Source organism: Spinacia oleracea, chromosome 4 (genome assembly GCF_020520425.1).
Source record: "Spinacia oleracea cultivar Varoflay chromosome 4, BTI_SOV_V1, whole genome shotgun sequence".
Classification (NCBI taxonomy): Eukaryota; Viridiplantae; Streptophyta; class Magnoliopsida; order Caryophyllales; family Amaranthaceae; genus Spinacia; species Spinacia oleracea.
The window spans coordinates 163,042,940-163,164,835 of NC_079490.1; the positions used below are offsets into that span (position 1 = coordinate 163,042,940).

The following is a 121,896-nucleotide window of genomic DNA, read 5'->3' on the forward strand; positions in this document are numbered from 1 at the left end:
CGATCTAGTGCAGAGCGTTAGCCGTTTCCACTTGCAAACTTGGTGTTGCGTACTTTTCTGTAGTAAACAAGATGAAGAGAATTAATTCAATAAATTGAGTACCTAGTTGGTAGGGAGGTTAGTATTTGGGACGTTGAACCCGTGTGCAATCCCTGACCAATGTTATTTTTTCAATTTTTTTTTTGTTTTTGTTTTGGTAATGATGAAAAGAATCACCCATTTTTATGTCTATCAAACCGTTCGATTCATTTTTTAAAACCAACCTACATAAAATGTTACTTCATAACAAGTTGACTATATATTTTTTTACAAACAAAACAATATTAACATAATAATTATGCATTTTACCTTAAATAATTATCCTCAAAATTTTATGGGGCCTAATATTTGAATGTAGCACAGGACCTCCAAATTGTTGGAGACGATCCTGTCTTTGCGGTTACTAGTTGCATAAATATTAAGATAAAAATAGAAAAGTTAGTTTGTGTAAAAAGATGGGTGGATATAAGAAAAAAAATGAACAAATTAGAGTAAGAGAAAGTGGGTGAAATTTTTTAAATAGTATGGGACAAGAAAGATAAGGTAGTAAATTTTTATATCCAAAATTAGAAAAAAAAAAACGAAATGTAAAGAATATTATAAAACAGACTAAAACAAAAAGTGTAAAAATTATTTTAAAACTATGGTAATAGATACGGAGTGACATTTATTTAATGAAGAAGTAGAAAACTGAAAATCGATAATAATGAAAGCGTGTAACGCAGTCATTGTTGAAAAGTTGATTGGCAATGAAAGCGTGTAACGCAGTCATAATATAATTTGTTCCTTAAATCCCACAAATGATATCATATAAGTTCAATTGCATACTTTTCCTTATTATTTCGTAGTGTTTCTGCATGACTGCATTATGACTAAGCCATTAGCAAATCTAATATGCAAAACAGACTTTCACTCTCAGAACTGAGATAATATCGCCAATTCTAAATTTGACACCTATACAACCCTGCATATAAACATTCAGAAAAAGTCAAACTAATGTTAGTTATGTTACCCTGATTCAGATACTCAAGTTAGTGTCCAACTCGTCTATTTCATGAAAAAATGAGATAACTTCACATAAATGAAAAATAAAGGAAAGAGAGCGCACCATGAGTAAAATTCCGCAATACAACAATAGCCATTCTCATATTTTGGTGTGATAGTGTTGATTCTGAGTTTTGATGATGACAACGCAAACTTCCTAATCATTGTTTAAGTGTGTTTTTGTAATGCTAAGTTAGGGAGTGCCTGAGTAGGACAAACTAAGCATGTGGAACAAACACTAAGCAATGCAGGGAATTCCTAAAGAATCGATCAAGTCTGCATATGAAGGTTGTTCCCAAGACAGCTGTTCCCTAGACAGCTGTTCCCTAGACAGCTGTTCCCAAGACGGTTGTTCCTAAGACGGTTGTTCCCAAGACGGTTGTTCCCAAGACGGCTGTTCCCAAGACGACTGTTCCCAAAGACAGCTGTTCCCAAAGACGGCTGTTCCCAAAGACGGCTGTTCCCAAAGAAGGCTGTTCCCAAAGAAGGCTGATCCTCAACGGCTGATCCTAAGCAAGTTATTAAGGTGTTCCTCATATATTATAAGGATCATCAATGTTTCGGAGAAGGAACAATGCATGAAGCGTTCAAGCGAAGCTTCAAAAGGTGCCAACATAGAAGCTACAACATATGAGTTTATGTTTAGATTTTATGTAAGTATTTTAATAACGTTTATGCATAATATGGAACAAAAGGAACACGTGTGTTTTAATACGTTTGAGAAAATAGTTTTTGTAAATAGAATAAAGTTTTATAAAGCAAAAATCTTTTGGAAAATAAATAAAACGCTTTTAATAAAATCAACATTGGATTCTGATTCAGAACTCCTTGTTTTCCAAGAAAAGATTTTACTTGTTCCTAAAACTGCTCCCACTATTCTCTCTAAAATTGAACGTGTTAAAAGTGGTTTGAAGAAGTCTCCCTGTTTCTCTCAATCAACGTGCACGTTACTGCTCCCAGTAACTGTTAGTGGCAGTTGAGGGGAACATGGGAAACTGACCAAGAAAGTTCTTCTATAAAAGGAAAAGGTTTTCATTTCTCAGATCACAACTGACAACGTGCAATATTTCAAAAGAACTTAAGAGTTTTTATAAAAAGTCAGTTTGCGAAAGAGCGTGTTCCTAAAGTTCCTTTATTGTACATAAGCTTTATTGAATACTAGAGTTTTCATAATTCGAGTTGTAATTGTGGGGTTAAGGATCGAGTGATCCTTGAGTTGTGGGGTTAAGGATCAAGTGATCCTTGAGTTTTGAGTGTAAGGGTTGAGTGATCCTTAAAGTGACTTAGAGTCAAGTCAGCGAGAGAGTGTGAAAGGAGCAAGCACAGTAATCAACGGGGATTGCTGTGAGGAACTCGTGTTCAAGTGGAACTCGAGTTATTGAGTGTGTTGTATTCGAGCGATTACAATATATAAAAGAGTTTGAGGTTTTCGCTTCTTGATAAGGATCAAGAAGTTTCCTCAGTTTTCACATTCTTCGTACTAATTTGTTAGTTGTTCCTTTAATTTCTAAATTCCGCAAAGGAACACCCTAAGTTCAACGAAACAATTCACCCCCCCCCTCTTGTCAGTGTTCCTACTGGAATATCAGATAGGACCAGAATAGTATATCAACTACCCACAAGTATCACCTCCAAGACAATCAACCAAACAATTCAACTATAATATACCACAAATAATCCATCAAATGATAACCAAAAAAACTTTAGTTATATGTTGATTGTTCAATGAAATAATACCGTGACCATTTTCTTTGGTGTTGTATGTTCATTATCCGAAAAAACAATCCGTGACTTTTGACGACTCAATAATAACCTCTAAAAACGGAGGAATGTATTCCAACTTGCACTACTACAAAAATGGGCAAAGAGACCCGTCCAAATGGCCTAAGAGACCCCATTTAAGGGGGTCTCTAGATGGGGGGTCTCTTTTATAAAGAGACCCCCCATCTAGAGGGGGTCTCTTTGTTAAAACGAGAGACCCTTTATTTAAGAAAAGGGGTCTGTTATGTTAACCATACAAAAAATAATATATAAGGGGAAGAGACCCGTTATTAGAGAAATGGGGTATGCTTGTAAAAAAATTCAGATCCCATATTTAACATATGGGGTCTCTTCGATTTTCTTAATATTACTTTATCCAACAAACTGAGACCCCATATGTAAGATAGGAGGTCTCTTTGAATTTTTTTAATATTTTTATATTTAACAATTCAGACCCCATAAGTAGGATAAAGGGTCTCTTTGAATATTCTACTATTTTTTATTATTGAACTCGAGAGACCCCATTTTATACCTAACGGGTCTCTTTCATTAATTTTTATTAAAAAAAAACAGCATAAATAAACCATTTTTCGGCCTAAAAAAATCAGCATTTAACCATTTAATAAATTCCAAAATAATTCTTACAATTACCAAAAAAAAATTATTTTCTACTTTACATCAATTATAATCTCCAAAATATAATAAAGCTCAAAAGTCTACATAATTGTGACAATATTAAACAAATTGACAATAATCATCATTAGCAATGCGAGCACAAGCATATCACCTCCAACTCCATTTATTCCTAGTCCACCACCTATTCTTTGAGGCCGCCAGTTATGAAAAGTTCTTCCACGCTCCACCATCCATCAGAACCCTCCTTAGTTCCCTCAAATTTACTTCCATCAATTTGTTTAAACGCATCAAAAGTTACAAAAGATATGTCACATAAGTCATATAAGTCACATAAGAAAAGTTAAAGGAACTTATAACAAATATATTCCACATAATAACCAGCTAGCAACAAACCTTTCATGTCCCTTGTATGCGAAATTATATTAAATCGTAGAATCTTGGTTTGTTTCTCTCCTGTCATAGACCATTTTATTTGAAAGACACAATGGAGAAAGATCTATAAGGACAAGAAATTAACAGACAAAAGAAGCATGCTAGAAGAATTTAAGAACATTTGATTATCATCTACAACAGTGAATTCCTTAACGGCAGGACATCAAGGTGCTATGCCGCACACCTTTAATCAATAAAGCTACACATGTGAGAGGACCGCCATTACAAAAGTTGTAGAAATACTGACGTAAGTGCCAATTTACCAGCCCTTGAACCAACTAAGGAAAATTTATAGATAAAACTGACCCACTTACCAGGGAACCTTTCAATATAGTGTATAAAATTAACTGGGAAGTTTTGAGTAACCGAGAGTCTTTTGGAGGAACAAATGAGCTTAGTAAAGAATTGCATGTGGTGATATATTTTTCAAAACAAAGGGAGAAATTGTACTCCCGATTTTTCTTTTACAGAGTGCAGCTAAAGTGTGGAATTTCATATAAACTGATTATTGTAAGGAATTCAGTTACACGCGTACATATTATCCATAATCACCAATATGAAAATCATACGACAAGACGATTGGTAGTTTTAGAACATGTGAAGATAATGCAGTACTAGGAAGAAGAATGCAGTAGGATCATAACCAGTTCTAGGAAGAAGAAAGTTGTGGCATACTAATATTGCAAAGATCACAGGTACATATCTCTATATTCTGTATCAATTCAGAAAACAATTAATGCAAAAAATGATATCAGAAGCTAAGGAAAATGAAAGAACTCCGGTTTAAAACATACTCTATACTCTCTATATCATTTCAGAAAATCGGAATATAAACAAGTAATGCAAAAATTGATGTCAAAAGCTAAGGAAAATGAAAAAACTCCAATTTAATACATACTCATTGATGACCATTTTGGTGAACTAGGGGATCTCCTTTCCTTCTCCAACTTGATCTAACCAATAAAAATATCAGTAAGTTAGAGTTAGCTAATTTATTTACCTTCATCTATGATTCTGCCTTTGCAGATTTTTCAGTCACTGCTAGTTTGTCCTTTAAACGCTTCATCTCTGCTTGAAAATTGGCATACATGTGTCATTTGTTTGACTGAGATTATATGGTCGATAAGAGGAATTCCATGTACAGGGAGTTGTATACTTGCAAAACCCTATGTTCTTCAACCCATTGCTTCACTGGAATTACCTTATCAACCCCGTCTTTCCATTCATTAGCCAACTACAGTTGCCACTCTGTTTGCTGACACCTTAGCTCGTGCAAGCTCCCCCTCACGAATTATCTTCTCCTCCTAAATATCACCAAAGTAATTTATGATCAGACATTAGAAAAACTACTCTATCTTGAGACATTGAACTAGTTTATTATTCTTTACAGTAAAGAGTATAAAAGAGAAATTAAATCGTAACACACTCACCACCAATAAATATTCCAGCAAATCATATATTATGAAAATTGAGAACATCAAACAAAAGTGAGAAACTGGATGCAATTTATAACCTTCTGTTAGTCAAAGTATTATATCTTACATTGAGCTCAGAGATTTTGCGTTTCTATAACAACATTAGCAGTAGCCCCCACCAGCCAAAACGACCTCCTCAAGTTCCTGAATCGCCTGGCTAAGCTTTTCAACCTCTATGACTTTCTGATGGTTGGTCTTTTCGAGTATTTTGTTCTCTTCCAGGTAGATTTCGATCTGTCTCCTTAACTCGAGGTTTTGGTTTTATATATCCTCAACTCCTCAAGATTTTCCTTGTCTCAAGGACAACTGCTTCTTTTGACTTTGTATGACGTTCCATAGCTTTCTTATCCTCTAGCAAAGTTGCAATCTGCCAAAGAAGAAAGATCTTAGAATTCAATATAAGTATCTAGCAGGCCATCAGTTGATACTAAAATTATTTCTACTTGTAGTAAGTACCTCATTCTTGTAAATTTTGATGTCAGCTTCAAGAGGATCGATGATCGAATCAATTGGTAGAAGATCCTCCTCCTTGTTGTTTGTGTGTAGCCTCCTAAGGGCTGCTTCAGCTACAAACTGTGCAGCCAAAGCATCCTTCTTCTCGTCAGCTACTTTCTTCATTTCTAGATTATGCATTTTGATCAGTTCCCAAACACAACCACTGTCACTTTCTTTGGTTCCTTTTACTTGCATGAAACCTTAGTTAACATCTGAAAATCGGCATAAATACCTTAGTTACAGGAAGTTTTCAGTGACTGTAAGTTTCTCATCTAACTTTTCGTAGTTCATTTTGAGTTGTACAAGGGGGGAGAATACATAAAGTAATACACAATGCATATAGACTTAGCTGAAGATCATGGAAAAGTAACAAATGAGGTTAAATAAAAAAATATGACAAAGTATCTCAGAATATATACCTCATCTAAAGCTTTTCCTTCAGCACTTGAGTTGCTCGTAAGGCCTCAATCTCATTCGTGCACCACCTATCTCATTATCTTCTCTGAAGCCATGTTTAAAACCCAAAATAAATTGTTGGAAATCAGACATAACATACCAAATCCATTGTCTTAAAGGAAGGATAGAATAAGTTCTTAATTATATGATTTGTCGAGAGCTAAATTTTAAACAATGCTAAAGTTGTGGAACTCTAAGCTACTACACTCAGTTTAAGGACATATGATGAGGCATATAACCAAACATCTATGGCTTAATTCATATTATTTGACTGCCTTAGGGTTCAGAACATTTAATGTTTCAGCTCTCAGTCATGTGGTACGCTTACTACACTATAAATTATGAGGCGCAGCAAGTAACCTGATGTTTCCAAACCAGAAAAACTATACTGAATCTTAATTATGTTCATGAAAGAAGCCAGGTTGGGCATCACACACCACAAGAAAAATTAATCCCTCTAAACAAATTTAGCATGACACCAACACCATTAAGCATGACATCCACACCATTTAGAAACTACAAGTCATCAGACGAAATCTGATTTTCCTACTAACTTTTTTGTGGTAGAGTCGACATAAAGATTAGAATTCTGGCATGAATACTTCAAATGAATCTAAAACATCCAATTGACAGTTGACAAGCATGAAGAATTCAAATTCGACTAAAGCCACAATTTCACACAGTCAATTAGAAATTTGTAGAAACTCATAAAAGAAAAAACCTAACTTTGTAGTTGAAATTGAATTTGAAAAATTCAGAAAGAAAGAAAAACCTAACTTTGTAACAACAATTACAAATTAAAATCGAAAATCCCACATGAAAATAACAATTACTAATTTCGCAGAACACACAACCTTAGCCGCAATTCTTCATTTTCCGATTATTACCTAGATTGCCTTTACACCCACGAAGCTTTTAACCAATCTGAAATCCTAATTCCCCTCAAATCCTCCCGAAGAACGATCCCTAAAAACCCTAATCTCACAAAACATAACCGTGCAAGTAAAAAAACCTTAAATTCCGTGAAATCCAGAACAAATAAGAAAAAAACGCAACACAATAGCAACTAAATCAACATGAACTTAATTCAAATGAAATCAACAAAATATCACAAAATCGGATATTGAAACTAAAAAATTACAGACCTGGAAAAGGTTCTTCCGGTTTGGATCTGCGAGAGTGTAGCTTGCTGAACTCTGGATGCTCGCTTCCAGGTTCTTTCAAGTAATGAGGCGCCATTATCGCAGATTATTTTCTCAATCGGGTTTCCAGATCTAGAGGGGAAGTGCAGAGGAAGAGATGGAAGGAAAAGCTCTGGGTTTCATTTTTTTCTAATGTTTTCTAATGGAACAAGGTTGTTGGAAGATGCGAAAGAAGGAAACGAAAGAGACCCGGTATCAAATAAGGGATCTCATGATTTTCTCGTAAATTGGCTTTGTGGGCCCAGGGTACACAGGAGACCTTTTGTCTAAACTAACGGGTCTCACATTTCCCCCTTTTGATTTTCTGTCCAAAAAATGTGGGCCCTTTGATAAATTAGAGACCTGTTATTTAAAATAAGGGGTCTCTCGTTTTTTCCATCTTATTTTTCGCAGATAAATTGTGGGTAATTTCTGTAATTAGACCCGTTATCTCTAATATTGGGTTTCTTATATTAAAGAGACCCGTTATCTCAACCAATGGGTCTTTTCTTAAGGGTCTCTTTGGCCATTTTTGTAGTAGTGTTGGTTCTGATACTAGCGGCAGCAACTACGACATGACCTATATTGTTATCTTGAACATCAAAAGTCCTGAATGGACTAATAGTATTGTGTGGACGGGAAACATCGGGAATCCTCTTCATACCACATAGTCATATCAATCCGAATTTACATTATATCTACATGATAGTAACTTAACATTCAGCAATGACGAGGGACAATCCGTTGTAATTTGGTCAAGAAGATCAATTAACTCAGAGCTTAATTCTACAAAATTACTTCTGGAGAATAATGGTAATCTGGTGATCAAGAGTATTTCAGATCCCAACAATATTCTCTGGTAGAGTTTTGATCACCCTACTGATACTTGGTTGCCTGGTGCCAACTGCCAAGGTCGGATTCAATAAGATTACTAAAATACAGCAAGTCTACACTTCTGGTGAATTCTCATTTAAATTGGATCTCAACACAATGAATTCCATTACTCTTGAGAAACATGGGTATAAGCTTAAGCATGGTTCATGTCGGCTTAAAGGTAAGTCTTTCTCTTTCTCTTTCTCTTTCTCTTTCTCTTTCTCTTTCTCTTGCTTGTTGGAATCAGGCTGGTATATTGTTATCCTTCTATTTTATCATACCACTATCTCATATGTGTTAAATGAATGAAAATGAGACGTATTTCAGTTATTCACAGACAGACTCCTCCATTTTAACACGAATTGTGCCGGACAGAATACAGATACACGGGATTAATTATTGAGTCAATTTGTGTGGTTAGAAGAATCTCGAATCTGGAAGCCATCAAAATGGAGGGACACTTTTCCAAGCTGCTCATGCTTTTCTACAACTGAATGTGCAAACAACAGTCCTTTCCAATGTCATGATGGCACAAAACAAGGCTTTCTACTGATTCATAATTCAACACTATCTTCCAAAGATGGTCTTACTCTACCAGGTCAAGACAGCTGCAAAATACCTTGTATGCCAGTGTGAAGCATATGGACGACATAGTTACTCAACTTCATGTCAAAAGTGCTACTTCTTGAAAGATCTTAAGTATTTTCCAGGATCAGATCTATACGTCAGACTTGCCACAACTACGAAGCAAAAGGCTAAGCGAACAAGTTATCCATCAGTTATAGCACCAGGTTTAGGTGGATTGAGCCTAATTATCGCAGCAATAATAGTACTCGTTCTTCTCATCACAAAAACCAGAAGCAGAACATCTGTTCATGCATCACTCGCAGAACAAGGTTCATTGATGCTCATGAAATATGCTACTCTTCGCCGTGCAACTGAATTACCAAGTTTTGAACTTGAGATGTGTCTTTAATGAAATCCAGACTGCTTAAAAATGCAGAATATAATTGGTTCCTTTAATCCCACAAATGATATCATGTAAGTTCAATTGCATACTTTTCCTTATTATTATTATTTCGTAGTGTTTCTGCATTATGACTAAGCCATTAGCAAATCTGATATGCAAAACAGACTTCACTCTCATAACTGAGATAATATCGCCAATTCTTAGTTTGACACCTACACAACCCTGCATACAAACATTCAGAAAAAGTCAAACTAATGTTAGTTATGTTACTCTGACTCAGATACTAAAGTCACTTTCCAACTCGACTATTTCATGAAAAAATGAGATAACTTCACATAAATGAAAAATAAAGGAAAGAGAACGCACCATGAGTAAAATTCCGCGATACAACAATAGCCAATCTCACATTTCAGTGTGATAGGACCGGAATAGTATATCAACTACCCACAAGGATCACCTCCAAGACAATCAACCAAACCATTCAACTCCAATATACCACAAATAATCCATAAAATGATAACCAAACAAACAACCAATAATGGACATCAACTAATAATCAAATGCGGAAGAATAAAATGCAACCAACACACACGAATTTACGAGGAAAACCCCTTCAATGTAAGAGTAAAACCACGGAACTTGTGAGGTGTCCACCATTGTCAGTTGTCACTTTCTCATATTATGATAAAATCGAGGGCAAAAGAACCCAAATCAGTTATATACAAAGGTTCACAACCCACTAACGCTTGCATACATAGAATATCGGTAATTGAGAGATAAAAGATGAAGAATATCACCCAATTTCATAGGTTCTATCTAACTGTGACCACACGAACAAAGCAAAGCTCAAAACAACGATCCAACCGTTCAAAACGAGGTCTTATGTGATCCCAAAAAGCTGATAAAAAATCAACGCAATCCAACGGTTGAAACTCCGGCAAACGAAAGTTTTGTAAAAGATGTCCTGAGACATTCCAACATCTCTTTTTCTTGTAGCTGACCTAACTCCCTGTTAGATTATAAATATACATAAAAAACACTCAAAGGCTTAAGCCAAACTATTTAACACTAAGTTGACTAAAAATATATCTCAATATTTTGGGCTCACAAATACCAGACTTACTTAGTTACTTGTGTAACAAGTGAGCTGGATCACAACACAGGTAAAAAAAAATACATTTCCTAGGCGTACTCGATGATGGACTACTCTAAATCTTACCCCACCGGACATTCGGACCATCAATTTCAAGATCCTGGCCCATAAATATAAGATAATAGTCAGCCTATGAAGAGTAACGCCCAATTGAAAACTCATACACTTATACCCATTTATGTATTTGAGCCTTACCCTTCATAGACTAATAACCGATCATGGGTCTATCCTTGTATAGCTCGGGCCAAAGCTTTTGACAACATATTATGAAAACACTCGCTATTTTGGACCAAAAAGGTGAGCTCCGAGTCTCTGACCATTGTCGGGTCAGGCCCAAACCCGGTGTTTTTTGGGTTGGGTTAACTTTGATTAGCTCTAGCAAACTAGTATAATGCCCGTGCGATGCACGGTTTATAATCCTAATATTAAATTTGCATGAAATCTAAGTTGCAGTTGCAGACAATCTATAATAAAAAACAGAGCTTATAAATATTTTTATATTTAAAAATTAATGATGAATAAAATATAATAAAATATGTTGTTGCCCCATTCGTACAATGTCTTATTTATTAAAAAAAATAATTAAAAATAAGGGTACAAAGATATGTTTGTTTTCGTCCCCTCTCATCACCTGTGTCAAATAAAAAATTATTCTCATTCTCCCTATACTTCGGTAGTCATACTCCTCTAACACTCCCACCGTCCATCTATTTTATTCGACTATAAATGACATTGAAGCGGGTGAAGCCTCCACAACCGTACAAGGGTAAATTTTTTATCCCCTCCACCAACTGTAGGTATAGTACCAAATCCAATCCCATTCCTGCTCGTATTAATTATGAGATACGAAATAAAATTCATCCTTATTAACTACCTCATTATCCGATCACTTAACACATACCCCCACCATTTACTTTATTCAGATATAGATGACTTTGAGGCGGGGAGGGGCCTCCACACTCGTAACCACCTAAGATCTTATCCCCCTCCTTGCCACCCACGATAGGAACAATAGTACCAATCGGGCCACTCCACCCAATCCCTTTCCTGAAGGGTAAACAATAAAATTCATCCCCGTTCAATCACCCTCCCGTGTATCTACACCGGCCTCAAACCCACCCCTAAAATCAACATTTTTTGTTTAGGTAAGAGAACTTTGAATTTTAAAACTCTATTCTAGAGACTTCTACAATTTGGTTGTCGGGTTAGAGTAATTGAGTAAATAAACAACACATTATAATATGTAGGTTAGTATTTTTTTTTTTAAAGATTCACAATAAATTAGTTGAAGGATAAGAGAAGCGGGCGGGGCTAATAAAAATTCATGCATCCTCTTCCCGTCACCCGCGGCGAGTACAACTTTTTAACCCCGTCACACCAAATTTCCTCCACCCTTCCCACCAAGTGCGGATGCGCGGGCTTATTTCCCAAAAAAAACTTGCCCCATTGACAATCTTTCGTCCCTATATTCGTTAAATAAGTCACTTTGTCTTTCATCTATCTTTTGAATATATTGGCATAAGTTTATTATTAAAATTATTTTTATTCGCTACAATATTGATGAAAATATCTGACATACATAATTAGAATTGGGTGAGGGTGAGGGTTCTCAATCCAATAATTTAAACTCGCCCCATCACCAAGGTGGCCTGGTACATGTTTGTTAGATTATGATACATATGACAATTCATAAATCATGCGGAAACAACCATTAAGCCAGGAATACATATTATTTACACATAATCATTTAGCATAGTTTGGATGCATACTCTTTGTTGCGTGCCTTCCCTAGCTGCGCCCGAACCGAACAAGAACAAGTCTTTAGGACTCCAAGTGTCGTCCCTCCGTAGATAGTCCACAGCACGTCCGGATCAGCCTTAAGATTGACCAACTAGAATCGCCCTTAAGGTACTAATAATTTTCGGCACTTTTAGGCAAGATGTGTGACTGATTTTTTCTCTCAAAAACTCACTTTGAATACTTGAAAACTCGTTATAAATTGTGAACCCAGGCCACATATTTATAGGGGTATGGAAAGAGAATTGGAATCCTACTAGGATACGAATTAATTAAATTAGAATCCTAGTGGAACTCTTATTTAATTAATTTATCTTTTAGGATTAGGAATTTAATCATTAAACGAATCCTATACGCTTTAGGTTTCGTATGTGAACACAAACACACACGCACGCACAGCAGCCCACGAGGGGCTCCATGCGCGCGCGCGCACAGCCCGAGCAACGCAGCCCAATTGCCACGAAGCCCACGACTGCCGCAACCTTGGGCGCGCGCTGGGCCTGCCTTGCGGTGGGCCTGGCGCAGCCTTGGGCTGGCGTGTTGTGGCGCGCGTTTCCCTTGCTGGACGTGGGCCTGGCTTCGTGCTGGGCCTTCGTCTAGCAAGCTCGTCCGATGCTAATTCGTACGACGCGCTTCCGATTAATTTTCCGATTCCGGAATTCATTTCCGATACGAACAATATTTAACATTTCCGATTCCGGAATTAATTTCCGTTTCGAACAAATATTTAATATTTCCGTTTCCGGAATTATTTTCCGATTCCGATAATATTTCCGATTCAGACAATATTTCCGTTTCCGGCAATATTTCCGATTCCGACAATATTTCCATTTCCGATACGTACCATGTTTCCGTTTCCGGCAACATCTACGACTTGGATAATATTTATATTTCCGATACGATCCATATTTCCGTTTCCGGCAATATCATCATTTCCGGAGTATTCATTTGCTTGCCTTTGACGATCTCAGCTCCCACTGGAACCAAGATCCGTCGATTCCGAATATCCATAGATGGAATATTTAATGCCATTAAATATTTGATCCGTTTACGTACTATTTGTGTGACCCTACGGGTTCAGTCAAGAGTAAGCTGTGGATTAATATCATTAATTCCACTTGAACTGAAGCGGCCTCTAGCTAGGCATTCATCTCACTTGATCTCACTGAATTATTAACTTGTTAATTAATACTGAACCGCATTTATTAGACTTAACATTGAATGCATACTTGGACCAAGGGCATTATTTCCTTCAGTCTCCCACTTGTCCTTAGGGACAAGTGTGCATTTCCTAATTCCTATGTCGCTCGATGCTTGCTCTTGAACATAAGGTAAGAGTTGTCATCCTTATTATGTCCAGAGGTGTTCCTCGGTTTCAGAGTTCAACTGATCAAATAAACAGATAATCATAGCCTATGATTCATCCGAGCACGGCCATGCATTTCACAGTTTCTAGCTCTCCGAGTGGCCTTGTACAACTTTTAAGCATCTCATCCCGATTTATGGGAGGACAATCCCAATCTTGCGATCTTGAGATTAGACTTCGTTTGATAGGTGATTACCTGAGCGTTGCCTTTATAGCCTCCTTTTACGGTGCGACGGTTGGTCAACGTCAAAGCAACCAGTTCTCAAACAAATAATCTCAAATCACTCAGGTATTGAGGATTTAGTGTCTAATAATTTTAATGAAATTTACTTATGACAGATTTTCATCTCTTACAGTAAAGTTTCATAGGTCTTGTCCGATACTAGTCTTCCCAAAGTAAGTATCTATGCAAATGATTATGACATTGCCATGTCCACATAGTTCAAGAAACAGAACTACTAGTCATCTTGCATTCTAATCGTCTAACGTTTTCTATGCGTCCAATTTTATAGAAAACTCCGACTAGGGACCATTTTCAACCTTTGACATTCAAGTTCACTTGATAGACATTTCTTAGTCACAGGACTAGTCCTGACAGTCTATCTTGAATATTTCGTCAAATTGAAGGGACTCATCATTTAATACTAAACCAAGATTAAATGGAATATGAAAATACATTTCATATATGATAAATGTTCAACCCCAATGTTTTACAACCATGGGCCTTAAACCCATCTTTAAAACAGTTCATGGAATTTCAAAGCTATGTTTGATTTCCAGTGCTACAATGTGAGTGTTGCTTCTCACTTGTTGCATAGGTTTAGTTATCATGCTTTGCCAATCTTAATATCCTTTTCATCGAATGATTTTCGAGATATGATGATAAGATCTTTTGAGTTTGTTTATTATGTGATCTAGTCTTTCTTACTTAAATAGTGGTTCTACGCATTTTGCAATGAAGAACCATCAAGGTAGCAGACATGTGATCCACCCAAGTTCAGTGAAGAACTCTTTAATATAAACAACTCTATTTTATTGCTTCTTAGGCAATAAGTACTTTTACTTCAACTGTATAGGTTGCTAGTGATGCTTTGTTTGGATTTACTTATCCAAGCAGTTCACAGATATGTGGAAGACTCTCCAACTATATCTTAGAACATAGAAATTATTATTTTAATTTCCCACGCAACAACTCATGGTCTTCAATCCATGTTGCCATTTCAAAACACGATGCTCTTTAGCTCGTCCTTGTCAATGGTTAACTCCAAAGGGTCTTGCTTGATCCTTTGCCAGTGTTTATGCGTGTAGCATCAATATTTAGCATATCTTTATTTCCTTGAATCAAGAACTATTCCTATGTACCATTTAAGTACCATAAGTATTCTTGATTTCAATCTAGTTGATCTTCACTTAGATCAATAGAGATTGGTATATGTTCCTCATGCCTAAAGTCATACGATACATTTTTGGCGATCCTCATATTATATCATACATGATAAATTCTTTTGCAGAATAATTCTCAATTGAATTGTATTCATGTAACTTTAGCTCATTCAATTTCAGTAGATACTGAATCCAGCTAAATTCTTTGACATATAATATAGGTTAAGAATCTCACTTAGATCCTTTGATGTTTTAACTTAGTAAATGCTTATACATAGTTCAAACATTCTTTTACTTAGATTTATTCATATGGGTCGAATATCTCCAATGGAGTCTTTCGTGTTTGATTTAGTAAATGTCATTACTTAATCTAAAACAATTTCATAAGATCTTTGTAAATAGATCTTAGTACCCAGTATGTACTAAGTTTCGCCTTGGTCCATCATTGATGAATAATCTCAAATCTAAGTCATTAGCATTTTAATGTTATTTTACAATAGAGAGATATGTGTGTGATACACATAGGACCAATTAAGTTTTTATGTACTCCCACTAAACTTCTTATATATCTATAAGAATCATGTATATTTTATGAAACTAAAATACTTATTAGCTTCACTAAAATACATTTCTAATTCCCAATTGCTTGCTTAAATCTTTACTTAGATTTTATAAACTAGCTTTTCTTTTCAAGCATTTATTTGGATCCACAAATCCTATGACATACCATGTACATAGTTTATTCCAACATTTGATTGAGGAATACGTTTTGTCATCCAATTGCTATATGTACCAATATGCAATCATTGCTTGAATTATAGACTTGAGCATTACGATTATGCATGAGGTTTCAACACAATCCACACCGTGAATTTGCTTGTAACCTTTTAGCAACTAATCTAGATTTGTGTTGTGAACACAATTTCATGTTTGATGGTTTTTATCCTTAAAACAAACTTGCAACCAATAGGTGTGAACCTATTCTTGCAAATCAACAAAATTTCAATTTTGTCATCAAAACATTGAGTATGTTTTATGGCCTCTAACCATTTAAAACATTTGAGTCTATATATGGCCTCTAACCATTTTAGGGAATCTAGGTTTCGTCATAGCTTTCTTACAGGTCACAAACTCATTAATCTACATGATAATAGTTTGACTGCAAGTTGTAGGTTTCTTCACTATCTAATAGAAAAATTGCATAGTTTCAGTGACCTGAACTCCATGTTTCTTCACTATCTAATAGAAGAATCTCATAGTTTCAGTGATTTGAACTCTATGCCTACTTGGGTATAGAACATCAAACAATAGAATATCAATAGCCACTTGAAAGTCCTTTGAATATTCTGTTCTCCTTGAAGCACTTGTAAAGTCTTCTAAGAGATGTCTATTCTTTAAAGCCACTTCTAAAGTCCTTAAAGGGAAACATCTTTTTATGTTTGTTGTTCGCCTCGAAAACTTTCGAGGTCTATTTTCTCCCACTTGTCATTTTGGAAACGAATCTCCAAAAGGACATTATTTCGAGCAAACAAACATTATGTTCTCAAAAATTCGTGGTAGAAACAATACCCTTGTGTCTCATTTGAATAAATCACAATGAAACATATATCTATACTTGGGCCTTAGTTTGTCGAATGACAAACACTAAGCTCCCACTGAGTTTTGCAACTCTCTAGATATATTTTATGAAAAGTTATTCTAAAATTAATTTTCAATAGCTTTGACGAATTTGGTTTAGTTTGGTGGTAGTTGAGCATTTTGTTTTAGAAATTATAGGAAAAGTCTTTATGATTCATCATTAATCGAATCAAGTACTAATTGACTTCGATTATTCCAACTAAGATATGCCATATCTTATGGACCTAGATTGTGAAATTACAACACACAATCATTGATGATCATATTTGGTCTCAAGTAATCATCAACATGATCTAACCTAGATCTTTATGATTTCTTGCCAAGTGGATTTTATACTTCTGAATCTTTGAACTAGCCAAACAGATTCAACTTATATCACATTTGAGTAAAAAAAAAAAACTATATTCACTTAAATCCATGTGAAATAATAAAGTCATAAAATCTTTCTTTAGCTTTGAACTCTGTTGTCTAGGCGTTCTAACAATAGTTCATATCTTTTGTTACTTTCAACAAGTAAGACTAGTCGTCTTAAATTGATCTAGAAATCAATGAACTTTCAAAAGTCCATCAAAATAGAGCTTTTGAATGTTAACTTGTTGATATGGTCTAAGCAACAATGACAAAGATTAGTGGAACTCAAATCAAGGGGTTGATTTGAACCTAGTAAAGTTTTTATTTAAAGAGTTGTTTGTTTTAATCAAGCATATTGACTCAAACCGTAAATGATCATTTCATTCAAATAAACAAACAAACAAGCATTGTTTTCGTTCTTCTGAATGTGAGTCTTTCTGTGTTTGAAGCAGAAATTTAGGTATGCTGATTATGGAACAAAATAGACATTAAGTTCCAGCCTTTGAAAGGACTTAAAACAAACTAGATGACCCTACAACTAATGTAGCATTGCCATGCTTCATTTCCCACTTGTAGCCCATTAGTGTAGCCTAGCTTCCATTGTTTGAGTTATTACCGAAGTAAGAACCTCAAGCGGTATATGATACCAAGGAAGTTTGATTGCTAGGTCACTTCTCTTTAAACATAAACTTATAGGTAGAAACGGAATTGTAAATTCCTTTCATTTATTCCTTTGTTTTCCTATTTCTTGTACCCTTTCTTATAGTCTTAAGAATTGAATTCTCTAGTGTTGACTTTTATACTTTGTTTAGACATGTCCAATGTCACCAACAAGGTTCTTTACCATTTTAATTTATGTTGAATATTTTGTTTCAACTAGATGATCTTACTAGAAGCTTCTAAAGTTCTCTAAGCATCGATCTACTCGAATGTCTAGGGACTAGACTCATTCGAGAATTAAATGGACAAAGATATTAGGTTGTTAACCATTGGTAAAGCTGAGCGTTTAAACTCAATGCTTTATGATCTCAAAACTACATTGTATTTTGAATTCACAAGCACCAATCGGTTTGCCATTCGATTTTGATATTCGAAAACAACCATAAAAGTCACTAAAAGAAACGTACATTTAAATTGCTCATTTTCTCTCATTTCTGTGAATCGTTCTTGGATTCACTACCAATCGAGGAAATTTACTGTTACCTTTCTAAAAGGATTTATTGCAGTGCAAGATATTTAATTATAAACAATAATTAAAACATACACTGAAGCATGCAAAGTCTAAACATTTATCATGAATAATAACTTGAAAATGAAAGCAATCATGCAATTTAAACAAGTCATTAGCATTTTATTCGAATTATGTGTTCCGGCAGGTGTGAATAAAATGATTCCAAGACCCTAAAACCATTGAAGAATTAAGCACAGTTTGTCGACTCAATTCTAAAACATTTTAGGTAAGCAAAAGTCTTTTGCTAATAGTCTAGAAACTATTCTTGGTTGATAGGTACGTCTAAGAACTTATTAGGTAAACCTATCGATTTTGCCACGACATAAAAGGACTCCTTACTTATATCGTTGAGTTTCACCAAAACTAACATGTACTCACAATTATTTGTGTACCTTGCCCCTTTAGGACCAATAAGTAACACCTCGCTGAGCGAAAACTATTACTAGATTGATGTAAAGGATATCCAAGCAAGTGTATATTTTGGCATGGCACCTTTTAACTCAATTTTTAAGTTTGGAACTTAAGGCTTTTACTATGTTGGTTAGATTTTAAGTGAACTAAAATCCTTAATCATGCAACATAATCAAGCTTTGATCTCATGCATTTTAAGACATATTTAAAAGCAATAAATAACTTAAAACATGCATAAGATAAATGTGATCTAGTATGGCCCGACTTCATCTTGAAGCTTTAACTTCAAAGTCCGTCTTGAAAATCTCCGTGGGAGGCACCATTTTCTTCAAATAGGATAAGCTATAACTAATTACAACTATTTGATGGTACGCAGACCATATTTGAATTGAAAAATAACGTTGGTACTATAGACCAATTACATTCAAATTAATGGTACGCAGACCATATTTTCTATCCTATTTGGGCCATACTAGTCACTTCATAACCTGCAAAACAGTACATATACAATATATACCATTCACCCATTCATTAACATGAATGGCCCACATAGCTGGTTAGTAAAACACATTATGCATCACATAAACATTTGCATCAATTAATCAAGGGCACCAATAATCTACCAATTATTCAGTCCTTATTAATTCTAATCAAGTTGTTTTAACCTTAAGGATTTGTAGACCTAATCAAGAGTTTATGACAAAAAGGGCTCCCACTTAAACCAATAAATTCATATGCTTTACTAATTTTAAACATAAAAATGTATTTCTAGTCTAACCGGAAACATACAAATTTAATTAAAATTTAAAGCTCATATAAATTTATAATTGAATCCAAAAAGTTTAATTTAATTTCAGTCGTATTTAAATTAATTCATGATTTTAATTTTAGTAAAATAATTAGAATAAATAAAATTTATTATAATTACAATATTCAAAATTAAAATCCAAGAAAATAATTTAAATTATTAATTTTAAAATTAATTAAAATTACGTAAACTGAAAATTTCAAATTAAAATTTCAAAACGATCTAATCGCAACGCAAACATCTCACGCATCGCACGCCCATGGGCCACACGCACACAGCCATCGCTGGCCATGTGCGCGCAGCCCATGCGCTGCGTCGCATAGCTGCTGCTTCCATCCTTCGCAAGCCATCGCGCGAGCTGGTGCTCGCTGCGCGCGCGCCAGCGCTCGATGCACGCGAGCTAGCGCTCGCTGCGCGCGCGCCAGCGCTCGATGCACGCGAGCTAGCGCTCGCTGCGCGCGCTTGCCAGCGCTTGCTGTGTGCGCTCGCCAGCGCTCGCTTGATGCGAGCCAGAGCTCGCTGCGCGCGGCATCGACGCTGGGCGCAACACTCGTGGCACGCGAGCTTGCGCTCGCTGCGCGCGAGGCTGCGCGCGCTTGCGCGAGGCATTGCGCGTTGTGGCGCAGCTCGCTTGCTGCCCACACGCGACTGCCTTGCCTTGCCTTCGCCCATGCCCATTCGTCCATTGCTCATAGCCCACGACGCAAGGCAGGGCTGCTGCCTTGTGCTCGTGCACCATGGCCTTGCTCATTGCATTCGTGCCGCATGGGCGACGAGCTCCCTTGCTCGTCGTCACATGCCCGCACTATACAACACCCCTTAAGGGTAACACGTAGCGTCCATTGCTTTGTGCGTGCAAGTTATACGAACGAATCGCATAAAATTTAAAATTTTATATTTAAAATTAATGACAAATTAATAAATAATATTAATTTCATAATTTTAGGGCGAAAAATCGAAAATTTATTATTCAATTGATTTCCGATTAACATGGATTCAAGTCTAGGTCATAAAAAATTTAAAATTTATCATAAATTTACAATTTTTATGGTGGTTTTTAATCATAGGTATCTAATTAAATTATAATTAATTATGAAAATCAAATTAATTCTAAATTATTCTAATTTTCAACAAATTAATCATAATTACAAATTAGATTGCATAATTAACAAGGCTAGGCATTCAAACTTGTTAAACATATACAGTAGGTCAATCAAAAATTCAAGATTTATCAACAAGAATCGCAAATATTTAATTTAACATCTTAAATTTACGAAATTTTGCATTCGAAAAACTAAAACCTTCGAAAAGTCATAGTTAGGCTTCGAATTTGAGAATTTTGGGTTCGGCCGAAAATACGTTTTTTGTCAAAATTTTAGAATGCCTTTTACATGCGGAATTGACACAAAAATCACTCGATTTGGATGAGTAACGAAGAAACTGCCGAAAAACTGCGTACGTATAATTAAATAAACGCAATTTGCAATTAATTAACAATTACGAAAATTAATCACCCCTTTTAATTCTTGCAAATTTGTAATATTTAACCATGTTCATGCAATTTAGATTATGAAAATAATAAGAGGCTCGTGATACTACTGTTAGATTATGATACATATGACAATTCATAAATCATGCGGAAACAACCATTAAGCCAGGAATACATATTATTTACACATAATCATTTAGCATAGTTTAGATGCATACTCTTTGTTGCGTGCCTTCCCTATCTGCGCCCGAACCGAACAAGAACAAGTCTTTAGGACTCCAAGTGTCGTCCCTCCGTAGATAGTCCACAGCACGTCCGGATCAGCCTTAAGATTGACCAACTAGAATCGCCCTTAAGGTACTAATAATTTTCGGCACTTTTAGGCAAGATGTGTGACTGAATTTTTCTCTCAAAAACTCACTTTGAATACTTGAAAACTCGTTATAAATTGTGAACCCAGGCCACATATTTATAGGGGTATGGAAAGAGAATTGGAATCCTACTAGGATACGAATTAATTAAATTAGAATCCTAGTGGAACTCTTATTTAATTAATTTATCTTTTAGGATTAGGAATTTAATCATTAAACGAATCCTATACGCTTTAGGTTTCGTATGTGAACACAAACACACACGCACGCACAGCAGCCCACGAGGGGCTCCATGCGCGCGCGCGCACAGCCCGAGCAACGCAGCCCAATTGCCACGAAGCCCACGACTGCCGCAGCCTTGGGCGCGCGCTGGGCCTGCCTTGCGGTGGGCCTGGCGCAGCCTTGGGCTGGCGTGTTGTGGCGCGCGTTTCCCTTGCTGGACGTGGGCCTGGCTTCGTGCTGGGCCTTCGTCTAGCAAGCTCGTCCGATGCTAATTCGTACGACGCGCTTCCGATTAATTTTCCGATTCCGGAATTCATTTCCGATACGAACAATATTTAACATTTCCGATTCCGGAATTAATTTCCGTTTCGAACAAATATTTAATATTTCCGTTTCCGGAATTATTTTCCCATTCCGATAATATTTCCGATTCAGACAATATTTCCGTTTCTGGCAATATTTCCGATTCCGACAATATTTCCATTTCCGATAATATTTTTCGATACGTACCATGTTTCCGTTTCCGGCAACATCTACGACTTGGATAGTATTTATATTTCCGATACGATCCATATTTCCGTTTCCGGCAATATCATCATTTCCGGAGTATTCATTTGCTTGCATTTGACGATCTCAGCTCCCACTGGAACCAAGATCCGTCGATTCCGAATATCCATAGATGGAGTATTTAATGTCATTAAATACTTGATTCGTTTACGTACTATTTGTGTAACCCTACGGGTTCAGTCAAGAGTAAGCTGTGGATTAATATCATTAATTCCACTTGAACTGAAGCGGCCTCTAGCTAGGCATTCATCTCACTTGATCTCACTGAATTATTAACTTGTTAATTAATACTGAACCGCATTTATTAGACTTAACATTGAATGCATACTTGGACCAAGGGCATTATTTCCTTCAATGTTATCCTCATATCTGTTCACTAACGCTAAATCTCCATTTATTAGTCAATATTAGTCAATAATTTATCTTTATTTTCTTCGTTCGAATAAATTAAGTCCGGACTCGCCCATATCAAGTGCATGTGATGCATGGTTTATATATCAAAATGTTAACTTTACACGAAATTTTATATATAAGTGATATTACAATCCTTTACATTAACATAGAAAACTTATTTTTGTCGTTGCAAACATATTAATAATAATTTTGTTATAATTTACGATACTACTACGTACAATATAAACCCTTAATTATAAAATATAACCATTATAAAGTCTATGTTGACTTATGGAGTTAGTAATTTCAAAATCATATTTGCCCCTTTACCCCAAGTATGATATAACATGATATATTATTAGTAGATCAAATATGTTACATTATAATGCTCACTCACTTTATTCGACCAAATATTCATTAAAAAATGTCATACTCCACCCTCTTAACTCAATTGACCAATTTAAAATTTTATCTTATTCATCAACTTTAAATTGAACTTAATATAATAAAATACAAAATTAGAATTTTACTAAGTTATATGTATGTATATTCTGACCTATCTTATCTTGTTATATCACAAATTAATGTTTTCGTAATATCTAGTTTTGCATGTACAATTGCATGGACATAATATGAAGCAGATCAGTTGCGTTGACATATAATCTGTATGTCATAGTAATACCATTTCATGTTTACTAATTTACTAATACATAAATTATATTTTTTAGTTTAGCAACAATATCTTTTAAAAATATACTTTGTAATAAGGTATTGAACTGAAGTATATCCTCCATATAATTGATTTGTTTAATTAGGAAGGGGAAAAGAGCCGGAAAATATTTTTAATATGTTTATTATCAACATAATATTGAAGATTTATAATGAAAATCAATAATATTTTTTCCTTAATTTAAGTATTTTAATTATTTTTGTTTAATAAAGAGAGGCGAATCAATGAGTGACATTTGTCATCACTACATTGATTTCCTCTCTTTCAGTATAATATATAGATATAGATTATATGAAAAGTTAACATGTTTGGAGTATTACTGTATGAGTTATAAACTTTCTATCATGTTATGATTTATAATTTTGTAATCTACAGAGTATTGCATTTTTATTATCTTTTATAGCTTTGTTAGAGTTTCTAATTATGTTAAAATTAAATATCAACATATATGACTTAAATATTCTTTGACATATTTGGTCGAAATTTAGTTTAATGAATTCTAATTATGTAAGTTAGTCTCTTATGAAAGAGCTTACATGGCCACAATAAATATAATTTTAAGAACAATTATAAATTACCCTAGTAAAAAATGTGATGTAATAATTATTTATATTAAAAGAGAGGGAAATCAAAGAGTGGAAGTTGTCAGCTCCACATTAATCCTCTCTATTAAGCTATGTTCTATTCGATTTATTTGGTTTGAACTTATGTTATCTGAATTTATCTGAACTTATCCGAATTTAACCGAACTTATCTTAACTTATCTAAGCTTATTTTATCCGGGAAATAACTTATTTTTGTGTGAAAAAAATGTCTGGAAAAAACTTAATTTTCTTAACTTATATTATCTAAATTAAACCTAACTGAATCTTTCTAAACTTATTTTGTCTGAAATAAGTCAAACAGCACAAAACCTTAATATAATCAAATATCTTCCAAATAATTTAGCCACAGCATGATTGTTTGCAAATTGCAAAAGTAATTTTGTGGACAAACAAATACTACGTAACTTCCAAATAATATATTCCAAATATTTGGAAGATAATAACTGAGAAACTTTCCATATTATTTATTCATATAATATCTTCAAAATGATACATGTTTTGTAAATAGTAATATCGTCGCACATTATGGAAAATATACAGTAATATAGATTGTGCGATTTTTCCATATTCATTATTGTTACAATAAATAAAGTAACTTAAATATGACAAAAATGTTATCTTATTAATTAATTTATATTAAAAGAGAGGACCAATCATGTGGTGACATTTGTCATCACCACATTGAGTTCCTCTCTTTTAGTATAGTACTAGATTAGGTCCCGTGCACGCACGGTTATTTAAAATTTATTAATTAATCATCTTTTTTAACTGAAAAATTTATCCCTTAAATCTATTGCGTAATTAATAAATCTCGAACGTACTCATTTTATTATATAACAATATGCAATTTCCTTTCTATTACGTATTATATATTTTATATGTTTAATATGATGATTTGACCAAATTAAATATTTGATATGCTTAATATGAACAAAATATTGAGTAAGAATGTTTTCTATTATTGATATGGCGATCTGACTAAATATTATCAAAATTGTCTAATAATGTCATATTTAATAATCCTATAATTTTTTCTATTTATAAACATTTATACAAAAGGAAAGAAAATAAAAATAGAATAAAATAGATATATTTTTTTTTAGGAAATGATTTTTGGCGGGAAAAAATTGCACCAGAAATTAACACTTGTCATTCCTAGTGTCTCTTTTAGTATATAGTAATAGATATAGATAGATTGGCATGACATGTAGAATTCCGAAAATATTCTACGGAGTACCCTCTTTATTTTTCATCAGTTTTTCCAAAATTCTTAATTAATGCTGATGTACAATCTCTTTTCGACTATTCTATATAAAGTTAGCAAAAGCTGATTAAAGATTACTGCAATACACAATAAATTTATTTTACACCCGAAACATGCAAGAACTTTTGTTAATTTTAATTTTTTCGCGATTTGGACATCAAAATTTAAATATGCATATATTTTTATTGTTGTGAGAACTGTGACTGTAATCTGTAAAGTCTAAGATGGACAATTGAAGATACTTTCAGTTGGTTGCAAATACGGAGTATTTCTGTGGGAGAAACAGAACCATAAGAATAGTTTGTCTTATCTTATGACTCATTCAATAAAAATCTTTGGGGATCTTTCAATGTAACAAAAAATATGACATATCCTCATACCAAAACACAGTAACATAATCTCACTCTATACTATGTTTTGGATAGTGGTTAAACAAATACGGAGTATTAATTATAATTTCACTCTATGATGTGGCTAATGGATAACCAACAATTTAATAATTAGTTTACCATTTTATTCTTTTATGTGGATTAGTGGATAGTGAATACCAAATCATTAGTTAATCGTATACAATGCGATCCTTTTATAAATAAAGTTATGTTATGTACTCTGTATATACTTTATCTTATAGTAGTACGAAGCAGAATTTAGATTATAATTAAACGTATTGACAATTTAGTTTCATCATGCTACCGTAAAAAAAAAAAGGTTTCATCATACTAGTTACAGACATACTCCATAGTTGTTTTATTTAAGTTCAAAGATGATTAAATAGCATGTAGATGTATTGCCCTTTAAAAGTACCCCTTTTGATTTTTTTTAGATAAGAGTTACACTTTTATAACCGGCCGTTTTTAATAAGAGTTACAACTCCAAACTTCTAAAACCCAGTATCTGTCAATTTGTAACTTTTATGGAAAAACGAAGAAAGTACATTAGTTTATTAAAATCTAACTTAAAGCTGCTACAACTTTGTACCGATCAAATTGTAGGTCTTCTTAAAAAATGAAAGAGTATATTTTTTTTTTGTGCAAATATAATCATTATTTTCAATACAAATACACATAACATGCAATCCAATACTCCGTATCTACATTAATCACGTATATGTAGAAAAATACATAGTACTCCGTACTACCTTCGTTTCAAAATGATATTTACACTTTCCATAATTTTCACTCACTTTCTCTTACATTATTCAATTTTTTTTTTTCTTATACTCACCTACTCCCCTATTTACACATTTCTCTTACTTTATCCATATTATTTTTATATTCAACCAACTTTTCTACTTTTATCTTAATATTTGTGCAAATGATAACTGTAAAGATCTTTATGAAACGGATGTATTACGATGATATCCGTAAAGACACGGTAAAGAGTTAAAGATATTTAAAATTTACTACGGAGTAATACATTATGGTAAAAATATCATGTTGAGTTAGTTAACATCTGTAAATCTCCTCCACCACAAGCCAAACAATTCAACTTACCTTTATTTTAGGGCAATGATGTGTACAAAGCATGCCACAAATTTAGCTGAACACACATCATTGGCATCACACACGTTTATGTCGATCAATATTATTGAGATTTGAGAAAGGTGTTGAATTTTGCAACTAAGGAAAATAAGGTCTTTCCTTTGACCCAAATTATAAGTTGGGTGTCCAAACTTTCCCTTTCAAAAACTTTCTTACCTCCTTTTAAAACCTTCCAAGTGTTCTTAAAATATCAACCCACACACTTTACTCTCACTTGCTTCCTTTATTTCTCATCTTCCCCCAATTTTCTCTCTCCTCCAATTTTCTCTCTCTTTTCGGCAAACTTCCCAAATCCCTTTTCTTGTTCCTTGTTTGTTTGGATGAACTTATACCCAATAAAGTTTGGATCTTTGTTTATTTGGTGATTGATTTTATTAAATCATGCCTTCTTTATGGAAGAAGCATAAGGGGAGTCGGATTTCCCGGTTAGTTTCCGACCTCCAAACAGGCCCTAAGCGAGGTGGGTCCCTTGTTGTTGAAACTGGGTTTCCGACCTCTCTTGTTGATCTGTTTGTTAAGAATCGTGATAAGTTGCAGAAACACAAATCAAAGAATCGCAAATCCAAGAAGAAAACCGCCATTACAGAAGCAAAAGAAGGAGGTTTTGATGTTGATGAACAACAACGTTTACCAAATTTGCCCTCGGTGAGTGATTCTTCTGTTTCCGCCTCTGATTTTGATGTTTCCAGTTCCTCAAATGTTGAAAATTCGGAAGAAAACGTTGCTCAGATTGATGAAAACCGTATATTTGTTGAAGATATTGTTTCCCGTGAAAACCCTGTAATAGAATTGCATCGTAAATCTTGTGAAAATCAGAGTAATGAGGAGAAAGGAGAGATTTTCGAGGTTTTAAATTCGAATTTTGTGGTTTTGTTGTCAATTTTAATAGGGGCTATTGTTTTTGTTGCGCTATTGTATATCAAAAGGTGGTTTCTTGCGTTGATCACTTTGGGGTTTGTGTTGTTAATCTTGTTAGAATATGTAGGAAAACCCTCTTTCTGGTTATTGAAGCCGTGTGAAAATGTAGTTTCAATGTCGATTATGAAGGGTGCATTGGTTGTGGGTGTAGCCTTGTATACAAAGTGGTTTGTTGTAGGGATTACAATTGGGGCTTCGTTGTTGCTCCTATTGGAATATGCAGGAAACTCGATTTGTGGATCGTTTAAGCCTTGCCTAGATGTTAAGTTGAAATTGCAAGAATTGTTGCCACATTTGGGTTCTTCTAAACCCAGGAAGGAGTTTAGGGTAAGAAGTGTGAGAAGAGCAGTGTTGACTAGGTCCTCTGTTATTGGTTCGAAAAGGGAAGTTTGTAAAAAAGATTCCGACCAAGAAGGAGTTGAAAACGAGGATATATCGATCGATTCAGAGTTAGGAAATGGTTATATTAGGGAAAATGAGGTATCATCTGAAGAAGATGATGATGGAGAAACTATTTCGTCGAAGGGAGAAATCGAGCAAGGAAGTGGGGATAGCACTCCTGTCAACAAAAATGGAGAAAAGCAAGATAAGCCCATGTATGAAATTTTAGACCTTGAATTGAACAACACCAAATACTCAAAGAGCTCGAATTTTAGTGGTCCTATTAGGTATGTTGATCTGTTATGGGAGAAAAGGGTCATAGAAGGAAGAGGAAATAGAGATGAAGAATCTGAATTAGTTGTTGATCATAATGGTAAAATTAAGAAGCACAAGAAGTTCTGGAAGAAACTTGTACCGAAAAAGATGCATAAGAAAAACAAGCATAAACACGAAAGAGAAAACTCTGCAGATGGTACTCAAGATTCTGAAACTGAATTGGAGGAGGAAGATGAACAGGAAACAACCGAAGTAGAGGGATCAACAACTATATCATCGGTTGAGGAAGATGATCAAGACTCTGAATCAGTTAATAATCATAATGATCAAATTAAGAAGCACAGAAAGTTCTGGAAGAAACTTGTACCTAAGAAGATGCATAAGAAAAACAAGGATAAACACGAAAGAGAACACTCTTCAGCGTATACTGATGCTACTCAAGATTCTGAAACTGATTCGGAGGAGGAGGAGGATGAACAGGAAGTAACTGGATCAACAATGACTATATCATCTGTTGAGGAAGATGAGTGTGGAACCGACAAATTTGAAGCTGCGAATACTTGTTTAACTGGGATGTTACAACTTGATAACAGAATCCCTAAATCTTGTGAAATGGTTAAGGAAAAAGATAGAAACTTGAAGTACTTAACCACTGTAATGATCCCACTTACTGGCCTTATAGGAGGCCGGATGTTTGCCGTTGCACTGACTGTAATCTGCTGTCTGGTGTTCAAGGTGGTGAGAGGCTGAACACAGCCTTCCATTTTCAAGGGAATGTCAAGTGTTAATATTATTATCTTGCCCTTTGAGAAAATCTGTGTACCTTTGTTTACATTTTTTGTTTTGATTAAGATGTGGTTCTATCCTTATCTTCTGATATTAGAGAAGGTGCAGGTTTATGTTCATCTTTTGTGAATTGTACTCAGATAGTACGGAGTATATTTCTAAAATCAAATCCTAATCATTGTAAAAATAAACATTATAGTGTCAATAATTGAAGACCAAATTTGGCTATCAGTATCTCATTTCATTGTTATTTTCTCCAGTCCTAGTAAGATTTTCATTTTCTTACGCATTTTTATGTTATGTTCACCTTGTTTTCGCTTATTTCATAACTAGTAAGTTCTGATGATAGCTATTTCATTTTTTGTGAGAATGTGCCATAAGGACAATACAAATTACAAAATGGGGAGTAGGCACTCGAATCGAAGTTTTATCGTACAAAGATCATCAATCTTAAGCACTAAGTTGAGCTTTGTGGGTTCAGATAACTCTTACTTAAGTGGATTGTTCACAACTTCGCATGCAATAAAATTGACAAGCCACTTTAATATTGTGCTTATTAAGTGTGTTAATCTTTTTTTAGTGGAAAACAAAAGCACAAAAGCAAAGGAAAAAAGGACAATCATGCAAGGCATGTAGTTTGTTTTTAATGGTGTTGTTGGAGGCTTGGAGCTTGTGATGTAACCCCACCAAATAAATAGTGGCTATATTGCTTGATTACAATTGCTTTTGATTAAGGAGTGCCATCTTTTTCATGGAACATTATCATTTTTGTCATGCAATGACTACAACAAAATCTGATGGATGATCTTGGTGCTATTCGTTTTCTTAATTTACTAGCCACTTAACTGTGCATTACTATTTTATGGTCAACATTGGGGGCGTTATATTTCGTATTCAATTTATTCCACCTTAACGGTAACTCTTCGTGTATCCCCCCCCCCCCCCCCTTTTTTTTTTTTTTTTTTTTTATGTGGTAAGAACAAAGACTCTACTGAATCATTTATCTCGTAGGTTAATCAGTTCAGTTACACAAATTTTCGCTTGAGCCACTCTCAAATATTTCGCAGTTGATGGGCTAATCATGTTACCCTCCAAGTCATTATATGAGTTTTTCACTAACAACTTTTATGTTGGTTAAGAAACAGCCATATCTTACAGAGTTTCTATTATACACTCTGGACCTCGGGGGTATGAAAAACAATACACCTAACGACGCACAACATTACATGACGCTTCATGCCCTCATGTTGTACTTCCTCCAATTTTTAATACTTGTAACGTTGTTAACTTTTACGTATGACTATGCAAAACTTTGATAATTAATATTCTTAATTCTCTTTAAGCAAAAATTATAAAAAGTTATATTTTGGAAATACAAATTGAGACGAATCTAACAATATCTTACATGATTATGTTTTATCATACGTATAAATCACCAATAATAGTCAAAATAGAATATATGTGTAAATACACAAACATTGCGAGTATTAAAATACACAATCATACGTATTCTAGATTTTGTCTGGCCGTGTATGCACCTCGGTGTACAATAGACCAGCTGCCCTTGCAAAGATCAGATCTCGGATGAATAGTTGACACTGGCAAATTGCAAGTCTAAGGGAGATTGGATTTGGGCCTACCTTTCCCACTTTCTGAATTTTTTTAATTTACTAAACTGCTTTTTGTGCTCTTTGGACTAGGCCGTTAATACGGAGTACTTTAGAAAGGATGTCTTGACCCATCTTACAACACCTTCAGAAATGTTTTCTACCATTTCTAAATTTGTTTTTGTGTTAGCACCCGGTTTACCCTTATGGCTAATTCGACTTCGGGGCGAGTTCAGGGTAGTTAGGTTTCAGTCCCCTCCTAATTATTGTTGTGGGGGATCGAACACGGATTCTCCCTACTAAGTTCAGCCCCAATCACCACTGAACCAACAAACAATTGGTAACTGCCATTTCTAAATTAATGTACGTAGTATTTTATACTCCGCGCTGCTTATTGACATACTTAGAACCGTTTGTTGACATACTTGCCAAATATAACCATAATTCTATACAATTATATATAGTTAAAAAATATTAAAAAAAAAATTAATGATTTGAAAAATACGGAGTATGCATTAAGACTAATAACATTTTATACAATAATATTTGATTTTTATATAATAGTGAGAAATGTGGTCAAAGTTAATGTATGGAACTATAGATAACGTAAAAGTCAAATTGTTGTAAATATTAAAGAACGTAAGGAGTAAGTATTTTATTACTGATACTTTGTATGTACAAAATAAATGTTATAACGGATGCAAAGAAAGATTAAATTAACGTAATTAAAGAACGCAGAGATTTAACGTGGTTCACTATCAATGTGTTAGCTACGTCCACAGGCAGAGGGGAGGAAAGTTTTATTGATCTTGAGGAATACAGATTACAGAATACGGCTAGGTTATGACCTAAGAGTTTATATAGTACTCTTTAGACAGATGCGGAAAAGCCTAGAAAATAGGCCCAAAACAGATAACCCGTGTCCATAATAACAGGTACCGTAAAGTGAGATCCCCGTGCTGGGGCGTTGCAGTAAGGGACTTGACCGATTCAAGGCATTATCTAACAATAAATATAATTATTTTAGTTATTGTTGAGTTAATCTCGATGTATATTTACAAAGTGTGAACTCTTGCAAATATTCTTTTATGAAAAATTACAGCATGTTTGATAAAATTAATGTGCTTGTAATTAATTTTATTAATTTACTCCTTTTTCATTTAAGTTAGGATCCTAATGTTTCATATTATAATTTTTTGAGCACCCAACATGTGCAACAAATAAAATTAATAGGGAAATTGAAGCAAAACGTTATAGGGAGCATTCAAATGCATTTGGATCAAATGATTCAGACCCTTTCGGAGGTCCGTCTGATCGGATCGGATTCGGGCCTCCTGTAAAGGTAAATGGATCGGAGTCGGATTTCAGAGCTTCGGATTCGGATGCAATTCCGGGGTCCGAATTGGAAATGAATCGGTTTGGAGTTTACTACATTCAACCCGAGTTCGATCCCTTGTCATTCCTACTCCCATATAAGCTTTCCTTAGAATCATGAGGCCCAACTTCAAGCCTCATATTGTCCACCGATTTTACACCTCGACTATTTTATTTTTTAAAATATTTACTGCCTATAAATGCTAAATAGTCAAATCAATTAAGTGATGAAATTTTCACAAACAAACTCTCTCTCTTCTTTCTCTATATTTTTTCTCTCTAAATTGCATAGCAAGTCGACGACAAATGACTTAAGTATCAGATAGAATTTTCTAGTAAATACTCCCGAAGTAGCTCACTTTATAATTTTATAGATCCCGTCACTCAAACATAAAAGTTTGTTGCCTGCTCGAACAACCTCCCAATTTATTTTACACAAAACATTCTGGTACGGCAACAAAATAAGGAGTTTACTTGGTATATAAAAATCAAATTAATGGATGACTTTTGTGGTAAATTGGGATCAATTGAGGGCGACAATCTTCTCATCATCACTGCAGTTAAAGGTTTATGGACGACTCCTTGAAAAACTCATAACTATCATTACTGACATCAAGCATCTTTTCGCCTTTTTTGACACTTGGGAGATCAAACACGTTTTAAGAGAAGCAAATTTCGCAACAGATTGGATTGCAAATGTTAGACATTTAATTAGTGGAAATATGTATGTAGACTCTACTACTAGTGAAAGTTATCTTCTCTTATTTATAACGACTTCCTATAAGTGACTCTCGTACGGAGAGGCTCATACGTATATTTTCCCTTATTTTTTAGAAAAAAAAGTCAGATTATACGTGTGTACAAGGCTTGCTTCTTACTCCACTCCGTAATTTGTATCCACATACCGACATACGGTATAACTACTCCGTAAATGTAATTAGGTGAGATTCAATAAATGGGACCCAAATTAAGAAATCACGTGTCACTCCACAAATAAATCAAATAAAAATTAAATCACTCTGTATCCTTTTCCATGAATGACTCACGAGCACAAATATCTCAACTCAATGCCAAAAATATCTAAATTGAAATCTCTACAACTACAAGTGTATTTTTTTTAAATATCAACAAAATTAATCTCCCGAGGGAGTTTGTATGGGTACCTCGATAGACAGCATCCCTCTCAGTTGAGGTTTTTTCCATTCCCAATGCTCGAACCCGAGACCTTGGTTAAGGAGCAAGAAACCCTTAACCACTCATGTCAACCTCGATTGATTTGATTTGGTTATATATTTGGTGGATTCAAATTTCTTTTTTAGATATCATATGACTTTTTATGATTAATTTATTTTAGTTTTTAACATTCATAAAGAGCTTTTTCATAAACCTTGCGTTATTCAGTCTATAAAGTATTCAGCTGGAAGTTCAAAACTGGAAAAACTCCATGTCCTTGATAGCAAGCAATAACCATTAACAAAAAAAATAAAAATCGGCTCATTCGTAGTACGTAGTATATATAACCATATAATAATATGAATGAATTTTATAACTCAAATTTCCTAACAAAATCATCTCAACTCTTTAACATTTTGAAAGTTGATTTAGTTGAAACAAAATTAAAAAGTCTCCCTTCTCCCTTAAAATTTACAACAATAACACAACTATGTGAAATCCAGCTATGTAATTAACGTACATGGTATAACGAGTTTGTTGCAAAAGTGTAATCGTAACCCTAAAGGATGATCAAAACTAGTAAGAAGTTAATTAAACAACCCCAAATGTCGTTATATGGTAACAAGAAAAGATAGGAATTGTTGAGCACACTTGATCAAGAAAACATAAACGCAACCTACAATCACCAATTCACAAGGAAATATCATTTCTTCGATCAAGTATATATATATTTATGTATATATACTCCACACCATATAATATCCTTCAATCTAGCTTCAACGTTGTTGATGATCTACCCCTTCGATATATTCCTCTGGGTAGTTGTTACTAAGCCTTCTGAATTGAAAGCGCAAACTTGCCCTTTTACGCCTTTGCTAGGAGGAGGTAGGAAGAGGAGGAGAACCTTGAGAAATTCTCAACTCCTTTTTATATAATGTGAGATTTGGTAAGAGAATTGGTAAGAGTAAGGCTTTAATATAATTTATGATGTGCATACAAGTAAGGGAGACTATTGTTGGGTAAGCTTTTGAATTTTGATGTGTGTGTGAGAGAGAGAATTGAAGGGGGGACATGACATATATGTATAAGAGGTTGTCTACATCGCTGGTAACCAGCGAAATAAGGACTCCATACCCACTTTAAAAAATAAAATAAAAAATGAAAACATGGCCCACCTTTAAATAAATGTGTAAAAGTGTTGTTTACTTGTTATATACTGTCATTTCTAATATAAGTATTGTCATTGTTGTATATATACTGTCATTGTTGTATTAAAATACTGTCACAATCACCCAAAAAAAAAGGAAATTATGTATACAATTGTAATGAAATATAAAAAGTAAAGAGACCACTTAAATGAATGGATAAAAGTGTTGCATATTAAATAAATGGGTAAAAGTATGTATACAAGTGTTATATAAGTATTGTCATCGTTTGCATAAATACTGTCATTGTTGTATTAAAATACTGTCATTGTTGCACTAATTACTGTCATTGTTGCCCATATGTAGTACTTTGTTTGACTTTTCAACTCATTAGATGAAATTACCATTATACCCCGGGTATGGGGTAATTGTGCCGCTGGTTACCAGCAATGTAGCCTCCCTCGTATATATAAGACATTTATTTAATTATATAGATACGTATATTTATTAAATTAAATCAGGAACAATGAACTATATTTGGCGAGTGGCGACGTGTGAAAATTTGAAATATCTTATTTACAATAATGATCGCAATCAATCATTATCATCATAAAATATAAATATATTGGTGGATGCTAATGTGTCATAATATATGGGTGGATAATAACGGAACATTTGGCTTACTTAGCGAACAATTATTCAAAATAAATTACGACTTTCTTTTTTTTTAGCTAGTAACATACTGTAGGTCGATAAATATTGTTTGCTGGTGTACAAATATTCAACTATATTTGTTGCAAAAGTCCTTAGCTTTAGTGGTTTACCAATTTAAAATTTAAATATCGGACTGATTACCTCACTTACTCTAGATATTTACTAAGTTGGATCACAATTTATTTTGAAGGACGTAAATGGAGTATGTCAATGTACAAATTCGATTCTTTCACTGCTGATTTCCAGTTCAATTATACACTCAAGTTTGTCGTATACTAAAAACAATTACTACATATTACTGAAGGAATATGTCCTTTAATTAAGATGGCAATCACTAAATATAGATTAGGATTAATAATGGAGATTAATAATCCGGTTATTTAGGTGGTCATAATGTTTTGCTAGAAACCAATTATGATCTGTGGGCTAATTATTATTGGGCTACTACTAATATAACCGGGTCCTATAAGGTCACACACAATAGAGTATTGGATATGATCAATATGACCCAAGGCCCATGATGGTCTTTGGTGTTGGATAGGATTTTGGAGTAGTTAAGGTTTACTAGGATACTAGGTTCCCTAGTTCTAGTAGGATTGGTTATCAAGTTATTATATATAGACGTGATGACCATATGATTAAATACAAGTTGAATAAATCATTAACCTTATTCAATACTCCAAATCCATCCCTTCCTTGTGAAAGTGAGAGAGAGATTTCCATCTTCTCCATCCGTTCTAGCAAACGACGCAAGGAGATCTTGATCTGTGCTCGTGTGGACTAAGTAGAGGAATCACGCTTGGGGTTCTGTCTCCGAATTGATCCTTGTTCGTATACTCGGGAATCACGCATCAAAGGTATATTTAACTCCTATATTATGATTCATATTAATGTATGCTTGCGATCCTGTTAGATGTGAGAAAAGTGTTTTCTGCAATTCCGCTATTAGCATCTAATCCTACAGTGGTATCAGTTAGCCCCTTGCATACGTTAATTATGATCATGATTAAAGTTTTAATTTTGATGCATATTCTTGATTATTTTGATTCAATTATGGCAGAATTTAATATATGGGATAACAAGAAAAAATTAAAATATTGATTTTAACAAACAGTCACGGCAATACCCTAGAGCTTCCCAATAAAATTTCGAATTATGCTTATATTTATGCAACTAATTATGATTAATTGTATAAATTTATAATACATTAAAAATATTTGATTTTTTTTGTGCAAACATAAATCCGAAAATTACCAAGGAAAATTCGAAATTTATACGTAAATAATCAGATTATTTAGCCTATTTAATTTCGATTTCGTACCTAATTATGCCCAACAACATTGATTAATTGTGCACAAAATCGTTTTATGCCCAATTTCTTCTATGAACCCTAATTTTATGAAAATTACAAACCCCAAATTCAATCAAACTGTTTCCTTGAAATCTTACCAAATTCACGCAAATTGTTGCACGAATTGAGTGGGAGAAACGGGGATTGTGCAAGGCGGAGGTCGTGGGTTGTTAGGGACGGCGGGTTGTCGAGGCAAGCAGAACCGCCCGCAAATCGTTGCGTGGTGGTGGCTGCTGGAGGTTGCGACACGAAAAAGGGTTGCTCCGGTGCTCGCGCAACTGTTGCGTGGAGCCTTCACGGGCTGCTTCAATGGTTGCGACGACCAGCCTGGTGCTGTGTTGTTGCGGTTGCCAAACGTGGATCTGCAAATTTCCTTTTCTCTTCACCGACCCAAATAATGAATGTTGGGGATTTGATTTCCAAAATTATTTTGGCGTTATGTGTGGATGTGGACCACAAACAAGCAATTAATGATACAGTGACTTTTATTCCATATAAATTTTGAATTGCATCAAAATAATAAGAAAACTTCTTTAATTAGTTATTTAAGTTAGTTAAGTTAATTAATTAAAAACAAGATAATTATTAATATGATTATTAGTTAATTAAGGTCATTTACTTTAATTAAGTAAATGAATGAATGATAATATTTTTGTTAGGTTATGATACATATGATATTACATAAATCATGCGGAAACAACCATTAACCCAGGAATACATATTATTTACACATAATCATATAGCATAATTTAGATGCATACTCTTTGTTGCGTGCCCTCCCTAACTGCGCCCGAACCGAACAAGAACAAGTCTTTAGGACTCCAAGTGTCGTCCCTCCGTAGATAGTCCACAGCATGTCCGGATCCGCCTTAAGATTGACCAACTAGAATCGCCCTTAAGGTACTAGAATTTTCGGCACTTTTGAGCAAGATGTGTGGCTGAATTTTTCTCTCAAAAACTCACTTTGAATACTTTAAAACTCGTTATAAATTGTGAACCCAGGCCATATATTTATAGGGGTATGGAAAGAGAATTAGAATCCTATTAGGATACGAATTAATTAAATTAGAATTATATTAAAACTCTTATTTAATTAATTTATCAAATAGAATTAGAAATTTAATCATTAACCGAACTCTGCACGTTTCAGGAATCGTGCATGAACACAAACTCACACACACACACACGGCAGCCACGATGGGCCGCCCATGCGTGTGCGTGCGAGCAGCAGCCCACGCAGCGAGGCCATGGCCTTGGCGCGCGCTGGGCCTGCCTTGCGGTGGGCCTGGGCGCTGCCTTGGCTGGGCGCTCGTTTGGCTAGGCGCGCGTTTGGCTGGGCGCGCGTTTTGGCTTGCTGGGCGATGACCCAACTTCGTGCTGGGCCTTCGTCCGGCAGGCCTCGTCCGATGCTAATTCGTACGATACGCTTCCGATTCAATTCCCGGTTCCGGAATTTATTTCCGATACGAACAATATTTAATATTTCCGATTCCGGAATCAATTTCCGTTTCGAACAAATATTTAATATTTCCGTTTCCGGAATTATTTTCCGATTCCGATAATATTTCCGATTCTGACAATATTTCCGTTTCCGGCAATATTTCCGATTCTGGTAATATTTCCATTTCCAATAATATTTTCCGATACGTACCATGTTTCCGTTTCCGGCAACATCTACGACTTTGGATAATATTTATATTTCCGATACGATCCATATTTCCGTTTCCGGCAATATCATCGTTTCCGGAGTATTCATTTCTTGCCTGTGACGATCTCAGCTCCCACTGAAACCAAGATCCGTCGATTCCGAATATCCATAGATGGAGTATTTAATGCCATTAAATACTTGATCCGTTTACGTACTATTTGTGTGACCCTACGGGTTCAGTCAAGAGTAAGCTGTGGATTAATATCATTAATTCCACTTGAACTGAAGCGGCCTCTAGCTAGGCATTCAGCTCACTTGATCTCACTGAATTATTAACTTGTTAATTAATACTGAACCGCATTTATTAGACTTAACATAGAATGCATACTTGGACCAAGGGCATTATTTCCTTCAGTCTCCCACTTGTCCTTAGGGACAAGTGTGCATTTCCTAATTCCTTTGTCGCTCGATGCTTGCTCTTGAACATAAGGTAAGAGTTGTCATCCTTATTATGTCCAGAGGTGTTCCTCGGTTTCAGAGTTCAACTGATCAAATAAACAGATAATCATAGCCTATGATTCATCCGAGCACGGCCATGCATTTCACAGTTTCTAGCTCTCCGAGTGGCCTTGTACAACTTTTAAGCATCTCATCCCGATTTATGGGAGGACAATCCCAATCTTGCGATCTTGAGATTAGACTTCGTTTGATAGGTGATTACCTGAGCGTTGCCTTTATAGCCTCCTTTTACGGTGCGACGGTTGGTCAACGTCAAAGCAACCAGTTCTCAAACAAGTAATCTCAAATCACTCAGGTATTGAGGATTTAGTGTCTAATAATTTTAATGAAATTTACTTATGACAGATTTTCATCTCTTACAGTAAAGTTTCATAGGTCTTGTCCGATACTAGTCTTCCCAAAGTAAGTATCTATGCAAATGATTATGACATTGCCATGTCCACATAGTTCAAGAAACAGAACTACTGGTCATCTTGCATTCTAGTCGTCTAACGTTTTCTATGCGTCCAATTTTATAGAAAACTCCGACTAGGGACCATTTTCAACCTTTGACATTCAAGTTCACTTGATAGACATTTCTTAGTCACAGGACTGGTCCTGACAGTCTATCTTGAATATATCGTCAAATTGAAGGGACTCATCATTTAATAAACCACAAATTAAATGGAAAAATGAATTCTTTTCATTTATTGTGAATGATTAACCAATAATGTTTTACAAAGATTTAAACTCTAAAACTTTAAAACATTAAATAGAGACATCAAAGCCATTCTCCAATATGCTTGATTCCCATAGCTGCAGTGTGCGAGTTGTGCTTCGCTTGCGGCAGAGGTTTAGTTAATGGATCTGATATGTTGTCATCAGTTTCAATTTTGCTTATCTCGACTTCTTTTCTTTCAACGAACTCTCGTAGAAGGTGAAATCTACGAAGTACATGCTTGACTCTCTGGTGGTGTCTAGGCTCTTTTGCCTGTGCAATAGCTCCGTTATTGTCACAATACAGGGCTATTGGTCCTTTAATGGAGGGGACTACACCAAGTTCACCTATGAACTTCCTTAGCCATATAGCTTCCTTTGCTGCTTCATGTGCAGCAATGTACTCCGCTTCAGTTGCAGAATCCGCAATGGTGCTTTGCTTAGCACTTTTCCAACTTACTGCTCCTCCGTTGAGGCAGAAGACAAACCCAGACTGTGATCTGAAATCATCTTTGTCGGTTTGGAAACTTGCGTCCGTATAGCCTTTAACAATTAATTCATCATCTCCACCATAGACCAGGAAGTCATCTTTGTGCCTTTTCAGGTACTTCAGAATATTCTTGGCAGCAGTCCAATGCGCCTCTCCTGGGTCTGACTGGTATCTGCTCGTAGCATCGAGTGCGTACGCAACATCCGGGCGTGTACATATCATAGCATACATTATTGAACCAATCAATGATGCATATGGAATCCCATTCATTCGTCTACGCTCATCAAGTGTTTTTGGGCACTGAGTCTTGCTTAGAGTCATTCCATGAGACATGGGTAGGTAGCCTCGCTTGGAGTCCGCCATCTTGAACCTATCAAGCACCTTATTGATATAAGTGCTTTGACTAAGTCCAATCATCCTTTTAGATCTATCTCTGTAAATCTTGATGCCCAATATGTACTGTGCTTCTCCTAGATCCTTCATCGAAAAACATTTCCCAAGCCAAATCTTGACAGAATTCAACATAGGAATGTCATTTCCGATAAGTAATATGTCGTCGACATATAATACTAGGAAGGCAATTTTGCTCCCACTGACCTTCTTGTATACACAAGATTCGTCCGCGTTCTTGATGAAACCAAGTCACTGACTGCTTCATCAAAACGTATATTCCAGCTCCTGGATGCCTGCTTCAATCCGTAGATTGATTTCTTTAGCTTGCATACCTTTTTAGCATTCTTTGGATCCTCAAAACCTTCAGGCTGTGTCATAAACACAGTTTCTGTTAAAACGCCGTTTAAGAAAGCAGTTTTGACATCCATCTGCCATATTTCGTAATCGTAATATGCAGCGATTGCTAACATTATCCGAATAGACTTTAGCATTGCAACTGGTGAAAAGGTTTCATCGTAATCCACACCGTGGACTTGCCTGTAACCTTTTGCAACCAATCTAGCTTTGAAAACTTCAAGTTTCCCATCCTTGTCCTTTTTCAGTTTGAAAACCCATTTGCTTCCAATGGCTTGGTAGCCATCTGGCAAATCGACCAAATCCCATACTTGGTTTTCAGACATGGAGTCTAATTCAGATTGCATGGCTTCTTGCCATTGCTTGGAGCTAGGGCTCGTCATAGCTTGTTTGTAAGCCGCAGGTTCATCACTTTCAAGTAATAGAACGTCATAGCTCTCGTTCGTCAAAATACCTAAGTACCTTTCCGGTTGAGATCTATATCTTTGCGATCTACGCGGGGTAACATTTCTAGATTGACCATGATTCTCACCAGATTCTTCTAAAGATCTCTGAGTTTCATCCTGAATGTCATCTTGAGCATTCTCTAGAGTTTGTTGTTCGACTCGAATTTCTTCGAGGTCTACTTTTCTCCCACTTGTCATTTTGGAAATGTGATCTTTCTCCAAAAAGACACCATCTCGAGCAACAAACACTTTGTTCTCAGATGTATTGTAGAAGTAATACCCCTTTGTTTCCTTTGGATAGCCCACAAGGATACATTTGTCAGATTTTGGATGAAGTTTGTCTGAAATTAATCGCTTGACGTATACTTCACATCCCCAAATCTTAAGAAAAGACACATTTGGAGGCTTTCCAAACCATAATTCGTATGGAGTCTTTTCGACAGCTTTAGACGGAGCTCTATTTATAGTGAGTGCAGCTGTATTTAGTGCATGTCCCCAAAATTCTAATGGAAGTTCGGCCTGACCCATCATTGACCTGACCATGTCTAGCAAGGTTCTGTTCCTCCGTTCCGACACACCGTTCCATTGTGGTGTTCCAGGAGGAGTCAATTCTGACAGAATTCCACATTCTTTCAGATGGTCATCAAATTCATAGCTCAGATATTCACCGCCTCTATCAGACCGCAGTGCTTTAATCTTCTTGCCTAATTGATTCTCTACTTCACTCTGAAATTCCTTGAATTTGTCAAAGGATTCAGACTTATGCTTCATTAGGTAGACATAACCATACCTACTGAAGTCATCAGTGAAAGTGATAAAGTAGCTGAAACCACCTCTAGCATTTGTACTCATTGGTCCACATACATCTGTATGGATTAAACCCAATAGTTCATTTGCTCTTTCTCCAACTTTAGAGAAAGGTTGCTTTGTCATTTTGCCAAGTAAACATGATTCGCATTTACCATAATCCTCTAAGTCAAATGGTTCTAGAATTCCTTCCTTTTGAAGTCTTTCTAAGCGTTTCAAGTTTATATGGCTTAATCGACAATGCCACAGATAGGTGAGATCTGAATCATCCTTTTTGGCCTTTTTGGTATTTATGTTATATACTTGTTTGTCGTGATCTAATAAATAAAGTCCATTGACTAATCTAGCAGATCCATAAAACATCTCTTTAAAATAAAACGAACAACTATTGTCTTTTATTAAAAAGGAAAATCCCTTAGCATCTAAGCAAGAAACTGAAATGATGTTTTTAGTAAGACTTGGAACATGGAAACATTCTTCCAGTTCCAAAACTAGCCCGGAGGGCAACGACAAATAGTAAGTTCCTACAGCTAATGCAGCAATCCGTGCTCCATTTCCCACTCGTAGGTCGACTTCACCCTTGCTTAACTTTCTACTTCTTCTTAGTCCCTGTGGATTGGAACATAAGTGTGAGCCACAACCTGTATCTAATACCCAAGAAGTTGAATTAGCAAGTATACAGTCTATAACGAAAATACCTGAAGATGGAACGACTGTTCCGTTCTTCTGATCTTCCTTTAGCTTCAAGCAATCTCTCTTCCAATGCCCCTTCTTCTTGCAGTAGAAGCGTTCGGATTCAGAAGTGGGTTGACTGACCTTCCTCTTTACAGATTTGGCGCCAGTTTGCTTAGTTGGGCTGGCCTTGTTGCCACCTTTCTTAGCATTCCTCTTCTTTCCAGATTTCTTGAACTTGCCCCCACGCACCATAAGCACATCCTGCTTATCACTTTTGAGCGTCTTTTCAGAGGTCTTCAGCATACCGTGAAGCTCAGTGAGCGTTTTGTCCAGACTATTCATACTGTAGTTCAGTTTGAACTGATCATACCCGCTATGAAGAGAATGGAGGATGGTGTCTATAGCCATTTCCTGAGAAAATTGCTGATCCAGCCGACTCATATTCTCAATGAGTCCAATCATTTTGAGAACATGTGGACTTACGGGCTCGCCTTTCTTAAGCTTGGTCTCAAGAATTTGCCTATGAGTCTCGAATCTTTCGACTCGAGCCAGATCTTGGAACATGTTCTTCAACTCACTGATGATTGTGAAAGCATCTGAGTTGATGAACGTTTTCTGCAGATCCGCACTCATGGTGGCGAGCATTAGACATTTTACATCCTTGTTGGCATCAATCCAACGATTGAGGGCTGCCTGAGTGACCCCGTCGCCTGCGGCTTCGGGCATCGCCTCATCTAGGACATACTCCTTTTCTTCATGCATAAGAACTATTTGCAAGTTCCTTTGCCAGTCAAGGAAGTTTTTCCCGTTCAACTTCTCCTTTTCGAGAATTGATCGAATGTTGAATGAATTGTTGTTTGCCATATTAAAAACTACAATTGAAAAGAATAAACAAATAAATAACCATTCACAGTTTCTCTTAATAAACTTAAATTCCAGCATACATGCATAATTCAATGTTTATTAAGCATTTTATTCAAGTTATGTGTTCCGGCAGGTGTGAATAAAATGATTCCAAGATCCTAAAATCATTGAAGAACTAAGCACAGTTTGTCGACTTAATCCTAGAACATCTTAGGTAAGCAAAAGCCTTTTGCTAATAGTCTAGAAACTATTCTTGGTTGATAGGTACGTCTAAGAACTTATTAGGTAAACCTATCGATTTTGCCACGACATAAAAGGACTCCTTACTTATATCGTTGAGTTTCACCAAAACTAACATGTACTCACAATTATTTGTGTACCTTGCCCCTTTAGGACCAATAAGTAACACCTCGCTGAGCGAAAACTATTACTAGATTGATGTAAAGGATATCCAAGCAAGTGTATATTTTGGCATGGCACCTTTTAACTCAATTTTTAAGTTTGGAACTTAAGGCTCTTACTATGTTGGTTAGATTTTAAGTGAACTAAAATCCTTAATCATGCAACATAATCAAGCTTTTGATCTCATGCATTTTAAGACATATTTAAAAACAATAAATAACTTAAAACATGCATAAGATAAATGTGATCTAGTATGGCCCGACTTCATCTTGAAGCTTTGACTTCAAAGTCCGTCTTGAAAATCTCCGTGGGAGGCACCATTTTCTTCAAACAGGATAAGCTATAACTAATTACAACTATTTGATGGTACGCGGACCATATTTGAATTGAAAAATAACTTTGGTACTTTAGACCAATTACATTCAAATTAATGGTACGCAGACCATATTTTCTATCCTATTTGGGCCATACTAGTCACTTCATAACCTGCAAAACAGTACATATACAATATATACCATTCACCCATTCATTATCATGAATGGCCCACATAGCTGGTTAGTAAAACACATTATGCATTACGTAAACATTTGCAGCAATTAATCAAGGGCACCAATAATCTACCAATTATTCAGTCCTTATTAATTCTAATCAAGTTGTTTTAACCTTAAGGATTTGTAGACCTAATCAAGAGTTTTATGACTAAAAGGGCTCCCACTCAAACCAATAAATTCATATGCTTTACTAATTTTAAACATAAAAATGTATTTCAAGTCTAACCGGAAACATACAAATTTAATTAAAATTTAAAGCTCATATAAATTTATAATTGAATCCAAAAGTTTAATTTAATTTCAGTCCTATTTAAATTAATTCATGATTTTAATTTTAGTAAAATAATTAGAATAAATAAAATTTATTATAATTACAATATTCAAAATTAAAATCCTAGAAAATAATTTAAATTATTAATTTTAAAATTAATTAAAATTACGTAAACTGAAAAATTTCAAATTAAACATTCAAAACGATCTAATCGCAACGCAAACACCCTACGCATTGCACGCCCATGGGCCGCACGCACACAGCCATCGCTGGCCATGTGCGCGCAGCCCATGCGCTCGTCGCATAGCTGCTGCATCACCATCGCAAGCCATCGCACGCTGTGGTGCTTGCTGCGCGTGCGCCAGCGCTCGTCGCACGCGAGCCATCGCTCGCAGTGCGCGCGCGCCAGCGCTCGTCGCACGCGAGCCATCGCTCGCAGTGCGCGCTCGCCAGCGCTCGCTGCGCGCGCTCCATCGCTCGCTGTGCGCGCGAGCCATTGCTCGCTGTGCGCACGAGCAACGCTGGGCGCAGCGCTCGTGGCACGCGAGCTTGCGCTCGCTGCGCGCGAGGCTGCGCGCTCTTGCGCGAGGCAGTGCGCGTTGTGGCGCAGCTCGCTTGCTGCCCACACGCGACTGCCTTGGCTTGCCTTTCGCCCATGCCCATTTGTTCATAGCTCGTGGCCCACGACACAAGGCAGGGCTGCTGCCTTGTGCCCGTGCACTACGCCCTTGCTCATTGCATTCGTGCCGCACGGGCGACGAGCTCCCTTGCTCGTCGTCGCATGCCCGCACTATACAACACCCCTTAAGGGTAACACGAAGCGTCCATTGCTTTGTGCGTGCAAGTTATATGAACGAATCGCATAAAAATTTAAAATTTATATTTAAAATTAATGACAAATTAATAAATAATATTAATTTCATAATTTTAGGGCGAAAAAATCGAAAATTTATTATTCAATTGATTTCCGATTATCATGGATTCAAGTCTAGGTCATAAAAATTTAAAATTTATCATAAATTTATAATTTTTATGGTGGTTTTTAATCATAGGTTTCTAATTAAATTATAATTAATTATGAAAATCAAATTAATTCTAAATTATTCTAATTTTCAACAAATTAATCATAATTACAAATTAGATTGCATAATTAACAAGGCTAGGCATTCAAACTTGTTAAACATATACAGTAGGTCAATCAAAAATTCAAGATTTATCAACAAGAATCGCAAATATTTAATTTAACATCTTAAATTTACGAAATTTTGCATTCGAAAAACTAAAACCTTCGAAAAGTCATAGTTAGGCTTCGAATTTGAGAATTCTGAGTTCGGCAGAAAAATACTTTTTTTGTCAAAATTTTAGAATGCCTTTTACATGCGGAATTGACACAAAAATCACTCGATTTGGATGAGTAACGAAGAAACTGCCGAAAAACTGCGTACGTATAATTAAATAAACGCAATTTGCAATTAATTAACAATTACGAAAATAAATCACCCCTTTTAATTCTTGCAAATTTGTAATATTTAACCATGTTCATGCAATTTAGATTATGAAAATAATAAGGGGCTCGTGATACCACTGTTAGGTTATGATACATATGATATTACATAAATCATGCGGAAACAACCATTAACCCAGGAATACATATTATTTACACATAATCATATAGCATAATTTAGATGCATACTCTTTGTTGCGTGCCCTCCCTAGCTGCGCCCGAACCGAACAAGAACAAGTCTTTAGGACTCCAAGTGTCGTCCCTCCGTAGATAGTCCACAGCACGTCCGGATCCGCCTTAAGATTGACCAACAAGAATCGCCCTTAAGGTACTAGAATTTTCGGCACTTTTGAGCAAGATGTGTGGCTGAATTTTTCTCTCAAAAACTCACTTTGAATACTTTAAAACTCGTTATAAATTGTGAACCCAGGCCATATATTTATAGGGGTATGGAAAGAGAATTGGAATCCTATTAGGATACGAATTAATTAAATTAGAATTATATTAAAACTCTTATTTAATTAATTTATCAAATAGAATTAGGAATTTAATCATTAACCGAACTCTGCACGTTTCAGGAATCGTGCATGAACACAAACTCACACACACACACACACGGCAGCCACGATGAGCCGCCCATGCGTGTGCGTGCGAGCAGCAGCCCACGCAGCGAGGCCATGGCCTTGGCGCGCGCTGGGCCTGCCTTGCGGTGGGCCTGGGCGCTGCCTTGGCTGGGCGCTCGTTTGGCTGGGCGCGCGTTTGGCTGGGCGCGCGTTTTGGCTTGCTGGGTGATGGCCCAACTTCGTGCTGGGCCTTCGTCCGGCAGGCCTCGTCCGATGCTAATTCGTACGATACGCTTCCGATTAAATTCCCGGTTCCGGAATTTATTTCCGATACGAACAATATTTAATATTTCCGATTCCGGAATCAATTTCCGTTTTGAACAAATATTTAATATTTCCGTTTCCGGAATTATTTTCCGATTCCGATAATATTTCCGATTCTGACAATATTTCCGTTTCCGGCAATATTTCCGATTCTGGTAATATTTCCATTTCCAATAATATTTTCCGATACATACCATGTTTCCGTTTCCGGCAACATCTACGACTTTGGATAATATTTATATTTCCGATAAGATCCATATTTCCGTTTCCGGCAATATCATCGTTTCCGGAGTATTCATTTCTTGCCTGTGACGATCTCAGCTCCCACTGAAACCAAGATCCGTCGATTCCGAATATCCATAGATGGAGTATTTAATGCCATTAAATACTTGATCCGTTTACGTACTATTTGTGTGACCCTACGGGTTCAGTCAAGAGTAAGCTGTGGATTAATATCATTAATTCCACTTGAACTGAAGCGGCCTCTAGCTAGGCATTCAGCTCACTTGATCTAACTGAATTATTAACTTGTTAATTAATACTGAACCGCATTTATTAGACTTAACATAGAATGCATACTTGGACCAAGGGCATTATTTCCTTCAATTTTGATATTATATGATATGCGTGTATGGAATATATGATATTTTGTTACAGGTACATGACTAGTATGGCCCAAAATAGGATAGAAAATACGATCTGCGTATCGTTTTGTATTCTTGTAAATTTTAAATACGATCTGCGTATCGTTTGTATTATTGTAATTTAAGAGTTTAAATTAGATTATAAATTCACTATTGTAAGCACAATGGAGCAAGAAGGTCCAATCAAGATTCAAGGATGGAGATCCAAGAACGATGAACAGGACTTTTGAAGATTTGATCTTAATTTTTTAGGGGCCATACTAGGATCACATTTATTTTATGCATTTTATATTGCTTTAAAATGCTTATCTAAGTTTATGTATGTTGCCTAGTTTACGTCATTAGTTCACTAGTAAACGAACCAACATAGTAACACTTAGGTCCCTTAAAAGAATATTGAGGTAATGTCTTTCCAAATCATAACCTATGAGGCCTTGGGGAATATGGAGGATAGTTTCTGCTAAAGCGGGGTGTCTTTTCATTGACCTTAGGATAGTACGGGTAAATCTATATAAGGGGTTTATAGCCTTGATTTGGTTGCACTCAACAAAATCATCAAAAGATAAAGTTTTGGATTGTGAGGCATAGAAATAGGTTTAACATAAGATGTAACCTATTAACCAAGAGTTATAAATGGTATAATTAGTAAAGGGGTTTGCTTACCTTGACCACAATGAATTTTAGGGAAGTGCTAAAGTACGCTTAAAACCTTGTGGAATGGGGTCTTGGAATCATTTTATTCACAAGGGACAAAATAATTTGAATAAAATGCACATTAGCTTATGTATGTTTAAAGCATGTTTAAATTTTCTTAAGCTTTTGTATGACAAACATGATTTTAAATTTTGCAAATTTTCTATTGTAGATATAATGATTAACAACCAACCTATCATCAATCTTCGTTCGCTCCTTGAGAAGGACAAGTTGAACAGAAACAACTTCCTTGATTGGGAAAGGAATCTAAGAATCGTTCTTAGATCCGAAGGAAGAGATGATGTCCTTGAGACCCCTATCCCAACTCTGAGCGCCACAACAACTGATGCTGAAAAGGCTAATCAGAAAGCTATAAAAGAGAAGTCAGTAGTTGTCACTTGCCTTATGCTAGCTTCCATGGAATCAAAGCTTCAAAAGAGGTTTGATTTAATGGATGCTTACACCATCATTGCTACTCTTAAAAGTATGTTTGTGGAGCAAGCAAGGGTGGAGAGGTATGATACCCATAAGGCAATTCTTGAGTCCAAACTCGAGATGGGTAAGCCAGTCGGTCCTCATGTGTTCAATATGATTGGACATTTTGAGAACATGGAAAGACTTGGATTCCCATATGGTCAAGAGTTGGCCACTGACATCATTCTGCACTCTTTACATGATGGATTTTCTCAGTTTAGGCTAAACTTTAATATGAATGGAGATTCAAAAACTCTTGAAGAATTACATGGAATGCTTAAAACTGCTGAGAAAAACATAATTGTTGAACCTAAGAAGGAAGTTCTCATGGTCAACAAGGGAAAAGGGTTCAAGAAAGGGGCCGCTGGAAAGAAGAAGAAGCATGTTCAAGGGAAGGGCAAAGAAGTTGCTCATCCTAAGGCAAAAACTTCTGAAAAGGCTAGAGTAGCTGCTGACAGCGATTGTTTCTACTGCAATGCAAAAGGGCATTGGAAAAGGAACTGCCCAAAGTACCTGGAAGACAAGAAAAATGGAACTGTAGCTTCCACTTCAGGTATATATGTTATAGATATTCTTGCAGCAAATACTACTTCATGGGTATTTGATACCGGCTGTGGTTCTCACATTATTTCGAATGTGCAGGGACTAAGAAGAAGTAGGAGCTTGGCTAAGGGAGAGGTAGACCTACGCGTAGGCAATGGTGCAAAGGTTGCAGCTCTTGCAGTAGGAGATTATAATCTTTACCATCTGGTTTAGTGTTAGAATTAAATAATTGTTATTTTGTTCCTGCAATTACCAAAAACATCATTTCAGCTTCCGTTTTGGATTCTGAAGGTTTTACATTCGTTATAAAGAATAATTGTTGTTCTATTTATAAGGATGATATGTTTTATGCCAATGCTAAATTGTTGAATGGGCTTTATATGCTAGATTTACAAACCCATGTTTATAACATAAATACTAAAAAGCAAAAATCAAATGATTTGAACACCACTTACCTATGGCATTGTCGTTTAGGTCACATTAGCTTGCAACGCATCAAGAAACTCCAAAAGGATGGACTTCTAAAATCATTTGATTGTGAATCTTTTGATACATGCGAATCATGCCTAATGGGAAAAATGACAAGATCACCTTTTACTGGACAAGGTGAAAGAGCTAGTGATCTCTTGGGCCTCATCCATACAGATGTATGTGGACCAATGAGTTCAGAAGCTAGAAGTGGGTTTCGATACTTCATTACCTTTACGGATGATTTAAGTAGATATGGGTATATTTACTTAATGAAACATAAATCTGAATCTTTTGAAAAGTTCAAAGAGTTTCAAAATGAAGTACAAAATCAGCTTGGCAAGAAAATCAAAGTATTACGATCTGATCGTGGTGGCGAATATTTGAGTCAAGAATTTGATAATCATCTAAAGAGATGTGGAATTGTTTCACAACTCACTCCACCAGGAACTCCACAATTGAATGGTGTTTCTGAAAGGAGGAATCGAACTCTACTTGATATGGTTCGATCGATGATGAGTTTTGCTGAACTTCCAATATCCTTCTGGGGACATGCTCTAACAACTGCCGCATTTACACTAAACAGGACTCCGTCTAAGGCTGTTGAAAAGACTCCATACGAGTTATGGACCGGAAAAGTTCCAAAACTTTCTTTTCTAAAAATCCGGGGTTGTGAGGCTTATGTAAAACGTTTACTCTCAGACAAGCTCGCACCCAAATCAGATAAATGCTTTTTCGTAGGGTATCCTAAGGAAACAAAAGGATACTATTTCTACAATCCAAGTGAGCACAAAGTGTTTGTTGCTCGGGATAGTGTCTTTCTGGAATAAGATTTTATTTCCAAAAAGACAAGTGGGAGAAATATTCATCTCGAAGAAGTTCGAGAAGAGCAACAAATGGACATAGATCAACCTATGTTAGAGACGACGGCTTGGGGCGACACAACCCTTTATAGGGAAGCTACCCCTGCACCGGAGGAAGAGACATTCAATGGTCCTCCTCCTAACGTCCCACTCAAATCTAATTCGCACGGAGTACCACAAACAATTGTGGAAACTCCTCCTGTTGTTCAACCCACACGTAGATCTGAAAGGCCCAGAATCCCATCAAAGAAATATACTGATTTCATATTGACTGGAAATTTGGACATCTTGCTTCTGGAAAGCAAAGAGCCTATTACTTACAAGCAAGCTGTGACGAGTCCAGACTCCGAAAAATGGCATGAAGCCATGACATCTGAAATGGATTCCATGTCCGAAAATCAAGTATGGGACTTGATAGACTTGCCAGATGGGGTAATACCCATAGGGTGCAAGTGGGTTTTCAAATTGAAAAAGGACAAGGATGGAAACATAACAGTTTTCAAAGCTAGATTGGTTGCAATAGGATTCAAACAAGTTCATGGTATTGACTATGACGAAACCTTTTCACCAGTGGCTATGCTTAAATCCATTCGGATAATCCTAGCGATTGCAGCTCATTATGACTATGAGATTTGGCAAATGGATGTCAAAACCGCCTTTCTTAATGGTTATTTGAAAGAGGTGAAGGAAATAATGCCCTTGGTCCAAGTATGCATTCTATGATAAGTCTAATAAATGCGGTTCAGTATTAATTAACAAGTTAATAATTCAGTAAGATCAAGTGAGCTGAATGCCTAGCTAGAGGCCGCTTCAGTTCAAGTGGAATTAATGATATTAATCCACATCTTACTCTTGACTGAACCCGTAGGGTCACACAAATAGTACGTAAACGGATCAAGTATTTAATGGCATTAAATACTCTATCTATGGATATTCGGAATCGACGGATCTTGGTTTCAGTGGGAGCTGAGATCGTCACAGGCAAGAAATGAATACTCCGGAAACGATGATATTACCGGAAACGGAAATATGGATCGTATCGGAAATATAAATATTATCCAAGTCGTAGATGTTGCCGGAAACGGAAACATGGTACGTATCGGAAAATATTATCGGAAATGGAAATATTACCAGAATCGGAAATATTGCCGGAAACGGAAATATTGTCAGAATCGGAAATATTACCGGAATCAGAAAATAATTCCGGAAACGGAAATATTAAATATTTGTTCGAAACGGAAATTAATTCCGGAATCGGAAATGTTAAATATTGTTCGTATCGGAAATGAATTCCGGAATCGGAAATTTAATCGGAAGCGTATCGTACGAATAAGCATCGGACGAGGCCTGCCGGACGAGGGCCCAGCACGAAGCCAGGCCATCGCCCAGCAAGCCAAGCGCGCCACACAAACAGCCACGCCAGGCCCAGCGCAAGGCCAGGCCCAGCAGGCCGTGGCAGCGCGCACAGCGCGCGCAGCGCGCGCGGGTGCTTGCGTGGGCTTGTGGCTCGCGCAGGCCTCGCTGCGTGGGCTGCTGCTCGCACGCACGCATGGGCGGCCCATCGTGGCTGCCGTGTGTGTGTGCGTAAGTGTTTGTGTTCGTGCACGTTTCCTAAAACGTGCAGAGTTCGGTTAATGATTAAATTCCTAATTCTATTTGATAAATTAATTAAATTAGAGTTCTTGTAGGATTCTAGGTTTAATTAATTTGTATCTGAATAGGATTCCAATTCCCTTTCCATAACCCTATAAATATGTGGCCTGGGTTCACAATTTATAACGAGTTTCAAAGTATTCAAAGTGAGTTTTTGAGAGAAAAATTCAGCCACACATCTTGCTCAAAAGTGCCGAAAATTCTAGTACCTTAAGGGCGATTCTAGTTGGTCAATCTTAAGGCGGATCCGGACGTGCTGTGGACTATCTACGGAGGGACGACACTTGGAGTCCTAAAGACTTGTTCTTGTTCGGTTCGGGCGCAGCTAGGGAGGGCACGCAACAAAGAGTATGCATCTAAATTATGCTATATGATTATGTGTAAATAATATGTAATTTCTGGGTTAATGGTTGTTTCCGCATGATTTATGTAATATCATATGTATCATAACCTAACAGTGGTATCACCAGCCCCTTATTATTTTCATAATCTAAATTGCATGAACATGGTTAAATATTACAAATTTGCAAGAATTAAAAGGGGTGATTAATTTTCGTAATTGTTAATTAATTGCAAATTGCGTTTATTTAATTATACGTACGCAGTTTTTCGGCAGTTTCTTCGTTACTCATCCAAATCGAGTGATTTTTGTGTCAATTCCGCATGTAAAAGGCATTCTAAAATTTTGACAAAAACAGTATTTTTCTGCCGAACCCAGAATTCTCAAATTCGAAGCCTAACTATGACTTTTCGAAGGTTTTAGTTTTTCGAATGCAAAATTTCGTAAATTTAAGATGTTAAATTAAATATTTGCGATTCTTGTTGATAAATCTTGAATTTTTTATTGACCTACTGCATATGTTTAACAAGTTTGAATGCCTAGTCTTGTTAATTATGCAATCTAATTTGTAATTATGATTAATTTGTTGAAAATTAGAATAATTTAGAATTAATTTGATTTTCATAATTAATTGTAATTTAATTAGAAACCTATGATTAAAAACCACCATAAAAATTGTAAATTTATGATAAATTTTAAATTTTTATGACCTAGACTTGAATCCATAACAATCGGAAATCAATTGGATAATAAATTTTCGATTTTTCGCCCTAAAATTATGAAATTAATAAATTTGTCATTAATTTTATAAATTTTAAATTTTTTATGCGATTCGTTCATATAACTTGCACGCACACAGCAATGGACGCTTCGTGTTACCCTTAAGGGGTGTTGTATAATGCGGGCATGCGACGACGAGCAAGGGAGCTCGTCGCCCGTGCGGCACGAATGCAATGAGCAAGGGCGTAGTGCACGAGCACAAGGCAGCAGCCCTGCCTTGTGTCGTGGGCCACGAGCAATGGACGAATGGGCATGGGCGAAGGGCGAGCCAAGGCAGTCGCGTGTGGGCAGCAAGCGAGCTGCGCCACAACGCGCACTGCCTCGCGCAAGAGCGCGCAGCCTCGCGCGCAGCGAGCGCAAGCTCGCGTGCCACGAGCGTTGCGCCCAGCGTTGCTCGCGCGCCCAGCGAGCGATGGCTCGCGCGCACAGCGAGCGATGGCTCGCGCGCACATCGAGCGATGTCGCGCGCCCAGCGAGCGATGTCGCGCGCCCAGCGAGCGATGTCGCGCGCCCAGAGAGCGATGGCTCGCGCGCACTGCGAGCAATGGCTCGCGTGCGACGAGCGCTGGCGCGCGCGCAGCAGGCACCACAGCGTGCGATGGCTTGCGATGGAGATGCAGCAGCTATGCGACGAGCGCATGGGCTGCGCGCACATGGCCAGCGATGGCTGTGTGCGTGCGGCCCATGGGCGTGCAATGCGTAGGGTGTTTGCGTTACGATTAGATCGTTTTGAATGTTTAATTTGAAAATTTCAGTTCTCGTAATTTTAATTAATTTTAAAATTAATAATTTAAATTATTTTCTTGGATTTTAATTTTGAATATTGTAATTATAATAAATTTTATTTATTCTAATTATTTTACTAAAATTAAAATCATGAATTAATTTAAACACGACTGAAATTAAATTAAACTTTTGGATTCAATTATAAATTTATATGAGCTTTAAATTTTAATTAAATTTGTATGTTTCCGGTTAGACTAGAAATACATTTTTATGTTTAAAATTAGTAAAGCATATGAATTTATTGGTTTGAGTGGGAGCGCTTTTAGTCATAAACTCTTGATTAGGTCTACAAATCCTTAAGGTTAAAACAACTTGATTAGAATTAATAAGGACTGAATAATTGGTAGATTATTGGTGCCCTTGATTAATTGCTGCAAATGTTTACGTGATGCATAATGTGTTTTACTAACCAGCTATGTGGGCCATTCATGATAATGAATGGGTGAATGGTATATATTGTATATGTACTGTTTTACAGGTTATGAAGTGACTAGTATGGCCCAAATAGGATAGAAAATATGGTCTGCGTACCATTAATTTGAATGTAATTGGTCTAAAGTACCAAAGTTATTTTTCAATTCAAATATGGTCTGCGTACCATCAAATAGTTGTAATTAGTTATAGCTTATCCTATTTGAAGAAAATGGTGCCTCCCACGGAGATTTTCAAGACGGACTTTGAAGTTAAAGCTTCAAGATGAAGTCGGGCCATACTAGATCACAAATATCTTATGCATGTTTTAAGTTATTTATTGCTTTTAAATATGTTTTAAAATGCATGAGATCAAAAACTTGATTATGTTGCATGATTAAGGATTTTAGTTCACTTAAAATCTAACCAACATAGTAAGAGCCTTAAGTTCCAAACTTAAAAATTGAGTTAAAAGGTGCCATGCCAAAATATACACTTGCTTGGATATCCTTTACATCAATCTAGTAATAATTTTCGCTCAGCGAGGTGTTACTTATTGGTCCTAAAGGGGCAAGGTACACAAATAATTGTGAGTACATGTTAGTTTTGGTGAAACTCAACGATATAAGTAAGGAGTCCTTTTACGTCGTGGCAAATTCGATAGGTTTACCTAATAAGTTCTTAGACGTACCTATCAACCAAGAATAGTTTCTAGACTATTAGCAAAAGGATTTTGCTTACCTAAGATGTTCTAGGATTAAGTCGACAAACTGTGCTTAGTTCTTCAATGATTTTAGGATCTTGGAATCATTTTATTCACACCTGCCGGAACACATAATTTGAATAAAATGCTTAATAAACATTGAATTATGCATGTATGCTAGAATTTAAGTTTATTAAGAGAAACTGTGAATGGTTATTTATTTGTTTATTCTTTTCAATTGTAGTTTTAATCTGGCAAACAACAATCAAAACATCATCATGGGTTCTGAGCTTATGGTCAAGCTGAACCTAACAAATTTTCTTGAATGGGAAGCTAAGCCAGTTGAAATAGTCAAACTCAATGGACTTGAGTATGTACTGTCACATCCCATGCCAAGCTACTATGCCAGAGACATGACCCCTGAGAGATTTTACGCCTGGGATGCGGATCTCAAAAAGGTTATGAGTCTCATGCTGAACAATATCCCTGATGATTGGGCTAAAAGGTTTGTAGCCTATGAACCTTTTACGCTCATCAAGAATCTGAGGGATATCTGTCGTGGAAGTACGGAGGACAGGGACCTGAACGTCCATGAGTTGATTGAATCAATGTCTGGTCTAAAGGTTAGTTCTCCCAACAGGTGTTATAGGATGGAGGTCCAAGAAACACATGTTCAGCTCCTTCGCACTAAACAGAGGGTAGGCGTCCCACTGAGGTTCCATGTGGATCTTATGTGTTCATATTTTGGTCGCCTAAGTCTACTAGGAACACCAAAAAGCGAAAGGATGGCAGTCTCTGTCTTGCTCAATTCACTACACAGTGGGTTTGGTCGCTTCAAGCAACTATACCTAAGTGAACCAAGAGAAGAAACAGTTGCAGAATTTATTCACCTTGTCAGAAAGGCTGAAATAGTACTGGACTGTGAAGCCAAAGATCTACTCAAGGCTAGAAAGAGACCATTCAAGAAAGGTGGAAAGTCCAAGGGCAATGCTAAATCAAAGCAGGACAAGTCCACATCAAGCTGTCTTTATTGTGATGGAATAGGCCATTACAAAAGAGAATGTCCAAAGCTAAAGGAAGATCAGAAGAACGGAACAGTCGTTCCATCTTCAGGTATTTTCGTTATAGACTGTATACTTGCTAATTCAACTTCTTGGGTATTAGATACAGGTTGTGGCTCACACTTATGTTCCAATCCACAGGGACTAAGAAGAAGTAGAAAGTTAAGCAAGGGTGAAGTCGACCTACGAGTGGGAAATGGAGCACGGATTGCTGCATTAGCTGTAGGAACTTACTATTTGTCGTTGCCCTCCGGGCTAGTTTTGGAACTGGAAGAATGTTTCCATGTTCCAAGTCTTACTAAAAACATCATTTCAGTTTCTTGCTTAGATGCTAAGGGATTTTCCTTTTTTAATAAAAGACAATAGTTGTTCGTTTTATTTTAAAGAGATGTTTTATGGATCTGCTAGATTAGTCAATGGACTTTATTTATTAGATCACGACAAACAAGTATATAACATAAATACCAAAAAGGCCAAAAAGAATGATTCAGATCTCACCTATCTGTGGCATTGTCGATTAGGCCATATAAACTTGAAACGCTTAGAAAAACTTCAAAAGGAAGGAATTCTAGAACCATTTAACTTAGAGAATTATGGTAAATGCGAATCATGTTTACTTGGCAAAATGACAAAGCAACCTTTCTCTAAAGTTGGAGAAAGAGCAAATGAACTATTGGGTTTAATCCATACAGATGTATGTGGACCAATGAGTACAAATGCTAGAGGTGGTTTCAGCTACTTTATCACTTTCACTGATGACTTCAGTAGGTATGGTTATGTCTACCTAATGAAGCATAAGTCTGAATCCTTTGACAAATTCAAGGAATTTCAGAGTGAAGTAGAGAATCAATTAGGCAAGAAGATTAAAGCACTGCGGTCTGATAGAGGCGGTGAATATCTGAGCTATGAATTTGATGACCATCTGAAAGAATGTGGAATTCTGTCAGAATTGACTCCTCCTGGAACACCACAATGGAACGGTGTGTCGGAACGGAGGAACAGAACCTTGCTAGACATGGTCAGGTCAATGATGGGTCAGGCCGAACTTCCATTAGAATTTTGGGGACATGCACTAAATACAGCTGCACTCACTATAAATAGAGCTCCGTCTAAAGCTGTCGAAAAGACTCCATACGAATTATGGTTTGGAAAGCCTCCAAATGTGTCTTTTCTTAAGATTTGGGGATGTGAAGTATACGTCAAACGATTAATTTCAGACAAACTTCATCCAAAATCTGACAAATGTATCCTTGTGGGCTATCCAAAGGAAACAAAGGGGTATTACTTCTACAATACATCTGAGAACAAAGTGTTTGTTGCTCGAGATGGTGTCTTTTTGGAGAAAGATCACATTTCCAAAATGACAAGTGGGAGAAAAATAGACCTCGAAGAAATTCGAGTCGAACAACAAACTCTAGAGAAATGCTCAAGATGACATTCAGGATGAAACTCAGAGATCTTTAGAAGAATCTGGTGAGAATCATGGTCAATCTAGAAATGTTACCCCGCGTAGATCGCAAAGATATAGATCTCAACCGGAAAGGTACTTAGGTATTTTGACGAACGAGAGCTATGACGTTCTATTACTTGAAAGTGATGAACCTGCGACTTACAAACAAGCTATGACGAGCCCTAGCTCCAAGCAATGGCAAGAAGCCATGCAATCTGAATTGGACTCCATGTCTGAAAACCAAGTATGGGATTTGGTCGATTTGCCAGATGGCTATCAAGCCATTGGAAGCAAATGGGTTTTCAAACTGAAAAAGGACAAGGATGGGAAACTTGATGTTTTCAAAGCTAGATTGGTTGCAAAAGGTTACAGGCAAGTCCACGGTGTGGATTACGATGAAACCTTTTCACCAGTTGCAATGCTAAAGTCTATTCGGATAATGTTAGCAATCGCTGCATATTACGATTACGAAATATGGCAGATGGATGTCAAAACTGCTTTCTTAAACGGCGTTTTAACAGAAACTGTGTTTATGACACAGCCTGAAGGTTTTGAGGATCCAAAGAATGCTAAAAAGGTATGCAAGCTAAAGAAATCAATCTACGGATTGAAGCAGGCATCCAGGAGCTGGAATATACGTTTTGATGAAGCAGTCAGTGACTTTGGTTTCATCAAGAACGCAGACGAATCTTGTGTATACAAGAAGGTCAGTGGGAGCAAAATTGCTTTCCTAGTATTATATGTCGACGACATATTGCTTATCGGAAATGACATTCCTATGTTGAACTCTGTCAAGATTTGGCTTGGGAAATGTTTTTCGATGAAGGATCTAGGAGAAGCACAGTACATATTGGGCATCAAGATTTACAGAGATAGATCTAAAAAGATGATTGGACTTAGTCAAAGCACTTATATCAATAAGGTACTTGATAGGTTCAAGATGGCGGACTCCAAGCGAGGCTACCTACCCATGTCTCATGGAATGACTCTAAGCAAGACTCAGTGCCCAAAAACACTTGATGAGCGTAGACGAATGAATGGGATTCCATATGCATCATTGATTGGTTCAATAATGTATGCTATGATATGTACACGCCCGGATGTTGCGTACGCACTCAGTGCTACGAGCAGATACCAGTCAGACCCAGGAGAGGCGCATTGGACTGCTGCCAAGAACATTCTGAAGTACCTGAAAAGGCACAAAGATGACTTCCTGGTCTATGGTGGAGATGATGAATTAATTGTTAAAGGCTATAGGGACGCAAGTTTCCAAACCGACAAAGATGATTTCAGATCACAGTCTGGGTTTGTCTTCTGCCTCAACGGAGGAGCAGTAAGCTGGAAAAGTGCTAAGCAAAGCACCATTGCGGATTCTACAACTGAAGCGGAGTACATTGCTGCACATGAAGCAGCAAAGGAAGCTATATGGCTAAGGAAGTTCATAGGTGAACTTGGTGTAGTCCCCTCCATTGAAGGACCAATAGCCCTGTATTGTGATAATAACGGAGCTATTGCACAGGCAAAAGAGCCTAGACACCACCAGAGAGTCAAGCATGTACTTCGTAGATTTCACCTTCTACGAGAGTTCGTTGAAAGAAAAGAAGTCGAGATAAGCAAAATTGGAACTGATGACAACATATCAGATCCATTAACTAAACCTCTGCCGCAGGCGAAGCACAACTCGCACACTGCAGCTATGGGAATCAAGCATATTGGAGAATGGCTTTGATGTCTCTGTTTAATGTTTTAAAGTTTTAGAGTTTAAATCTTTGTAAAACATTTTTGGTTAATCATTCACAATAAATGAAAAGAATTCATTTTTCCATTTAATTTGTGGTTTATTAAATGATGAGTCCCTTCAATTTGACGATATATTCAAGATAGACTGTCAGGACCAGTCCTGTGACTAAGAAATGTCTATCAAGTGAACTTGAATGTCAAAGGTTGAAAATGGTCCCTAATCGGAGTTTTCTATAAAATTGGACGCATAGAAAACGTTAGACGATTAGAATGCAAGATGACTAGTAGTTCTGTTTCTTGAACTATGTGGACATGGCAATGTCATAATCATTTGCATAGATACTTACTTTGGGAAGACTAGTATCGGACAATACCTATGAAACTTTACTGTAAGAGATGAAAGTCTGTCATAAGTAAATTTCATTAAATTATTAGACACTAAATCCTCAATACCTGAGTGATTTGAGATTACTTGTTTGAGAACTGGTTGCTTTGACGTTGACCAACCGTCGCACCGTAAAAGGAGGCTATAAAGGCAACGCTCAGGTAATCACCTATCAAACGAAGTCTAATCTCAAGATCGCAAGATTAGGAATTGTCCTCCCATAAATCGGGATGAGATGCTTAAAAGTTGTACAAGGCCACTCGGAGAGCTAGAAACTGTGAAATGCATGGCCGTGCTCGGATGAATCATAGGCTATGATTATCTGTTTATTTGATCAGTTGAACTCTGAAACCGAGGAACACCTGTGGACATAATAAGGATGACAACTCTTACCTTATGTTCAAGAGCAAGCATCGAGCGATAAAGGAATTAGGAAATGCACACTTGTCCCTAAGGACAAGTGGGAGACTGAAGGAAATAATGCCCTTGGTCCAAGTATGCATTCTATGATAAGTCTAATAAATGCGGTTCAGTATTAATTAACAAGTTAATAATTCAGTGAGATCAAGTGAGCTGAATGCCTAGCTAGAGGCCGCTTCAGTTCAAGTGGAATTAATGATATTAATCCACAGCTTACTCTTGACTGAACCCGTAGGGTCACACAAATAGTACGTAAACGGATCAAGTATTTAATGGCATTAAATACTCTATCTATGGATATTCGGAATCGACGGATCTTGGTTTCAGTGGGAGCTGAGATCGTCACAGGCAAGAAATGAATACTCCGGAAACGATGATATTACCGGAAACGGAAATATGGATCGTATCGGAAATATAAATATTATCCAAGTCGTAGATGTTGCCGGAAACGGAAACATGGTACGTATCGGAAAATATTATCGGAAATGGAAATATTACCAGAATCGGAAATATTGCCGGAAACGGAAATATTGTCAGAATCGGAAATATTACCGGAATCAGAAAATAATTCCGGAAACGGAAATATTAAATATTTGTTCGAAACGGAAATTAATTCCGGAATCGGAAATGTTAAATATTGTTCGTATCGGAAATGAATCCCGGAATCGGAAATTTAATCGGAAGCGTATCGTACGAATAAGCATCGGACGAGGCCTGCCGGACGAGGGCCCAGCACGAAGCCAGGCCATCGCCCAGCAAGCCAAGCGCGCCACACAAACAGCCACGCCAGGCCCAGCGCAAGGCCAGGCCCAGCAGGCCGTGGCAGCGCGCACAGCGCGCGCAGCGCGCGCGGGTGCTTGCGTGGGCTTGTGGCTCGCGCAGGCCTCGCTGCGTGGGCTGCTGCTCGCACGCACGCATGGGCGGCCCATCGTGGCTGCCGTGTGTGTGTGCGTAAGTGTTTGTGTTCGTGCACGTTTCCTAAAACGTGCAGAGTTCGGTTAATGATTAAATTCCTAATTCTATTTGATAAATTAATTAAATTAGAGTTCTTGTAGGATTCTAGGTTTAATTAATTTGTATCTGAATAGGATTCCAATTCCCTTTCCATAACCCTATAAATATGTGGCCTGGGTTCACAATTTATAACGAGTTTCAAAGTATTCAAAGTGAGTTTTTGAGAGAAAAATTCAGCCACACATCTTGCTCAAAAGTGCCGAAAATTCTAGTACCTTAAGGGCGATTCTAGTTGGCCAATCTTAAGGCGGATCCGGACGTGCTGTGGACTATCTACGGAGGGACGACACTTGGAGTCCTAAAGACTTGTTCTTGTTCGGTTCGGGCGCAGCTAGGGAGGGCACGCAACAAAGAGTATGCATCTAAATTATGCTATATGATTATGTGTAAATAATATGTAATCCTGGGTTAATGGTTGTTTCCGCATGATTTATGTAATATCATATGTATCATAACCTAACAAGAGGATGTGTACATGACAAAACCAGAAGTTTTTGAGGATCCAGAAAATCCTAGGAAAGTATGCAAGCTTAAGAAGTCCATTTATGGGCTAAAGCAAGCATCGAGGAGTTGGAATCTTCGATTTGATGAAGCTATCAAAAGGTTTGATTTCATCAGATGTCAAGAAGAGGCTTGTATGTACAAGAAGTTTAGTGGGAGTAAGGTAGTATTCTTAGTCTTGTATGTGGATGACATACTACTCATAGGAAACGACATCCCTATGCTAGAGTCCGTCAAGGAATGGCTGGGGAAATGCTTTTCAATGAAAGATTTAGGAGAGGCAGAGTACATTTTGGGTATAAAGATCCATAGAGATAGATCTAAAAAGCTTATTGGACTAAGTCAAGGAACTAATGTGGATAGGATTCTTGACAGGTTCAATATGAAGGAATCAAAGAAAGGATTCCTACCCATGCAACGTACATGGCGTACATCTAAGCAAGACACAGTGTCCAGTTACACAAGTTGAGCTAGATAAAATGAGTAGGATTCCTTACGCATCTGCAATAGGATCCATCATGTATGCCATGATCTGTACTCGCCCAGATGTTGCATATGCCTTGAGTATGTGCAGCAGATTCCAATCTAATCCAGGAGAAGCACATTGGAATGCAGCTAAGAACATCTTAAAGTACTTGAGAAGGACAAAAGATGATTTCCTAGTGTATGGAGGAGATGATTAGTTGATTGTTGAAGGCTATACTGATGCGAGCTTCCAAACGGATAGAGATGACTTCCGATCCCAGTCGGGATATGTCTTCATCCTAAATGGAAGAGCAGTGAGCTGGAAGAGTTCAAAGCAAAGCACGGTGGCTGATTCTAAAACAGAAGCTGAGTATATTGCCGCAGTAGAGGCTGCAAAGGAGGCAATTTGGATTAAGAAATTCATTACTGAACTTGGCGTTGTTCCTAACTGTGCTAAAGCAATTGACATATATTGTGACAACAATGGTGCAATAGCTCAATCAAAGGAACCAAGTTCAAAACCTAGATCCAAACATGTACTTGGCAAATTCCATGTCATTCGAGATTATGTCGAAAGAGGAGATGTGAAGCTTTGAAAAATTCATACGGATGATAACATAGCAGATCCGTTGACTAAACCCTTACCAAGGCCCAAACATGACAGTCACACTAGGGCCAAGGGAATCAAACACATTGGAGAATGGCTTTGAGATTGTTTTGTTTTAGATTATGAACATTGTTTTCATAAGTGTAAAACTCTTTGTCATGTTTTGTTGATTTGAAATGAAGTTTCATTATTATTTAATTGGTTTAAAATTAAATAAAATGTCCAAATAATTTATAATTATCAAATAGGATCATCATAAGAGTTTTGATGAATGAAACCCTATTAAGTGAATTGAGATTATAAATTATGAATCGTTCCTAGTGTAAGTCGTTAAATTGGACATAAACGACTAACTAAAAGAGTGGTTTGTAAGTTGATTGATAACGCTCGGTTTCATGGGTTATAGGGAGATAAGGATGTCTAATCATTTACATAGATATATATATTATGAATATATGTTGGACTGACCTACCTAAAAGTTCTTTAAACATGTTATAGAATTTTGTGGTTAAACTATTTTAGTGGGTTCCTCAGACATGAGTATGGTATTTTCACACTCACTGATTAGTATGTCTTTGACATTGTCAAACGCCTTGCCGTAAAAGGAGGTTATAAAGGTAGTGCTCGGGATTGCTAAAAATTGAGTGGGAGTTATAGCTATAAAAGAATGAAGAAGTCCTCCTATGTCAATAGGAATGGTGTCTTAGGCCTCTTGAAGAGTAAGAACTGAAAATGCATGGTCGTGCTCAAATGGATTAAAGTTAATCATTTGTTTTGACAGTTCGAGCTCGAAGTTCAAGAAATAATTTGAATATTAATATGGATTACATAAGATGTCATCATATTATCAAATTGGACATTAAGTGACGAAGGAATTTAATATTGCACACTTGTTTAAGGACAAGTGGGAGATTGAAGGAATATGTCATTTAATCAAGATGGCAATCACTAAATATAGATTAGGATTAATGATGGAGATTAATAATCCGGTTATTTAGGTGGTCATAATGTTTTGCTAGAAACCAATTATGATCTGTGGGCTAATTATTATTGGGCTACTACTAATATAACCGGGTCCTATAAGGTCACACACAATAGAGTATTGGATATGATCAATATGACCCAAGGCCCATGATGGTCTTTGGTGTTGGATAGGATTTTGGAGTAGTTAAGGTTTACTAGGATACTAGGTTCCCTAGTTCTAGTAGGATTGGTTATCAAGTTATTATATATAGACGTGATGACCATATGATTAAATACAAGTTGAATAAATCATTAACCTTATTCAATACTCCAAATCCGTCCCTTCCTTGTGAAAGTGAGAGAGAGATTTCCATCTTCTCCATCCGTTCTAGCAAACGACGCAAGGAGATCTTGATCTGTGCTCGTGTAGACTAAGTAGAGGAATCACACTTGGGGTTCTGTCTCCGAATTGATCCTTGTTCGTATACTCGGGAATCACGCATCAAAGGTATATTTAACTCCTATATTATGATTCATATTAATGTATGCTTGCGATCCTGTTAGATGTGAGAAAAGTGTTTTCTGCAATTCCGCTATTAACATCTAATCCTACAATTACCTCCGTCTCAGAATACTTGCGCCGCTTTTCTTATAAAGCCGACTAGGATTACTTGCACCATTACTATAAATGGTAAACTTTTATTAATATTACAGGAGTATCAACTACCCCCTTTACATGTCATTTTGTGGTCTCATGCAACCTACCCTACCCCCTACCCCTTTAAAAAGTTGACACATATCCCATATATATATTAAAAATTATATGACTATCAACTACTTATAATTAAATAATAAGTCAATTACATTGTATTAACTTTGTACTGGTTAAACCGGTTCAAATATTTTGGGACGGAGTGAGTATTTGAGAAAGTTCTAATAAGTATGTAATAGGTAAATAAACATATTATGTGCATTTATGGCACACTTGATTGTATTAACTATTTTTAATACTTGTGCTTCTTTGTTGCAGAATTTGGAAACCTTACAGTCCGTTTTATTTGAAGACAAATTAATTGCGAGTATTGCACATTCTACCTTGAGCATTTCTCAAAAGTTCATTATAAAATGTTACAAAGAGTTATACGGAATAGTATGAACGAGAGTTATACGGAATAATATGAACGAGATTTGCTCCTTTTGGGTATTACTATGGGTGAGCACAACAGGATACCCTATCAAAATTTCAGGAACCGGAACCTGTTGCAACAGGTTTCTGAAAATGGGAACCGGAACCGGAACCTGTTGCAACAGGTTCCTGAAAATGAGAACCTGAACCGGAACCTGTTCCAACAGGTTCCGATTCAGGGTACCTTGTCATATTAAAAATTTAAATAAATTATTGTTAATTTATTGAGAAAAATTCTACTTTATGGTTTTGGCTTTAATTGTTCTATAGCTTGGGCTTAAATTGTAATTTTATATTTATATTTTTCAAAAACTAGCTTGGATTGTTTTATATTTTAGGCATAGGAAGCATTTTTATAAGGCCCGAACCCTTATTTTGGGAAATTCATATTAGAATTGGTGTGTACAGGGTACCCAACATGGTACCCGTTCTGAAAAAGTGAGAACCGGAACCGGAACCTGTTGCAACAGGTTCCCAATTTTGTTACCCGGAACCGGAACCTGCACAACAGGTTCCGGTTCTGGAACCACATGTTCCTAACAGGTCCCGGTTCCGATTCAGGGTACCCTGACCTTTTGCTCACCCCTAGGTATTACCGTCTAAAGATTTCACAATTTAAATGTACTAGTCGAATTCAAACTTTTAGTTATGATGAATGATTAGGAAATTTATAATCCCTTCTGTTTCTGCCTGAGAAACTGTGAATATAATAACTTGGGGGATTAACGTAACCGATGACGTATTCGACTGTGATTTCCGAGGAACCTTCGTATGATAATTAAAATTAGATAAGTTGTTGTTAAGTGAGAAGAACTAGAGAGAGAGTGACTGATTTGCTTTTTTAGGTAATGATTAGATAGATCTTTAATGATTACAATAGAGTATTTATATGATTACACGGGGGTAACTATGTAATTATGTCTACTTCTAATGAACAACTGTCCTCCTTGATTTTCTGGACTCAAGGGCATTTTCGTCTTTTGTACTTAGTTGGGCTGACCATGTACATGGGCCCAAACAATTAGCCCCACGCTTGACATAGGAGATGACGTCTTCGGTATGTCGTGTGTTGAGCGAGTTTTTCTGCCGACCACTATTTGTTTATTTTTCATTGGCCCACGTTGGTGTCGAGGAACGTCCTTCTTTGTGTGAGCAAAGACACTAGCCGAGGAACCTCCCGCATTATAAGGTGTTAATTGTAGGGGGTCCAACCGAGGAACAATTCCTCTTATTGTCGAGCATGGGCTTGCTCCGGGCATGCTTCGGTGCTGTGAAATGGTCGTACGCCACATGAGGTCGAGGGCAGCCCCACGTCCGTCGAGGAGCTCCTTCGTATGCTCGCTCGACGCGGATCGATCGTGCCGCTCCCTAGGTGTCGAGGAGCTTCTCCGTATGGTCGAGGGAGGTTGGTTGGCTAAATAAGCCAGGTGTCGAGGAGCTTCCTCGCGTTAGAGATGTCGTGGAGCTTCTCCGTGTTAGAGAGGGTTCCTTGGTCAAGGAAGGTTGGTCGAGGAAGGTTGGGCGGCTAAATAACTGTTGCTCCCATGCTTTGTTCTTCGAATGGCGATTCCTTCACTCGGCCGAGGAACTCCGTGGTTTCGGTCGAGGAACTATCTTTGTTGAGGGATTTCCCATCCTTGGTCGAGGGATTATTCTCTGCCCCCATGCTTTGTGTTTCAAATGACGATCCCCTTTAGTCGAAGAGCTTCATATTAATGTTAGCAAAATTGGTCAAGGAACTCTATGAACTAACTGAGGGTTTTGACAATGCATCGACCACACGACCCCTCTCCCTTCGTGAGCGGGGAGTTTTGTTTAAACGAGCCCCAAGAGCTAGATCCGAGGCATGTAGTATAGTCCGACCTCGATGAGAGGAGGGTGCCTTTGAGTGAAGGTCTTTTAAATACTTCGAGCGATATGCTCAAGTATGCCTTGATAGAAGGTCTTTAAGCACTTAAATTAGCTTTAAGTGTTCCCTTTCGGGTTTAGGGCTCCGAAGAGGGCTAATGAGCCCTGTGCGTTTCGAATGGTAGGTTCGAAAACGACAGATGACCGTCGATGGGTGTGTCCCCTCGATCCGTACAACGTGGGTATTGAGCGTGGATTTATTCACAGTGGGTATTGAGCGAGGGAAGCATTGGGCCTCATAGTGGGCCGAAATTTGTCTTTGCCTTGGTTCTCCTCTTTACCCTAGCTGGCCGCCGCCCCCCTTAGCCGTTATTTCCTTATAAAAGGGGGATGCTCCTTATTTCTTATCAACCCTTCAACATTCCCAAAAATTATTCTCTCTTCTCTCTTATTTTTTTTCTTTTGATAGAGTCGAGTAACCTAAGAGCGAGGTTCCTCGACGGTTGGGTATTTTCGGTGGGTGGTGACTGTCGAACTACCGTCGGCTCTCAACCAACTATAGCCGGCTACATGTTCAGCCGAGGAGCTGTTCGACGGTCTGCCGAGTGTTTGGCGAGTACAATAACCGACGACCTTCTCCACTTCGTCGTCGACCCGATCCTACTTTGTTGACGACTCGTTTCCCCTTCGTCGCCGGCTACGAACCTAACATCCCACTTAAAAAGTTTAGCAGTCCTCTCACTTTCTGGCGACAATAGTTGTTGGCGAAGCTTCATTGAGGGGGTGCTCGGCGACGCTCTTTTTGTCCGTGGCTCTTTTGTTCTTTTGGTCGACGGGGACACGCTTCAAGAGGTATGCCGTTGTGTTCCTTCTTAAGTGTAGTTTTAACTTTTTGTAAATAAGGGTTGTTTCTTCGGGCCGAATACTGTTGTATTATGAATAAACGAGGTATTCGGTCCGAACCGATCACCCCACCTACCTCCCCCGAGAAATTTGACTTATCTCGGGAAATAAGAGTGGAGGGGGTTATAGTAGTCAATGTTGTATCATCATGTTTAGATCCCTCGACGATACCCGATGCCATACCCCTTCCTACTTCATCAGATGAGTCGATTTCGGCGGGGGAGGAGGAGCATTGTCCTTATCCGTGGGAGGTTTCAATTGCCTTCCCACCTGTACATAATAGTTACTTAGATATTCATTTGAACAGTGGTTCCGTCCGAATAATGTCCGAGGGAGAGGAGCAGACGTCTTCTAGTTTTGATGATTATCCTGAGCCTGATCCGGCCGGGGGTCCGGCTAATTTCTATCTCAAGCCTTCATGGAGGAAAACCTTGAAAGGACATGTCGATCACCTGAATAAGAAGTATTCGCTCAAAGGTGAGTATATTTTGTATAGGCCGGGGGTGTTGCATACTATATTGACTCCGTCTCCGGGTTGTACGGCCGTATACAAATCGGGTCTCCAGCTGGGTCTTCGATTCCCCTTACATCCCTTTATTGTTGAATTGCTTAGTGCCTATAACTTGTCTATCTGCCAGTTGATGCCCAACTCATGGGCTTCTATAAATTCGGTGTTGGCCATTTGTGATCTTTTGAGGGTTCGATGTACTTTGACGTTGTGGCGGTCGGTGATGAAGTTGGTGGAAGTATCGACTTATGAGTATGGACCCGGTTGGTGGTCATTCCAATGCCGAGGTGGTTTTAAGGTCGTTGACACCGTTCCTTCAAATCATAGGGGTTTCCGCCACGAGTTTGTTTTTGTGTATTATGGTGGAGAGTGGGGCATCCCGTTGGTTCCGGGGTCCGAGGGTCCGAACTTTTCCCTCAATAGGAAAGTGCCGATGATGTCGATAGATGAGGCGATAGTTGCTATATATCTCCAGAAAGTGGAGAAGCGGGTAAAGGGTCAGCGGTTCCTGGTTGCCCCATTCTGGTTGCCGAGTTCACGGGAGTTGAGTGACGAGCACTTCTTGTCATCATTTGGTTTGAGTCCGGCTTATCCCAAGGGTAGGCGCCGAGGGATCTTTGTCGTACTTCGCTTTCCTAACTTTTCCTTCTCCCTTGTGAATTTTGTTGATTGCTTGTTGGTTTGCAGATATTGCCCGGTTGAAGTTGGACGAGGAAATGGCGGGGAGGATTAGTGCTAGTGCTCTTCTTGCCGCACAGATAAGGAAGGACCTGGCCGCTGGATCGATGAAGGTTCCTGAACCTCCGAAGGTATGTTGATTTTTATTTTCCGATGAATAAGCATCATTCTTCGCTTTCATGCTAATTTTTCCCTGGACAGGATCCCAAAAAGCTGAAGAGGAAAAGGGCGCCTACTGATCTGGTTCCGACGGTCGCTCTGACCGGACATGCGCCGAAGAAGGTTTCCCGCGCTGTGTCGACGACTGCTGCTTCGGGGTCCAAAGGAACAAAAGCTGCCAAGAGAGTGGTTCCCACCCCTCTTAGGGTTTGTTCTGACGAGGAGGAGGGACATCATGCCCCCGTATCCGAGGATGGTCGTGATCAGTCTACTGAGTATCTCGCCGAGGAGGCTCCCCTGGCTCGGGGGTCATTGATGTGTCTTTCGACCGATGATGGGAGTTCAAAGCCTTTTGCGGAGCTTCCTTCCAATCTGAAGAATCGGCGTATGAGCAGGGCGATGGGTGAGTTGTTTACTCCTGCCGACGATGCTCACTTGTCCTCCCTTGGGAAGTCTGAGATTGATGCCCTCCATGAGAGTTGGGCCGAGGTGAGTCCTTCGATATAGTTCCTTCTTTCTCTTGCTTGAATTTTATGATTTTCTTCCCTTCTAACTAGACATTGTTTCTCAGTTTTCCATCAGGATGACGGCTTACACCCGCCGATGCTACAGTGGGGATTCAGATGAGGTAGAGAGGTTGCGGGATGAGATCGGGAAACTTCAGGAGAAAGAGAAGATGTATCTCTCGGAGGTGAGTGAGCTGAAGAAGAAGCTTCATTGGACTGAGTCTGAGTTGGATCGTGCTAAGAGATGCCTTAAGAATGACGAGGGGGAGCTCCAACAGGCCAAGGTTGATCTTGCCAAAGCCAAGGAAGATTCGACGATTCTCACGAGCCAGCGTGATTCCGTTAACAGGGCGCTGAAGGATGTGAAAGCTGAGTTAGAGGCCGTCAAGGGTCGGCTTAAGACTTCCGATGCTAGGATTGGTGAGCTTTTGAGTTCGCAGAACCGTCTAAAGGAGAAGATCATCGAAGAATGGAAGAATTCCGAGGAGGGTGAGGCTCATGATGTTGAGATAGGCCTTGAGGCGACTTCTGTTGTTACTTCCGACACATTGCGTCGAGTTCAGCTTGCTTTGGCTGAGTTTGCGCCCAATGTAGGTTGGGATGAGATACAAGGAAAGTATGATTCTATCTTGGCCAAGGAGCGAGAGGATCTCAGAGCTCAGTTGGTTGCTCAGGACAAGGGCGATTCGTCTGATTCTGATTCTGCTAGTACTTCGGGTTCTGATTCGAGCAGCAGTGGTGATGATGACGCTGGTAGCCATGTTGATGTCGTCGACCCTTAGGTGGATGGTTGTTATTTTCTTGTGTTGCTTTTGTTGCTTTCTTTTCGCACCTAGTATGATGTAATCTTTGAAGTAGAGGAACATTGATATTGAACTGTATCTGATCCTTCGTAGAGGAACTTTGTTAAGAAATTAAATCTAAGTATTTTTCGAGATTTTGGCATTGAATTTTTCTCTCGTTTCATTCAACATAGCCTTGCACTTTGTTTATTACAATGATGAAATTACTTATCATTTGGCGTCAATGCCCCTACCATGCCCCTATTACATCATTGAAACTTAAATACATACCAAGACACTTTAGATGTAGAATTTCTTAAGGTTGTCGGCGTTCCATGGTCGAGGAAGTTGCTTGCCTTTGGTGTCGACGAGGTTGTAGGTGCCAGGTCGAATAACTTTTGCAATCTTGTAAGGACCTTCCCAGTTAGGTCCCATTTTTCCGAGGGTGCTTCTTCGGCCAGTTGCTTCAATTTTCCTCAGTACCCAATCTCCTTCGTGCAATGGCCGAGGACGAACTCTTTTGTTGAAATACCGAGCAATCTTCTGCTTATAGGCAATGGACTTGAGCAGAGTGTTTCCTCTTGTTTCGGGGAGCAAATCGAGATTCACCCTTTTTTCGACTTCATTTTTCTCGTAATCATAGTAGGTGACTCGTGGTGAGGGAATGCCAACCTCGACGGGAAGGACGGCGTCGCTTCCATAGACAAGTGAGAAAGGAGTTTGCCCAGTTGATTCTTTGACAGTGGTTCGAGCCGACCATAAGACACCTGGCAGATCATCGACCCAAGAACCACTAGATCCCTCGATCATTGTCTTGAGTCCATTCAAGATAATCTTGTTAGCAGATTCTGCCTGACCATTGCTTTGGGGCCGTGAAACCGACGTGAACCGAGTCTGTATGCCGAAGCGATCACAGTATCCCTTGGTGGCCTTGCTGTCAAACTGTCGACCATTGTCTGATATTAATGTCCGAGGGACCCCAAATCTCGTGATGATATTCCTCCAGATGAATTGTTGCACTTGCTTGTCGCTTATCTTTGCCAGAGGTTCTGCCTCGATCCATTTAGTGAAGTAGTCGACAGCCACAATTAAGAATTTTCTCTGGCCGGAAGCCACTGGGAATGGGCCGAGGATGTCCATCCCCCATCTGTCGAAGGGTAAAACAGCTTGAACGGTTGTTAGGTCATTGGCCGGCATTCGGGTGAGATTAGCAAACTCTTGGCATCGACCACATCTTTTAACCAGGTCTGTTGCATCACTTCTTAAAGTTGGCCAATAGAAACCCGACCGGAGCGCTTTTCCTGCAATGGTTCTTGCCCCTTGGTGGCTCCCGCACGCCCCTTGGTGTATCTCCCTTAGTATGTAATTTCCTTCCTCTGGGGTGACACATTTGAGCAAGGGGTGGGTGTATGAAACCTTGTAGAGAGCCTCATTATGCCAAAGGAACCAATCTGCTTGCTTCTTGATCGATGCCGCCTCTTTTTCACTGTCAGGGAGCACGTTGTCTCTTTTGTACTTTATGATTTTCTCCATCCAATCTGGACCTCTGTCTAAGCTCATGAATGCCTCGACATTTATGTTAGGCTCTGGGAGAACTTCCCAAATAATTGTCCTAGGCTCCATCCCCTCTGCGGAACTCGCTAACCTTGAAAGGGCATCGGCTTGTTGATTTTCTGACCGGGGAATGTGTTGGATGGTGAAACCCTGCAGTTGGTCGATGACTTTCCTTGCCTTTGACAGGTACATTTTCATGCTGTCTTCTTTAGCTTCGAAATCCCCTTGAATTTGCCCGACAATGAGTTGTGAGTCGGACTTGGCTTGCACAGAGACAGCCCCCGCGGCTTGACACATTTGAATTCCGAGGATGAGCGCTTCATACTCTGACTCATTATTGGAGGCTAGGAATGAGAACTTAACAGCATATTCGAGTCGATCACCGCTGGGTGTTTTGATCAGTATGCCCGCTCCACATCCTGTCCTAGTGGCCGACCCATCAACATAGAGTTCCCACGACTTTTGGCTCGTCGTTTCTCTTTCGGGTGGCCGATTGGTGCATTCGACGATAAAATCGGCGAGGGCTTGTGCTTTGATTGCCCTTCTCGGCTCATATTCCAGGCCGAAATCCGAGAGCTGGTTTGCCCATTCAGTCATGCGGTTCGAGTGATTTCGACTCTCAATGACCTTTCTCAGAGGTTGGCTTGTCAGTACCTTGATTGGATGTGCCTGGAAGTATGGTTTGAGTTTTCGACTGGCCATTACTAGGGCGTATACCAATTTCTCAATGAGTGGGTACTTGGCTTCCGCTCCTCGGAATGCATGGCTGATGAAGTATACTGGGTGTTGCTGTTTCTCTCTTTCGGCGACAAGGACCGCGCTAAGTGCATACTCAGTGATGCCCAAGTAAAGGTATAAAGTTTCCCCTGCTAATGGCGAGACCAACTTGGGAATGGTCGAGAGATGCGCCTTCAGTTGTTGGAAAGCGGCCTCGGCTTCGGCATTCCAACTAAACCCCGCTCCTTTCAGTACTTTGAAGAAAGGCAGACTTTTATCGGCCGATCGGGACAAGAACCTGTCGAGGGCTGCTATGCATCCAGTGAGTCTTTGGACTTCCTTGACTGACCGGGGGGATTTCATGTCGAGGAGCGCCTGTATTTTGTCAGGATTTGCTTCTATTCCCCTTTCATCCACAAGGAATCCGAGGCACTTCCCACCTTTGACACCAAATACGCATTTCTTTGGATTGAGCTTCATGCTGTGTAGGCGTAGGGTCTTGAGTGTTTCTTCGAGATCGGAGGGGTGCCCTTCAGGGAGTTTGCTCTTAACGATCATGTCGTCAACGTACACTTCGATGTTCCTCCCAATCTGTTCCCCAAAGATTTTGTTAACTAGCCTCTGGTATGTTGCCCCTGCATTTTTTAGCCCGAAGGGCATCACTTTGTAGCAATATACTCCTTGGCTGGTGATGAAAGCAGTGTGGGCTTGGTCTTTTTCGGACATGGGAATCTGATGATAGCCTGCATTGGCATCCATGAAGCTGAACAGGCCGTGTCCGGCCGTCGAGTCGACGAGCCTGTCAATTTTTGGCAGAGGGTAGTCATCTTTTGGGCAAGCTTTATTTAGGTCTGTGAAGTCGACGCACATTCGCCAGGTTCCGTTCGGCTTCTTTACCAAGACCACATTAGAGAGCCACTCTGAGTATTGACACTCCCGGATGAACCCTGCCTCCAACAACTTGCGGATTTCTTCAGCAGCAGCTTGGTTGCGTTTGGCCTTGATGCCGCAACTTCTGTTTGATTGGTCGATGACCTTCTTTGATGTTCAGTTCGTGCACCATAGTCCGTCGGTCGATGCCCGGCATTTCCTTGACCGAGAAAGCAAACACATCCCTGTATTCTCGCAAGATATCAATGATCTTGCCTCGCAATTCTTCGCCTAGGTTCTTTCCAACCCGGACGGTATGGAGTGGATCTTCGTCAAGCACTATCTCCTCATCTTCCTCTGCTGGTCTAGGCCGGGCATAAAATTTTGGATCTTCGCCAAGGAATACACCTAGATCGTCAGCCGGAGACTCTTTTTCCTCCACACATCTCTTCTTCCGAGGGGGTTCTGTGTTCGGGATTGAATTTTTCTCATTCCTGAAGCTGTTGTTATAACATTGCCGAGCAGACCGCTGATCTCCATAGAGTTTTCCGACTACCCCGCTGTCCGTTTCATATTGGAGGAGGAGTTGGTAGGTTGAGATTGCAGCCTTGATTTTGTTTAGCAGAGGCCTCCCCATTATTATGTTGTAAGGCAAGGGCGTGTCGACGACCATGAAGTCTATGGGAAGGTTTCTTCCTTTTCCTTTTTCTCCAATACGGACGGGGAGCTTGATCATGCCGACGGGGTATACAGATTGACCTCCGAATCCTACGAGAGGTTGGCTGATGTCGACGAGGTCACTTTTCTTGTAACGTAGTCTCTCGAGGCATTCAAGAGTTAGGATGTCAGCCGAGCTTCCACTATCAATCAATACTCTTTTAACTGTTCGGTTGGCTACCTTGATTTCGACAACCAGGGGATCATCATGCGGACCATGAATAACTCGGGAGGAGTCCTCTTGGAATGTTATTGTGGGACATTTGAGATTTGATGGAGGTGCTTCGACATCGAGGATCTGCTGGGTTAGTGCGTGTAAGTGTCTTTTTCTGGCGTTGCCGGTTAGGCCACCAGATGCGAGACCCCCTGCTATCACCCCAACATATCCCTCGGTGTGATCACTATGGACATCTGATCCCTTGTTATCTTCCTTCTTGTCAGAGGAGGAGCCCTTCAAAAATTTGTTCAACTTTCCCTCGTCGGCCAGTCTGTCCAAGGCCCTTTTCAATTCTCGACAGTCCTTGGTAGTGTGTCCGCACTCTTTGTGGAACTCACACCAGAGGCTCTTATCTCTTTTGGACGCGGGGGTCCTGATCGGGGTTGGACTTGGCAACCACGACTTTTCCTTGATGTCAAGGTATATCTCTCTCCTGTTACTGTTGTACCGAGGGTCATTTCCGTTATCAGTCTCTTTGGGTCTCTTTTCTTTTTCTCGTCCACTGACCTCTTTTTTCCTCTTAAGGTCAGCTTCGACCGACGGATTGCAGATTTCCGCGGACTGAATGTACCTTTGTGCCCGGACCATTGCTTGGGGCAGGGTTGATATTTGCTCGTCGGCCAAGACCCAGCGAAATCGGCTTCCTGCCTTTAGCCCGGCCATGAGTGCGGTGAAGGCAACGGAATCTTGCAAGTTCGGTATGTTCAGGGATTCGTCATTGAATCTCTTAATGTATTCCTTGAGACTTTCGTTGGGTTGCTGTCGGACGGACATGAGATGCATACTGGTCTTCTTGTATACTTGTCCGGCAATGAACTGTGACTTAAATAGAGCTTCGAGCACTGAGAATCTTGTGATGACACCAGCCGATAGCCCTGAGAACCATGAGAGGGCCATCCCTTTGAGAGTGGCCGGGAAAAACCTGCACCATGCCGCTTCATCTCCTGTTTGGACAGTCATTCGGGCCTTGTAGGCATCCATATGGTCGTTCGGGTCAGAGGTGCCATCATATGGGTCGATGGAAGGCACCTTGACTTTGTTCGGGGTTGGTGCTTCAATGATCTGTCTGCTAAAAGGACTTAGGAAGCTGAGGTTGTCGAGCTGCACCTCGTCTCGAGGGGGAGTTGGCTCTCGCCTCCCAGTCAGAGGAGGTTCTCTCTCTGTTCGGGTGTGTCTATCAGCCCCTCTTCCAGATGTGATTGAGTTTTCTTCTTGATCTCGTTCTCGAGAGGACCCGTGCTGAGATCTTGGAGTTTCCACTGGGGTGAGGGAATGTCGAGGGTGATCAAGGGATCTTCTCGGACTCTCATGTTGAGAGCGAGCAGAAATCCCCTCGGCATCTCTCTGTCTCCCCTCGGTTCTTCGAGAGTTGATGATTTCGCGGGCGTCGAGCTCACCTCTCCTGAGTCTTCGTCGGACAATCACATTTCGAGCATCGCTTCGGCCATGCCTCTGGGGTGGTGGGGGGAGGCTTCTCGAAGCCCGAGGTTCCCCTGGGTGTCGAGGAAGGTTCAGCAGTGGTTCATGGTCTCTTTCGGACCGAGGAGGACCTCTCGTAGAGAGTGTGCTTCTTGGTTGCCCCCTGGGTCGAGATGGTCCTTCATTGGCATCCCGGAGGTTCAACACGGCGGCCCTGAGGCTACGCTCTAGAGTGTCGTTGAACTGTTCAGCCAGTCTCCTTAAGTCTTCCTGTGTGACGGGCAAAGGTCCCTCGACTTCTCCGTGAGGTTGCGGGTCACTGGCATGGATCGACTCGAGCACGTGATCGTGTCGAGAAGACAGCACTGGACCATGACGCGACCGATCGTCCACATGTCTGGAGGCCGAGGACCTTCCTTGAGAGGGTGACCGGGTAGGTGAAGGATGTCGAATGGGTGACGGTCGTCGAGCACGTCTGGTGTTCACCATGGCTTTTTGTTAAGCGATCCCCACAGACGGCGCCAAACTGTTTCTGCCTGAGAAACTGTGAATATAATAACTTGGGGGATTAACGTAACCGATGACGTATTCGACTGTGATTTCCGAGGAACCTTCGTATGATAATTAAAATTAGATAAGTTGTTGTTAAGTGAGAAGAACTAGAGAGAGAGTGACTGATTTGCTTTTTTAGGTAATGATTAGATAGATCTTTAATGATTACAATAGAGTATTTATATGATTACACGGGGGTAACTATGTAATTATGTCTACTTCTAATGAACAACTGTCCTCCTTGATTTTCTGGACTCAAGGGCATTTTCGTCTTTTGTACTTAGTTGGGCTGACCATGTACATGGGCCCAAACACCTTCGTCCTTAATAGTTGTCCTATGCACACAATAATTGGTTATATGCAATTGAGAAGAAATAAAAATGGTAGGTCAATTGTATTTTATGTGAAAGTAAAATTGTGATCCCGTAAACTTTTATGATAATGCATATTTTTTTTAAGGACTGCCTAAAAGACTAAAACGATAAATAGAACAAATAAAAAGGACAAAGGGAATAGGAAATTGATTATCATACCAAACAAAATTATATTCAAATGTGAACGTTCAAATGGAGTAAATAAGGCACACTTTTGAATGTTTGGATGTGTACGTAAAGTTGTAAACAATAAGACAAGCAAAATCCCATCATTGTTGATATACCCGCCAAAAACAAATTTGAACAACTATATAAAACAAATACTCCGGAACGTGTATGACTAACGATAATTTGTTTAACTTTGTGGTAGTGTGTGGATCACTTGACCTATGATTTTCGAACTAAAAAAACCTCATGTTTGTACCCGGTTTATAATAAATGAGTGTTGCTAAATGCAGAAATTGATTTCTTAATGCAAAACAATAAATGACCAAAGTGCCCAGCACAAATGATTAGGTACACTCGGTTGTACGTAGCTTTACGTGCAACCAGATCGTTTTGTATTTTTTAATCCCTCAAAAAAAGCACATTTTTCAGTTTAAAAGCACATTTTCAGTTTAAAAGCACATTTTTCAGTTTAAAAGCACATTTTTACAATTTTAATTTACATATGTTTTCAAATATTATGATATTGAATATCTTCTTCCAATTAGGAAAAAATCTAAACTTAAAAGGTGAGCAACCAACATCAGTTTACATATCCTCTCAAATTCTTCGCGCTAGTATGTTCTTTTGAAATGTATCTGCTTTTAAGCTATAAAAATGTACTTTAACCTGTAAAAATGTGCTTTAAACTATAAAATTGTATCTTTTGAGGGGTTAAAAACCAAAACTACCCGGTTACATGTAGAGCTACGTACAACCGGGTGTATCTTTTACCAATGGAAAGAAAGCCGTAAGCCCGTAACAAAATAATTGCGAGCTTTGTATTTCTAACCGCAAAATCAGAGTAGGAGAGAACCATCTAGACTTGTTAATGGCACCTTCTTCACATGAATTCAACTATTCAATTTTATACAATTCTCTTTTTATGTAGATAAATTAATTCTTCAGCCATGGCCATTGGTAACTGAAGCCTAAGGCAAGACTTTGAAGATTACACCATTTGTTTATATTTCGATCTCATGGAGTTAAAAGAGGATGTTTTATGTGTTAATTGTGATTGTACGCTAATTTTGATGTTGCCGACTTGCCGTCGGCATCGCTGCCATTGACAGTCCGAAGAACCTTATCTTACGGAATTGATATTTGTTGAACATATTAGCTATGTTCAACACAAAAAACTGTATACATCGAAATACTACTATGCATTATAAATTGAAAAGCTAAGGTTGGATGAAGGTTGAAGATTTTGTTTTTTCATGAAAATGGTGTGTTTCGAGTGAAAGAAGAGTAATACTCATGGATGACGATGGAACTACGGAAGATAATGATGGTATTTTTAATTTTTTAGCAAGCATATAAAAGGGTATTTATGACCTTTTCAATTTTGCACAAAGAAAATAATTTCTGCATTTAGAAACTATGAATAATAAATAACTTTTACATTATATTGGGATAACTTTTAATCATTTTGGGGCAACTTCACATCAGCCTTACACTACACCAGGTGACATTAAGAGTTTGTGTTTCCTATAAAAAAAAGTACTCCGTAATACTTTCATTTCGGTTCATCACAAAGGTATAATTAAGTTTAGATAAGAAAAGCTCGTAAAAAAAGGCTATCAAGTTCATTTTACAGCTAAAATAAATTTGTCAAATATATGGCAAAGAGTAAATATGCAACAGTTGGACGATCTTTAGAAAACAGTTTCACTAATACAATAACTATCGATGATCAAACTTATTAATCCGTTAACTTTAATGGACCTAATGACGGGCAACCTGAAAAAAGTCAACATTTACTAGTTGACTGGAATTCGCTAAGTTGAGTTCTTTTTCCTTTTTCCGAAGTATTTGTGATAAGAAAATTTTGGTATTTATCACAATTTTTTTGACGGAAAATAATAATGTCACTAATAATCAGCCACACAGTATCTACAATGATACATCACTTTTATATTAATAACCTTCTCTTTTCAAACTTCTGTCGTTCAACCCTCAAGGACACTAAAAAAAACAGTTATTAATGGACAAAATCTATTTAAAATAGCGATAATCGGTAGGAAAAAAATAGGTTGCTATGGGAAAGAACCGTGTAGTCGCAAACTCTATTTTGCTACGATCTTCTTGTAATTCTCACCATTTTAAAACGGAAAAATAACCGTTGTAAATCAAAACCGTAGCAAACAATAATTATCATCCTACAGAAAATAGTAACCTAAATGTAAAATTTTGCTACAGGTAAAAATGATCCGTAGTAAATCTTTTAGGACGGCACTTATAGTTACCTTAGCAACTTTTTCAAGAACAACGGTACGAAATATTTGTTTTCTATAGCAAATGGAATCCCTGGTGAACATTTGTTTTTGGGTTAAAATTGAATACCTTACGGCTTGTTTGGTATGAGAAGGGGATAGGGATAAGAATATAAATTGGGATAGGGATAGGAAATTTATGATAGGAAATTCATTAATTTATCCCTATCTCTTGTTTGGCATGGTAGAAGATAAGGATAGAGATTAAATAATAAATTTACTACATTACCCTTTTTAAAATGGTAGGCTAAAATCATATCAACATCTTTTCTTTACATATTAGCCTTTTAATGAAGGATAAAATAGTCTTTTTAACATAAAAAGGAGAAATCCTCCATTCTATACCTTCTCCTACCCTGGTACAGAATGATGGGGATAAAGGCTCTATTAGTCCCTATCCCCATCCCCAAATAAATTAGAATTCCTTGTAAACAAATAAGGGATAAGAGTATAAAGGGATAAAATATCCTTATCCCCACCCCTTATCCCTCATACCAAACGAGCCCTTAATGCCATAAAACCAACATTACCTGTCACAAAACCAATATGTAAGAACAATGGCTAAAATATCTTTAACTTTGCATTGACACTTTAAAGATCAACAATAGTTAGTAACTTTTAAGTTCTTCCCTCAAAAGCCAAATACCTAATCAAAGGGATGTCAGTGGGGCGGGTTTTGCGGGAGACCCGCCCCGCATCCGCCCCAAGTAGGCGGGGATGGAGGTAGATTTGGCGGGTGATGGGGCAGGAATGGGTATAAAAATCGTACCTGCCATGGGTGATGGGGCAGGTGTGGATTTTGTGTTGAACCCGCCCGCCCCGCCCTATCCCCACTCGTCCCGCTTCATACCCGCTATGGGTGATGGAGTTAGTTTGGATTTATTTGCATGTTTAGGTGATAATATGAATTTAGGTGAGATTTCCGAGTTTTTTGTTTGGATTTTTTTTTGTAATGATGGATATTTTTTCCGTACATACGATACTTTAGTCATAAGATATTTTTTTCCTAAAGTTAACTTTTATTACTCGGTATATATGGAAAATGTTTGCTAAATAAGAAAAATTAGGCGGGTATTGACGCGGGTATGAGACAGGGATAAGACGAGAATGGATACCCAGTTGGGTGGTGGACTGGTGGGGCGGGGATGAATTTTAGTTTATACCCGTTGGGAGGGATGGGGATGGAAATTTTAGGGGGGATGGGGATGGAGGGACCTACATCCGCATCCGTCCCGCCCCATTGACATCCCTTGACATCAAACAACTACTTTTTCACCAAGCTTCAAAACCTATCTTCCACTTTACTACATTTCCTACACTTTACAAAAAACATCCTCCACCAACAACATACATTGATACATGTCAACCTCATTGTATGCATTTAGGTGCATTTCCATCCAAAAGCATATTCCAAGACATCAAGTTATTAGTGTTCCGTATTCATACAATGCTCAAACGGAGCTACACTCTTAAGAAACGAAACCGTCATCTGTTGAGAAAGTAGCTGAAATTGTGCTTTTGAGAAGTTTCATTTGATTAACTGTCTCATCGAGAACCTTTTGTTGCTGCGATGGAACCCTTTGACCTTTTGTGCTTGCATCAAACTTCTCAAAATATGACACGGCAGCCGAGCCAATGTTATATAATCTTCCTTTCTCATCATCCGGCAGTCTTGTAATACACTTCCTCTTCGCTTATTGGCTGATCACTCTCCTTGTTGGCAGCTTCATTCTTTTGAAGAGCATCCTGAAATTTCAGAAAACGAAGCAAATTAACGTGTATAGTATGCAATTGCTCTTAGGATGGGGGAAACAGTTTCCTTCATGAGTGTAGTATCAACACTATCTTTCTTTTTATGGTTTTAATTGCTGGAACTTTTGGCAAAAGATGACAAAAATGCAGGCAGCTCATCAGGTTCATTAACCAAGCAGTAATTAACAATTAATCTAAGTTAGTGAAACCTTTTACGGGAATTAATGTATACAAGAACACTTATAAACACAGTCCCATTGATCAGCGCAAGAAGAACAGTGAAAGGACGATCAGTACTAGTAACTAGGCTAACCATAATAGCAGACCCGAGAGTATAAAGAAGGTCAAAAGAAGCTAGTTTGAGCAGTAGAAGAGCAGTTCCAAACAAAGATAACGATGCTGTTTTGGCATTGAGGTTACAAAGAGAGTTCATGGGAATGAGCTGCTTTCGCTAGATGGATCCATTGAAAAACTCCAACTAACATTAATATGTTTTGCCTTACTTATCTTATATAAAGTCAATTCAGAGTGCAAGGCCTTTCATGAGTGGACTCTATGTTTCTGTATCTGATACAAAACTCTTCGTTTTTGTTTTATAGTTAGACTTGCTATTATTTGTTTCCTAGACTGGTAATCATTTTTATCTTCATGCAAGTAGAATGAAGGAGCTTGCAAATGGAGGAAGTGCCAACAATCAAGAATTTGGTGATCCGTCAAAACTTGAGTGCACTAATCTGGATAATCTACACCCTTCACCTTGGTAAGAAAGCAAGCTGTTGGTTCATTTTGTGCTATGCATAGTTGGAAGTGTATGTAGCTTGTATGAAGCTTTTTGTGATTTCAAGGATTTCAGTTGCCTGGTAGGTACCCTTAGTACAAAATTCCAGAAAGGACCATGTAGAGTATTCCAAAAATATATCTCAATACAATTCTACATCGATACTATCACGACCCACGCAGAATTAACTTGCACACAATTTATATATCAGTTTTAGTATGATAAAAAAAACAATCCAATATACTAAATTTTCTCAAAAATTGAAACTAACCTGTGGAGTCCAAAGAGATTCAAGGCTTACACTTTTTAAGTAATGATACCACCACAATATTAAGTAACCAACGAATCACAAGAATTAAAATTAAAATTATAGAAAGGAAGGACATAAATATCAAACCTTTTTGTGAAAAGCAACAGAAATCTGCCAATCTCAATCGTAGTCCTCCAAAAACCGTCAATGCATTGCAAGAGTTATGACACCTGCAAGATTTGATTTAGTACCATATAGTATTACGTTTTAACAAAAAAAACTAACCATCTAACTTTCTCAAACACGGCGTGCTCTCCTTTACTACTTCCCTGCTGAAAACTCTCTTAAAAATGTATATGCTATTAAGGTTCCTGACCCAGACTTATTTGTTCAATTTTTCTACTTTGATATATGCATCTCATTTTCAACTGATTTACAACATGTCACAGTTCAAACAAGAAACTGAAAACAGAACCCAAGTTCATTTATCTTCGTGCCTACTCAAGGAAGCCTTAAGAAAAAGAATCACACTTTGCAAACAGAAATTGGTGACCAGGCCACATTTTGCTGCATGATGTAAAGGCGTCCCTCCATTACGAGGAATTACGACTTAGATGCATTATCAGCAAAAAAAGGAAAATCAGTTGAACATGCAGGCATTTTGTTAAACAAAATAGGCATGCAATTTCATATTGCAAAGACACCCGGTGTTGAACATTCAACCATTACAGAGGATGAATCTGAACAATTCAAAGATAAGAACGAAACAGGAAAACCAACAGTTGATGATTCCATACTATAAAATTAGCACATAATTTCTCACTATAAAGCTTGATGAAGTAAGAGAATTTAAAGCAACTAAGCAAGCACATACAGATGACAATATACCTCAGTGGCTTGGTACCTCACCATTCTTCATATCACATAGTAGTACGGCAAATAATGTTCACAAAATGTGCAAGATTAATCAATACTATATCTGTCTGAACTCTGAAGTATACATAGACACTCGCAACTTCACAAGGAAGAAGTGTAGTCTACTAGTTTATCAAGCTGCTCTACTAACCATCAAACCAGTCAACTTGAACAGACCATGCAAACAATTTCACCGAGAAAGGGGTTGCAAAGTGTTAAAATATTAATCTAGAAAAATCTAGATAATACACTTGTAAAAATATAATAGTGAAATGTATTGTGTAGAAAAATCTAGAAATATAATTGTAAATTTTAATCTAGAATAATCTTAGGAAATATCTAGGAGCTAGACTAGAAAAATCTAGTAACTAAAATATCTACAATTATCCTAAGAAAAATCTAGATAATGAGGGGAGTAGAAAAATCTAGAAACCATAATACAACTATAAATAGGTTGTATGTGCATAAGTTTAAGGTGAGCCAATCAAGAGAGCTCCCACAATATATGAAGGGTAGAAACAAGTGTTCTACCAAAGTAAATATTGTTGTACATCAATTTTTATCCATATAATCAATGATGAAAATACAATTTTGTTATATCATTCGGGTCCATAAAAAACTTCCGCGTGCGTCCTCAAATTTCTATCACAAAGTACAAACAATAAATATATCACATGAACGTGTAGATATAGAATAGCCATAACAGACACACAAACGGCAACAAGAATGCCAATCACGGTACCTGGGCGATATGCATTGACATTGGCATTTGGGACCCAACTCTATTAGAGTTTTAGAAACATTATAGTGCTTTGGATTCAAACAAGCAAGTGCAAATGGAGTCCTGGTAATACTGCATCACAATCATCAGTTTAAACAAGTTAATTTCCAATAATCCTCCGCTAATCTGTATTGGCAATATCAATTCACAACATTTCATTGAACAATGTTCAGCCAGACCCTATGATTCAATTAACCAGGTTATTCAATAAACAATACCAAAAAAAACGAGTAAACAAAGCTTAAACGCCCCTTTCCCCAAAAGAAATAGAGACATAAATTTCACATTTTTATATCCATTTTAATCATCATTCATCAACAACAACAACAAAGTCTTAGTCTAAAAACGATCCATTTTTAATCAACATTAACAAAAAAATTAAACCCTCAAAACTAAAACAGTGTTAAGCAACTGGTAAATTCAAAATTCAACACACATCAAATAATCTTGAATTTCTAAAGGTACCAAATTACCCAAATCAGAAACATACTGATTCAGCTCCAAAACCCAGAATTTAAAAACCCTAAAATTACCAAATTTTCGTTTAGATTATACTCATTCTCCAGCTTCAAAATTAAGACAGAAAAGAGAAACAGACCTAGTATCGGCATCCGGAAACCCGCCCTCGTAGACAGCAAAGTCTTCGTCTCCGATACAGTAGTCGCTCTCCAATAATTCAAGCTGTAGATGCTCCATTTTATCGGAGTTCTTTCTGAGATCAGGTTGATCGTCATCCAAATAGACGAAGTTCTTTCAAATTCGTTGATCTTACTCTGAAAAACTTCCTGGTTTGATGGTTTTGAGAGAGAGGAAGAGAGTAACCATTAATTTTCTCTCTCCTGCTAGTGAAAGTGAAACTAGACTATTAATTAAAAAAATAAGAGGACCTACCATATATTTACTCCGGCCAATCATAGCTTACCACGTGTTAGTTTGAATTTGGTGAGAAAGAAGTGGGAAAGATGTCTTTTCGGTTAAAACGTGATGCCATGTTCTTCGTTGCGATGAATGATAGACGCCAATCAGGCAAACATCCCCCTGTTTTTCTCCCTTCCACTCCCTTTCCTCATCCTCTTTTCTCCCTCGCAAACAAAAATATTCCCAGAAAAACAAAATCAAACAATCAAAAATAAAGAAAACAAAATGCTGTTCTTCCCAAATTTCAACCTTTTGACCTTCGCAATTCATTGTGTTTTCAACAACAACAACACCAGATGAACAACGACATCGACCATTATCACCATCACCATCACCATCACCATCATATCAGCAATCATAATAATAAAAATGGATATGAAACGAACAATGACGATGAACTGGGACGGACTAGGATGTAATGACGAAGAAGACGAAGACTTCTTCGATAGCAACAACCGTATCTCCGCCGTGGTGCCGATGGATATGTCTGATGAAGACTCCTCTGATGAAGAGTTTGAGGACCCACGGATGTCCTTCACGTCTGTCTTCTCATCATTGTCATCATCAGAGGGAGGTTCAGAACCTATGAATGTGTTGTCCCCCATCCCACCATTGATACCGCCGCCGCCGTCGAATGAAGATTACGACATTTGGATGGAAGCGCCCACATCAATACAAGAGCGTCGAAGAAGGCTGTTGCAGGGGATGGGGTTGAACAGCAACAGGGAACTTATTAGGCTTAGAACAATGGCTATGTCTAAGAAGTTCCCTGCTACTGCTACCGCTACTGCTGCTGCTGGAGAAGATAAAGAACCCAAGACAATTAGCGGAAATCACAACAATGATCAGATTGAGGATCATTCCACAGCTTTTTCTCCTTCTCCAGATGCTTCTGTTATTCTGGTCAGGTCACGATCCGATGGCGACATTGATTCGTTCTCGATTGAGACTAGACGAAGGAAGGAGTATTTAATTGGTGACATTTCTAAACAGAGGCTAACTAGAACATCGTCAACTTTTGTTCCTTTTACTCGTCTTTGTAAATTGAATTATAACTCTGTTGACGATCACAATCACTATGAGAAAAATAAAAAGAGCAGCACGAAAACAGGTAAAAAAGCAAGGTCGAATCAGCAAAAGAATGGCGGTGAACAGTTAGCTGCATTCTTCTTGATAAAGAATTTAGATACAGGAAAAGAGTTTGTTGTAAAGGAATTTGCAGAAGATGGAATGTGGAACCGTCTTAGTGATCTTCAAACAGGGAAGCAATTAACAATGGAGGAGTTTGAGAAATCCGTAGGGTATTCCCCTGTAGTAAAGGAGCTAATGAGAAGAGAGAATAGCAGCGTGGGTAGTACTGGTACTTCCCTTGAAAGGAAAACCAGTGTCAACGCTTATTTGTCTAAGAGTTTCCGGTACAGCAAGAGGAGGGGAGTTTCTCTTCTTAAAAACATCAACAAAGTGGCAAATTCCGTCACCGGTTTAGGCGGTTCTACACCGGAAAAAGAACAACCACCCCCACCTCCATATCCTATTCCCAGTCCGGATTCACAAAAAGGCGGGAAAAGTAATACTAATCAGAGCAATGAATGGGTGAGAGTGAGGAGTCAGGGGAAGACATATAAAGAGTTTACAGCATTGAGACTATGTCAAGAATTTCAGGCACATCAAGGTTCAATCTGGACCATTAAATTTAATTTCGATGGACGGTATTTGGCAAGTGCAGGTGAAGATAAAGTGATTCATGTATGGGAAGTTCAAGAATGTGAAATTGCTTCATTAAGGCCACCTGAAGAATCAGCTAATTCTACCCCGCTTCATCCAATGTGTTGCCCGTCACCTGACCGGGATAAGCCCCCTCTTGCCCCGGATTTGTCTACGTTGGAGAAGAAGAAGAAAGGGAGATCGGGTAGTCGTAGAGGAGGAGGTAGCATGCCTGAGTATGTTCAGTTGCCTGAGACTGTTTTTGCTCTTTCAAATGAACCTGTTTGTTCTTTTGAAGGTCATTTGGATGATGTGCTAGACCTTTCCTGGTCTAGATCTCAGGTATGGAATATATGACAGTTTTTCTTTAATTAGTTTCTGTAACATCTGATCATGGTAACAGTGAGCATAGTGTACCTTAAGAACACAAGAACATCGCAAAAAGAACATGGATATGTTTATTATTTACATTTTTAATAAAAAAAAGTGAAATAATATATCGCATTTACTTTTATCATAATGTCATGTTCTTTATCATAAACGTGTACACATATGTTCTTTGGGTGCACCCTGCTCATTGGAAGGAAAACCAGTGTTAATTAGTATATGTCACATCTGAATATGTATACAGGCTAACGCAATTTAGATGGTGGAATATGGTACACAGTGAGCATGGTGCATCTTAAGAACACAAGAGCATAGCGAAAAGAACATGAATATGATTTTATTTTATATTTTTAATAAAAAAATAAAATAATATATCGCATGTTCTTTTGTACATATGTTCTTTTTGGTGCATCTTTGTCCACAATCCACGAATTGTACAGTGTAACTAACAGTTAAGAAACAATGAAATCTAAGGGTTTTTTTGTTTTCCTAGTATTTGCTGTCATCTTCAATGGACAAAACTGTGAGGCTGTGGGACTTGGAGACAAAGGCTTGTTTGAAGCTGTTTGCACATAATGACTATGGTAAAGAAAGTATCTCTAATCAAAATGAACATAAAATGGTAGGCTATATTTGTGTAATTCTAAAGATATTTGGTTTGAATCTTAATTTTGTGCAGTTACATGCATACAGTTCAATCCTGTGAATGATGAATATTTCATCAGCGGGTCACTCGATGCCAAGGTCCGGATATGGAGCGTACCAGGTAGACGGGTTGTTGATTGGACTGATCTTCATGAAATGGTCACTGCTGCTTGCTATACTCCTGATGGCCAGGTACAAAAGTTTATGATATGACCCTTGTTTAGCATTTGGTCTTTTGTTACTTTAACTTGACCTAAATGGCCTCATTTGATCACAATTATCTGCATCAGAGTTAAGAAGAAAACATTGATCTGATTTACCGTTAATATAATACTCTTACTATATAAGAACAATAAAAGATGGCCCTGAAATTATGTCAGTGTTCAAATTGCAATAGGACAATCTTTCAGTATCGAACTTTAAGTCTTAAATATGATACTAATAAGTAAGTGGGTGATGATAAAGGTCGCAAGTTGCGACAATATTTAGTTGTCGCAATCTTACGTGTTGGAATTTAATTGGTATATATAGGCGCCATGAGGCTATGCATATCAGAATATTTTTAATTATCAATTCGGATATAAAAAAGGAAATAAATTAGACTATTAAGATTTTCCTACATTTTTTAAAAACATGTATAATAGGTTATATAAGTTAAATATTTTACTTTTCAATTTAAATCATGACGCATAAGCATATCATGTCATCATTGTGACAAAGCTTAAAGGGCGCATGTTGCGAATCATTTTCATAAGTAACAATCCATGTTTTCCGTGGGTGCAGGGTGCTGCAGTAGGCTCACACAAAGGGAACTGTCGAATGTACAACATAACTGGTATGAGTTACTATGTTTCTCTGTATCCTTAACAGAACTTTAACCCAAGTCTCTTTTTACCACTTTTACAGCACCAAATGCAACAAAATAAACTAATAAACAGGTCAGAAATATCATTCATGTAGTTTAAATTGATGCAGATGGTGGGAAATTAAATCAAACAATTCAATTTGATATCCAGAACAAGAAGAAAGGAACTCCGAAGAAGATAACTGGTTTCGAGGTATCACTTTCTTCCCCTATCCTTGTTCTACCAAATTCATCATATTTTTGCTAACAAATTACTTTTTTTTTTTTTGGGTACTAGTTTACATCGGAAAACCCGAATGAAGTTCTTGTAACTTCTGCGGATTCAAGGATACGGATATATGATGGTTCAGATGTAATACAAAAGTTCAGAGGTATAATACTTTCCTTATTCCTTCAAATTTTCAATTTACAACATAATCTGACATACATTTCTACAGCATTGCTAAAATATATCAGTAACCATATCATTCATTTCATATATTACAGGATTTAGAAATACAAGCAGTCAAATTGCTGCTTCTTGTAGCCCAGATGGAAAATATGTCATCTGTGGTAGTGAAGATTCAAATGTTTACATATGGAAGAGAGTAGAGCATCGAAATGGTAAAACCAAGACTGTAATTGACACTGCTTCCTACGAGTATTTCCACTGTAAAGATGTATCAGTGGCAATTACATGGCCTGGTAGTATAAAGTTTGATCCTCCGAACATACAATTGCACTCCAAAAAGAACACCAAAAAACCAACTACCTCTGCCACCAATTCACCTAAAAAAGAAGAGGCAGGTAAGAACAGCAAGAGACAACTCCCTCCTTTGCCGAACAAGAAGAAAAACAACAGCGCAACAGAGAAGACTGTCAACCACGACAGCAACAACAACAACAACAACAACAACAATGAGAACCCAAGTAGCAGCAACATCAGCAGCAATAATAAAGATGATCACGACAACAACAACAACAACAACAACAACAACAACAACAACAACAACAACAGCAACAGCAACAGCAACAGCAACAGCAACAGCAACAGCAACAGCAACAGCAACAGCAACAGCAACAGCAACAGCAACAGCAACAGCAACAGCAACAGCAACAGCAACAGCAACAGCAACAACAACAACAACAATAGTGAAAACAATGTAGATGGTCCAGATAGTCCAGAAGCAGATCCTGCAAAGATCAGTAGAACAGATTCATCAAGAATAAACGATTCTTTCAACTCATCAACAGGAGGATCAATTAGGTATGGAGATTCACCATCATTAACTTCAAACCATGCACCATCACCTTCATGGTCTTCAGGATGGTCTTGGTTTGATGGAGGAGGAAGTCATGGAGGTGATACAATGCAAGCTAGAGCATGGGGATTGGTGATTGTGACAGCAGGATTAGGAGGAGAAATAAGAGCATATCAAAATTTTGGGGTGCCGCTTAAGGTTGGGCGTCAGTCTAGTATTTTTCTTGCATGAATTCATTTTTCTTGTCTAAGTTTTTGTTTGTTGGGTACAGTAATTAAGTACCATTTTTGGGATGAGATTAAGGGATATAGATATCCATGGAAAGCAGTCAAGTATGTAGTGTTTTCAGATCATGTGATCGATCTGAATGATCTTTCAAATTTGGATAATCTCTGTAAAGTTCTAAGTTGTAGGACTGACAATAGTTTTGGTAGTTTTGGAGCTAATTTTTTTTATTTTTTCTTCATTTTAAAACATTAGCCAAATAAGAAGTTTAACATTGTCGTTTTTAGGAGTTGAAATTATTATTTCCGACCGTATTTAATTAAGAGTTACAATTTTATTTTTAGTAACTTTTATAACAATTCACAAACTGTTTATTACTCCGTACAAAAGTATTTTTTACTTTTTTATGGGCCCACTAAAATCATAAACAATTTCATTTTTGGTTACTTTTACACACCACTTGTTTCACTATTATACTGGCCCTGTTTGGTAACAAGAGTTTAGAGTTTAGCGGTTTACTGTTTGCATTAGCAGTTAGCTGATTAACTTTTTGTTTAGCAGATTTTGACTGCGGTTTGACTAGCTGTTTGTATAAACTTGTTTGGTAACACTTAGCTGATTGCTAAAAGCTGATGACTATTATGTTGTGTAAATGACATTTTTGGACATTGATTTTTGTAGCATTAGTGCATTATTTTATTGTCCTCCTTAGTTATTAAGATATGGTGCATTTCTAATTTATAAATTTAACTTTGGGAAAAATTATAAATTTAGGTGGTAATTATTGTACGTACTTCGTAGTTGTGTACTACTTCAATTTAGACATTTTCACTTTACAACTTGAAAGTGGGTTACTATTACAATATTACTGCGTTCATCTAAAAATAAAAAATAAGAAAACTGAAATTAAAAAACAGAAGGAAAAAAAACATAATACTCCAGAAATACCCAGAAATGTCTTCCTCCATCCTCTTCCTTGCTTGATATGCTAAACATTTGAAGAAAACCCAGAAAATTAATGTTAACCTATTATTGTTGATAAATTGGGAGATCAAAAGAGAAAAGCAGTATAAATGGAAATTAAACAATAATCAAATGGCAGGAGCTCCTTCTTTGAAGTCTCAGATCTAATGTAGAAGGTAAGAGGAGAGGAGAGGAGGGAGACGAATTAAAGAAGATGCGACTGATTAATTATGGGTATTAATGTATTTTACAAATTAATGGTTCAAACCTCCAACAAAAACGTTGCTCATAGCAGCTTGTTCAAAATTGGAGGTTCACAACAAACCTCTTTTTACCAAACACCCCTTTTAGAGGTTTTGACTAGTCAAACCTCTAAAAGTGGTCAAAACCTCTAAAATTGCTCCAAACCTCTATCTATCAAACAAGGTCACTACCTTTTATGCAAGATATGCGTGTTCGGGCATTTTTATTCGACGCCCTAATCCGTTAAAAACGCCCTCATTTATTACTTGAAAGTACGAATTTGCCCTTTAACATCAAATTCACCCCCCTCCCTCCATTCTTCACGCCGGCCTCAAAACACTCCCCTCTCGCTCGTACAATAGCCACCGGAGCACTCCCCTCTCGCCGGCGCTGCAATCCCTCTCGCAGGCGCTGCAAAGAAGGCGCACTGCACTCCCTGTTTCGCGGCGGCGTTCGAAGGTTCCAAGCCAAATTTCGCCGCCCACCACACCTTTTCTCGCCGGTGGAGGTTTCAACGACAATGGCTCAATTGAAGAGACTTACGTCGATGCCGTTTCCTCCTCCTCCATTATTGCCGCCGCGAAAGGTATTTTTTTTTATTAATTGTTTCTCGCCCGCGCACAAGATTTGCGTGGCTTCCATGTCCGCTGCGCACAACCAGTGCGCCGGTGACATGTGAGCCATGCAGATCTGGTGCATGACTCCCATGTCACCGGCGCACAGGCAGTGCGCGGGGTACATGGAAGCCACGCAAATCTTGTGCGCGGGCGAGAAAATCAACATTTGAAATAATTTTTTATTTATGATTATTACTGGTGGACATGGGCGAGAAAAATCCGCGCACAGCTATTGCACGGTGAACATGCATGGGAGCCGCACAAGGTTATTGCTTGGCTCCCATGTCCACCAAGCAGATCTTGTGCTTGGCCCACATGTTTGTCGGGCACAATACCTGCTTGGTGGACATGGGAGCCAAGCAATAACCGCGGGCCCCATGTTTACCGTGGAATAAGCGTGCACCGCCCATCAACAGTAAAAATAAAATTAAAAAATTATTGCCGGAATTAATGATTTTCGACGAGGTTATAAGGACTCCGGCGAAGGGGGGGAGGGGGAGGTGACTGATGGGGGGGGGTTGAAAAAAATGAAGGGAGGGAGTAACTTTTTATAAGGGCATATTTGAACTTTCACATTAATAACGCGGGCGTCGAATAACGATACACTTTTCAAATGACTACATCTTTTTTTCTATTAAACGTAACTAGAACGTATTTCATACACCCTCTCACATTTTCTCCTTATACGTGAGGAGAAAATGTGATAGAAACCGTCAATAGGTATAAAAGTACCATTAAATGCACGTACGGTGCACCCGGATTTGTAGCTAATAATTTTCAAAATGTATCACCGTTACCAATGGTTAAATACGTACCCTTCAAAGATTTCATAAATTAGTTAGCTAATCATTTTTTTTCAATACTACCTCTGTTCCTGAATAGTTTTGACTTTATTAAGGGCACACAATTTTAGAAGATAAGTTGTTGTTTGATTGTTAAATATTATTTTATTGGAAGTTAGATGTGAAAGGAGATAGTGGATATTAATTTATTAAAAAGTAGATGTGATGAAAGATATATAAGAGCATGTCAAATGACAAGCTAATTTGGCAATTAGCTTGGTATGCTACATAAGATTTCAAGTTATTTCATTTTCTAACTAACTTTGTGCTCAAATGACTAGTAACTAGCTTGTTATTTAAATTGGATTCACTTGTCATTTAATTGTTTGGCAACTTTTGGGGGCTAGTTGTCAAGCAAATTGGCTTGTTTAAGGTAATTTACTTGGCCAAGCTAATTTATTATTTTCACACCAAAAAGTCTTTTTCAAAACCTAGCATTAAGGGCAACGGTCCAGCTATTAGCTTGAAACTTTTATAAATTTCAAGCTAGTACCTAGCTACAACCATTGGAGATGCTCGAAGTACTTTTTTTTATTATTGAATGTAAGAGAGGGGACCCTAACTTTTGGTAATGGAAAGTGAGATGCATTCAAATAATTGTTTGTATGTGTATTCTTTCCTAAAATAGAAGTGTAAAAACTAATCTGAGACAAATAAGAGTGGAAAGTGTAAAAACTAATCTAAGACGGATAAAATATTAGTTTATGATTAGCAAAATAGAAAAAAAAAGTTAAAAATAATAATAATTCGAGGGTATAAAGAGTAGTTCACATTTTTGACGTTGCCTCAGGTGTTCCTTCTGATATAAAGATACGGAGTAACATTCAACTATATTTTCTTTAGTCACATACCTTTTTTTTTTATATAGATGTTTGGTTGTAATTATCATGTATAAAAAGATGATAGATTGTCAATACTTTTTTCTAACGTTATTTCTTAGAGCAATAAGTCATAAATAATTTAGTTTTACGGAGTACAGAATCTAGCTTAAAATTTATTTTGAATAAATTCATGTTGTATGATGGATGAGAATGATGTAATCTTTATTGCATTATTTATTTATTTATTTATTTATCAATAACATATGAAAAAAAATCAAAATTGTTGCAGAAATGTGGGTCATAATGTGAAAAAGTTATACTGATCGGAGTAGCAAATGGCATATGAACATCATATACATCTTTTTAGCTTCTACAATGAATTAGTAATAAAAAATTAAAAAAAAGACTTGGGTAGTTATAATGGAGTAATAAATAATTGTGAAAAAATTAAGCAATAAAAGGCATAGGTTGAAAACTAAAAAAAACTAAACGATGGATTGAGATTTACCAAATGTATATGTATAATTGTAAGAAAACTAATACAGAGTATTATATTTGAATAACTAGTAGTCATTCAATTACAATCAATAAGAATACCTATACTCTACAAAGTAAATGTATTACGGAGTACATGGGCATACTTTAGAGGTCAAATAAACGGAGAGAGAAAAGTAGATTGTGGTTTGAGTGATTAGAATGAGGAGGGAGCTAGTCAGGCTTATGTAGTAGATAAAGAAGACTCCGACCCGACCCGACACGAAAAGTTCTGGTCCGGAACGGACACGAAAAAAGCACGGCCCGATACGAGCACGAAGTTGTGGGCTATGAGTTGGGACTGGGCCATATTTAAAAAAAAAAAGCATGATAATGAACGACCCGACACGACAAAGCACGCTAAATTAATAAAATTACGCTTAGGCACAACAGCCCGATCCGGCCCAACACGAAAGCTCGTGGGTATGGACCCTGCTTTGAACTTTCCAGCCCGACCCGACTCGGCACGAGAGTGAGCCTGACTTGGGCCCGGTCTGAATCCCGGCCCGGCTCACTACCATATTTAATAGTAGTCAAATGCTAAATTTTTTTGGCTAATTATATAACTTCTTGAGAGGCGATTGACGTGGGTTAATTAATTTTATCTCCAGAGTTAGCTTAGTCATAAATTATGATTTCAGAGATCATACACATAATTGAATTTGTCTAATTAATTTGTTTTAATTTGAATGAGAAATTATGATTGATTTAATCCGAGCCAGGTTTGTTTTTTTTTTTTGAAAAAAAAATGTAATTTGCAATTATGCTTTAATGTGTGCTTAGTTTGCAACAATTACCTTATGTGCAATCAAATTTGAGGTAATTTTAGTTTGTTATAAGTATTAATTTATGCTTGATTTATGCCGGCCATTTTGCAATCAAATTTATGTCAAATGATCGATTAGTCTAATAAAATCCGAGTTAAACTATTTTAGTTGATCGTATTATTTTTAATTGATTGTATTTTTTTAATTTGATTATTTAATTAATAGTGAAAGAGTGTATTTTAAAATAGAGATTTGTGTATAAAATAGAGATTTGTGTATAACGTATACTAATGTTACTTTAAATTTTAATTAACTAATATTCACACCATTTTAACAACTTAATGTAATTGTAAGAGAGTAATTTTCAACTTAAACACTCCCTTTCGCCTTTTATATTGTATTTTATAATAATTAAATATAATAGTAATTTAAACCTTGTAATTAGTAGAGGCATTAATTAATTAAAATATGAATTAATTGAGGGTATTGTGGACTATTCTATAGGGGGAGACCAAAATATCAATTACGTACTAAAATAATCTCACGAGTTCCATTATAGAATAGAGATTTATTATTATTATTTATTTATTATTATTATTATTATTATTATTATCTATGATCCATTATGTACCCCGTATTTATTTCAATTCAGTAAAATTTAGCTCAAAAAAATAGGGTCTTAGTCTCTCTTACGCCATTTCATCTTCACCTCTGTATAAGAGTTTTCTCTCAAAAATTGTAAAATGCACCATCTCTTAAGCTAGGTTGCACCAAAACGGTTACGGATACGAACACGGACACGAACACAATACATGTACGATAAAACGCCATCTTAAAAATGATGGACATGTGGACACCGGAAATACTAATGAAATAATACTCCCTTCATTCATTTAAGTTGTTCCCCTAAAGACTGTGGGTGAGAATTAAGAAAAATGAAATATTGGTTTGCATGGGATATGAGTAAAGATTGGGTGTAAGAATATGATTGGAAAGGGGAGAAAAAATATTAAAGAAATAAGGAAAATGAAAGATATTTTTATTAAGGTGGTGTATGGGAATGATAAATGAATTAAATAAGGGATGGTGGGTGTATGGGGAAGGGTGAATGAATAAAATAAGGAAGGTGGTGAAATTTAAGGTGGAATATGGGTAGAATCTTATGATTTTTTGGTAGTTAGAAAGGGATATTAGGGTATTTTGATTAAAAAAACATGGGCAAGTATAGTAAAGATTCACAATGGGAATAACATTTAGTAACGCCAAAAATGAAACGGAAACAACATTTACGTACGGAGGGAGTAGTTTAATACTCCGTATATCAAAAAAATCACAATCATTAATTAAAAGAAAATAATAATTATATTACCAGTAATACAAGGTATTTTATCTTATTTCCCAATTACATCTCTATTATATAAGCCAGCTCCTGAGGGCTTTTAAGTAAATTAACTTTTCGTGTCCACTTGCAAAAAGACAATAATACCCTCCCCCCGTTAAACAGTTAACAATTACAAAGCTGACTTATTTGGTAACATTCATAACATTCTGATTATCTATTATTTTTAAAAATCGATTAATTACTGATTTTGAAACTGAAAATCTATTTTGGGAAGGGAATATGTTTAAACGTCAATCAATCAGGAAATCAGGCAAGGAAGATAAAAAAAGAAAATGAAAGAATCCTGTAATTCTGAAATCTTTCCCAATACAGAAAAGTCTGTCAATAAAGTCAAAATAAAAAGCAAATAAGGAAGTATCACCCATAAATCCAGCCACGAAAAATTGCTAAAACCCATAGCCAAGAAAATCACGCATAAACCCACAGCCAAGAAAACGCATATACCCACAGATAAAAAAATAACGCATAAACCCAGCCAAGAACATCACACAAAACCCAGCCAAGAACATCACACAAAGACCCAGCTGTGAAAATCTTATTACAAATTATTACAATTGCCAAATTAAATCAAATTGACATTCGACTGAATTAAATCAAAATCAGTCTAAACCAAGAAAATTAAAACAAAAAATCTGCATAAAATCAGTAATTCAGTATACCAGTTCCAAAAACTCCATCATTGTTCTTTAAGTCGCGCCGATAGACGTAAGTAATATCTTCTCCCGATTCCTTGAAAGAAAATAAAAACAGAAATTAAACAATTTATTTTATAATAATTGTGATTTTTTATGCATAAACTGTTCTTTTTTAAAATTGTTGCTATGTAGATTGAATTTGTCTAACTTAAACAATGGCGTTTATTTGTTTTGCAGATTTCAAAATATTAAGGTATGCTCGACATCGTCTAATTAAACAAAATATTAATTAAAATATTCGTGAGTTTTTATTACGAGATCTTCAAATTCACATGTATGCAGGTTTAGAATTCATTTTAGGTTTTCCCTCAACCAACTATAAACTTTTAGCATAAGGTATGTTTTTGTTGAGTTTTATTCTTGGTTATATATTGAATTTTATATGACATCTAAGATATAGTCTATTGTTTTTATTACATGTTGAGTTTTTATTACGAAAACAGCCTGTTGTATCAACCTATTAAAGATGATTTAATCGTAATATTGCATGTTTTATTCTTGGTTATGTATTGTTTTTTAGATGTCGTTAAAATAACAGTCCAAAATTGAGTAAATTGGTTACTGAAAAAGGCTTACCCAGGCTCTGGAACATAAACAAGGCGACAGGTAAACCATAAATTTTGAGCCTGCAAAAGAACTTCAATGATTAAGAATCAAGCTTCACACTTAAAAAATATAATAGAAGAAACATACAAGTACAATGGGGATTAGGAAATTTAACACATTCATCAATAACCATTAGAAGATAAAATCACAAAAGAAATCAAGAGCAAAAAATCACATTCATAACAGGAAAATAAAAAAAGGCATCGTTTAACATAGAAATGAAGAACAACTTTCAAAGATCGAAGGTTGGGTATTTATTAAGAACAAATCTCAACATTAGGTTATCACTATACAGAAATATGAAATCAGAACATTAAGATTCTCTGAATGCGATGCGTGCGAAATTACATAAACCTTAAAACAATTTTGTTACAACTAACATAAAGAGTGCGATTACCTAACAGAAATTTCACAGTTCGTGTCTGGGTTGATAAAGAGTACGATGATAATATCAACCCAGAAACTTCACAGTTTAAACTTTGCAGTTTAAAACTACTAATTGCATCATTAACTCACAATCCCAAATACTTCTACGCCAAATGCATGTAAGGCTTACTGTCTCATTCAAGTAAAAGTTGTTAAAAAGAGATTGGTTAAATTGCAACTTAAAAGGTAAACGGTAACAAACTGATCTCGGTTCATGAGCAAATAACAAAGTTTGGCCAAATATGTGACCATTGAAAAGTTTGGACAAAACCAAATTTTTTCCACAAAAATCAAACCAAACATTAACCACATTGGGATTCACATCAGACTAACTACAAGCAGAACACCAACTTTCTTGCTCAAATTTGAACCACACACAAACCCCAGCAAAAAAAAAACAAAATTTCCACTAATAAACGCTTCAATTAGTGAAGCAACAATAAATCCTTGAACTAAACCCTAAATATCCAAAAATTTCCACAAATTAAAACCAAAAAGTCTGGAAAAAAACCCAACATGCCAACATGCTTAACCTCACAAAATTAAAAATAAAGGTAATTAGATTATTCTGAAGCTAAATCGAGATATGCATATACAAATCGACAAAGGTAAGGCAAACTTATTGGAGCAAAATCACTTGCTGAGCTGAGAAAAATCATATAAATCATGGAACAAAATGAATCATTGTACTATCAAAACCCGTACCAAAAATAGAATTAAAGCAACAATCCAGAAGGAAAACCTACTAGAGCATCCATTAAACACTGACTGAGCAAAACCATATGAATCATGGAAAATAGAATCATTTTAGAACCAAAAAATAGACATGAGCAAAATGAATACCATTTTAACAATTTCAGCAAAAACCGCAGCCTACCCCCATAGCACTGCTTGCAGCAGCTGTCCCTCACTCCCCGCGCCTCGCCATTGCCTCGACTAGCGCCTCGCCCGTCGCCTCTGACCGTCTGACGCCCCGCCCAGCAAAACGCTTCAATGAGTTATCACATGCTAAACTTCACCAAACTCAAATCACACCAACAAGACAATAAATGAAAACCAAACAAAAAGATCGATTTGGAAATTTATAAGGAAATAAAACCATAAAATACAATATAATGAGCCAGATATAAATTAAAAGTTGCAACTTAAACAAACTGAAACGAAAATGTTGCTCACCATTTCTGGGTAATCGTCGATTCAGCAAAGAGAATTTGGTTTTGACAAATTGTTTATTGTTGTTTAGTAATCGCCTAAACGCATTTTAATTGACCATTTTAATTGCTCAGATCTGAGGAAAGAGAAAGGAAATAAGAGGAGAGAGAAATGAGAGAGATGAACCAAGATGAGAGAGATAAACCAGAGAAACGAGAGGGGTTAATCGCCATTTTGAGTTCTAAGATCCGAGGAGAGAGAAAGGAAATATGAGGAGAGAGAAGTGAGAATGATGAACCAGAGAATGATTGAATGACAATACCCGTGAATCTTCTCTAAAAAAGAATATTTTATCTTCCTTCAAAAAAAAATTAATATTTTATCTATTTTAAATTAATAAGAATTACTTTCTTTTTAATCTATTAATCCATTTTAAATTAATACGAATTAATTTATTTTTAATCTATTTAATCTATTAATACCAATTACTTTCTTTTTAGAGGAAAAGAAAAAAAAAAAAAGTAAAATATTAAATCTATTTTAAATAAACACTTTTGTTTTAGCGGATAAGAAAAACAAAACCATCAAAATAAAATATTTAATCTATTTTAAATTAAAACTTTCGTTTTAGAGGCAAAAAAAGAAGCATCAAAAAAAATATTTAATCTAATTTAAACTAAAACTTTCGTTTTAACGGAAAAGACAAAAAAAAGCATCAAAATAAAATATTTATTTATTTTAAATTAAAACTTTCAATTTAGCGGAAAGAAAAACTCGATTTTAATCTAAGTAAAACCTTAAAATAATCTAATACTCTGACCACATAAATTTCTGAATTAATTAGCTCATGTTGTATTTAACATTAAAACATATTTTTCAACGTTCATGAAGCCTAATGGACGCACTCGGGTGATGGAAAAAGTCATGGGTCATGGAAAAAATATTCTCATTCTTCGGAAACAAAGCTTTTCCTGGATGATACCTTCACCAACTGGACATTTTAATCTAGAACTTTCTTATACTGTTACTCTGTTAGTTATGTGTTGCATATCGATTAGGTGGAGGAGTGCATATGGTTAAGCAAGTATATTGCGAGATACACATCTTTTTTTTTTATGTTTAATTACTTTATTTCAGTACGGAGATTTTATTTTTCATTGGGATATGTTCATTTGTAACAAAAATAATGTTAAATTTTTCAATAGCTTTAATTGGTCATACGATTCGATTTTTCGTCATGTAAGCCTACGAGTATTGTATGACCTCAATATCGCAAAATATGGACTTTGCGAATGATTTTTAGTGCCTAATATTTGTTAAATCCCGCACGCATCGCGTGCATAAAATACTAGTTCACCATATATAAAGTCACTACAACAAAAAAAGGGTTATAGGAACGCCCTTTTATGCAACAGTTTCATTGGCGTTGCTATATCATAGTTATTGCAACAGTTAAATAATTATTAATTTTAATAGACTTTAACTTTAGGAAAGCGTTGCTATAAAAAAGTAATGGCAACAATTGTATAATTTGAATATTTATAGCAACAGTTTTTATTTATGTAATACTAGTCTTATATGCACGCGATGCGTGCGAGATTATATAAAACTGTAGTATTACAATTAATCATCACAAATAAGTTCACACTGGTTCTGTATGATTCCCAATCTTTACTTCTCTCTGACAATAAAACTCCACACGACAACCTCAACACCTGCTATCAGAAACTGCTTAGTATATGCACTATTTGGTTTTTCAATAGGCTGCTATCAGAAACTGCTTAGTGTAAGCACTATTTGGTTTTTCAATAGGCTGAGTGCCTAAACATTTAATCAACAATGTAGCAGAGAGTAGACAGTGATCTGATCACATGGTCAACTGGCACTTCAGTATGACTTTCAAACAGTAACAACAACCACAACAATACTGAAAATCAAAAATTGAATAGAAACGGCCAACCACAACAATAACACCAATGAATGATACTCATTAAAAACGTAACAACGTAAGTGTAACAGCGTAGCATACGCATAAGCAAAGCTGAAAGGGAAATAAAAAAGATAACAGCAAAACCAATCTGCACATATCAGAAGTCAGAAAATCAAACTGCACCTGGAGCTGCTGAACCAAACACTATCAGAAGAACCAATCTGCACATATCAGAAGTGCAGGTGCTGCTGTTTTCTTCTGTTTTTTTCCAGAAAATCAAACTGCTACTGCACCTGTTGCTGGCTAATGATGTAGCAGTTGTTGTGTTCTGCTGCAGTGTTCTGCTGCTGTCTTAGCATTCATCTCACGGTATTGAGCAACAACAAAAGCCATAAGCATCGAGCGCTGGGTTGACAGGGCGCTGTATCACTGCTCTTCTCTAAGATAATCGCCTCAACCTTTTCCGATTCCTCACGTGATATTCTCTCAAAAAATATAACCGAATCATCCTTCAACTTTGACCTGCAAAATATTCAACCAAATTCAAACAAAGATCGATGAAAATTCTGAGGAAATCACCAATCAATATTCAATCACCAAAAAATTCAATCACCAATCAAATTCAATCACCAAAAAATCAAATTATTTACCCAACGACAAACAGAAAGAAGAGTAAATTGCGGTATTACCGTGGCAGAAAGTATATAATTAGACTTCAGAACAAACTTGAGAGAGTCAAAAATCAAAATATCTATTCTGAATTTCTATAATTTGCTGATAAAATCACAAAAAAAACGCAATATTGATTTCAAAATGAACAGGGACAGAAAATCCACGCCTTGTTCTTTAGATAAACATGAAGCAAACCCAGAAAATTCCCAAATCAAAAATCAAATAAAGATCGATTTTTTCTACAGATTATAGGAAACCCTAAGAAATTGATGGACGACAACGACAGAAAATCCCCCAAAATTATCCCTCAAAATCATAAATCAATTCAGGCAAAATTTAATTTTCCTTCAACTTAATTATCAATAATTAAACAATAAATAATAATTAAGAGGTAAATATACCTTATGATCGGAAGATAGAGGAATTGCGACGCCTTAATGGCAAAGGACAGCGCTTGAATCGCCGCAATTAGATACAACGATTTTCTCTGGGGTTACAACAGAGACAACGGAGACAACTGAAACCCATATTCAAAAAAGATATATATATTAGATATCATAGTTGCGTGTGAGAGAGAGAGGGAGACACACAGAGAGAGAAAGATAAATACTTTAGATTGTGATGATAGTTGATAAATTGGGATTGAAGAGTGCGTAATTGAGCGGCTTTGGTAGCAGAAGCGGCTTCTCTTCGGGCTTTGAAGGGTTTCTAGGCCGTCCATGCATTTTTCCACCAATGTCACGCCAGCTGCAAATGGAGAAGGTTAATTGAAAATTTATTCATACAGAGTTCAAAAATTCAATAATTCTCATAAAATAGTTGATCAGAATGGAGTTTCAGTAACATAATTTAAAAATAATTGCAACATCACTTTACGCAATTCTCTTGTTCATTGTTTCGATCCATTCGATGCTTCACTCGAATTTCAAATTTGAACTTTCTAGGGTTTTAAACAATTGCATATTAAATAATTTTGAATTAAGTAATTAGCAAGAAAATTTGTTATTGTTGTTAAAATCAAGTTGTAACTTGTCTAAAGATTAAATTGTCTAAATTGTCATATTATTTAGCCTGTACAATTTAGACGAAATCTTTAGATGATTTGACTAAGTAAACACTGACTAATTAAACTAACAAAAGTACAGGCTATGTAAGGTTAAAATCAAATTGTCTAAATAATTGTTAAAATCAAATTAGATAATTAATAATATGACAATTTAGACTTAAGTATTAACTAATTGATGTTTAATATAATAATACCAATAGATATTAACTCTTAACTCTTTAGAGATAATAATAATATAATAATAACAATTTAGACTGACATATAAGATGTTTAACAATTTAGACTTCTTCTACTAACATGCTAAAAATATTATTATAAGCTTATAGCAGCATATACCCAAACAAATTGTACATCTGTAGTCCTTTCAATTTATCCATCTTTGCCTCTTCCCCAAGTCGACTTAGCCTCCCATTCAAATCCTTGACCTCTTCCTCTAAGACAGCAAGGGTACCTTACATATTAGCCAAAATATTTATCTCTAGTTACAAATTTACAATGAAACAAAAACATTTTAAGACATTCTTTACCTGTTTAATGAAACAATGAAGCCTAGCTGCAATGAACATTCTTAACCCTTATTTAACTCTTAAAATGTTAATTGCAGCTAAAATCTGGAAACGAATCAATTGAAAACAAAATCTTCATTATGTCTAATCATCATGTAAACATGAGCAAAAACCAGATAATATTAAACCAATGAAATATAGGAATCGCAACTAACCTTGACATGAAGACAATGGACATAGCAAACGAAATCCTTGGACATTCAAAAAATTCATCAATTACACATGAAATCACTAACATGGATACCACTGTTATTTGTAATTAGGTATAAAAACTGATAGGTATACTCCAAGATGCAGAAGATCAAAATAATTGCTAAATTAATTTCCAGATCTGGCAATTTAAACAACAAACGAACCCCAACACCATAAAAAGGAAAAATTAAAAAACTTTATTCGAAGAGTTTATCTATCAAGATCAGGATTCGCAAATTCGTTTCCCTTACTCCTATTTTCTCTCTCTTAAGACGGCTCCAGTCGTGGCGGCTGCGGCTTTGATGGAAGACAACGGACTTGTTACCATCCCTCAAAACCATGATTAAACCCCCGATTTCAAAACCCTAACATCGGAAAATCAATGTAAATAGAAAACGCAAAGGGAGATTAGGGAAAGATGTTTTCAAGTACCATATTAGGCGCAGCCGGTGAGATTGTTGGTGGTGACGATCGGGGAGCAAGGAGGGCGGAGGTAGGAAGGTGTGTGATTGATGCCCTGTTTCTGGTGGTCCTGCGAATTTCTTTACCTAGAGCATTTCTTGTTGCAGAGAAGCGCACGACGATGGAAGCGCTGGAAGGCCGACCAGACTGATGGTGGCCACGGCGGAGATCGGCAGACGGTTGAGCAACAGGAGGAGAGAGAAAGTGGCGGAGTTTCTATTGAGAAAGTGAAGCAGGTTTTGCGAAGAGTTTGAGGTTTTGGCCAAGGATCGAGGGTATAACGGACTTTTCAAAAGGGGACACGAAAAGTTATTTTACCAAAAAGACCTCAGCTGTTCCTTTATATAATAGAGATTTTGAATTTTTGATAGAAATATTGCAACGGTATTTTTTCAATTACTTAAATAAAATAAATTAATATTAAAAAATATTATAACATACGGAGAAAGTTACCAGAGTTTTTGTTTACTGAAAAAAAACGTTATTGAATTTTTTCTTATAGAGTTAATTTATTTGGGTTCCCTCTTCCAAACCTTATGTTTCACATTTCACCCCAAACCCTTCTTCATGTTCTTCGATCTTCTTTGTTCTTCTGTTTCATCTGCTTCGTTGTTCTTCGTTCTTCTTCTCTTTAATCTTCTTCGTTCTTGTGAATCCCCTTCATCGTCGTTTCCTGAAGCAAGGCGAATTTGAATTGGAAATTGGGTCTTTGAATTGAAGTTAAGGAGAAATTGGCAAATTGCGTTTCTGAATTGTCGATAAGGACAAGGTTAAATGGTATATATTTCATCGAATTTGGTCTTAAATTTCAAATTACATTGTTTAATTAACTGGTTACAATTGCATTTCTTGTGTGATTTTGAGGCCTAAATTAGGGTTCTTAATTAGGGAATTATGTTGATTTTTATTCATGTGCGTATGATTTATTTACAAATTTGTTTTGATTCCACAATTTCAATCAATTGTGTGAACGATCGATGGGTTATTTTGGATGATTTTATTCTGAATTTTGGTACTTTTAGTTGTTCTTTAATCTCCCCTTAGTTCCTGAACTGGTTCTTCCTATGAGTTCTTGTTGTATGTACAACAAAATACTTGCAGCTGCATCTATTTCTCTTATAAATTGCAAGTTTGTTTCCTATGAGTTCTTCAAATTCGTTTTTTTACCTTTTTAGTCACAAACCTGATTATTAATGCCACGAGCAAACACCTCCACATATGTTGCTGCTAGATTGTTTTTGGGTGTTTGGGTGTTGGGGGTTCCTGCCTGCTGGTTTCATTCTGTCCAGGCGTTGGGTGATGTTTCTTTGTTGATCTGTTGTTGCTGGTATTTTTTGATGGAGAGGAAGGGTAGTGTAGATTCCCTATTTTACTTCTTTATGATCAGTAGTATAAAAAATTATATTAGTAACCCTTATTAGTTATGAGCTCAATTTACACCAGTTATTAATAATGCATTAGTAACCGATGCCATCTTACCGCTTTAGAAATAACATGTTGAAAGTGAGTCTGACTTTCTGTACTCGGTAATCTCTGTAGTTTAGTGATGTTGGTGTTTGTTTACTGTATGCAATGTTGCTCTTCTGGTGTTTGCCTCTGCTTCTTCTAGCTTCTGGTTTCTGCAGGGTGCTGCTTTGGGGGAAGGCCTGTTGGTTTTGCTGTTGTCTATGCAGGCTGGCAGCTTCTTTGCTCAAGCTGGGTTCTGCTGCTTGGTTGTTGCGCTTCTTTGCACAGGGTGGGTGTTCCTTTGCTACTTCTGCTTCAGTTCTGTTGCACGTGTTGTTCTTTGTTTCTTTTATTTGTTTTACAGGCTGTTTTGCCTTTGTTTTTAGTGTTTTCTAGTGTATCTTTGTTTGGTTCTTCCTGTACTAGTGAGTCTGACCAAGTACTAGTAACTGATATAGATAGAACCCGCTAGAAATGCCTGGTCAAACTATGTTGACCTTATTTTTACTAAAGGAAAATAAGTATGAAGGTTGTAAATCGAGTCAAATTTATTTCAATATTTTTAGGTCTTATGAATAATCCCTTTTTTTACCCCCAAAAACCAACCCTAATTTCACTTCACTCACCAGAAGATCCATTATTTTTCTTTCAATTCTTCGTAATATAAGGTTAGTTTTTTAATTGCTTATTAATTATTCAAAAATTGAGTTTCCTTTCAGATATATCGAAAGTTAGGGTTTTCACTGGATTTTCCGGGCATGAAAAACTTAGATCTATTCAAATCATGATTTGCTTCAGGAACAGGAACTAGGAAAGACTTATCAATTTCTTCGCGCTCATCTTTCGATTCAACTACATCAGGAAGTTTTGCGAACTTGAAGCTCGATGCAGGTTCGATCATCATCTAACTTTAAGTCTTAATTTCATAAATTCACAGTTCTTTATTTATGTTAAATTCGTCCTGAAGGAGGAACTTGAAGAGAATTGGTGAATGAACAAGCGTATGTGAAACCTAACCTCAAACTCACTGTAATTTCTCCCTCAATAATGCTAACTAAGTACTATATATGTTTCTTGGTGAAGTGACTTATTTGATGCCCGCTAGATTTACCATCTACATTTAGTTGCTTGTAATTTCAGGTTTCAGTTGTTACTGCTCAATCTAGAATGCAAGGTTCAGGGGCAACTACTGTTGATTTGATGATGAAGGCAATGTCTTAGTGAGTAGCTGCCTTTTTTTCTTCGGGTTTCCGTTTCATTTGTTCTTCCTGTTGATATATTTTATGTGAAGCTTTTTATGTTTCTTAGAAGCTGAGTATGGGGCAGGGTTCCTTTTATCCCATAGAATGTCCCTTAGAAGGTTGGATGTTTAATGTAAGCCTAGTAAGAAGTTGTATTGGATAAAGTAGTTTATTTGTCTGCTAGTTATCAATAAAATGAAAATGCTACAATTTCTCCCTTCTGTAATGGAGATGAAATGGCCTTGCCAATGGTGTACAGAAGGAACCTCTTGTTACTTGGGTTCATAAAAATTTCAGGTTGGACTACCTATAACTACTTGAGTCCTTTGTCGAGCTTTTCTCTTCTATTTTTTCAGTAGTTGTTATTTCGTTAATGTTTTGACTTGGTGTAATACCTCGTATTTTTATAATATTTATAAGTATATTTTATTATATTTATAAAGCATTTTACGATTTTTGGAATTTATTTCGCATTTTAATAATATTTAAATGTATTTTATTTAATTAGAATATTTATTATTTTAATTAATTACGAAACGAATTTAATTTTCGAGTCGGGAAATTAAATGGGTCGCAAGTAATTTTAAAGGTTCGGGTTTTAAATGAAAAGTCCAATTCGTTTTATTAAACGAGCCCAATCAAAAGAATTTAATTCAAGTCCAAAGCTACCCCAATCATTTAATTCCCTAAGCCCAATTCTCTTTTCCTAAGCCTAGCCCATTGAAAATAGGGAGCCTATAAATAGGACTCCTCATCATTAAATGAGCCCCTAAAATTCATAAACCCTCTTTTGCTTTTCTTGCCCCTCACTCCAACTCCCTCTCCTCTCTCTTTGCTCGGCAGTCCCGCACGCCCAACACCGCACTCGCCTCGAGTGTTGCGTGTCTTCGTGCCGTGTGCCCTGCTCGTCGCCCACACTCTCTCGCCCACCCTCTTTCTCGCAGCCCGCCCAGCCAGCACGCTTCGCTGCTGGTGCCGTGCTGCTGTGTTGTTATTGCTTCGTGCACAACGCACACCCCTTCTCTCGTCTCCCTTTCTTCGTGCACAGCGCACACCCCTGCTCTCATCTCTCGCTCGCACGCTGCGCCCAGCCCGCGCGCGCTGCCCTTGTCGCTGCCCCTTTGCTCGTCGCCCCTTTGCTGCGCGCGCACACACACGAGTGTGTGTGTGTGTGTTCGTGTTTGTTTGTTATTCAATTCTTTCGCCCAATCACAATTAATTCATGGTTGTTCCGTGTTATAGGCCGGATTGGTATAATTCTCTTTTCCTTACCTATTCTATTTCAATTCCGTATTTTAAATTATAATATTAGTATTGTTTTGAATGATTAAAATGCTGGGAATCGGTTATGAACACCGTGCTTTGAGGATTTATGAGTTGTGATTCATTAGGGTTGTTTTAATTATTAAAGGATGAATTTTCAGATTTGTTTATTTAATAAAGGATTGATTTTTATGACGATAAATTGGTTTTATTGGGATTTTCAAGTTAGGGTTTTAACCTAGACCTAATGAATCAATTGATTAGCATAATTAGGTGATGATTTTAATTATGATAATCAATTATATTTTCAGATTTATATAAGGGCTTAAAGTGTTGATTTTTATTGATTTTAAAGGCGGAAAAAGTATGTTTTCATACTAGGGATTGGTTTTACAAATTGAGACGATTATATTATTGAAAAACGATTGAATTCTAAGGTTTAAATGTGGTTTTAGATTTTATAAAGTTGCTGGAAATTTAATGAACATGGAAATAATTTAAGTTTTTGATGATAGGAGGTGATTTCTGAGTGAGTGCTCGTTATTGCAAAGTGGCCCCTACTCTTAGGTATTCAATGTACGTACAAGTCTAGGGTGACCACTCTATTTGTCAAGGACATTACATGATTGTTGATGATGTGAATTATATTATGTGGATTCATATTTTCTTTGGTGAACGATCATGTGGATTAATATTATTGGAATTATTGAATTGTTGATTGAACAAGCATGTTGGGATTATTATGAGTATGGATTTCATTGTCAATCATGTTGTTCAATATTTATGCATGTATGGTTTGTTTCACATGCAAGGGATGAATTATTTATTTGTATGCTATTGTACGGGATGTCTAGCATACTTTGAGCCAATTATTCGTACTTCGTTGTACTATTTATTTTACCACATGTGAAGGGTTATCTCACGTAAGCCACCGCACATGTAGGGTTCAGTTGGGAATATTTTGTATGAAATGAATTAGGATTTGTCGTGCAAGGGCACAACCCTCATTTTAATGGGCATGATGTGGAATCTCACTTTCGTGAGGTGGAACATGGTAGTAATTTCACAAGTGTCTTGCTTGGTTGATCACAAGTCCTAAAGCATTAAAATAAGATTGTTTTGGTTGTCATTTATTAATTGTATGTGTGTACTGTGAGGGGGTCGAAAAAGCACGAGGCTAATGCATGACCTCGTCCCTCGTGGGCGTGACGTTGTCAGATCAAGTGTAATTGGATTTCCTGTGAGTTTACTCCCAATCGACTAGTAATATAGGAGTCGCCATTCAGTTTTTAACGACAATGAGAAAAACTGACAAAATCCGGTTATCGTGACATAAAGGGAGTGCAATTATGTTCGACCACGACGGCCATAGGTTCCCTTGTGATCCCTGATGTGGGGATCGCTCAACGTACACCCGCAGGGCAGAGATTGAGAGTTCGGGGGACTGTAGCTACCGAGAGGAGTGCTCATCGATAATACTCCAGAGGAAGGTTATCCTTACTAGCTCAGCATAAATAATTGAAGGGACATGCGTTAAACTATTAAAATATTCTTAATTGATTTTAGCAATATGCAACACATAACACTAAATCGATCGTGATTATCTTATTTAGATTGATTTAAGGTACCTAGCATGATAATTCAATTGTCCAAGGTATTATCTTATTAGGCGTGATAGATCAATCAAATTAATAGTTTGATAATTTTATAAAAGGGTGATGAAAGCGATTAAATCATATGAGGGACACATTACAACGCACCCTTGAGAGGTGCGTTGTGGTTCTCAGAAAACTAACCATTTGGCTGCTATTTCTCCTTTTATTTAACGAATCTCGGGTTTCTAAGCAATGTTCCAGTATTTAGGCTTAAGTCATCGAGCTACAAGGGACAGGATGTGTTCTGTTCGACTTTTGGGTCGATTGCGACAGAACGCTGGATCAATTTCGCAGCGTGAGGCTTAGGCTGAAGGCTAGAGTCAATACTCAGGTTATGGAGTTGTGTTCTTTTTACGTCGGTTTTAGGATATATTTATAGGAAAAGAGTGTGAGGAAAGATAGATTTTAAGATACGAATCCAAAAAGAATCCGGAGATAAAACGACCCTAGGCATTTTCAGCGCCCAGGGCTGGGCGCCGAAGACTTCGGCGCCCAGATCCATGCGTTGAAAATGGGATCTGGGCCGAGTTCTTTGTCAGATTTGGACTCTTAGAACACGGAGCTTTTGAGATTTATCCGAGTCTTTTAGTGCGTATTAACTTATGACGGAATGCGTCTGGGCCCGTTACGAACTCTAGGTTCGTTAGGAATTTAATTAATACGTAACTCTTATTTTCGAATTATACCAGGAATGCAAATTCTATCTCTTTTAGGATTTATGTTGGTGTGCAACACCTAATTCTGACAGGTTTCTATCTTTTATGATTTTGCCACTTTTAACAACTACCTTTTATGGCAGTTACTATTCTTAGCAGGTTTCTATAAATAGCAGCTTTGGCTGAAATGAAAGGGTGATCGAGATCCGTTATTTTATAGGAGATGTGTTGCCAAGTGGAGATTTATGTTCTCATCGTCGAACCTTTCCTTTCGGGAATGGGGACAAAAGTAGGTGTATACAGTTAGCCCCCACTTTGACTGAGTCTCGAGATGAGACGATGGTCAAAGTACTAGACGGAGTGCGTCATACAAGCCATGGTCTATGTGACTTATTTTGCGAGGGTCTCACGAGCCCCCGAGTGATAACATTTGACTTAAGGGTCATCACTTGAAGTGTTAACACATTCCTCACGCGTCATTGGAATTTGTTAATTAATAGCATAGAAACTTACTCTCTTTGTCATTGGAAGTATCTAATGATGTTTTCGAAATCAAAGCTATAAAGTGTAACTAGGCCTGGCCAAGCCCAATCACGAGGTAAAACGTTTTAAAGATTCTCATTTTCAGGGTTAGCTAAATGAGAAAACCCCCTTGTTTTTATAGGACGTAAAACGAAGGAAAATCCAGCACATCGCTCTTTTTTGGAAAAACGGAAAACCAATACTTTGATTTTTGGAAAAGGGAAACCATCCTTTGATTTTTAGAAAAGGGAAACCATCCTTTGATTTTTGGAAAAAGGAAACCAGGAAAAAATTATCGCTGCAGCAACTAAGGACCTGCGCGGTTAGTGGCGCAGACCCCGCCCGCTGAAGGTGGGCGAGCCTGTCCGCTGAGGGTGGACGCCCCGTGCGATAGAAGTGGACGAATCTGTTTTGATGTTTTGAAAATAAGGACCTACGCGGTTTGTGACGTAGATCCCGTCGGCTGAAGATGGCGAACCTGTTTTTGTTTTTGAAGATTTTATTTTCTTTGTCATTTTCGAAAACTGAGGACCTGCGCGGTTAGTGACCCAGACCCCGCCCGCTGAAGGTGGGCGAACCCTGTCCGCTAAGGGTGGACGCCCCGCCCGCTGGAGGTGAGCGAACCTGAATTCGTCTTTTCGATTTGGGACTCGCGTGGTACGTGCCGCGATCTTGCCCGATTGAGGTGGGCCAGTCCCTATTTCATTTGTTCTTGTGATTTCTTTTGAGAATTTCTTTTTATTCATTCTTGTAAGAGCGAATTCTTTCGAGGGATGCTCGAATTTAGTTGCAACCTGAATGTGGGTTGACAACGTGCTTAGACGGACCATTGTCTTGTGGTCATCATCTTTCATGGTTTTGAGCTAGTCTTTACGGCTCAATTTTGCCACTACCTGGGTCCTTGATTAGTGGACTATGTATAAGTATCAACGGCGACCTTTGTCTTGAGGTCGTAATCCGGTTTTATCTTTTGAGATTATCCAAACACGGAACTTCGTACAGCGTAGTCTGGGAATATTGTTTTAACTTTGCATACTCTCTTTTGAAATATATTTTTTCTTTTGAGCCCCCAAGCACTCGTGCTTGACGGTCATTTCTTGTCAAAGAGGTTCCTTGGGGATACGCATTTTGTAATGTCCTTGATCGTGTTTGGGACCGTGCTCGTAAGTGCGAGCGATCTTTGTAGTGGTGTGCTACTCTTAACAAAGCCGTGAGGTGCGACTTTCAGTAAAGAAATCGACAATATTTCGAGTCGAATGGATACGACAGGACCCTATAGAAGTCAGGGCCTCTTTTGGGCCTGGGCTCATTTTCGGCGCCCAGGCCTGGGCGTTAGAAATAATTCACGCCCAAGTGGGGCGTTGAAAATATTGTTTGGGCTGGTCTTTTGATGACACAGTTGGCCTCTTGTTCGTTCGTTTATTTCACTTGGAAATTCTACGTATTCTCTTCTCTTTTGTTTTTCTTTATTTTTGGAACGTAGAATCTTATTAGAGATCACAATGAGTTGAGTGATCGTGATGATTTCTCGAGAAGCCGTAGCCGATTGGTGGACTACGGTGTTTGTCGCTTTGGGGCGATTATTTAAAGGAACTGTCGCTCTTAAGGCGTACAGTTATTGCAATAGTTGGGCGAGTTTATATGGCCCGAGGAACATACCTTGAGGCGTAAGACTTTGATCGCGTATATATTTTTTTATTTTGCTACGGTCGTTTCGTAGCTGTGAGCCCCCAAGTATGCATGTTGGGATGCTTCCTTTTGGCGTACGATTTTTGTAGGTTCTTTCGAGAAAGATGCCTTGGGGTCCCGCTCGTGTAGGTGCGAGCTATCCCTTCCGTGGCAGGTAATATTTTGCTACCTTTAATCCTTAATGTAGAAGTCGTGTGGCTTGCATTTTGAATTTGGGCGATAAATAGTCTTTGCCTCATACTCTTGGTCGTGCCCGCATTAGTGTAATATGCCTTACTCTTTTTTTTTTTTTTAAATATTTTTAGACTTGTACCGTGGGATGGTTGAACTTATGGTGCGACGTAGGCTTGTGTGGCCTAACAGCGTGTCTTAGAACATTCCTCCAGGTGTTGGGATATCATTATTATTTTTTGCATTGGAGTACTTCATCACGCCTCGTTCAGGTGCTCGAACAAGTGTAGCACCTTGTGCGTGGGTGTGCACGGCTTATTACTTCGTTCGATGCGAGGATCCATATATGTTTCTTTCTTTTTTTATCCTTGATTTTTCTTTCGCTTTTGCTTTGGAACGACGTAGACTATGTAATGGGTGCTTGTAGGGCGAGCGTTATGTGCAGTAGTTTGATCGGAGTTTTGGTGACTCGCGATTTTCAGTTACCCTTGTTAGTGGGGTGACTTTATATATTTTAATTAGCGCTTAGAATTTGGGAGGGGTTGTAGCCATTCTAAGGTTCGTTTTACACGATCAAACCTTAGGATTGTGCCCCTATGACGTGTGTATAGCATTAGCGTCGAGAATTTGCAATAAAATCGTCATTTCGAGCATTTTTAGAGTGTTTTTCTCAAGCCCCCAATTGTAGCTACGGGATTGGCTTGGTGCTATAATGCTTGGCATACGTTTTTATGCATTCATGGTGACATGGATCATGAATAGTTTGAACCAGACTCGTTTAGTGCGAGGTACGTTCGAGTAGTGATTTGCTACTTCTCTTGTAAATGTCGTATTGTGCGACATTGCCATGGTCAAGGTAGTCACATGTTGAAGTGTGCCTTGACCAAAAGCTAGGTGCCTTTCTTTACCCATAATCATATTTAGAAATCTTTTTGACTCACTTGCAACATCGAGATAAACGCATACTTAGCTTAAACCAACGACACTTTATTATGTTCGAAGAAGTCTTTGAAAATTATTTGAAATCCGAGTCCTACTGCGTACAATCCGAGGTGTCCTAAGTAAGTTGACTTATAGAAGGGTTCGTACAGGATTACATGAGTGAATCAAAATACTGTTACGATTTTCGGAATGCTATCTAAGGATTTGCTGGAAGCCAGGGTGCACATGCCTTAGGCTTTTAGGGCCATCTTTTCCAGAATTGCGGGAATATAAACCGCTTTCAAATTGACTTAGATTTACTTGGTGTATGTCTGCACAAAAGGTCAAGGTATACTTAGTTCTTTCCCTAGCTCTTTCATTTCAACTTTTAGCCCCCAGTTGCTATTATGTCTTCTCATTAATGATGCTTTCAGATTTCGATTTTAGATGCCCGTGTCATATGTCTGAGTAGGGTGAGCCTTGGTTAAGTGCCAAGTCCTATTGACAATGTCGGATTTTTTCAAAGGGGATTCGCAAACATTTGAATTACCATGAACGGGTGCCCTGAGTTCGAAGGAACGATGGGGCGATGCCGTAGAACAATCCTCTTTATTGCAAGCTTGCTGCCTTTACTACTTGTTGGCGATTATGACTGTGTCTAGTGGTGAAAGAAGGTCTTTAAGTGAGTTACTTTGCTTTAGGGAGGGTTAAGTCGAGTACTTTAGAGGTCATGGACGCTCGCGCTAGCCCCCATTCAATTGAGGCAAAGCGATCTTTTGAGTATTCGCTAAGTGCCTAGGAGTGTGAGTGCTCCTTCTGGCAAGGGTACGTGCCCTTATTATTTTTCGATGTGTGCTCATTTTGGCATCTTGATGACTTGGATTCTTCCTTTGACTTAAATTTTTTCTTTCGATTTGGATTGCAAGTAATTAAATTTCAATAAGGGACTCTATTTTTTATTCGTGTTATTCTATAGGCTTTAACATTTTTGCAAATTGGTTGGACCGAATCATGGATTGCCTACGTATCCGCCTTAAATAGATTTAATTTGGAATCAGGTCTTGCGTAGTTCTTAGCCAGAAAATGGTTTCTTAGAATGCCGATTTTAACAAGTACGTTCGAGTGGAATCGTAATGTTTGAAATAGGGTGAAATAAGTGTACGAAAATTTTGGAGCGCGCGTATTTTGCCTATTTTATATGATCTTCTACCGCCAAGTGTTCGTTATTCTTCCGCATGTATATAGGAAAATATACGAACACTTTTAGGAATTGGGAGTTGAAAAGTGATAAGCAAGAACGGCGCCCAGGGCTGGGCGTTATTATTTTTAGCGCCCAGGCCTGGGCGTTGAAAACGTGTTCTGGGCTGCCTTTTTGCGCTGCTCCTTTCCGTTTTGTGCCAAATATTTGCGAATCTTTTTTGTGCGCTAAATGCTTCTTTTTCTTTTTAGACGAACTTCAAAGGCGCTTTGCAAAGTTTTTTTTTTTTTTTTTTTTATGTTAAGCGTAGAATGTACTTTTCATTTGTTTTTATTTTTATTCGTGACTCAAGACGGCTTGAAAGATGGGTTGAATGAGATAGGATAATTTGTATAGGTATTAGTCAAGCATGAGGATTGGAAAGGGTAGAAGATCGTAAAACTTTATGTAGTTTTTGTGGTATGATTTGGATTGGTTGACTCAATTCTTTTCCTTCGTTTACTTGGGTAAATTTCGCACTTTGGGAGGTACGGGCTAAGTATTTCATGGCTCGCTCTTTTCGCTCTCCCTTTTCTCTTTCTCTTTTTTCTTCTTTTGCTTGGGATTTCTCCCCCTTTTTATTTGGGCTAAAAGGTAGATGGTTGTGGTCTTTGAGTCACGAGGCGGACTGAGTGAGCCTCGTTTGGTAGGCCTATAGTGGACCTTTAATTTTAGTAGGCCTAGGGTGGACCTTTAAATTGTCTTACTTTGCAAGCGTATTTAGTCGTTTCTCAAAATGTGCAAATAGCGTAGATTCAAAATGTTGTTTTTACTTTATTGAAATTTAACGAAAGAATTACATCGAAAATAATTTTTTTGCTTCTTTTCAGATTCCAGTTTCCGGGATTTAATTGGAAATTGTGATTTAGACTCGAACTTTCATTAATTTTCTGATTATAACCCGTGTATGAATACAAGGAGGTGGCCTAGACTCAAAATAATGACGTGGCGTAAGCCTATAATACTTGACCAAGCGACTTTCAGACTTAGGCTAATTGGACCATAACTTGCGTTGGTTGACACTTTAGATTTTAACCCTTGGGTGTTCATTTTTCATGCGCCATTTCGCTTAATGTTGGCAAGGTAGTTAGTTGGGGAGATCGAATTTTCATTTTTGCAAGACTAGAATCATTAGTACGGCTTACCTCTTAGTGTGTATTGCTTTACCCCAATGGTAGCCTTATGGCATGCCGATTTGGGTATTTTCATGGTTCGTCATGTTGCATTCATGGAAAATCTTTTAGTCCGTACTTAGGAGTACTTCAGGGAGCGAGTGGCTCGAGAGGACTATGATAGTCGTGACCCAATGTGATCATAAGCCTTGAGGCCATTAATTTTTTTTTTGCCATGGTATTGACACCTTAGGCTCACTTTGGGGGTTGTGCGACTATGGAGGAATGATTTTCAGAATGTGACTGTTTCCATTTTGCGAATACTTGAATTACATAATATATTCTTTTTATTGGTGAGAGAGAGTATTGGGGTCGTAGATTCTTAGCAAGGGATGACAATTACACATGGGTGCTTATTGATTTCTTTTAAATGTTAGGAAGGGAGACTCAATATGGTTTAACCTTTTAACTTGCAGAACGACACCAAGCATTAGGACCGATTCTATGTATAAGCCAACTAAGACTTAGGATTTAGCTTATACTTTGGCATAGCCTAGTCTAGACTCGGATTTATTTATTTTTTATTCGAACATTATTTTTCCTTGAAAACTTTATTTGAACATCATTTTTTGAATACTTTGCCCATGTGACATTCAAGGTCATTTAATCAGCGTGCTCGGTTTAGTGCCAAACATAGTCGTCATAGGAGGCCTAGTGACGACACAATGAGTTGTTTAGTTTACAAGTCGTTCTTAGAATCGAGTGCCTTTTTTCATACGTCCCCGTAGCAAATTTGTTACGAAATTTTTTTATTGCTACGTATACTTTATTCGCGGGTACCGAGGCTGCTGTGCCTGACCAAAAAGCCAGGCAGCAACTTCGGCGCCTAGGCTGGGCGTGGAAAATGATTGGCGCCCAGCCAGGGGCGTTGAAAATGCGTCCCTGACTGGTACTCGTATTCTGTTCGCGTATCCTTTTTTCGTATGTATGACTTGATTTTGCGTGCTTGCCTAATAACGTCCTTTACGCGTTGCGCGGCGTTGTGGGATCCGTTACAGGCTGTCCTGGGCGTCGCTTATTTTCGTGGCGATCGCCCGGGGCTGCGGAACACGTATTTTGGTATAACTCTTTGGCCAATTGGTGTTTATGAATGTTTGGGCAATTTTTAGGGTCGTTGGTTTTCTAGTATTATTTGTCAGACACAATCACATAATTCGCTACACGTAACTAACATTACAACATGAAGCAAAATAATATGTCACGTAGTTTATGATAGGCTTCTATGGGTAATATTTGCGCCGGCTTGGTACCTCTTCTATCGTCGATCCAACACATGCCCCGGTCGGGGTAGTGCATTCACGAGCGAATTTCGTCTCAAGAGGCCAATCACGATGTAAGCCAAGGGAGCATGCACCAATGAGAGGGACCTAGTGGGCGAGCGATTGGGTTTGGGATAGGTGTACTACTAGCGAAAGTGCCGAGTCGACAACATTCGAAGAGTATGCACCCCCCGGGTGGCGATGGGTATCCTTATTCCCAACTCCCGAGATGAAACATGCCAAGGGAGCCAAGATTCGTTATGCGGTTCTGTCCGTTCACATTAATATGCTGATTTTCAGGTCGTCCCAACTTGATAGGGAAATAAACGCGGGGTAGGATCGTTTCACCCTTCGGCTATTTTGATTACCTACGAGCAAGAGTATTTCATTAACATCCCCAGCGGAGTCGCCACTGTGAGGGGGTCGAAAAAGCACGAGGCTAATGCATGACCTCGTCCCTCGTGGGCGTGACGTTGTCAGATCAAGTGTAATTGGATTTCCTGTGAGTTTACACCCAATCGACTAGTAATATAGGAGTCGCCATTCAGTTTTTAACGACAATGAGAAAAACTGACAAAACCCGGTTATCGTGACATAAAGGGAGTGCAATTATGTTCGACCACGACGGCCATAGGTTCCCTTGTGATCCCTGGTATGGGGATCGCTCAAAGTACACCCGCAGGGCAGAGATTGAGATTTCGGGGGACTGTAGCTGCCGAGAGGAGTGCTCATCGATAATACTCCAGAGGCAGGTTATCCTTACTAGCTCAGCATAAATAATTGAAGGGACATGCGTTAAACTATTAAACTTTTCTGAATTGATTTTAGCAATATGCAACACATAACACTAAATCGATCGTGATTATCTTATTTAGATTTATTTAAGGTACCTAGCATGATAATTCAATTGCCCAAGGTATTATCTTATTAGGCGTGATAGATCAATCAAATTAATAGTTTGACAATTTTATAAAAGGGTGATGAAAGCGATTAAATCATATGAGGGACACATTACAACGCACCCTTGAGAGGTGCGTTGTGGTTCTTAGAAAACTAACCACTTGGCTTTGCTATTTCTCCTTTTATTTAACGAATCTCGGGTTTCTGAGCAATGTTCCACTATTTAGGCTTAATTCATCGAGCTACAAGGGGCAGGATGTGTTCTGTTCGACTTTTGGGTCGATTGCGACAGAACGCTTGATCAATTTCGCAGCGTGAGGCTTAGGCTTAAGGCTAGAGTCAATACTCAGGTTATGGAGTTGTGTTCTTTTTACGTCGGTTTTAGGCTGTATTTATAGGAAAAGAGTGTGTGGAAAGATAGATTTTAAGATACGAATCCAAAAAGAATCCGGAGATAAAACGACCCTAGGCATTTTCAGCGCCCAGGGCTGGGCGCCGAAGACTTCGGCGCCCAGATCCAGGCGTTGAAAATGGGAACTGGGCCGAGTTCTTTGTCAGATTTGGACTCTTAGAACACGGGGCTTTTGAGATTTATCCGAGTCTTTTAGTGCGTATTAACTTAAGACGGAATGCGTCTGGGCCCATTACGAACTCTAGGTTCGTTAGGAATTTAATTAATACGTAACTCTTATTTTCGAATTATACCAGGAATGCAAATTCTATCTCTTTTAGGATTTATGTTGGAGTGCAACACCTAATTCTGACAGGTTTCTATCTTTTATGATTTTGCCACTTTTAACAACTACCTTTTACGGCAGTTACTATTCTTAGCAGGTTTCTATAAATAGCAGCTTTGGCTGAAATGAAAGGGTGATCGAGATCCGTTATTTTATAGGAGATGCGTTGCCAAGTGGAGATTTATGTTCTCATCATCGAACCTTCCCTTTCGGGAATGGGGACAAAAGTAGGTGTCTACATGTACGTTATTGAGTCTTGAGTTAACCTTTAATAAAATATTAATAAACGTAAAGTGCAACCAGAACAAGCTTCAAAACTCTTGGAACGTATATACCTTGAGTATGAACAATGGGGGGAGTCTTGCCGGAAAGCTCGTACTCCTACTAATGATACAAGACGTTGTTTCATTCATATTATGCGCAGGAATTCCGTCGGTATGGCCCGACAATCGGTATGGCCCGATTTTATTATTTATTATTTTGGTGTATGGTTGGCTCCCATCACCTTTCCTTTATGGAACATTCTTTTGTCCCGTTCGAAGCTTATTCTAATTAAATTGTGAGTCAAGAGTCGAGTCAAGAGTCGAGTCTTGTATTCATGATTTGTTTGTTAATTATTATATGGCTTTTGCATGTTGATTAGTACTTATTGAGTGATGCATGTTTTTAGTTTTATTTCACTCTATTCTTGTAAGTACTCAGCTTTTGCTGACTACGTGTTTTGTGTTTCTTTGGTCATGGCCTTTGCCTTAATGACCCTATGATGATCTATCATTTGCACTTGCATTGATGGGGAGTAGAATAATATAGCAGGTTGGTAGATCGAAATCATGTGGCTTGGGATGATCGAGAGAGTTGCATGCTTTCGTATTTTGAACTATTTATTTATACTTTAATTATGTTTGAAATTGTTGAACTTTTTATACTTTGGTTTTCGGGCCGTCATGGTTCCAAATTGTAGGAGGCCTCGATATTTCATTTATTATGTTTTTAAAAATTAGTTGACATTAAATTCCGCTGCGTAATTCTGGTACTAGCCTTAACCGTTATCACGGTGGCGGTAATACTTTAGTAATTCCTTTATTTTAAGTTGGAAAATGATTTTATAAAAGCAAGGAATTATTAGGGGGTTACAAAGTGGTACACTAGAGCTTAGTTTCATTCCTTCTTTGTAGTAAGCAATACTACAAAGTGGTAATCGGAGACTAATGCTGAACTTTAGGATTTTTAAATATTATTTTCCTAAAGTCAAAACGTATTATTTTGAGTACTCAATATTTTAAAGGTCAAATATCAATTATTTTGGGTCGTTTGAAATGAGTTGAAAAGTTTGGGTTATTATTTAATTTAATTAAATTTTCCGAAATATTTTTATTCATTCGAAAATTTTGAATTAAATTCGAATTAATTTTATTATTTTCGGATTTTCTTAAATATCTGAATTATTTTATTTTATTTATTTATTTATTTATTATTTTTATTTGAATTTTTTTTTTGAATTTTTTTTTTCCTTTTTAAATTATCCAAAATTAATTTGTTTAATTAATTAATAATTCTTATTAATTTTCGATTTTAATTTAAATAATTTCAACTAAGTTAGGAGTTATTTCTTAATTAATTTCGAAAATTAATATTATTTTCAAGTGAGGAATGGGCAGACAAGAAGGGCATATTAGTCTAAGAATGCATATTATGTGACAATGTGATTTATTAAGTGTCACGTATGTGTTATAATCATGTTTTATCTTGCTTTATGTGATTAATTGCATCATATTTCATGTTGAGCATATACTTGTGCATTGAAATTGTATGGCTCCACGAACTATTTATTGTATCCTTTTTGGGTTGGAATTTCTATGGGAACGCGTTAGTAAGACTTTTGAGTTGTGAATTTTCAGGAATTAAGGATGCTACCTTCTAAGTTCACCCGTCTAGGATACTTAGAGAAGATGGATAATGAGACTCCTCACATGTATGTCCAGAAGATCGTATTTGCTTGCAACTATCTTGCTTCGACCAAGGATATGCCCCACCTTAGGCACAAAGATATGATGGCTAGTATGGTTATACATTGTTTGCCCCATAAGAACCCTTACATAGACCTCAATTAAGAACAAGTTCAGTGACATGCATTTTAATGATGGTACCCCAAATTGGTACAAATATGGGACTGGAGATGGTAGGTGGAAGTATGATACTGAGGTTCTTACTATTATCTTAGAGGTTGCGGAGAATAGCTATGAGGATGGGAAGTACTCTGCGGGTCTAGGTATGGGCTATGGAGGAATAGAAAGTGATGGTGAGGATGGCATGATTCATGATGAGCAAGCTAGTGATGTTGAGGAGGACGATGATGATGATGACGTAGTAGAGATTGAGAATCCTAATCCTGTAGTTCCTGAACCAACAATTGAGATATCTAGTGGATCTGAGGATGAGCTTGAAGAGAATAATTTGGTTGATAGTGAGCCACAACAGAATAATAAGGCTATGGATGAAGACTCTGATCCGGAAGAAGACTTGGATGATCCTAATGATCAAGACTTTACTCCAGAGCCATACGAGGAAAGAAAGGATCGTCGTGATGACGTTAGTCTCTAGAAAATGTAATCCTTAGTTTTATTTTTCGTTGAATAATAAAGTAGCAAAGCTACTACTTATGGTTGTTAGTTCTATCATAGTTGGAGAATAAATTTTATGTCATTGGTGGATGTAAGACCTATTCATTGAAGCATTAATAAAAGAATAGAATTTCCTTTTCGTTACCTCTTAAGTTCAATTTTCAATTCTAAATCTTGTGGGTAACACAAAGGGATTAATTGTTATTTCTTCAATAAAATTTTATGTGCAAGTTGGTCAAGTAGCAACCATCTAAATTTACATGCATCGAATAGTGGGGTGAGAAGGCCCAAAAGTGGCGCCAACTTTTCCCCTAGGGCGCGTGTAACTATGTTCTTGTTGTGAGTAGGTTCGTTGTCGAACTAGTGCCTTAGTAATGTCTTGTCCAACCAATATTAAAGTTAGCCTTTTCTTCTATTCAGGAGAAGGGATATGGCTAACCAAGAGATTTCTGAAGTGGTTAGACAACTAGCTGAGGTAGTTCGAGACCTAGCTCAAACTAGAGCTGAAGGAAATAGTGCCCTTGGTCCAAGTATGCATTCAATGTTAAGTCTAATAATAAATGCGGTTCAGTATTAATTAACAAGTTAATAATTCATTGAGATCAAGTGAGCTGAATGCCTAGCTAGAGGCCGCTTCAGTTCAA

The 121,896-nt window shown here is 37.5% G+C and overlaps 6 protein-coding genes and 2 long non-coding RNA genes across 28 annotated transcripts; 4 read left to right on the top strand and 4 right to left on the bottom strand.

Annotated features, from left to right (window-relative positions):
- Positions 1–4,945: 4,945 nt before the first annotated feature.
- LOC130459875 (uncharacterized) lies at positions 4,946–7,704 on the bottom strand. The gene is made up of 5 exons (XR_008919578.1): positions 7,484–7,704; positions 6,302–6,384; positions 5,844–6,094; positions 5,455–5,754; positions 4,946–5,216 (listed from the first exon to the last, which is right to left on the bottom strand). It is a non-coding gene; the product is annotated as an uncharacterized lncRNA (long non-coding RNA).
- A 19,147-nt stretch (positions 7,705–26,851) lies between these two features.
- On the top strand, positions 26,852–29,277 carry LOC110792217 (uncharacterized). The gene has a single exon (XM_021997027.2). The coding sequence runs from the start codon at positions 27,064–27,066 to the stop codon at positions 29,005–29,007; it is 1,944 nt and encodes a 647-aa protein (XP_021852719.1). The 5' UTR covers positions 26,852–27,063; the 3' UTR covers positions 29,008–29,277.
- Positions 29,278–69,445: 40,168 nt separating this feature from the next.
- On the top strand, positions 69,446–70,592 carry LOC130459363 (uncharacterized). Its single transcript, XM_056826680.1, has 2 exons — positions 69,446–69,649; positions 69,732–70,592. Exons 1-2 carry the CDS (start codon positions 69,476–69,478, stop codon positions 70,446–70,448), a joined length of 891 nt encoding a protein of 296 aa, XP_056682658.1. The 5' UTR covers positions 69,446–69,475; the 3' UTR covers positions 70,449–70,592.
- A 680-nt stretch (positions 70,593–71,272) lies between these two features.
- LOC130472111 (uncharacterized) lies at positions 71,273–73,665 on the bottom strand. Its single transcript, XM_056842556.1, has 2 exons — positions 71,473–73,665; positions 71,273–71,390 (listed from the first exon to the last, which is right to left on the bottom strand). Exons 1-2 carry the CDS (start codon positions 73,587–73,589, stop codon positions 71,273–71,275), a joined length of 2,235 nt encoding a protein of 744 aa, XP_056698534.1. The 5' UTR covers positions 73,590–73,665.
- Positions 73,666–80,677: 7,012 nt separating this feature from the next.
- On the bottom strand, positions 80,678–84,658 carry LOC110793988 (uncharacterized). The gene is made up of 4 exons (XM_021998932.2): positions 84,420–84,658; positions 83,783–83,893; positions 82,273–82,355; positions 80,678–81,091 (listed from the first exon to the last, which is right to left on the bottom strand). Exons 1-4 carry the CDS (start codon positions 84,515–84,517, stop codon positions 81,072–81,074), a joined length of 312 nt encoding a protein of 103 aa, XP_021854624.1. The 5' UTR covers positions 84,518–84,658; the 3' UTR covers positions 80,678–81,071.
- Positions 84,659–84,921: 263 nt separating this feature from the next.
- On the top strand, positions 84,922–90,110 carry LOC110793990 (uncharacterized). Its single transcript, XM_056841819.1, has 7 exons — positions 84,922–86,785; positions 87,324–87,414; positions 87,510–87,667; positions 88,259–88,310; positions 88,451–88,533; positions 88,618–88,711; positions 88,827–90,110. Exons 1-7 carry the CDS (start codon positions 85,109–85,111, stop codon positions 89,810–89,812), a joined length of 3,141 nt encoding a protein of 1,046 aa, XP_056697797.1. The 5' UTR covers positions 84,922–85,108; the 3' UTR covers positions 89,813–90,110.
- A 6,029-nt stretch (positions 90,111–96,139) lies between these two features.
- LOC130459951 (uncharacterized) lies at positions 96,140–99,227 on the bottom strand. The gene is made up of 4 exons (XR_008919716.1): positions 98,899–99,227; positions 98,566–98,735; positions 97,267–97,316; positions 96,140–96,724 (listed from the first exon to the last, which is right to left on the bottom strand). It is a non-coding gene; the product is annotated as an uncharacterized lncRNA (long non-coding RNA).
- Positions 99,228–104,221: 4,994 nt separating this feature from the next.
- LOC130471601 (pheromone-processing carboxypeptidase KEX1) lies at positions 104,222–121,390 on the top strand. Of its 21 annotated transcripts, XR_008932108.1 has the most exons (6): positions 104,230–105,497; positions 106,007–106,099; positions 106,176–106,209; positions 106,349–106,428; positions 108,228–108,288; positions 119,432–119,986. XR_008932108.1 is itself a non-coding variant. In XM_056841828.1 (5 exons), exon 5 carries the CDS (start codon positions 120,759–120,761, stop codon positions 121,230–121,232), a length of 474 nt encoding a protein of 157 aa, XP_056697806.1. In that variant the 5' UTR covers positions 104,222–104,539; positions 105,388–105,497; positions 105,928–106,428; positions 108,228–108,288; positions 120,530–120,758; the 3' UTR covers positions 121,233–121,390. The 21 variants fall into 21 exon arrangements, 9 of the variants coding, with proteins under 9 accessions (XP_056697806.1, XP_056697804.1, XP_056697807.1 ...); XM_056841828.1 differs by lacking the exon at positions 119,432–119,986 and adding an exon at positions 120,530–121,390 and having other exon boundaries at positions 104,222–104,539; positions 105,388–105,497; positions 105,928–106,428; XM_056841826.1 differs by lacking the exon at positions 119,432–119,986 and adding an exon at positions 120,530–121,390 and having other exon boundaries at positions 104,225–104,539; positions 105,388–105,497; positions 106,007–106,428.
- Positions 121,391–121,896: the final 506 nt, after the last annotated feature.

Excerpts from the sequence above, each read along its gene's own strand:
- LOC110792217 (XM_021997027.2), top strand. The coding sequence starts at position 27,064 with ATGCCTTCTTTATGGAAGAAGCATAAGGGGAGTCGGATTTCCCGGTTA.
- LOC130459363 (XM_056826680.1), top strand. The coding sequence starts at position 69,476 with ATGTGTCTTTCGACCGATGATGGGAGTTCAAAGCCTTTTGCGGAGCTT. Across the intron at positions 69,650-69,731 it reads TCCATGAGAGTTGGGCCGAG|TTTTCCATCAGGATGACGGC; the intron begins GTGAGTCCTTCG and ends ATTGTTTCTCAG.
- LOC130472111 (XM_056842556.1), bottom strand. The coding sequence starts at position 73,589 with ATGTGCGTCGACTTCACAGACCTAAATAAAGCTTGCCCAAAAGATGAC. Across the intron at positions 71,391-71,472 it reads CTGGCAAAGATAAGCGACAA|TTTGACAGCAAGGCCACCAA; the intron begins GCAAGTGCAACA and ends AATGGTCGACAG.
- LOC110793988 (XM_021998932.2), bottom strand. The coding sequence starts at position 84,517 with ATGGAGCATCTACAGCTTGAATTATTGGAGAGCGACTACTGTATCGGA. Across the intron at positions 82,356-83,782 it reads TGTCAATGCATATCGCCCAG|GTGTCATAACTCTTGCAATG; the intron begins GTACCGTGATTG and ends CAAATCTTGCAG. Across the intron at positions 81,092-82,272 it reads CTGTTGCTTTTCACAAAAAG|GATGCTCTTCAAAAGAATGA; the intron begins GTTTGATATTTA and ends CTGAAATTTCAG.
- LOC110793990 (XM_056841819.1), top strand. The coding sequence starts at position 85,109 with ATGGATATGAAACGAACAATGACGATGAACTGGGACGGACTAGGATGT. Across the intron at positions 86,786-87,323 it reads TTTCCTGGTCTAGATCTCAG|TATTTGCTGTCATCTTCAAT; the intron begins GTATGGAATATA and ends TTGTTTTCCTAG. Across the intron at positions 87,415-87,509 it reads GTTTGCACATAATGACTATG|TTACATGCATACAGTTCAAT; the intron begins GTAAAGAAAGTA and ends AATTTTGTGCAG.
- LOC130471601 (XM_056841828.1), top strand. The coding sequence starts at position 120,759 with ATGCATTTTAATGATGGTACCCCAAATTGGTACAAATATGGGACTGGA.